The sequence below is a fragment of the Mercenaria mercenaria genome, chromosome 8 (genome assembly GCF_021730395.1).
Source record: "Mercenaria mercenaria strain notata chromosome 8, MADL_Memer_1, whole genome shotgun sequence".
NCBI lineage: Eukaryota > Metazoa > Mollusca > Bivalvia > Venerida > Veneridae > Mercenaria > Mercenaria mercenaria.
The window spans coordinates 1423884-1568062 of NC_069368.1; the positions used below are offsets into that span (position 1 = coordinate 1423884).

At 34.9% G+C, this 144179-nt stretch overlaps 1 protein-coding gene across 6 annotated transcripts; it reads right to left on the reverse strand.

Moving 5' to 3' along the window:
- Positions 1 to 12809: 12809 nt before the first annotated feature.
- On the reverse strand, positions 12810 to 100224 carry LOC123565559 (arrestin domain-containing protein 3-like). 6 transcript variants are annotated; one of them, XM_053549235.1, is made up of 8 exons: positions 36985 to 38292; positions 23504 to 23602; positions 20304 to 20450; positions 18470 to 18696; positions 15562 to 15744; positions 14558 to 14743; positions 13537 to 14029; positions 12810 to 13043 (listed from the first exon to the last, which is right to left on the reverse strand). In XM_053549235.1, exons 1-8 carry the CDS (start codon positions 37121 to 37123, stop codon positions 12922 to 12924), a joined length of 1596 nt encoding a protein of 531 aa, XP_053405210.1. In that variant the 5' UTR covers positions 37124 to 38292; the 3' UTR covers positions 12810 to 12921. The 6 variants fall into 6 exon arrangements, with proteins under 6 accessions (XP_053405210.1, XP_053405214.1, XP_053405212.1 ...); XM_053549239.1 differs by lacking the exons at positions 23504 to 23602; positions 36985 to 38292 and adding an exon at positions 99847 to 100224; XM_053549237.1 differs by lacking the exons at positions 23504 to 23602; positions 36985 to 38292 and adding an exon at positions 71224 to 71768.
- Between the last annotated feature and the right edge of the window lie 43955 nt (positions 100225 to 144179).

Below are 144179 nucleotides of genomic sequence, written 5' to 3' on the forward strand. Positions count from 1 at the left end.
GAAACACAGAATAAAAGAGTCATGCCTATTTAATATAAATTAAGCTAGATCGAAACTAAGTACAAAACTGGTTGAACTTTTTAACAACTTACATCTGAATCTGGGACAGAATTTAATTCCAATAACTGTTAATGGTAATTTGGACTTATGTATCAGTTCTCGCCCCTTTTCTATGGTGGCTTTCACGCAGTACCTCGCGTAGCCAGGATCTCTGTCAAATGAGCATGGTAATTTAGCTGGAATTTGGCATTGAAACGGACATATATAACGTCCAGCTGGTAGATATCATTTATCAGGACGTTTTCTCGTACCTGAAATGTTAATGATATGTTATTAGTTTTGAAATTGAATACAAGCTAGCTGCATTGCTTCCTCATTCCTCGCAGCTGTGAGGAGCAAGTATACTCAGCCACTGAGGCCCCTTCATCTAAATACTGTAGTCTTAAACGCCCACACAAGAAAACACATCATTTCATCATTATCAAACTGATAAACGCTGCATTTCATTTTACGTTTATTATTTTCTGATTTTTTTTCAGATATGTTCATGTTTCAGTAAACTAACCCTTGCATTCATCTTTATTACAATTTTCTTTCTTCGTCTGACTTGATAACGAACCTAAACATATACTGATTACCTTTAAAAAAATGTTCATTGCTTTTTATTTTCTGCCTTTCCTTTGTCAAAACAGTTTTAAAATTTTGCACATGTTCGTCTTTCCCTCATAAAATGCCATCTGATGGTAATATATTTTCCGACATGATAAAAGTTTGAACGAGCGACTTTCCGAGTCAAACATTCCCGTTTTCAAACAAATTATATGAACACAATAATCAAAGCTTCGCCAAGCCTTTCCCTCAAACCATAAAATTAATCGATTTTGACGAGTTCTAACAAGAAAATATACTTGTGCAAAGTTGCACGCAAACCATCAGATCTTGGAGCAATGCTTTGCCCTCTCCTCCATAGAAACACACATTCAAGTAAGAGTTGTCTGTTGTTATTTTAACTGGTTCCGTTTTATGCTTCTAAAAGACCTTCTTATAGAATTATCTACTAGCGTATTGGTTGTCTTTATTTGATGTTCGGCAGCCGTAAATGTCTCAATGCACTCAGTGTTGTTTTTTTCTAACTCTTTGGGTTTATTCAAATCATGTGTGTTACTGTATAAAAGAATTCCACATAAGCTAGAACTAGAAGAATTGAGACATGTTACACCCTTCGCTACCTCTCGTGGACAGATCTTTCATTCTCAGTTAACTGTTCGGTTGTAATTTATCTACTTCTCAGAGAACTTTCTTTATCGCAAAAACATCTACCTGGTATGCAAGATGATGGAAGCCGATTTGCTTATCAGTTCTCTTTTGGGAGCTAATTGGACCAATGAGGAACATTAGCTTGTTATTTCCCTTGAAATGTTGTATGATAAAGTGCAAGGATAACCAAATATTACATTGGTCCCTTTCAGTTGGATTCCTCTGACCTTTTCGTTATAACCTATATCCAAGATGTTGCAGTTGGTCAAAATAAATATGCTTTTTATGTGTAGGTTTCTAAATATAAAGGATTAATCAAACCTAAATTTAGCAGAGGGCCACTAAAAGAAAACCTGTCTTTAATCATTTTCCAATCCAATGAAATTTAGTAAAGATATTGCTTCTGAAAATTACAAAGAAGACAACGATAAAAACAGAGGAAGGACCAATCTACTTCTTGGACATAATCTGGGGAAGTAACTGAGTAATGTTCCCCATTGAGCTCACTTTGATACAGATAATGTTTATGCTGTGTAGAATACTGAAACACAGGATAAGATATATCCGTTTACGTAAGTATTTAGGAAATAAATGACATTTGATGGAAACCTGTATTTTGGTAGATGTATTGATATATCTGCAAAGAGCACAGTCATGCACTAGTACAAACGGGCTGTTTGAAATGGTTATGGTACCTGATACGCGTTAAACATGATGGAAAAACGTAGTCTGTTTTCAGACCCTGTGTTTTGTTCACAGGAGATAACTCCTGAGTCTATTCAAATTTTGTATAATAATGTCCTTTTTCTTCTCAAAACGCTGATAGTCTGTATTCAGACACTGTGTTTTATTCACAGGAGATAACTCCTAAGTATATTCATTTTTTTTTTTATCATTATGTCCCTTTTCTTCTCAAAACACTGATAATCGTAGCCAAGACTGATGAAGTCTTAAAGGCGTACGCTAGAATTCCCTGTATACATATGAGATGGGCGAAATTTTTCACAATAATAGAATTTTCTCAAACTTTGGATATTGAAAGACAATCATCTAAGAAACAAAAATGTGCAATCAAAATCATAGGTCACCGGTATTCTTTTTTTTTTTTTTTTTTTTTTTTTTTTTGATTTAACGTCGCGCCGACTGATGATGATCATATGGCGACTTTCCAGCTTTAATGGTGGAGGAAGACCCCAGGTGCCCCTCCGTGCATTATTTCATCACGAGCGGGAACCTGGTTAGAACCACCGACCTTCCGTAAGCCAGCTGGATGGCTTCCTCACATGATGAATTCAACGCCCCGAGTGAGGCTCGAACCAACATCGATGAGGGGCAAGTGATTTGAATTCAGCGACCTTAACCACTCGGCCAAAGAGGCCCCCGTGACCGGTATTTAAAAATAGCTTTCTGCCCTTGAAAACGTCATTTTGGGAGAAATGCCGTTTTCAAGGGCAGATAACTCTTTTTCATCACCGGTGACCTTTGATTTTTATTGCACAGGCTCTATGACTGTATTTGGCTGTGCTTCCGGGAAATCTACACTTACCTTTCATTCGCTCTCACACTTGCCTTTCTTATTATTTCTGCGTAAGTATTGTTACTAGACAAAGTCAGGATAATTACTTGCATAAACATAAAATTGGTAATCATGGTGTCGATGGTGAATTGGAGTTGATAGTAGTGAACTGATTCCATGCTTTTTTGTACAAAAAAGGACGTAGAACGGTCAATCATTACATATGGAACACCCCTCGTAGTAAGAAAGAAAACTAATATGTGATATTGTGAACTTACTAAACCATTGATTAATACATATTTAGTCCAAGATTAATTTTGTTTTCATTTGACTATAACAATGTGAAAGCCTTTGCCTGGGCAAATCTATACCACTGACTGTATTTATTCACATTTTAAACTGCACAGAATGTTCTATACTGCTTAATTTAATGTGTATAGTTTTGAGAAAACGTAAAAAATATCAGAGCATGTAAGTAACTACTATCTAAGTTCATGTTATTTGATCATTAATTTCCATATGTATATTCATACACTTGATTGTTTTAATGAGTACGTAGACTAACGTTTATGATGTTTTAGTCGCCAAAGTTACAATAAAATGGTGTTTAAGACTGACTTGGTAGTACTGCATAGTTTCTGTAGAAAGCCTAGAACTATTTTCAGGGTTGTTATAAGGATGATCTTAAGAATTGGTAGATATCTCAAAGTTTATATACTTTTTGGACAATGGTGGCAGCAGTCACCACAAATTGAAAACTGGTTTTGTATTATAAATATTTTGTCAAAAACAAGACAAATACGATAAATTCTTCTTTCAAAAATACCGCATGTCTGTTTCTGTGGGTTTATACACTAACAACTAAACAATTAAAATCTTCGGTGAAAAAGTGGCATATTATTAAAGAATGCAGAATGCATCATTTGCCATGATATTTGCGACAATGCATTCTTATCGCTCCTTTAACACAAATCGGACAAACCTTCGTGAACCTCTGTACTTTAACACAAAAGTGCTTTTAAACTTTTTGTAAGTTTTATTGGCCTTTAAGATACATTATCACAGATAGCTAAATGTGTTGTTATTGTTTTAGAACGAACTCCTCAAAAGTTCAAATCGCAATGGATGTTCGTGAGATAATGAATGCGTTATGTAACTGGAATAAGAGGTCTTTGAGTTCATAAGGTGTACTCGGTTTACGACATCTTTGTAAACATAAAATCATTTAGCCGCCAAAGAATAATCGTTGTTGGGTCGTTCTTGCTCAATAGGTACTAACGTTATACCGACCATAAACTTGCTCTACCGTCGAAGCTGAGTCGCCATAAAATTTATACCTGTGTCGGTGCGAAGTTAAATACAACAAAAAGGAAACATTTCTTCCCGAAATTTCCTTCTACTTTAGGAAATATTGTTTAACAGTTGTAAGTAATTTGAATCTATTCAAATGTACTTTGTAACTATATTTATCTATGTTTTTCTTTTTCAGTGAATCATTGCAGTGTTTCAGTGAAATCCATTTTGTATGCACAGTGAAAAACTTACGGAACTGCACAATTGGAAGAATCTGTCGACACTATTCAAACACTATGAAATAAAAAGAAAATTTGTTTCTTTTACATGTAATAGCAACAATACTTTTAGCTCATGAACACCAGCTCGTCTGTACCCAATGTGTTAAAATCTTAGTTTCCAAACTATCTAATATACAATTTGAAAGGAAACGTTCTTTCATAACTATCAATCTCTTAGCACCGCATTTAATTTCCATGTCAAAAAAATGTAAATTTCATTTCACAGTCCACTTCTTCAATGTAAAACACTTGGCTGTATTTTCTCGTCTCATAGATAACATACGCTATCGCTTAAACAGATCTTAGCTGTCTCAAGATTGACGGAAGCAGATTGGCTTATCATCTCTCTTATTGCAACTAATTGGAGCAAGTATGCTCGTAGAGATAAAGACAGTGTTTATGTTGTGAGGAATAACAAAAAAGAAGATAGGCTTTATCCATTTTGTTATCGTAAGATAATAATTTTGAAAATATTTCTTGATAAATATCATTTAGATTATCAAAGACCTGACTGTAGACAAAAATAATTTTCTTTTGAGAGAAAAAAAACCTGAAATTGATACATATCTCTTAAATATTATATAAAAACTTTTTCTTTATACATTAGAATGATATATGAACGGATCCGTTAATTTTTTGCATCTTAACCTATAAAACAGTCAGTAAATTATTACAAAGCAATATGACATGAAATAGTTTGCACATAAAATCGCAAGTTTCAAAACTTCCTCGTCTCGTCAGGAGAGTAATGGAACTACATACACTTTGCTATTTGCATTTTATTACTCATATTATGCGGAATTAAACTTTCGTGAAGAATTGAAGACACCAAAGCAGTTGAAAAAAAAAACAACAACAACAATCGACAAAACATTCTTTAATATACGTAGGGTCTTTCAGATTTCTATTAGATCAAACGGAATTATGAACGAGTTAATTCTTCAGTGAACAAATATATATTGTTATTTATTTTTTTGTAAGTACCTAAGTACAATCGATGAAACGGAGAGACATAAAGTGCATTGTCGCTATCATTTAGACATACACAAGTAAACAGCTTTTACCAAATGACTACCGCGACGTGGTCTCTTCTAAAAGTGAAAGCATTATTTTAATCGTCAATGCAGTGGTATTTTCCATTCTAGCCTGTTTTGTTTTTCACTATGAGTTTTTTTTTTGTCTATGTAAAAAGCTACTCGTACCGGATTTCAGTTTTTATTATGTCGGCAGAGGTTGACGTAAATGTATATCTGATACTAATGTGAAATTTAAATATTTGTTTTAGTACAGAGATAAATTCTGATAGCTTCTCGCAGGAAGTTAAAAAAAATATTGGGAAGTTTTTGAATATTTGGACAGTTTCAAGTTTGTAAGAAATTAGAACATGCAATAAATTCAAAATGAACACCGTGGCCAGTTCTTAAAATTTGTTATTTTTATTCGTTCCTAAAAGTCAACTAATGCGCATAATTTTGAAAAAAAAAATGTCGGTCACACAGAAACTGTCAGATATGCGTTGAACATTACTGTTCCCATTGTTCTAAATTCATTGAGACACCTGCACAAATACAACGAGTTTAATTTTTGGCTCATAAATTAACCCAGATATTCCAATTAGGATCCACATAATTATTCCATTTAGGTCATAAAAAATGGCATAGAGTCCATCGAAACACTTGTTTTACCACATAACTATAATTGCTTAAAAATAAAAGAGAAAATGCGTTACATCGGAAACACGAGCATTGCGAGCCTTTTAAGGTACCAAAGCATATACTACAAAAATCAACTATGTATAATTTGAAACGTGTTAAATATCAACATTTTTCTTTTTCTTTCGATATAATTGACCCTGACATAGTTTGAACAAATCTTATTAAAAACAAAATTGTTCAGATTTCAGACTGATCAACATCTTACTAAAAGTCTTTATAGATAGTTTCAAAAGTTTTTGTTGGGTTTAACGTCGCACCGACACAAGTATAGGCCATATGGCGGCGTAGTTTAATGAACCGAGTATTTTTAAATAGAACTTATGGACTATTTTACAAATTCTTCAGACATTTTCATATTTATTTGTATTAACCATAACATATAGTGTGCAACAAGAATCATTATGATTGTCATGCTATGTATGTTGCATCCCATTGTAATTTAAGAGGTGTTTTTTGATTTGTTAACTTTGTACTTCATGTTTCACACTGGATAACCGGCTATCCTGACGCCCGCTGGAAATGTAACCCAGCTGGAAATGTAACCCAGCTGTAAATAGGTAGGTAAAGTTTTTCACTATAAAAACGAAGCCAATTCTTGCAAATCAACTTGACAGTTTTGTCAAGCAATGACCATGGCTTACATTTACAATTTCTGGGCCAAATACGATCGTTACGTTTTGAGATATTCGCGAACAATTTCTTCAGTTTGAAAAAATCGAGCAAAAATCCAAAGTTTTGCGCAAATTGTTTTGTTTATGAACAAACTGTGAATTTATTTATCATCTGGTTTAACAGAGTTGTCCTTTCAAAACACATGTGTAAAGTTTCCGGGTTCTACGTTATTCCTGAAAAAGAATATTAGCCGTTAAATAGGCACGGTCGAAAAAAAAAAGACTGTCGAAAACAGCCGCTAGTGCTGTCGTTGAACTCGGATGTTAACATTTATAGACTATCCATTAACTCCGATGATTTTGAATATTTTCATATGTAAAAAGTATTACTGGCAGTGATTTGACGGAAACGTAATTATTTTTAAAAATGGCACTTTCATTTCAAGAGGCTTTAGGACTATATTCCTTCACACCCGGGCTGAATTTTAACCTAGTTCACGCGCTCTTGCCATTTTTCGCCATGCGAAAGCCAACCATATATTTTTTTGCGGTTACACCGAAGCAATATAGTCATATTGCCATTTTGCCAGCTTTTGATTGTGGAGGAACCCCTAAGGTGTCCTCCGGGTTTACGCAGAAAGTAATTCACCTCGGTTTTGCAAGTCAAATGATTGCTTCTGGTCGTCAGTCTTGAATTTCATTTGAGAATCATATCTTAATGAATCTCAAATGCGCGTTCTGTTTGAAATGTCTTGATATGTAAATCTATTGCTCATTACATGTTTTATTCATAAATCCTTTCAACAGTTTATTCATGGTCTAAAACTGCAAGTTGTTGATGTTATAGAGACAAACGATTGAAAACGATTGTTTCAGATCTAAATAAGCAGAACTTTGCAAAATCTCACATGACTGTTAATCAGTTATTTCTTAACATGGCAGCCACATGTAGCTTTAATCAACATATAACAAGGTAGATCGGAACTCTTCTTTGCTTGTTTACGATCTTACACAGTCAGCTATCAAATAAAACCGCATGTAAATAAAAGTTCTACTATACGACACAATATATTTAAAATTTTGTCTAATAATACTTTTTTATAGCTCTGTGTTAAAGATTATTTTTGTTATACTAACATTGGAGGTGGTCATTAATGAATGGGCTCACTAATACTTGTATCATCGGTAACACATGTTTGAAGTTTAAAAATCAATACGTAAAAATCAGTCCATGCATGTAGAATCAGAGCCCGGACAAGACACTGCGGGCGGGCGGGCGGACGAAAGGAACAAAGCAACTTTTAGACCCTAAACCAAAAGGAAAATGATAATGAAATCAACCAGAACTACTCGACATGGCAATAAGGATCGTACATAAGTATATACAAACTGTTTACTGACTGCAAGTATACACATTTTACACAAATGAAAGACGAAATCGCAAAAACACAGACAGACTAAACAGATACAAAATATACATAAAGAAGAGACACTACGGGGCATATAACATGTCTACAAGACAGTTTTTTAACTTTTATACAGCTGTATTCTCGACAGCCGACAGCTGACTTCAACGACTGCCTATTTCAAATACAGCGGGCGTTTTCGACAGTCTTTTTTTCTCGACCGTGCCTATTTAACGGCTAATATGCTTTTTAAGGAATAACGTAGAACCCGGAAACTTCACACATGTGTTCCGAAAGGACACATCTGTTCAACCAGATATAAAAAGTTTTCATAGGTTGTTCATAAACAAAACAATTTGCGCAAAACTTTGGATTGTTGCTCGATTTTTCAAACTGAAGAAATTGTTCGCGAATATCTCAAAACATAACGATCGTTTTTGGCCCAGAAATTGTAAATGTAAGCCATGATCATTGCTTGACAAAACTGTCAAGTTGATTTGCAAGAATTGTCTTCGTTTTAATAGAAATAAATGAAAAACTTTACCTACTGATTTACAGCTGGTATTATGGTATTTCTGTCTATATATACATTTTGAAGGCGTTTTATTGATGTATTGTGTTATTGGGATATTGATTTGTTATATGAACAGTAGTTAATCACCATCTTTGAAACCTATTTTGTGTTAAATTGTTTGTTTGGTATTAGTTATATAGTAAAGGAAAGAAATAATTTATTTTCGGACGAACGAAGTGAGAGAGAAAATAAGGCGTTTGCGCAGTAGGTGTATGTGTATATAAACTTGATTTTACTAGTAAACATACGTTACTTGCATTGATTTGATTTCATCATTTTAGAATTATTTTATTGTCGTGACTTAAATGGCGCTTACAAATTGTAATCTGTTTTCGGGGTACAGTAAAGAAAGCCTTCTTTATCAAAAGGTTTGGCTTAAGTCAATTCTAAGTTCATTTAAATTTTTGTCCGTGTTGTGAGCAATATTTCATGGTCCACAAAATAGTTTGTTGTTTGTTATTTATTTACAGAAATTCCAGCCTACCAAATCAATAAACTACAGCGAGTCCAAAATCATGCCTCTAGAGTAGTCAAGAATGCTTCCTATGAAAAAACAAGTGCCGAACTTCTGAAAGAATTACACTGGCTTCCAGTTAAGGCTAGAGTCATGTTCAAAGTTTTAGTAATAGTCTTCCGTGTCATTAATGGTACAGCTCCAGTATATCTGAGGGAAATGTTTGTACCTACTCGATAACGATACAGACTTCGCTCACAAAGTGACACTAACTTTAACATCCCTAGACGGCGAACAAAATTAGCAGACAGATCTATGGCAGTCGTTTGTCCCAAATGGTGGAACGATCTGCCTAGCTATCTGAAAAACATTCAGTCTGAAGCCAGCTTTAGATCAAAACTGAAAACTATTTATTTAGGCAGTTTCATGAACAGTGAGTGTTGTCTTGTTTAAATACAAAATATCAGAAGTGGTGTAAAACAGTATTTATACATGTCCAAAGTTCTAAATCTAAGTTCTAGAATCCTGTTCATATTTTGTATGTATATATGTTAAATGTGTGTTATGTAATTGTAAAGCGCAATAGAATATTTTATAATTTTTGCGCTATATAAATGCCATGAATTTGTATTTTGTTTTTTGTATTTGTTGTATACTACGGCAGTATCAAAAACAAGAGATCACAGAGTGATCTTGGCGCCCACCAATGTGCCATTTTTGAGTGTTCCAAATTTTAAGACTTACTGACTACCTCAAGGTCAAATTTCATTTCCGTACACAACACTGTGCATGTGGTCCAAATTCGAAAGCTGTAGCTTGAGAAATGTGAAAGTAGGTCACCCGGTCAATGTCAAGGTCAAAGTTTGTTTCGGTACACAATCCTATGCATGTGGTCTAAATTTGAAGCCTGTAGCTACAGAAATGTGAAAGTAGGTCACTAGGTCAATCTTAAGGTCAAAGTTCATTTTGGTACACAAAACTATGCAAGTGGTCCAAATTCGAAGGCTGTAGCTTGCGAAATGTAAAAGTAGGTCACTAGGTCAAAATCAAGGTCAAATTCTATTTCGGAATACAAAACTATGCATGCGGTCAAAATTTGAAGCCTTACCTTAAATATGTGAAAATAGGTCACTAGATCACTGTAAAGGTCAAAGTTCATTTTGGTACAAAAAACTATGCAAGTGGTCCAAATTTGAAGGCTGTAGCTTGAGAAATGTAAAAGTAGGTCACTAGGTCAAAATCATGGTCAAATTCTATTTCGGAATACAAAACTACGCATGTGGTCCAAATTTGAAGCCTGTACCTTAAAAATGTGAAAGTAGGTCACTAGGTCAATGTGAAGGTCAAAGTTTTTTTCGGTACACAAAACTATGCATGTGGTCCGAATTTGAAGGCTGTAGCTTGAGAAATGTGAAAGTAGGTCACTAGGTCAAAATCAATGTCAAATTTCACTTTGAAACACGGTACTATGCATATGGTCCAAATTTGACGCCTGTACCTTCAAAAATGTGAAAGTAGGTCACTAGGTCAAAATCAAGGTCAAAGTTTTTTCCAGTGCACAAAACTATGCATGTGGTCCAAATTTGAAGGCTGTAGCTACAGAAATGTGAAAGTAGGTCACTAGGTCAAAATCAAGGTCAACTCATGTCAAGGTTCATCTTGCCACTCAAAAATATACATGTGGTCCAAATTTGAAGGCTGTAGCTACAGAAATGTGAAAGTAGGTCACAAGGTCAAAATCAAGGTCAACTCATGTCAAGGTTCATCTTGCCACTCAAAAATATACATGTAGTCCAAATTTGAATGTTGTAGTTATTGACAAGAACATTTTAAAAGCTTTTCCCTATATAAGTCTATATGAACCATGTGACCCCCAGGGCGGGGCCATTTTTGACCCTAGGGCGATAATTTGAACAAACTTGGTAGAGAACCACTAGATGATGCTACATTACAAGTATCAAAGCCTTAGGCTTTGTGGTTTGGACAAGAAGATTTTCAAAGTTTTTCCTTATATAAGTCTATGTAAACCATATTACCCCCAGGGCGGGGCCATATTTGACCCTAGGAGTAAAATATGAACAATCTTAGTTGAAGACCACTAGATGATGTCACATACAAAATATCAAAGCCCTAGGCCCAGTGGTTTTGGACAAGGGGTTATTCAAAGTTTTTCCCTATATAAGTCATTATAAACTATGTGACCCCCAGGGCAGGGCCATATTTGACCCCAGAGAAATAATTTGAATCATCTTGGTAGAGGACCACTAGATGATGCTTCTAACCAAATATCAAAGCCCTAGGCTCTGTGGTTTTGAATAAGAAGGTTTTCAAAGTTTTTCCCTATATAAATCTATGTAAAATATAGAAATAAACAAAGGGCCATAACTCACTCATAAATTGTTGAACCAGTCTGATTTTCAGGGGGACACAACTAGGGTACCAAAACATCATTCTGACAAAGTTTGGTCAAAATCCCCCCAGTAGTTTCTGAGGAGATGCGATAACGAGAAATTGTTAACGGACGGACGGACGGACGGAATGACGGACGGACGGACCACGGACGCAGAGTGATTTTAACAGCCCACCATCTGATGATGGTGGGCTAATAAAAGCTCACTTGTCTAGGTTGACCTTCTCGTATCTGCAACCTCGCGCTCGGTTGGTCATCTCTTATTATTGGTGTTACTGGGCGGGCGCCCTTTAACCGTTAGAGGGGGCCTTGACCATGTGGTCGGCCATTCACCTGGTCCATGGATTGACTGTGTCTTATATAAACAGGGTTATTCAACTTATCGGCCATACGATTATTAGTGATCAGTCGAAAGTTGCATTTACTATAATTATGTACGTGTAGGTCCGTACATATTATATAATTTGTGGATCACTTTGCTACAAACCTCTAACACATGGGTTATGTTGAAACAGACATGTAAATCCCCACTGTTTTCTTACGTTTCCAGTCTGCCGGTTAGCTCAGTCAATCGCTTGGGTGGATTATATTATTAATTGTAGCATAGTTTGCTATAACCATTCCCTCGCACCGGGTCCGTTTGTTCATATATTATATTAAAACAAATTTTTCAATATCTTATTTTTTGTGTTTGTTTGCGGAAGACTTTCTTAACTTACATCGGATTTTATTTAGATCTTAGTGTTATGTTTAATTTAGTATTTACTTAAACTAGGAAGAATATTTTTGTTGATATGTCATCTCATGTCATAGAGATCTCTGAGAGCATCTTTGCCTCGTTTCTCATTAGTGCGATTTACTAGAACCTACAATTTCCTATTAGGTCTTCTGCGCTTATTTTCATAGTTTTCTGCACCTTCGCGCTGCTATGTTGCTTCCATGCATTTTAGCTGGAGCTTTGTCTTTCATATTTTCTCATCATTTTCCTATATATGGCCTTATCCCACATAATCTTGTTTTGTTTTTGCTATATTACTTGGTAAATTCATCCTTGTCTTAAGAAGCGATGAACTCCCTTATGCAGTCAGACCCGTACTGTAACCCCCAAATACATATAACCTGCTTATAAAAGTCACACTTTACCTGTCTTGAAAACTTAAAGTTTTCACAAATACCAGCATTTTCAGTCCCAAAGAGAGGTTTTGCAACCGGGTTTGACTGTAAATATATAAATACCCTAGCACAAACCAATAAATTAAATGCCTTTGTAAAAATTCATGAAGAAAAACCACTAACATATACATATGTATTTACAATAATGTGTGTATTTACATTTTTACACAATATCACAAAGTCTTTGAATGCCTATTGAGTGTATTAACGTCCATAAAACACCAGCTTCTGTTATCTCCATAAGTAGTACGGATATAATGGAGCAAATTTCACACGCCCATTTCCGGATTCGCTGCCATCTTCAAAACGCAGGCCTTGTCTTCCGAATGCTGACTCGGCAAATATCGCTGAAACTAATATTAACATTGTTTGTATTAAACTAATAGAGACAACGAGACCAACCTGTTGAATTTTGTTACATTTATAAGTTTTTATAGCACCGTGTGAACGTTTAGGTCAAGAGAGCTAAAGACGCTTTCCTACGAAGGTGAAGGCACCGGGTCTGATTTCTAGCTACTCCCATTGCGCTGTGTCCTGGGCAAGACACTTTATCACGATTGCCTCAGTCGACTCAGCTGTAAATGGGTGTCAACAAATTGCTGGTGGTTAGGTATAATACTTGGGTTTAAATGTTCTTTAAATAGAGTCGCTCAAACGCTCTACAGAGCTTATGTTCATTGTTTCAAAAAGCGAAGGTAAATAACATTTACCTTAATCTACCTTTATTTTACCGATATGGAAGTACATTTTATATGTAGAACTATTTAATCAAATATATATGTAGAACTATTTAATCAAAATAAATATATATAATATCAAATCTAAGATAATACGAAATATACTTACTTCGAATCGAATGTGCTGAAGATGCTGAATTTGTGGACGGGGCGGATGAGGCACGAGATGAAGGCCGAACTGGGTCACGTGGCGACTGGGAGGCGCCTTGAGACTGCTGCATGGTTTGATTGGACTGATGTAATGACTGGGCGGGGTTTACCATTAATTTTCCTCCTTGCATTGGCAATACAGGCACTCCGATTGGTTGTCTCTGAATAACAGGTGTGTCTGTTTCACGACTGTGTTGACTGCTATTCGAAGTAAGATCATGAGTGGAAGAGTTTTGTTTATTGTTTCTTGCACGTGTATTTTGAGGAGGGTTACTATGTTGACTGTTTCTAGAACTCACGTCTTGGCGAGAATGACTATTTTTACTACCTCGCTGATATGAGATATTGGCGTAATGATGAAGATCGGTTCTAGCTCGATGTGGTAAAGTTCCTACAATTATTTCAATTGGAAGTGTTAAATCAAAGGCTGGTCCCACAGGATCTACCCGCAACTGAAACAAATAAGAATTGGTTCGTATTGTGATCTTTAGAACCACATGTTACGTTTTACCTTGAACAGACTTATGGCCAACAAGCTTTTATTAGTAAATGTACTTTTCTGTAACTAGCTACGGCCGAGTGAAGAAAACATAAAAATGTTACAAATAAGTCAGGACGGGCGATTTGAGAAATGGTTGTTGTAGTAACAAGTCGTTGAACGTACGGGAGTGCGTAACCTTTCTCTTAACTAGATATTTAAATTTGAAATTAGTAGATTTTAAACAACGTAGGTAACAAAGAACTACATACTGGAAGTACATGGGAGCTGTTTACATGGCGTGGTTTACATTGAAATAATATATGACAGGATATATTTTATCAACTTTCTGTACCTTGAATTTCATTTTTTTTGCTAATATTTAGTAACCGGTTAAATTTGTCGCTCTTCTCCCAAACCAAATGTTCCACTGAAACGGCGTTATTGTACAAAAAGATGCAATCAGAGAAAGCAAGCCAAGAAAAAAGGGAGCACGAATTACCTCTAGTGTGTATTTAATACTGATTATACTGCAGCCAATAAGACAGCTCGGTGGCACAGGTGGAATGACGAGCTGATCACAAAACCACGTTATCGATTCTCCTCGTCCGAACTTCCGGTCACGTTTAACCTTGCATATCTGTTTAGTTGTACTTCTACACATCGTTGTTGTCTTGTATAACGCTGTCTGGAAAAAATGACTTACACTTTATAAACTGTCACAAAAATAGCACAATAACAATCTTTAAGTGCCGTGTGACGGCCATAAAAAGTCTCCCATTACTTTGATTCAAGTGTTGTTACATTTTCTGGTCCTTTGTAGTCATGGAGTTTTTTATTCAATATCTGTGTAGCAGAATTCCGGTTACGCCGGTGCTAGGGGACGTGAGTGTTGTTGCAATTTGAATAACCTCTCATGAACAGACTTAATCCAGCCGAGTCTGCTATTACTTGTTTACTTTCTATGCTTTAAAATGATTTTCTTGTAGATTTTATCACAGAAATCACTATTGTTTTCTACAGCCGCAAATTATGTTAAAAATTGGAATTTACTCAATAAGGAGTAATATAAAATGTGTTAAATGTAACGAGATACGTCGTATTTTTCAACTCAATATGCAAAAACAGGATTATATGTGAAATACTAGGAAACTTGCACTATTAGTTACAGAAATATTGGGATTTCTACATATTTTATTCATATGCCCATCCCCTTTTACAGAACTTTTACGTTATTTATATCAATAATGAATAGCCATATATCAGTGTGATCTTTTTAGTTTTGATTCTATATATGTTCGCCATAAATACTGGCATTCTAACAAAACGTTACATACTTAATTTAGGAAAGCAATTGTTTATCAAAATTAGTAAAAAAGAACGTATTTCGTTTCTGACTAGCGGTTTGATAAATTACTTTCCTGTAAAATAAAATCCTTGAAAAACAAATAGGATAAAAATCAAAAATACGTTATAAGCATGAATTCAAAGCAGTCAGTCTCTTACCATTTTCAGTTCAACGGAACAGCATCCCATTTGCCTCGAAGACAAATTTGAAACTTCAACTGCAAATCTGATTGGCTCTCCTGGAACAAAGCCTCGTTTTGGAAGACAAAGCGACGCGCTGATTGGTCCAGACAAACAACACCAGCAGCACATATTTTTCTCCGTAGATTCTTGTACAGGAGTCTAAGATAACAAGTATAAATGTAAATTAATCAGCCATGTCTGGAATTACCGTTGCCTCAACTTCAGCTGAAATGACCTAATTGATTAAAAGCGTGTTTAAGTCTAGCCGTGAAGATGGCGCGCTTTGTCAGCTGTCATCATCTTTTTCTTGACGTCGTTGATATTATTTTCAAATAATGATAATGTTAAGACAGTAAGTACTGACTTTGGGTTAAATGTATATGTCTTAAAGTAGTTTTGAAACAAAAGATCTCACGAGACCGAAATTCCATAATTATTATATATATAGCGGAAAAATGATGAATGAAGATGCCTTTAATTTTTCACATATTTAATAACTCTAATCCCATTTAGTAATATAAAACAATGTAACTCAACCGATTTACGGGATCTTGAGGAGTGATACTGTAAAAAAACAAAGAAAAATATCAAACAGGGAGCGAAGTTGACATTTGTAACGTCGCTTGGTAACTACATCGTTTTACTGCGGTAAATGGCGTCACTCTTTGAGTTTTTTCAAGGGACGCCACTATGTATTTATTAATGTGTTATTTCCCATTCTGGATAAAAAGTGTTAATCAATAAAGGTTCTTTTCTCCTTCTTTTGAATATATCCGTTTCTTGTAATTTATAAATATGCATTATTCTAATTTTTTGAACTAAACCTTTAAAGCAATCTGCAATATAACGACTTACTGGTAGAAGAGCGTTTTCCGGATTCCTTATATGTTGGTTATAAATAGAAGAAAATATGGGATTGAATTCAAAGAGTATTTTATACACAACTGGAAAAGGTTTTTAGATGACATTTTTATTTTATGCCCAAAATCTAAAGAGACATATCACATTTTAATAATGTAATACTAAATAAACTCCATAAAAACAAAGACAAATATCAAACAGGGAATGCCACGTACAAAAATCGCAGCCTCCCCAAAACGAAACCTACAGCACGCAGACGTGCACACCGCAAACACATACACATACACGTGCATACACACAAAGCCAAAACACGAGGACAAAACGAACAAACAATGGATCACACATACATATACACGCGCACACACACAAAGCCTACACAAGAGGACAAAACGAACAAAGGAACACAGTGGGGCACCGCCTTGGAACGGTCAGTGGCAAAAAACACCACTGGGGAGCTTAAACCGGTTTATGGTGCGCACCCAACCTTACTCTTACCCCCACCATGTTCCAAAGACACGGGACAGTGTAAATAAAAGTAATCCCCTCCAGGTGAATCTCTAAAAAACAAAGACAAACATCAAACAGGGAATGCCACGCACCAAAATCGCAGCCTCCCCAAAACGAAACCCACAGCACGCAGACGTGCACAACACAAACACACACAAAGCCAACACACGAGGACAAAACGAACAAACAAGGAACACAGTGGGGCACCGCCTTGGCACGGTCAGTGGCAAAAACACCACTGGGGAGCTTAAACCGGTTTATGGTCCATAAAGACTTAAAGTTCACCATGCAAATCAGTACAGACGAAATGCCTTTTTTTTAGATATTTTGGTCAAAATGAAAGGAACAGAAACAAAATTTCATATAGCAATATATAATAGTAGAAGTGAACTATTTAGAAATTTAAATCCTTGTGCATATATATAGTTCACATCTATCACTAAAAAGCTTGATTTTTAACACGCAACTATTATTATTATTATTATTATTATTATACCAGATTTATATAGCGCCCTTTTCATGATCAATTTCACGTTCAAAGGCGCTTTACATAGTTCAAATGCAGCCACACAGGGCGCATAATTCATCCTCTACTAGTACAGACACAGAGCGATCTGACCAGAGGGACAGAGTGAGACAAAGCCCCCACGACAGAGAGATCAGAAATCAGATACAGGCTGTCCGGCTAACTTAGCCTAGCTCGTTGCGAATAGACAGCCTGGTTCTTTAACGTGCCCAGTGTATAGCACTGATACACGCAAGGATTGCCTGGGTTCCTGACCAGTACACCTCTAGTTAGGTGGGAAACACTGAAAAGCGTTTCTGAAAATTCCCGAGTAGCTGCCGGGGATCGAACCCCCGACCTCAGGATTGGAAGGCCAGTGTGCAAACCACTGAGCTATCCGTCCACCTATTACTGCATGAAGTAGTTCTACATACGCGCTTAATTTATATTTTTTGTAGATTTTAAATTTCTATATAATCAATGTTGATTTTCTACATTTAAAGTAAATGTTTAATGATAAAATATTTCGATGAAGGATGTGATTTTTTGTTGTTTTTTTAACAGAAATGAAAGAAAACCTTTCTACACATCAACCAAAAAGAACAAAACATTCAAATTAAAACTGAATTTTATTCTGATAATGACTTTAGGGTTATGGTTAGGGTCGAGCAAGTGGAGTTTCCACTTTTTCTATTTTATATTAACAGCACCTACTCATTAGTCATTTGATGACGACAATTTATACGTCAATATAATCTGCGTTCTAAGATTAATTAGCACCCAGTTCTTAAAGAGTCACATAGACTAAGGATTGCACAAGTATTGACATTTTTTGCCTAAATTATTACTTTATATACATGTAGTAGTTTCCGACCATTCTCTGTTACAAGCTCAGGTAATTTAAGCACGATGCTACTTGTAGCTGTGAAAACAAATTAATCATGCCTCATTAGTATCAGTTAAGCTAGATGGAAACTAAATACAAAACTGGTTTATGTTTTAACAACTTACATCTGAATCTGGAACAGAATTTAATTCCAATGGACATATAACTGTGAATGGTAATTTGGTCTTATGTATTAGTTCTCTCCCTTTTTCTATGGTGGCTTTCACCCAGTACCTCACGTAGCCCAGCTCTCCTTCAAATGAGCATGGTAATTTAGCTGGAAGTTGGCACTGAAACGGATATGTATAACGTCCAGCTGGTAGATAGCACTTATCAGGACGTTCTCCCGTACCTGAAATGTTATTTATATGTTATTAGTTTTGAAATTAAATACAAGCTAGCTGCACGACTTCCTTATGTGAAAGAATATACAACCCAAAGCGAGGTTTCGAGCTCGCAGCTGTGAAGACAAGTAACGTAAGTCGGGGATCTTAGGCACTCGGCCACAGAGGTCCCTTCATCTAAATAAGGTAGTCTTAAATGCCCGCATAAGAAGAAAACATATCCTTTCATCATAATCAAACTGGCAAACGTTGCATTTCAATTTACGTTTATTATTTGTTTTATATTTTTTCGCTTCTGTTCATGCTTCAGTAAACTAATGCTAATCCCAAGTGGGGGTGGGGGCTGGGGGGACCTTTCTTTAGATGAGATATTACACATTTTCTTTCTTTACCTAACAAACCAATATATATGACGTTCTCCCGTACCTGAAATATTAATAACATGGTATATGTTTTGAAATTAAATACAAGCTAGCTGCATGGCTTCCTTATTTAAAAAAAAAAAACCCAAAGCGAGGCTTAGAACTCGCAGCGGTGAGGGGCAAGTAACGTAAGTCGGGGATCTTAAGCACTCGGTCGCAGAGGCCCCTTCGTCTAAATACGGTTTCTTAAACGCCCGCCCGCATAAGAAAACACATCCTTTCATCATAATCAAACTGGCAAAGTTTGCATTTCATTTTACGTTTATTATTTTCTTTCTCACTTCTGTTGCTGTTTCAGTAAACTAACGCTTGCAATCAACTTTCTTAAACATTTTCTTTCTTTATCTGAATTGATAACGAACCTCTACATATTTACTGATTACCTTTAGAAAAATGTTCATTGCTCTTTTCTTCTGCCTTTCCTTTGTCAAAACAGTATTAAAATTATGCACATGTTCGTTTTTCTGTCACAAAATGCCATATTATGGTAATCTATTTTCCGACATGATAAACATTTGAGCTAGCGACATTTAGAATCAAACATTACCATTCCCGACCACAAACAAATTATATGAACAAATAATTCAACGCACTGCCCAGCTTTGCCCTTAAACCATAAAATTAATCGATTTTGCTAGATTCTAACAACAGAATATTCCTCGGTATGTGCAAAGTTGCACGCAAACCATCAGATTAATCTTGGAGCAGTGCTTTACCATCTCCTCAGTCGGGAAGCACATTCATCAAGTCAGAATTGTCTGTTATTATTTTGACTGGTTCCGTTCTATGCTTGCAAAAGACCTTCTTATAGAAAATTTACCACCGTATGTGACGCTCGGAAGCCGTAAAGATCTCAATGCACCCAGAGTTGTTTTATTTTCTAATTCTCAGGGTTCATTTAAATTATGTGTATAAAAGAATTCCACATAAGCTAGAACTAGGAGAATTGAGAGATGTTAGACTCTACACAGTCAAACCGGAAGTGCTTCCATATTATTTTGCTGCGTTCTATAAATCTGAGGGACCATATAATAAATTTTATTTTGTAGGGAAGATAAACGTAGCTCTGAAACAGTTAGATCAATCAACCATACCGAGTCCTGAGACGACAAACATATATTTTCACCAAATAAGACTTGGGTATGCTCAAAGAAGCTCCCACGGTGTAAGATCAAATGGCACTAAACACTTACCCTGACCAAATAACACTAACGTATGCTCAAAGTAATCCTCTGACGCGGAATGGTGGTGTGTATCCTTAAATCTTGGTTCTCCTGGGCCTCGCAATTTCTGTTCCGTCCAGTGGACATAACCTTGACCTTTTATTGTGATAGATATTGCTGAAATGAGAAATTGGTCTATATACATATCAAATCAAAAAACCTTACTGCTTTAGTCAACCTAGTGTATTGAGCAAGGGGAGCTTTGACTTGAGCTACCAAAAGAAAATCCACTCCATATACTGTCTAAAGGAGTATGAAAACGAAAATGAAATGGTACAACAAAGAAATAAGTATTAGCTTTGTACGTAAGATACGGTGCGAGAAAAATCGTGTTCAGACATGCAAAACTACCTTAAAGCCAAGCTGCAACCCAAGGCGTTATTTTAATATTATATCTGGAAACGTAAAACATTCGATAGATGAACTTATTAACCTAAAACTGTTTACGTTGATATTTTTCTAAATATATATAATTTAACAGAACAAAACTCCACACATTTAATATTATAAAGGAAAACCATAATACGAGTAAACGGGTAACAGCAATGCTTGCATAAAAGCTCTTGTTTTCATTTCGGTCTCGGGCACAGACAATCCCTTGAGCGTCTGCAGACGTTAATACACAGAAAACGTGTTTTATCCATATATCACCGTGTTTTGTAGCTTACGAATGCCGATTGTATTAAGACTCATTTATTCAGTCTAACTTGCTGAAATTGAAATACTACGGTATGCTATGGAGCGTCTTTAGATGGGAAATGTCAGAGCAAAAGTAATGGCATTCGCTATTGTATCAACCAAACAAACATTTTAATGGGTATCTTAATGGGTATTTCTGAATATTTTTGTGCTAAGAATTTCAACCATATTCATTTCCAAATTCTATATGACAACGGATATCTTATACACGAGGTACATTCTAAAAGCTCCGCTGCAATTCCTGTATCGTTTCCCTTTTATAGATTTTCGGTGGATGTCAGATTCGAAATGTGCCTTTGTTTCAGGCGATAGTCGTTATATTTGCATCGTTTGCATTTAACTGTTGAATTGTAATTTATCAACTTCTCAGAGAACATTTACAATCGCTGAAAGAAATCTAAGTATTCTGCTGACTGATTGAAACCGTTCTGCTTATCAGTTCTCCTTTGGGAGCTAACTAGATCAATTAAACGCACGTTGATGCAGATGGACGTATGTGTAAAATAACAAAATACAAGACAGGCAATATCAGTATGCAGACAGCAGAACCTTTATTTGCAATAAATGGCAGTCCTCTGACTGCTTAAAGTTACATAAATCATGAAAGATGTGTATTATGAAAGTTATATACGACAAAAGATATAAATTTTGAAATTTATATATTACGAATGGTATATGTTTTGAAAGTTCTATATAACGAAAGACACATATTATGAAATATATAAATTTTGAAAGTTACATATTACGAAAAGTACATGTTGTGAAAACTATATATTATGAAAGTTATATATTATGAAATGTATATGTTATGAAAGTTACATATTTCGGAAGGTTTGTGTTATGAAAGCCCTGTCCTCTGAATTACTACTGACGTTCACTTCTTTTTTCATTACTGTTTTCAATGTGTAATGTATATTTCACATCAAATTGAGTGCACTGGTGACATTTATATGTTTCATTCCAAACAAACATGCATTTTTTTTGTTTTCTTTCATTGGTTTAGAGCGGGAAACAGAACGGGTTTAAGAATGCAAACAGGCAAATAAAGCACGGTCAAATCCGTCGGCAGTCTGTTGTATATCGCATACTTATGTACATTTGTATATTTCCTTTGTGTGTATCGACAAAATATTACACAGCAATTTTATCAGAACAGAACAGAACAGAACATACATTTTATTTGAATTAAGCATATACAGCTCATCTTCATATACAACAATATATACATGCATGAATACGAAAAAATGGTAATACTTAGTATAATAAACATATACTAGTAAATTTGTGAGAGTGCAATACATCACATGTAACACAATCTATATAACTATATACATGATAGCTAATACATGAAAACTAGGATGGTAAGAAATACTACCCGGCATTCAATGCATTCGATCTCATTTTGAAGGCTTTATTACAATACACAGCTAATTTGATTAAGACTGACTTCCTTTCTGAATTAAGCAATTCTATGAATTTATACACGCTAGGGTGTCTTACAAAATAATAAGATATATACTGTTTTCTTATTGTATCATACAAAGAGCAAATCAATATAAAGTGGTATTCATCTTCGATGTCATTTTTGTTACAGATACAACATTTTCGTTCACTTCTATCAATATTATTGTGTCTTCCTGTTTCTATAGATAAATTATGTGACGATAATCTGAGTTTAGCCAATGTGTTTCTTAATTTCATACTATCTACAATTTTAAGGTATCCAGACCTGCTAAATTCTGTCTTAATATGTTTATACAAAAGTAACGAAGAGCAAAGACTTACACTAGAGTTCCAATGTGTGATATATATATCTCTTAAACGATTATGTAGCACTGGTATAAATACATTTAAGTTTATAGATTCTGGATACATCCATACCTCGTTAAATCCCGCACTTTGCAAAAGTGATTTTACTTTGGACAACCAATTTACAGCATTTGGTTTAGAATCTATCTCCAATCTCTGGCTTTTAACAATGTAATCTAGTATACAATTACTGCTTTTATTTTGGTATAACTTTATGAAATATTTAATAATTCTTACTTGTCTTGAAATATATAGTGGAAATCTGCCCACTTCAGAGTACAATGATAAGGTATTTGTCGACATTTTCACATTAGGTAACCATTTACAATACTTTCTTTGTACGATTTCTAAATTGTCCGCCTGCATACTACCCCATATCTCACAACCATAATTAAGAATTGATAGAACATATGCATCAAATAAATTGAACATGATATCAATTGGGACTTGCTTCCCTTTGGTTACATTTAACAATGAGCTCATTGCCCGCAGTGCTTTACCTTTCAATGTGTTTGTCGCAGGCATGAATGATCCACTACTAGACATAACAATACCTAAATAGTTGAAAGTTTTGACAACCTCTATATCAGATCCCGCATAGGTCCAATTATAACTTTTATTCAAAACTCCACCTTTTCTAAATACAACAATTTTAGTCTTACCTACATTTACAGTTAGGTTCCATTTTGTACAATATGTTTCTAAGCTATCTAAGGAGTTTTGTAAACCTTGCGCAGAATCGGAACAAATAACTGCGTCATCTGCAAACAATAATAAGTAAATCGAAATTTGATCTAATGTTATACCATCATATAAATTTTCTTGCAATGCATTTTCTAAATCATTCAAAAACAGACTAAACATAATTGGAGAAGTAATCTCCCCTTGAAACAGACCAATTTCACTACTGAAAAATTCTGACAACGTATTTACATGTTTCACACACAATTTAACCTCTTCATACATTGAATAAATCACTGAAAACAATTTACCATCAATTCCACACTTTATTAATTTATACCACAGACAGCTTCTGTCAATTAGGTCGTATGCTTTTTTAAAGTCGATTAAACAGCAAAAAAGTTTCTTCTTATCGTTTATAAATTTTTCAATCAAAGAATTTAATATAAAAATAGCATCTACAGTACTATAATCTGTTTTAAACCCAAACTGGGCGTCCGTAATCTTATCATTTTCCATAGACCATTTCTTAAGTCTTTCATTTATAATTACGGTGAAAAACTTCGCAAAACAACTTGTTATTGTAATGCCCCTATAGTTATTTGGATCTGAGGAATCACCCTTTTTATGTAAGGAGAGATGAACTTGTTCTTTTGTTGCATTTTATAAAATAAATTACGCAGACATTGCATGTTTGTAGAGAATACCGGAAATCACAGTAAATGAAAAGAAAACAAGCGATAATTACGCCAAGCTTTTACATGTAAAGTTGTAAACACGTTCAAATGAACGTGCGCACGTGTTAATTCGTAAACAAATAAACTTGAAGTTTCGCTTTTTCATCAATTTATAATTAAACACATGCAATGCATGTATTTTTCTGGTACTTGACTATGTACAAGACGTGTGGTGCGGTTTTGGTGATGTTTTATACAAGTCAGGAACACTGAATAAATAAAATAAATGCATGGGTTCAAAGGATAGCAACAACGTTCCGTCCTACAAGGTTTACAAATGTGCGCTAATATGTTGATTTCCTACCATGTTATTGCTTAATAAAGTATATATCATTTTAGGTAATGTTTTTACGCTACTAATCCATTTTTAGTGTAAGTTTGTTTTTGTCGCCAACGGAAAATCGTATGGGCGGCGCCTCCAGAAGACTTTTAGTAATGTTAGTGGGAGGACAGTGCAAGAAACAGGAGACGCTTCAATCCTTGAAGTTTCCCAGGTTCTTAATCGTGCCAGGTGTAAAGTACCCATACACGGGACTCTTATTTTAATTTGAGGAGCGGTGGCTCGACCTCTGATTTAGTAGTCAGACAGTGTCACCACTCGATCACTGCATCGGCTCTTGCTATTTATCCCGAATATTGGTCCATGATATGAATGGAACTTGTATACTGTATATTGTATTCTAGCCAACTATGTGCAGAAGACGTTGGAGTTGGGGAGAGTTTGTCACAGAGGACGTGCTACTAATGTGATACTGATACAGGTAACTTTAGTTTCTTGTTAAAAAATTTGTACCAAAATGATTTGGTTGAACTAGGCGTGGTGGCCTAGGAGATGTTCTTTCAAGAAATTCTGGACGACGGATTCAACGATCCTGAAAGGATATCATTAGTATTTCGTGCTCAGGTGAGCTATAAAAACTCCATATTTCAACAAAGGTGTTGTTTAACTGAGTTACCTTAAACTGTGTATGGTACTGACATTAACAGAGAAGATATGTGTAGGAAGCGCTAACTGTTAATTTATTAACAATATAGTAATAAACCGTGAGTCAACAACAATCAAGAACAGGAGTGCACAACCAGTTCATCATATGTGAAGATGTAATGTGTAATGTATAGTAAATTTGATTTTACTAAAACAAGTGCAAAATAATATTTAACAGTTCACATTATTTGAATGGCTCCTTATCTTTAGAAAAAGGACTGTTACACATTTTAGTTGGGATCTCGAGTAAATCGTTATTCCCCAAATGAACAGAACAGAACAGAACATATACTTTATTCGATTTGTAGAGAGTACATCATCAGTATAATAACAAATAATGTTTCAACTAATATAGTAAAATGGGTATTATATCATGTATACTACAAACTTTTTTTTCGTTTCATACCAAAACACTGTTCTCGTTCCCGTTGTAGAATATACCAAAAAACATATGCTATCGCTAAAAAAACACCCGTGTTCTGTTGAGTGACGGAAGCCGTTTGGCTTATCATCTCTCTTATTAGAACTAATTCGAACAATTAAGCTTTCGAGATAAAAAAACAGTTCATGCCATGTAGAATAGCAAACGAAATTAAGTCAAGTTTTACAACGTTAAGACTTTTTTTGAGATAATATTCAGTAAATGAACGACAATTTGTTTATTACTGTGATTGAGCAAGAGATGAATGCATTTGTTATCTGCAGCTTTAGATAGCAAAACATATCTGTAAAAGATACAACTGTAAAATACATTACATAAACCTCTTCTATACATTGAAATATCCTCATTTTTTCTGTATTCTGTACCATATTCATTTGTCATGTCTGGTAATGAAATACATATCTGAAACGTGTTTAAACTTGGTTGTGATGCCTCTTTCACCTTTGGTTCGTAAGAAAGGCATACCGCTTTCGTAATCTGATACAGTAAGTCAAATGCCATGTAGCAAGTAGTCTGTGTTCAGACCAAGGAGAGAACTCCTGAGGCTATTCAAATTTTGTGTAATTTTGTCCCTTTTCTTCTGGATAATCAGGGTGACAATATGTAAGAGGAATGATTAAAAAAGAAATTATATAATTGGTAGCCAAGCTATGTAGCAATAAGCATATATCTCTGCAAAAAGGTATATGCATTGGTCTATCTCCGGTGCCGCAAATGAAGCACCGGGTAAATTTTGACATATTCCAGCTGTCTTTTCTCTTTATTAGTCTTTATGTAAGAAAAATATTTGTATTCAGATTATGTATAAAAAAAAAGATTTATTCTGTTATATTTTCCTTCGGAATGGAAAGTATAGCATAAACAAAACATTTTGATCAGTAGGTCTGAAAATTTTCATCGTACCTCACTTGTTCTTTCACTATTCAACACATATTTTCCAGAATAAGTGTTTGTTTATATACAGGTCAGACTACGACGTCCGATTTGTGATATCCTATCACAACTCAAAATCATAATAATTTAAAGAAAATTAAGGAGTTTGTCGAATTTACGTGCGCAAATCGGTCAGAGGTAGTGCTGCAGTTCCATCGAAGTGGGGCACCAGTGGTGCTCGTTTTACGCAATTAGCAATCGGAATACTAGTACGTAATTTATTTTTAACGCAATTTTGAAATAAACGATAGATTAAAGAAATTATCTATTTGAATATCATACCAGCTGAATAGTCAGTTTGTGTATTGTTTATGTCTTTAAGACCCTGTAACATTGATTTGTATCCTGTTGCATTGATTTCAGCCAATTTCTCTTGTTTCTGCGCGAACAAATAATTCAGCACGGTGACTAAAATTTTTACAAGAAATGCGTAACTATGTATAAAATCACTGAAAAGCTCCCTATGCTTGGAGATTTCTATTAGCGCAATGGAATTATAAACGCATGCACGTGCTAATTATTCAGTGAACAAACACTTTCAACCAATATTGTATAACAGCAAATACATTCAATACGGAACACGTGCTAGGAAAGTCACACGCAGGTACGGCTTTGTCATAACATTTAAAGGGACAAAAACTGGTAGCACTCACGTACTTATACACATCCACTCACGTACTTATACACATACCTGCTAATACTGACGCACGTTGTCGTTTATTTAAGGCTACTGTTGTCCGAACTATTGACCTTGCACTTATAAACCTTCGCCAATATTTTCATGCATTTTCGTTATTTTACATGAATATGTCTATATTAACTTAAATAATCTTGCTTCAAAAGATTGCAAAAATAGCTTTTAAAGTACCGGTAAAAGGTTTCTGGCTTCAGGTCAGATTTAAATATCATTTCCAACACTCTGATATTTTTTTTGCATTTGAATTGTTTTTAAAAATTGGTATTTTATAGTAACATAATATATGTCACTGCATAACAATCTTGGTTCATTGTAAAGGAAGAACATCATAATTTTCATTTACGCTTTAATATTAACAACTGCTGAAGAAGAGTACAAGATTGAAGCTGTTAAAACTGGAAGAAATTTTCTGATCGTGTTGGTCAGAAAGGACAGTTTTTTTTTCCGCACAGCTAAATCTACACATGCGACATGATGACCTTAATTTAAAAAAAAAAGAATATCTTGTATTAATTCGCTATCTAGGTTCGAACAACGAAAACTAATTTCTGGAAACATACGATCAAGAGTACAAGGTCAATACTTACGGACAATACTTTTTCAGGAATTTCAGGAATAAGTAAGACATACCCAGATGCCTGCTCGTGATAAAATAATGCAGAGAGGGGCACCTATGCGTCTTCCACCACAGTCAAAAAGCTGGAAAATATCGCCTAAAAAAGACCTAAAATTGTGTGGCTGTGACTCTAAATACAAAACTTAAAAACAAGAAACGCGGCAATGCCACGAAACCAGGTTTTCAACACTTTCATAAGAATAAACAAGAGTGCCAGAATGTCACAATATACGCCCGTCACAGCAAATTTCTTTACTCTAGCACCTGTATTTGCAGATGTAATTTTAATTTTGTGGTTGTTTAGTAATCATTGTAATTTTTTTGTTTTTCTAAGTCCACAAAAAAAAACTCCTTACCAGGTAGAGATACCTTAAAATACACCTAAAATTAGAAAGTAACAACTATGTTGTACCACAGAAAAGTGGTCTTGGTTTTTCCCTACGGTCAATTATAAAAATGTTACAATATAAGTTATTTATAGTAACAACTAAGGGAAGTTAATCTTAAAAAAAAAAATACAAAAAAAAATACACAAAAAAAAAAATTAAAGTCCACACAGAAATCCTTACCAGGTAGAGATTGGATGTAACATGCATGTTGTACTACAGAAAAGTGGTCTCGATTTTTCCCTACGTCTAGCAATAAAAAAGTTACAATATAAGCTATTTATAGTAACAACAAAGGGAAGTAATTCTAAAGAAGGGAACTGCGCAAGACACTTCGTCTCATGATGGTGTATAATTGTGCCAAGTTACATCAAAATCCCTCTATGCATGAAGAAGATATGCTCCGGACAAAGTTTTCATTGATGGTGAACAATTGTGCCAACTTTCATCACAATCCCTCCATGCATGTGGAAGATATGCTAACCCTAACCGTAACCTAACCCTAACCCTATTTTTAGTAACAATGACCTTGACCTTTATCCTAGAAACCCCAAAATCAATTCCAAGCTACAACTTTATATAAGTTTTCTATACACCAAGTTTCATCATGATAGCTCATTCCTAAGTTAAGTTATTGACTGGAAACCCTTTTTTATTTTACCCGAAACACTAGTTTGACGCCACCGCCGCCCGCCCGCCCGACCGACATCTACCCCAATCTAATAACTCAGGTTTTTGTTGAAAACCTGGTTAATAAGTACGATAACACTTACTGGTCAGAGACAAATGTTGGAGAATCACAAGTCTGAAATGACCCCTGACAGTGTCACCATTTATATAAACTGGACCATGAAAACTAGGCCGACTCTGCAACGTCACAGAAAATTCTTCGATCACCTTATTTTGTCTCATTTTTGGCAAGTGTAAGACAATTCTCTAACTATGAAATAAACAGTTTACGATCCAGAAAAAAAACAAACAAACAAACAAACTTAATCCACCATGTTAAAATGTGTACTGTTTTGATAGAGATTTCGCTCGGTAAAATACGGAATCCCTCATCTTGTCAACTTTTATCACAGAAGCTCACTCCATGAAAATGTTTACACAAAAGAACATGTGAAGGCATAATATTTTCATGACAACATATAATATCAATTACCAAGAGAACACTTTAGCTGAAATTCTTCTGTTTAGGTATATACATAGAAACCTTAACTTCATATTTGTATCACGAATAGTTCCTCGATCTGTAATAGCTGTAGTCATGAGATAATGATGTTTTCATGGATTTTCAAATGATTTTTGTTTTTTATCTGGCACCTTACTTATCCCTATGGTCGAAGATACTGCTAGTGTTTTGTCAAAGTCGCACTCAATATCAGTTTTTGTATGCCTCAGAAATCCAAAATAAATCCAATGTAAGATATACGAATATCAAAAACGTAACACTTTAAATCAGATTAAAGTATCAAGCACAAAAACTCCTAATTTATCAATTGTCTACGCTCGGACAACAGTATCCTCTAGATTTCTCCCATGTGAAACATGTCAAATGTCTGGTAAGAATAATTATGCTTCGGTTTAAAAATATACATACATATATCTTATTCATAAATATGTGCAAGTACAGAATCGCACCTGCTACACTTGATTAAAATTCCTGCAGCAGTTCTAAAGTCTCTCTTGGAGTTATACTTTGTGTGACGCTAGATTTTACGTTATAAATGCACAATTACTCGCCTATTTCATATTGTTGATAATAAAACTGGATGATAATTAGTTTGTTCTGAAAAAAATCCAATAATAATAATAATGTCTAAGTACACGTAAAAAGAGTGAAGACACGTGTTTTCTAACGATAATTGTTTGTAATCTGTTAAATGGAGTGTTGCTCCTGGCAGCTCAATCAATAAGAAGGAAACACGTGCTGAGAAAATAATTTGTACAGTTTTTTTACAGTATTTGACTCCAAACAGTGTTAAAAAAAACTCTAAGTGCTTTTGTGATGAATTTATTTCATAAATGACACATACAAATGAAATCACGAACATTGAATGTATGAACCAGCTAGAATGGTTAGCTGTGTAAAGGTGCGCTACGAGTTTTGATATTTATTTACTGATCAAAAGGTATTATTAAAACAACGTAAACCATGGTTGGAACTTTATCGGGAAAGACAAAGTTTGTTCTAATGCTCATTCTGTCTTTGATATCTTTATAAATCACAAAAAAGGCGGAAAATCAACATTGACTTAAAATAGTAAAGCTATGAACATTCAGACGTTACTGTAGTTTTGTATCCCCCGATATCTGAAAGCGATGTCTTACCAGTACATGACATGATATAAGATATGTATTCCCCGACTACACCAGTAAAAATTAAGAAAATAAAGTAAAGCAGTATTTAATTCTGATGTTCCCCTGTATGTATGACTAAAATTTAAAAGAACATCACTTCGATAATACATCACATCCAAGCAATAATAAAAGACTCGTTTCGATTCTGTCTCTTCAAGCGATATTATGAAATGTGCAACATCTCACCATCTCCAAGCTGAAACAGAACTCTGTAATACAGAAACATAGAACCGGCCTTAACGATCCACCAGCAGCAAACGCCGCGTGGTGACAAGGCCTGGCGAAACCCGCTTGAGCCAAACACAGCATTGCAGATCCAGGCAGTGTTATAACAACCATTTTGAATCGTCATTGTAGTTGAAATATAAACTGTCTCATAACCATATTGTCCGTCAGGAAATGTTTTCCCTCTGTGATAGTTACATTTTTCTAAATGCTATAAATAAAGGATGATATTGTCATAACGTGAAATAAGGTTGGTATGCTTAGCACATATTGTTAATCAAACACAAGCATAAAAATGTAAATGGCGTTTTCAGCGCTCGACCCTAAATCGATTCCAGTGCGTTAATCGAATAAACATTTTATTTTGCCCCTGACGAGGTTACATCTTTTGTCAAAGGAAGCATACTAATCATAAATTTGGCACAACAAAAACGTTATAAACTGAAATCTCAAGGGTTTAATTTATTTTGTTATTACATGTCAAGAGCTGAGGAAAAAAACAGTCGCAATAAAATACTTCGTTAAAAGGAAGTTCAGAGAAACGATATTATCATTAATAGGAGTTAAAATGCATCAGGCGAAGAAATGAAATATCAACCGTTACAAAAGCTCTTCAAGACGATAACACATGTGACAGTCAGAAGCACTTGTGTAAACAAACGTCTTTTTCAAATATCCATAAACGTTTGGAAGTATTGACAAACATTTATATGATGTATACAACGCGTCTAAATGGGTCAACCGTGTTGTTGTACTTATAAAATAGACTGGCCCGGTTTATAGGTTTGTCAGGGTTACGGATATGTATTGTATTTTGCCATCAAAATATTTCTATAAAATGCTTCTTCCTCTTCCGTTTGGAACCGTCCATGTTTACAAACACGTTGTTTATTTCCTGGACTGTACCTGAAGTGCAACAAAATAAATGAATCGTTATGTTCCAGTCAGTCTCAAAAAGGTTATCTTATTAGAGTTGTCCTTTTTTCATACCAAAACACTGCTCTCGTTCTCGTTGTAGAATATATCGAAACACATACGCTATCGTTTGTTCTGTTGAATGACGGAAGCCGTTTGGCTTATCATCTTTCTATTGGAACTAATTGGAGCAATTAAGATTTCGAGATAAAGAAACAGTTTATGCCGAGTAGTAAAGCTAACGAAATTTAGTCTATATTCGTTTTGCTACGGGAAGATTATTCAGTAAATGAACGACAGTTTGTTTATAAATATGAACTGGATATGTCCTAGAATATATATCATGTGTTTGTAGACAGGAGATAATTCCATTTTTTGTCTGCAGCTTTAGATAGAAAAAAAAATCCTTAAAAGATACAACAGTTAAATACATTTAATAAACTTCTTCTATACATTGAAGAATCCTCATCGTTTTCCATATACTATACCATAAGCCAAAACAATTAAAAAAGACTATCGTAACATTTAAAGGGTGAAGGACAACAAACACTGGTAGCACTTGCGTACTAATACACAAACTGCTAAAACTTACACACCTTGTTGTTTATGTAAGGCTACTGTTGTCAGAACTATTGATCTTGCACTTATAAACCTTCACCAAACTGCTAAAACTTACACACCTTATTGTTAACGTAAGGCTACTGTTGTCCTAACTATTGATCTTGCACTTATAAACCTTCACCAAACTGCTAAAACTTACACACCTTGGTGTTTATGTAAGGCTACTGTTGTCCGAACAATTTTGCCCCTGACGAGGTTATATCTTTTGTCAAAGGAAAATACTGATCATAAATTTGACACAACAAAAACGTTATAAACTGAAATCTCAAGGGTTTAATTTATTTTGTTATTACATGTCAAGAACTGAGGGAAAAATGGAGCAATAAAATACTTCGTTAAAAGAAAGGTCAGAGAAACGATATTGTTATCAATATGAGTTAACATGCATCTGGCGAAGAAATGAAATATGTAGAAAATTTGTTGTCAAATTTGCAAAATTTCACAACTTTCATAAAGCTTTGCTTACTTGTGTTAGTAGTAGGTCTGTGTATACAGACAAAAGAAAAGATGCAATAACATTTTGAAATACATCGTTGGGCTTTCGTGAGAAAAAAGTCTAAATATTCCAAATAGAAGCATGTGAGTCCGATATTTTTATGGATATTTCTGTATAGTCATTAGCACAAGTGGTAAATAGTAGGATATGCGCTCTGAACAATTAAGAGTGATGGTGTACTGATTGCCATCATACGGTGGTTATAAATAAGCTTATATGTACTTTTTGTAAACATTTTAACTAACGTTAACGTCCATAACTGTCCTGTAAAAAGTACAGCCGTACTTTGACACAGTGTTGCTATTATTTCTTTTTTTTCAGTCTCGTACTTTGACTTTTGACAGAGATTTGCTCCGTACTTTGACTACCTAGTTTTCTGGCTCATAAAGTTGCCCCGTACTCCGTACTTTGATTCGTTGTTGCTATAAGAATTGCCTCTTATGAAAACTCACGATATATATTCGAACATTTACCTTGTAACGGACAAAAATGTCTGGGGAAGCAAGATTCCATTTTTACTGGTTTGCATACATAACTTGCAGAATAATATCACTTAAGTGTTAACTAAATAAAATCTAAAACTATATAACAAATTAGAACGCAGCCAGTAAGTATAAATTTTCTGGCCGTGTTGCGTGATTTCGACAAGATAATCTTTTTTGTTAATATTTTTCTTTTATATTTTGACCGATCTTTCTTGGCTTTGTAAGAAGAAAAGGCAGAAAATTATACAAAATTTGAAAAACCTCAGGAAATTATCTATCTCCTGTGAACAAAACATAGGGTCTAAACACAGACTACCTGATTTACCAAATCATTGACGGTAGATTCAATTCAGGTTTAAAGACATTGCCCATAAAGTATTGAAGAAAAAAACCTTGCATGTTCTTACAATATAAACAAATTATGTTTCTTGATGTTTACACAGAGGCTTTGCTGATAAGCAACGTCCCTAACAACCAGTTAACAGACATGAACAGATAAACTATGATTAATTTGATTTTTACCCATTTACCATACTCCCGATGAAAACCGGTGCAAATTGTATATTTACAGACAATATCACAGAAACGTTTCAACAGAATTAAAAAAAATAAGGGTACCGGACGCAGAAAGATAACATAGAAACTGCTCTCTTACAGTCTGGCGATATTTCTTGTTAACTATTTCATTCAAATATTACGTAAACCTCATTACAAATGTTAATTAATAGTGATTGTTAATATCACTGCAAGCGTATACACATGATACATTTGTAGTTCGCTCATTAGTGATTTACCTTTTACATTCCCATATTATTTGTAGACACATATATATAGATATTTATCAGCGTAGCGGAATGATAAAGGTCGCTGACTTCAAATCACTTGTCTGTAATCGATGTGGGTTCGAAACCTCGCATGGAGGGTAAAATTATTTCATGCGAGGAAGCCATCCAGTTGCCATTCGGAAGGCTGGTGGTTCTATGCCTGAAATTATGCTTAAAGGGCACTTTGGTCCTTCGTCAACCATCATTAGCTGGATATGTCGCTATATATGACCTAATTTCTAAAACCAAACAAAACGAAAATGCATAGCTGCTCTGTTTGTTTAGTAAAGTAGAATGCAGATTGTATTTTTACAGCAAATATATATGTAACATTTCTTCATTGTTTCATCATTTACTTTTACCAGTGAAGAAACAGTTTAATATCTTAGAACATTTTTTTATAGAAGAAGAGAATTAAATCTTTAGAGCATTATTCTAATGTCTGCTTGGTTATCAGGCTAGCGTCATCTTTACATCAGGCGCATGTGAAGAAGTTATTCCATTTTCAAATTTAATAAAATTAATTATGTCCCTTTCTGTCTCATAACCTTAGGACGGCCAGCACATATTTATGCAATCTCGCCAGGCATATGTATGTTTTTGACAACACAGAAAATGATGTCACTTGACCTTCAGCTATTTCCGGAAGTAAATAAAATGAAAGTAGAAATGCTAAACTTGAAAACGAAAGCCGCATTTTGATTCGTAGATAGTCAGGGGTCACGCGCAGGGGTCACCCCGTCTAAATGTATGCGCGTGGACTTCATTTTTTTTTTTTTTTTTTTTTTTTTGCTATTGGGGAGCCAATTTTCAGCACTTTATTACGAATTGAAATTACCTGGGCTTTAGTACAGCATGTCAGCTTTTAATCTATGAAAAAATATTTGAGCTCTGGATAAACAGAAATCCCACAGGGGTCCGTAACGGACCAAGGGTACATTGATAATTTTGGAACTTCATCAAATCGCTCAATATGTCATTTTTGATGTTGTCTGAGAGTGTCAGTATATGCCTCAGATGTAAGATATAACCGTATTTGAGAGCTGCAAACCTAGACATTTCAGAAATATTTTCAAAATAAGTTTCGTATAATAAATGTTGTTTCTTCGGAAGCGTGAAAGGGCCAACAGACGTTAATACGTTTTAGTACGTTAAGGCTGCGGAAAGGATATACAGATTTCCTAAAATGCATTTTAGTTTAGCCATTTTTGTCTCAACGTCAGTTTTCGTACACACGTGTTAAAAAATGTCGAAAAAGCACTGATTTTTAGATAAAAAATGTTTTCTCTAATATACAGATTTCCTAAAATGCATTTTAGTTTAGCCATTTTTGTCTCAAACGTCAGTTTTCGTACAGACGTGTTAAAAAATGATTTCTCTAATATACAGATTTCCTAAAATGCATTTTAGTTTAGCCATTTTTGTCTCAAACGTCAGCTTTCGTACAGACGTGTTAAAAATGTCGAAAAAGCACTGATTTTTAGATAAAAAATGATTTCTCTAATATATAGGTTATAAGAGCAAAGTTCTGTCATACGTTTACATGTACTATGATTGATGAATTGACCCTTATTATGCTGGACACGATTGATTCTGCCTTTGTGACCAGTGTAGATCATCTGATGAGTCTGATCATGATCTGCACTATAAGTTTAGTTTAGTTTAAACTAATTTGTTTTAGCTCGATTGTGATGAAAGCTTCAAGCTTATTGTAACCACTCTCGAGTCCGCTTCCTTGAAAACCCAGTACTGGTGTCATATGAGAAGTCATGGTCGTGACCCCAGTGGGGCTCGAACCCACGACCCCTGGATTGAGCGGCCGATATCTTATCCACTAGACCACCGCTGCACTGTTCGCTATTCAGCCAGTATCGTTTTGGTAAGGACCCCTTTTAACAGTTAATGGTACTGTCCAAATTGGAAGCTGGACTTGTTCATTATAGAAATTTAGCAGAGTAAGGGTTAAAACCCTGGATAACTAAAACATTTTGCTGATCCTTTGATCGATGTTCAATGTATATCATGTTATTTAAGAGAAATGATTACAAAAGAAAGATTACCTAGTCTGCAGCCTTACTATGCTTGCGGGTTCAATCGATAATGTGATTTTATTAAGTAATCTCAGAAAGTTCTAAGAAATGTCAAGAGTAACATAAGAGAGGTTATTTGCTTTCACACGATTTGGCTGATCCGATGTAAACATTGAGCTATCCGTAGACTAATCACTAGACTGATAATAACAATTTAGTCACTAAATTTCAATTTTAGTATTTTTTCTGTTCATGTAATAGTGACAAATACCAGTCTGTTTTATAGATTTTTTGTAACATTATCATTATATGATATTGGACATAAATATGATATTGACTGCCTATATTCACATTCTTGAAGACAAAAATTAAATAAAATGTTATATCATAGTCTAGGAGCTAGTCTAAGCTTTCCCAATTATGTCTTAATGGGTTTTGCAACTTTCTTGAATGAAGGAAAAATATTGTTTGATTGCGCGTGTCAAAATAGTTCTTGTATAGGGATATGTTTCGTAGTTTAATGTTAAAAGAAACACCTAGATAACAGAGATGAATGGCACAAAAGCAAGTTTGCTGAAATGTTTGACACTCTTTAAGGACATTGTTTCATTACTGTCTAGCATTGTATCGTGTTGTTCGCTGTAGGACAAAAGCTTTTAAATGAATGTAACAATACATGCATGCCATTTCAAAATGATTCAGTACTCACATGTCAAAGACAAATGTTGAAGAATCTCTAGTCTTACATGACCCTTAACAGTGTCCGCCGTCATATAAATGGGACCATGAACACTTGGTCGACTCTGCAATGTCACCGAAAATTCTTCAACCACTTTCCTCTGACCCATTTTCCCGCGTGCAAACTCAGCGTATTAACATCAAGTCAACATGTCAAATGATAGACTGTTATGTAAATCTTACAATTCGTCTGAAAGTTTAAATATTAGACATATGAAACTTATTTCACTTGCTGTGTACTGAATAGCGGCACCACACGAGAACATTTGCTGTTAAATCGTCCAGTCAAATTTTAACCATATTCTACCCGCTGAACTTCTGAATTAATTAATCTGTCCAGCAAAGGCTTTCAGTGACTTCAGACTCGTATTACTGGTATTTCTTATTCAACAGAAAGTTCGACGTAGTCACGTATATTACATGTATATCAAGTCAAAATAAACTGTATCGAATTTGCAATTAAACACACACACATATATATACATGTATATATACGTATATATACAAAGTAGTCGTTACATTTCTGCTGAAATTGTAACAAAACGCATATACCTATTGTAAGTAAGTATGCAAAGGATTTTTCCCAAAGGGTACTTCAAGCATGATTCTTACGACTCGCATAAAGTTTCCTATCTAAAAACGTCTATCTGCTAGACCAACTGTACAATCCAAATAGCTATTCCACAATCACACTGTAAGAATGACAAGAAATGAGCGTTTTATTCTAAGAATTATGCTACATCGATCACGACTTCGAGACCAGTTAGGCGACTTCTCCAAGTCAGAGTCGATTCTCGTCACAGTTCTGTTAAATAAGAAAGACGACTACTGTAATTAAAAGATCGCCGTAAATATAATTTCATGACCTACTTATGATGTGCATGTAGATCCCTAAACATCCAATAAAGTTGAAATATATTTTCAAAATCAAAAATGTAGCTATGAAGGATACATATTGATGAAACAGTTAAACACACTGTCACGTAATATTAAAATTAGCACAACACCTAGGACATTTGTGAAATGTCGCGTATTTCATACCCCGGCTCACAAGCTGCTAAACTATCCAGATTCAGTCCTTACTGAATGCATTGAAGAATGAATAATTCTTATCCTCAAATATCGTTTAAACACCCTCAAGTACTTCTTTACATCCTTCTATCACCTTTAAATCACTGTGGCTTATTACGCTTAGTCAAAACATTTTTTGCTTTTCTCGCGTAACACTCCAATTCTATTAACAAAAGAGCCAGAAAAATACTCCTAGATTAAACATTTCACATCGTCTGGCAAGCATTTCCAACAAACCCAATTTTAAAAAGTAAACACACATGTCTGATTAACTTGTGCAGCGGAAAATGGGGGTTACTACTTGTAACAGAAATTTCTGCTGCAGTTCTAAACCATTAATTTGTTGGAAAATTTTAAATACATGTGACGCGGGACTTGTGCATATTTCCGATGATAAAATTATTAGGTATTTTTCAACAAATAAAACCTATGATAACGAAATTTTCCGTTTTGAAAGAATTCCAATAGAGAATATCCACCCAATGCCATTTGCAAATAAAAAGGTAATATGTGAGGAAAAGGCATGTTGAAAGAATTCGGATCAAGGACAATGACGCTCAATAATACTGTAAAATGTTTTAAGGCACTCTTTCTGAGATAAACGTTTTTAATCTCGAAAATGAAGGGTTGCTACCGTCACAGATGGAAACATAAGATGACAGTGCTATTTTGAAAGATGTTTTATTTTAGCTTCAAAAACGTTAAGGCTAACAACGCCCGCTTTGTTTCAAAGACATATGCCTGTAAATGATAGCCATATGTACTTGCATGCAAAACATTAACCAAGGTGAAAATGCCGACGCTGACACCGACACCAACACCGACGCCGATGCCAGGGTGAGTAGAATAGAATAAACATTGCATTAATGATCACTGAACTGACTGTAAAAAACAATCATATCCACTTGAAACTGATGAACTTAACGTTAAATCAATTAGCGTCCGCTATTCAATACTGTATTACTTGAAATAAACCAATTTTGCGAGAACATAACAGAGACAGGAACCGTATTAACGAAACGTCAACCATATTACAATGTTAATGACTCAGACAGTAACACTCATTTGAATTAATATAAATATTAGTTTCCATGGAAACAGAATTGAAATAAATGAGCTTACACTTATTCCAAACGCCCAAATACAATTAATATTGTCGTTTTGTATATTCATTTGTTAATACCATTAGTCACATGATAGCAAGGGGGGGGGGGCGGGGGGTGGAGAGCATAATTACAGGCGTATGACTACTCAAATAAATACACGTGTATATTTCATTTGATAAAGCAAACTGAAACTGAACAAAGATAATTATGGAACTGCGTTATCAGTTCAGATATGTAAACTTCGTAAATAGCGATGAAGTGAAAAAATAGTGTGTTCACAAAAAAATAGTTACAAAAGTAATAAAATAAATTAACAACAACAACAAAAACATAAACGTTTTTGGCACGTACATTCTAAATATCCTTTATGTCGAAATTCAAGAAACTCGGATACAATACGCTTTGTTTGAGCCGTAAACAGAATGACAAAAATCAAACAGTAAAAGACACTGTCCAAGAACGCATCCTCCCAACAACAAAAACCTCAATCACTGTTATCGTAGGTGTGTACACAATTATCAGTTACACAGAAATACAAAAAACGAAACAAAACAGAGAAAAGCATCGTAAAGGACCGCCTTGGAATGGCCAGCGGTCACCCTAACGAATCATTCAGAGTCAAAACAAACTAAGCAATACATGAACAAATTATACACGGTCATTTTGAAATACGTTAGATGTTATAGATTAGAGATCATCACATTTATTTTTCCGCTTAGCAATCACACGTCACGCTCAGATTGAATCTATAAAATGAACTGTATTCTTGAGAGGTTGTTAGAAACATCCAATTACAACATTTCCATCCACTCATTTCGGATTTTGATCAATATATATTTACAAAAATTTAACACGTTTGTTTACCTTGACATAATTTTGATATTGAATAACTGGTTTACAAGTTCATGCAATAATAACAAAAATAATACATAAATCTCGAGATACGACTCCTGGAACATAAATATATCTTACATACTCATATATTTCTTTTCCAAACTTGCTTGCTTATCTGCATATTGCGGCATGTAGTAATTATTGTGATCCTACAAGATTTCTGATTTTATGCATTAAAATAACTAGGACTTGATGATACAGCGGAACAAACATTCCTTTGAAAACAATATATAATAGAACAGTATTTGATAATGTTGATCTATGCTAATTTCATTGATATTCGACAACCTTAACATAGTCTATCAGATGTCATACACAATCGCAATAATATCTAAGAAATCAGCTGTATTTTATTGAGTTATATGTTGTTTCAGGCTGTGTCTTATTAAAACAAACATACATGTACATACATGTATGCCAAATCAACATAATCCAGAAATTGAAGGCCATGTAAATTTTAGAATTTGTTTTATCTTTCTTAAGAATATTCAGAAGAATGTAAGTTTGTCTATGCACATGTTAATGATATGTGGATAGTTTGTTCTATGATAAACAAACGGGGATCACAATTCCACCTGAATATTTCTAAACGTTCTTATTCACGTTCAAAATACAAAAATTCAAAAGGGTGTCTTGCCTTGTGTGTTAAGAACCGTAAAACATAAGACACATTTTTGTATGTTGATATATCAGTTCATTTCTTCTAGAATTCAAATAAGTATTTACTGCCAAAATAGTTTGAGAACTTCTATTATGCCTCTTGATTTACTATCGTTGTTTCTTAAGTAAACTAGCAGATATGTCTATTCATGTTGGATATCGGATCTTATCTTATGCAAGATGAAATATTATATATTTGTAAAATATCACTGGAAAAAAATAGACAAAAAACAGAGCTGCTGTTTTCTGCATGTAACAATATCAGCTCTCTTTTTCTACATACAAATACTGATAATAATAGTAATAATCAGTATAAAACTTATTTCGTACGTAAAATGTGTATTTATTTTTAAAACCATGATCACGATAAAGATTAGACATCACTTTTGGTATAAAAATTTATGTAAACAAAAACACATCAATTAAAAAGTTATATCATAAACATTTTTGAATAAAGAAGCAGTTACCTGACAGTTTGAGTTCTCTATCAGTCTCCACGGAAAGCACGCCTTTCACGTACTCACTGGTGAAATAAAGGTGTGCTTTGTTTGTCAAAGAAATTTCAAATAGTTTTACCTTCCCCATGCCTCTAAGCTTTTTATTTTAATCAGTTCATTCCAAATGTATTCAAAAATTAATTGTATGTGTATGTCCTTGCGTGCAGTTATTTCAAGACACTAGCAGCAACAATAACAACAACGACAAAAACATTTGAAATCATTCAGCAAGTTGGATGTCTGCTGTTTTCATAAACGTATAAATATAACGGCATTTAACATGTCCTTTAACTAGCTTGGGTAGTATTCAGTATTTAATACTTAAACCTAATGGAAAGAAAATTGTAAAATTTAAGCAATTGATTCAAATTTAAAAGTTCACACTGTCACAATATATATAAACTCCAGTTAAGTACAACGGAATTATTCCTAACAGTTCCGCCTTTTCATCAGATAGATGATTGAACGTTATCCGCGTTCAGGTTGTCAGTAAAACATCTGTTTAAATCGTTCCTTATCTCCCCATCATCGTTTGATACTGCCGATACAAAGATCTGATTAACCCCAGTAAGTTTCCGATACTTCCAAATTAATTAATATACCGTAAACATAGACACGTGCACAGGAGGTGAGAGTACACGTACAATATAGATGTATATACGTCAGACATTCTATTTCCGGACAAATCTATCCCTTCGTGAATTTAAAGCCGTAGGCTGTAGTCATTTCCCATGCTAAGTCACTCGTTACATTTAATATCATGCCCTAAGATTAGCGAATGAATTTATGTATCGGAAATCTTTCTTGTCTGTGGGGAGAAGGCGACGATTTCAACCTAATTAGGCTAGTATGATCTTTATTGCTCGCTGTATCTGTGAACAATGACTAAATAGGTTATGACCTTACATTAGAACTGTTGTGACGTCACTATGTCTTTAAACTTTCAAGATGTGTCATACATTTTAGAGTCATTATCATGACTCTGAAGTTCCTGTGCATTTTTTAAACAGACTAGACCCAAAATTCTTATCTGAAAACATGAACAAAATTAATTTTACATATAATTTTTGTAAACACAATTAACACGTTTATGTGTATAAACAGTACTATTCATTAGTTAAAAATAGTTCACACTGTGTACGTGTATGGTTGAACACAGTATGAATGTGTACTATCACTAAAATAATTGCAATCGATTGTTACTGAGGAATGTAGCTCTACCGGATACACATTTTATTCATGGTATGAGCCACGCCATGAGAAAACCAACATAGTGGGTTTGCGACCAGCATGGATCCAGACAAGCCTGCGCATCCGCGCAATCTGGTCTGGATCCATGCTGTTCGCTTTCAAAGCCACTATGTAGGTTTTCTCATGGCACGGCTCATATTATATTTATTATAGTTAAATATAGCTGATGAGGATTTTCTACATTTGTTGTAAATATCTAAATGTAAAATAGTTTATTGAAATATAGCCATTGGATTTCTTTAACCTTTAGACTGCTGGCAGCAACTGATTCTGCCTTTTTGTGACCAGTGCAGACCAAAATCATGGTCTGTACTATTCGCTATTCAGTCAGTAAATTTTCAGTGAACACCCCTTCTAATAATAAATGGTACTGCCTAGACTGAATGATAGGTAGGCCGGTGGTCTAGTGGTAACACGCACCTGACTGTCAATCCAGAGGTCCGGGTTCAAATCCTGGTCCAGGCACTGGAAATTTCTGAGATTCTCTTGTGTGTCTCCCACCTAACTAAGAGGTCTGCCAGTACTTGTTCTTCCCAGGAACGACGGCTTCGTGTGTATCAGTGCTATACACCGGGCACGTTAAAGAACCAGACCGTCTATTCGCAAAGAGCTAGACTAGTTTAGCCGGACAAGCCTGTATCTAAAAAGGATTTATCTCTATCTGTTCTGGGGATTATCTCACTCTGTCCCTCTGGTCAGATCGCTCTGTGTCATGAATTTCGCGCCCTGTGTAGCTGCGTTTGCTATATGTAAAGCCCCTTTGAACGTGTTTATCACGAAAAGGGCGCTAAATAAATCTGGTATAATAATAATAATAATAACAATAATAATAGACCAGTCCATTTTATAAATTTAGCAGGGTAAATGTTAAAGAAATGAATGTTACTGTACTGAATGTAAAATATACTGACTAAAGGTTAGGGTTAGGTCTAACCTAGTTAACAGTGTGCATTCAATGCGCGTGTACATTCAATGTGAGAGAATTAAGGCCAGCCGTCCTCAAAACACATATGGAGATTTGATTATAAAAATAATAGTAAAGAAAATGGAACTTAATATTGATTTTAAACTGTTCTCAGACTTTAAACAAGCAAGAACTATGTACTACATTTTGCAGGGCTTTGCCTCTTCTATTATCACAGACAAAAACCTAATCAATTTGCTAATTAAATATACAATTAGTGTTTCAGGATGTTTACAAAGAGGCTTCACTGATAAGCGTCGTCCCGTTAGAATTGCATACCGGCATGAAGAGATGGTTAATTTTGTTTTAATCGATTTACCATAGTCACGTAGGAAAATGATCAAAAGATAATTATTAAAGAAGAAGGTTGTAGATGTGCCGTTTTGTGAGGGACTGTCATGCATATATAGTTTCAACCAACCGTGTCGGCTTTGCTAACTTGACTTGATCCTCTGGCTATCTATATTGTCTGCAGCTTGCATCTTTTGTTCTGCAGAATAGAATTTTAACAAAGCATCATTGTACCCGAAGGAATTCCAGCCAATAAATAGATATGTTCATATTTTTGACTTTACGTCAGACAAATTTGAAAATATATGTCCGTGGGCTTCTGTGGGAAAATCACACTTTGAATATCGGACTATACCAAATTAGAATTTTCCGACTGAAGTATGTGTCTGAATGTCTTGTTACAACAACAAAATTTATCAGCAATCCATCAATCTGACTAAAGTACTTGATCTTCTAAACGAAGATCTGAGAATGACCCATTCACATTTATCTTTCTGTATATTTGGATTTCCGATATATTTATTTTTATTTTTGCAAATCTATTTTTATTTGAACCAATCAGACGACTCGTTTCAACAAGCATTTGGCTGAAAAATCAAAACAGCGTCGAATGTCACAGGGTAAGAAAAAATGTGCAGTCAGTCCGGGGCTTGGACCCGGGACCCTTTCCTTACAGGGTGAGTGCACTAACCGGCTGTCTGACACCTGTCGTGGCCGTACTGTGACATATGAAACCTCTAAAAACACGAGGGCGCGGTCATGATGTGGTCGTCATAAGAATTATAAACATGAAAAACCCAGGCTAAATATAGATTTTTAAAACTTCTACTTTCACTTTCAAAATGTTGAAAGCAAGGCTCTGAGTCTATCAATAGTACGTCTTCAGATCCAAAGCGTAGCGTTAACTGGAGATGTACTTAATTAAGTCAGATTGAGCAATCCATATTCCGTAGATGAACAATGAGTGTAACGAAACTTCAAAAATAAATTATTGAGCTATAATCATTATTTAACCATTAACTCTAATAGAAGGAAAACTTTAGAAAATCAAATAATATTTTCAATGGTTTAACATAATTTTACAGTTAAAAAAACCTACTGTTTATAAATTCCTTACTACTGTTAGCACAAATTTATGCCTTCTTATCAAATAAATGATTAAATATCAGCATTCAGTTTGTCAGTAAAACATCTGTTTAAATCTTTTATCATTTTTCCCATGATGGCTTGATACTTCTTGTACAGAGGTTTGATTATCCTCATTAATCAATATACCGTAAATAGTGGCATGCCGAGAGAGAACATAAAACATATTCTATGTTTAGCTGATTTGTTATGTCCGCTTAATTGTAGTATGGGTAAAACACACTTTCCATAATGAACATTGTATTGGATGATTTGTATTTTCTGCGGAGAAGTGTTGCTAAATTCCTAATTGCTATGACCTTTATTGTCCGTTGTGTCTGTAAATAATAATCAGGACATGACATTGTGCAGCCGGTTTACATAAGTTATTATTTAGTCTGATCTTTGCAAATCGACTAATCGGTTCAAAAATCTTTTATCATGGCTTTGTAGTTGATAAATAGTACTGCATAGAAAAGCCGTAATGTATGTGTTTCGAAAAGAGAATACTGAGCTCACTTAAAAGTATTAATACTATAGCCACCAAAAATTGAAAATGTCTTCAAAACAGACTTGTAAACAAGCATGTAACAATCAGCCAAATACCGCTCCCATTCAAAAGTACTGAACTTGTTTATATAGATTATGGCTCAACATGTAACAGGGACCACTGTGGCCGACTGGTTCAGACTGCTCACTGTATGTATAAACCACTTGCCCCTCGACTCCCTGCGTTTGAAATCCGGCTTTGGATGTAGCATTCTTTCAAGTCAGGAAGCATCTAAATATGGTTCTAGCACAGTGACCATCCGTGCTTACTAAAATGAACAAAAGGGGCACCAAGACTCTTCTTCCATCATTAATACATTGAAAGTCGCCAATCTGTAATTATATTGTTTCCGCATTACTGTTAAAATGTACGAAATGAATTTGATTATTTGATAGAATAATTGTTGATATGATTTCTTTGATGATTTTCAGGTAAAAAGAAAAGCCACCGCGTGAAATTAGTTATATCATTCAGGCACATAACAATGATCTAGTTTTGATACACCGCCAACAGTTAAAATACATTTACTGCATAAACGTAATATTTACACACATTTTAATTCCATATTTGTCTGTCGGACATTTTTCTTTTCCTTTCTTCCCGTTCTTTCATATATGGAAATACCTTTATTTGCAATTAATATTCATTTCATATATAATATCCATTATACGAGTACGGAATACAAACCAATAATCGGTATCCTCGGCGATGATATATACCGGACCGAGAAACTGCGGTTGACGTGACTCTTTACGCATCCTTTTTTTTTGGATGAAAGTCAGAAATGGAAGCACATAGTCCCTTTCCTTTTTTTTTGAAAACGTTATTTGTTCATTAGTGACGGCGGCGTATTATAGAGGATAATATCTGCTTTAAAAAAAACCCTTTTTTTCTGGTCACTTTCAAATTTTACGTTTGATTGTGTCTCGTCGCCGGTTTCATATTTGTTATCAAAATACTCACTTCTTGTGTTTGAAAATGTTCGGAGCAAAATCCTATATTTATACCGTCTCGCCAAGGCGACCCGGCATAACGTGCATTGACCGTTGCCTTAGTTACAGAAATGTAACACATAAACGACTGCAAACTTGATTACTTTCTCAACTGAATACATAAATCGACAACAAGCCAGTGATAATATTTGTCTGCGACAAGGTAGTCTTTTATTTCAGAGGAAAAATTGTTATTTTTATACCAATAAACTAGCTCTTGGTCCAAGACAGACACTGGCTGAAATATCACATATTTAATTTTCTATATAATTACATGCCTAGACCGGACAAAAAACATCTCTTTGATAAATTTGGGGAAATTGTAGTGTCATAAATAAAGCCTGAGGGAGCTCTAATATCATAAAATGAAAATCGGTAGATGTTATTCTTTGTTGTACATTTTTATGTCTACGGCAACAGTGCCTCTATGTTGTTCAGTTATTGTTGGGCGTATCATTTTAACTTCTGTTGTTGACTTATAAAGGAAGTGCGCGATATATTTCTTAATTTTACAGCTAAAGCGGATGTTCCTAATCAGAAACAAGAAGGTCACTGACCCTAAAGCGCATAAAAGGTTTTCGAGTGTGTTGTTTGTAATGGTACAAGTATAGAGTTAGATTTATATAAATATATAGACTCTAGTTATTTTGGATTCAGAGAAGGAGATATTCAAAGTTTCTTTTATTTATTTGTTGGGTTTAACGTCGCACCGACACAATTCTTTCTTTTATATTAGCCTATATTAAATACATGTCAAACAAATGGGCATGATCATTTTTGAACTTACGGCATGAATTTTGTGAACTGTAAAACTTGTTGAATACAATAAATTTTTTTCGAAAAGGTTCAGACAAAAGCCTTTTTGCATAGAATCCTAGAACCATAATTATATTTGTCACTTTTATACCAGATTGATGTAGCGGCCTTTTCATGACAAAGACGTTCGAATGCGCTTTACATGCAAGACAGCATCTAGGGCGCCAAATTCACCCTCTACCAGTACAAACTCTGAGCGATCTGACCAGAGGGATAGAGCGAGAGAAAGTCCCTAGAACCAGGAGAGAAAAATCTTTTAGATAAGGCAGCCCGGCTTTTTCCGAACAGACAGTTTGGTCCTTAAACACGTGTCCGGCGTGGAAAATCAATGTAAGCGAAACCGTCTTCATGAAGAACAACAATTTACGACGCAGTATACATACTGCACCTTAAGTGTGCCTTTGTGACATGGCGAATACGAAGTTCATGATAAACTTCAGTACAAAGCACACTCTTATGTGGTCATTTGGGAATGTGTGTCTGGTGCTGAACAAAATATTTACTTGACTAAGTATCCTAATGACGTTAGTTGTGTACTAATTGGTATGTTTGCTTCTATACTAATCGATTAGATGCCCCAAAGTACCACTAGGTGGAATTAATTTTCCTTGTAATCTTGATTTGAGCCGTGCCATGAGAAAACCAACATAGTGGGTTTGCGACCAGCATGGATCCAGACCATCCTGCGCATCCGCGCAGTCTGGTCAGAATCCATGCTGTTCGCTTTCAAAGTCTATTGCAATTAGAGAAACTGTTAGCGAACAGCATGGATCCTGACCAGACTGCGCGGATGCGCAGGCTGGTCTGGATCCATGCTGGTCGTAAACCCACTATATTGGTTTTCTCATGGCACGGCTCATTTCTAGTTATCAGACTAAGTACGGTTTGCTTTAGGTAACATGAAGTAATTTCAGCTTATTTAAAGTGAAACGATGTTAACAAGATTGCAACTACTTCCCAAGATTTCGTCTTTTCACGATATATATAAGATACATCAGTTAAATGTGAAAGCAACTTCATGGTTATACACTTTCATTCACCCCAATCTTTCAAAATAATTAACAAAACTATAACATGGCTAGTCGAGCATTAACTCGCAAACATTTCTTCCTATTAACATTTTAGTATGAAACGGGACATTTACGGAAGTAGTAGGAAGCGACTGCCGTTTAAATTTAACTTTCCAACGGGCAAGAAGAAAATCAACGAAAATACGTTTGTATGAACACAGTTCGTTTATTAGAATAGAAAACAAAAATTTATGGAAAGGCGCACCGTTTCTATCTAGCTTAATAAAACTAACTTTAGCCAAAGAATTTCATAGGTACGGAACTTTGAAGTTCATCTGTATACATAATCATATTGTGATTACCGGCTACATAATGTTTTTTCATTTTTAAAATATTGTTCCATTTTTAGGAGTTTTTTTATTTTAAAACTTGTTTAATGTTCTACTCTATATCTTATTTTATTTAAATTAGATACGCTTTATACAGAGAAAAGGCAGCAGAGCGAACACTGCCAGGAATATTGAAATGTGTTTAATATGCTGAAGCTGTTGCTTTTAAAAGGTTACTTTTGTGAGAGTCGTATTGATGAGATACCAAAAATGCGTTTTAAGAGAGTCGTTTCAGATGTGTTCTTAACGGAGATTATACTGTAACTTTATTACTAACCACTCTTGCTACAAAATATCTGAACCCAAGTCACTAGAAAATAAAGATTGTGAAAATATGAAAATATATTTATTATAACAGTATCTTGTATCCGGCTCGTGTGGATTTTGCCAGGCCTGGATCCCACAGGGTGCATGCGCCGAGTGTAAATCGGCCTGGCAAAATCCACGAGAGCTGATACATCAGTCAAAATCGACTATGATTTTAGAAAATAAGAAGGACTCGTTTAGAAGTGGTTAACGTTTTAAAGCATGGAACGTGGAGACACCATCTTTACGTCATTTCGATTTAATATTTTCTGGACCTGTTGAGAGCTGAAAGTAGGGATTTGTTTTCGATATCGAAACGCATGCTGTATTTGATGCTATGTAACAAAAACTTGTATCAATCTTAGAATTAATCTTAGAATAGAGAATGTTTCATTGAAAAAAAAATATTTATTTGTCTTCATGCTGGGAATTTGTAATAACGACTGCGGGTTTAATCATGGAGTGTATGTAATTACAGAATTGTCGCCGAAATGTCAGAGGTGACATATCAGAAAGCTCATTTGCTTTACAAATAAAACAGAATTCGGTCGTGTTTTCTTTAGCATTTTAGTGCAAATAACGAACTTTGGCGAAACTTCGTTGAGATTTTTAAGGGTTTTCATAATAATTTCTTTAATTTTCCTGAATGTAATGACTGAAAAACTGCCCAGTATCATTAGCTTTCTCTTTTAATAAATCTTAACACTGTTTAGTGTTACACAGATAACACTGTAACACGGCGAGAGAGAAGACTCGGTATTAACAAACACGAAGTATTTGAAACGAAATTTACATCTGTTCGTTTGCCTTTGGTCGTATCAGTACCATCGTGTTTAAAGCTTTTAAACAAAATGTTATGTTACTTGCATGTTATTTTGAAACGATGAAATACTCCTATGCTGGAGACAAAATTTGAAAAATCGCAAGCATTAAATCTCTTGAGATGCATTCTAGTACACTTCTCACATTACTGTTGTATAAACAAAAGAGGTAGGAAAGAAACCTGCATTTATTGTATGTTGTTTTTTTTTAAAAATGTTAACACACATGTTGGATTAATTTTTGCAGCGCAGACTGAGAGTAACATTTCGTGACAGCAGTAAAGAAATTCTAACTATTTTTATCTCGGATAATTTTGAACTCATGTGACGCAGGTCTTTGTGCAGATGTTATGTAAGCGAATGTTCATTATTTGTCCATTAAACGCTGTTCAATGAACTCGAATAATAATTAAACATGCTATTAATTAGTTTGTTCCAACGAATTAAGGTAATAATGTGTAATTACCCGTTAAAAGACTAAAGATGCACTTGAAGAAACTAGCAGATGAAGTGTTGCTCTTGGCAGCACTCACAGTAAGTAAGAAGGAATCTGATAAAAATGTTAATATAAAGAAGGATCTTATACATACTTACTCGGAACATTAATTTTGTTTTTTCATCTTCAAACAACTTGAAGGCTGCCACGGAATACTTTTTAATACGCTGCACAAATTATATTCTATACGAACGAAGTCATGAACATTTATAATTCATAATTATGACAAATTAGAAATCGTGTCAAAATAATACTTATCATGATATATAATATTTACTAACTACTGTCTTTTTAATGGTAGGCCAGTGAAGAAACAATTTAAAATTGAAAACATAACACTCGGTTTGATATGGTTGCTACACAAACTGCTTTTTGTATGCAAACACACTGGCACCAGATCAGAAAGAAAATGCCTCCGTACGTGTTATACCCTACCCCTAGGTATTCTATAAGAACCATGGTCATGAACGGGAAAATATACTAACCCATTTCAATCGCGTATTTCATACCTAAAACACGCAGTTCAGTAAATGTGTACTATTGATATTAAACAAGCGATAATTTATCTTCCATCGTGCACCAGTCACATTGTCGCAATATTCCATATTGCAGAGATGCTCCATATAATTTATGCTTTAGTTAACGTTACAGAAAAAACTTGCGTGAACTCCCCTAATGAACATCCGGTCTAGAGGTCACGGCAGTGTGCACATGTTAAACGAAATGTAAACAAACAAAAACAGAATGCAATATATTCACAGTTTTACGATAAGACTCGAAATGATGAATGGAATTCATCTTGTATATGATTTTGAATTTGAAATCATACATTGGTATACATCTATTCTGTTTATTTAATTCATTTTGCACATTTATGCTGCATATAAACATTTTAGCGTACACGTGTAGTAAAATGACGACTGACATACATTTTCACATCAGCCAATCAGAGTGTGTCTGTAATCTAGAACGGAACATCACCAGGGAAGTTCAAGCAAGTTTTTTGTGTACCTTTGAAAAACTGTAAACTACACGTTGTTTTTCTAAGATAAAAAGTATTGAAGAAATGTGACCGGTACACAACGGAAGATAAATTACCGCTTGTTTAATATCAATAGTACACATTTACTGAACTGCGTGTTTTAGGTATGAAATACGCGATTGAAATGGGTTAGTATATTTTCCCGTTCACGACCATGGTTCTTATAGAATACCTAGGGGTAGGGTATAACACGTACGGAGGCATTTTCTTTCTGATCTGGTGCCAGTGTGCAAACATATAAGAAACGTTGTCGTAGCCGTTGCGTCTTTCTTTTTGCTGTTCATACATAGAAAATGAAAGTCAAAATGTTCAATGGAAATGAATAAGGCGAATGTAAATATCTGATTTTGATATATGATTTTTATCTGTATTTGTTGAGGTATTTGTATCAAATAAAAATGTGAGCTCTAACAAATTGTAGTGTGAAGTATTTGGTATGCATTTTTAGATATATCCTTATAGACATAATTTGGTTTCGGCAATATCTATAATGTATTGTACGACTGTGCATTTGTACTCAAATGATTTTTCTTTCGTATTTTAAGTCCATATAAGATTTCTGAATTTTGAGAAAATCGTAGTTACAGGGAATAATTCATTAGACCATACGCTCATTTGGGATTTTGAAAACCTATAGATGAAGTATATAATGCTGACATCATATCTATGCTGAGTTGTCACAGTGTATGTTTCTTTAGTATAAATTTATTCAATTTCCCAAGTTTCAATTACTTTCAAATTCTTATCCAATATAGTGTTGTAATATTTTCTGGTCCTTTGGGATCACTGAATCTATTTTATCTATTAAATTAAAGAATTTCGCTTAAGCTTGAGGAATGTTGCACATTTCATTATCTCAATCAAACCGAGTCTACTTTTCTGTTATTTGGTTGCATTCTGTGCTTCTAAAGGATTTTTTTTCACATATTTTATCTGTCATGTACTTATGAATTAGTTGACAATAAAAAAATATGAAGTTTTTTTTTTCGACTGAAATTATTTCTTATACTTGAAATATTTAAGCATTTATTTCCCCGGCAAAGTTGTAATGTATATTTATTTATGCATGTTTTCATGGCTAATATAAAGTACTGAAATATGGCTGTATATATGCAAAGCATTTCTGGAAATTTCTTTCATTAAGAATGAAACTGTGAGTTTATGCACCGGTGGTTTATGAATGTTTGCCTATCCACCCCCCGCGAAATTACTGTTCCTTATACTCAACCCTGTCTGAGATCACTGAAACATTTAGTAAATAATCCACAAGTTAAAGTTTTATTATTTTATGAATATTTCAAAGAAACAAAGATGGAATAGAAATGAAAACGTATAAGTTTTCAAAATAATGAGAATTAAAGCTATAGTCTGACTGACTGTTTCCAGTCCATGCTAGATTCTCTAGGAACTTGATGACATTAACAGTTAATGGTTTTCGTATAAATAATGTAGTTGAAAGTCATCAAAATTCATTGCTGTAGACTTCCGGCTCAGCACTCATTCATTGTATGATAAAAGTAGCTATAAAGATCTATAAATGTCACTTATATCGTCTCATAGAAAGCTGTAGAAAACGTACTTCGTAGCTCTTTTGCTGCTTGAAATTTATTTCTGGTTTGAAGTCGACAGTAGTTCTAAATATTTACGACTACCGCCGATAATAAAATTATCACATACATTAACCAGTCTAAAGTACATACTCAGATTTCCTCATTTATCATTACTTTGAACAGCTTATAACGAAAATCTCTTTAAATTTTGTTCCTTAAGTGTGCCCGTATATCTTACGTTCTGTCAGTTTTATAATAATGTTATCAACACTTCGCACCTCGAATGATATTTCTTTAAAAAAAGGAACCAGAGTAATCCTTCAAACAGTTTTGAAACTAATAACGTTTACAAGATTAGCTTCTACAAAAGCAAGGCACATCTTCTCAGTCAAGTACACACCGGTGCCCCATAAACACACGTACATGGGCATAAGCAGTTTGTAAATCCCACCAGGACTGAACTGTTTTGAATTCTGTCTTCTGGCTGTTTAGTCGGGCCCTTAAGAGCGTTTCTCTTGTTGCTCTGTCTTCTGCAAAGGCACTGAGTACATACGTTTCTGGTTCTTTAGGTTTGCTTTTTACATATTTATTCATTTATTTTGATGGATTTACTGTCGCACCGACACAATTATAAGTCATATGGCGACATTCTAGCTTTGATGGTGAAGAAAGACCCCAGGTGCCCCTCCTTGCACTGTTTCATCACGAGAGGGCACCTGGGTAGAACCACCGACCTGTAAGCCAGCTGGATGGCTTCTCACATGAAGAATTTAACGCCCCGAGTGAGGCTCGAACCACATCGCTGAGGGGCAAGTGATTTGAAGTCAGCGACCTTAACCACTCGTCCACGGAGGCCCCACATATTTATTCAGGGCATTTTTGTGTTTGTGTTTTACATGCCATGCCTTTTTGTTTCTATTACGTGCCATTACAGTAAGAGTGAGGTTGGATCCGCACCATAAACCGGTTTAAGCTCCCCAGTGGTGTTCTGCCACTGACTGTTCCAAGGCGGTGCCCCACTGTGTTCTTTTATTTGTTCGTTTTGTCCTCGTGTGTTTACTTTGTATGTGTGTGTATTTGTAGTGTGCACGTTTGCGAGCTTTGGGTTTCGTTGTGGGGAGGCAGCGTTTTTGGAACATGGCATTCTCTGTTTGATATTTTGTTATTGTTTTTTTAGAGGACTGACAAGCTTGCTTTAGCCTAATTTATATCTCAGTTTCCTATCATCAAGGATATAAAATGTTCCATCTACCAGCGGGTTATATATTCTATCTGTGATAATGTTATATTTTATGCCAAAGGAGCAATATTGATACTTGTACCGATAACGTGTACTTGGTCCAAGACAAACATGTTATTATCTGAAATCTCAAGGGTTTAATTTTCTATGTAATGACAGGATACGATGGCTGCAATGAAAAATTTCCTCCCATAAATTCGAGCAAATAGAAATGTCATCAATATGACACAAGCGATAACTGAAACGATCGGAAAGTGACATTTCATGTAATTGGTCATGATATTCTTTGCTGCTGCAATAATGACCAAATTTGAACTTTTACGTATTTTCTTAGACTTTATTTGGGTTAAGCTGTTAAATTTGTTATAGACTAATGGCAATAGACAATAGATCAGTTTCAAAATTGCAAATACACTGCTTTCTTATGAAAGCAATTCAGATAATTTACATTCAGTCAAATAATACGATCATTTTAATGACGATGAAGTATTTGGGACTGATGTGTACTAATTATTGCAATGGGACCTTTAAATTTCGTCGTCTGTTTTAACCAAATAAATACTTTAAAACATTTCAATACAAATTTCTATAAGAGAACTGTTTGGAAGCGGAAGATGTCACCAGGCAAAATAGTAGCAGAATCGGTGTAATAGGGTATATTCATGAGAGGTAATGGAATCTAGCAATTCTTTTCTCACAGCGATTGAATAGATTCCATGATCTCAAAAGACAGGAAATTACAACAAAATTGAATTAATTTTGTTTCATCAATGTTTAAGCTCATATACTTCGATTTATGTTTGTGAGAAGTTAAAATTTCATAGTCAAACTACTGAAAACTGTTTTGGGGGTTTCAGGACGGCGCCTGTAGTATATGAGATGAACTATGATATATACAATTTGTCATTCTGATTGATTACACAGAGGCTTCGCTGATAAGCGGCGTGCCGTTAGAACAATACACAGACATTACAAGATAAGCAAATACTTTTTCGCTTAAATCGATTTACCATTCTTATGCTGAACATTTCCTAGAAATAATGCTATATACAAATGATTAAAAATCCCTTCATGTCAAAAATGCCTTGTGTTATTTCCGAGACACAAATATAGACACACGTACGAATGTAACATGTATGTTTCTCATGTTACAACATTGTAACTTTCCATATCATGCTTTAAAATGTATTTTTTTGGTAAGATGTTAAATCATTTAAAACAATGTTTTTCACTATGTTGATTAGATTAATGCAGGGAAACAAATCATTTGTCGTTATATTATCGCCAAAATATATGACAAATCGGCATAGGCATCATATTTAATCGCTTGTAAAATTATGTAAGAGTCTTTAAAGAGGGAAGTATTTTATTTTATTGTAAATAATGTAACCCATCAAAAGTAAAAAAAAAAAATCCTTTTCTAAAATTGCTAGTGAATACTTTTTGACAAAAAAAAAAAATCATTAAAAGCAAACCACATTTTACTTTATTCTATTTTCTTCAAAATACCTTTTGGTACTGCTATCACAGATGTATTCTTTACATTCCCGCCTTTTTATCATTCAGATGACTGAACGAAAGTTGAGCGCACGATATAAAGCTTTGATTACCATCTGACATGTTCATGTTCAATACATCAATACTAATTGAAATACCGTATACAGGGACATGTGCCTAGCCAGAATATAAAACAATAACATACAGATGTATGTACGTCAATCGTTCTATTTCCGGACAAAAACTGTCCCTATGTGTATTATACGAGGAATGACAGGTTGATTAGAATGTTGAGTAAATAAGGACTCAGTGTTGTTATATATTCTGGTCCTTTGGGATCAGTATACCCAATTATACTGTAAAAGATTTCCGCTAATACCGGTGCTAGGAGGCGTGAGGGGTGTTGCTTATTTTATTACCTCTCATGAACAGATTCAATCAAACCGAGTCTGCTATTTTTGTATTTGGTTGCATTCTGTGCTTCCAAAGGATCTTCAAACAGTTTCCACTGATATGAGAGAATTAGAACCCATACTTAGAGGATGTACTACCTAACTGGAACGAAGGCACATATTTTAGACTATTTACCTTTCCAAGGCAATCAATAAGTGTGGACCTGTGGAGTTTCCACTTTTTCTATTTTAGTATCACAGCAGTTGTTTGTGCCGTGTGGCGGCCGTAAAAAGTCTCCCCGTACATTCAATCAGGGCTGTTATATTTCGGTCTTCTCAGATCGTTCAGCACGACTTTTATGTCGTGCTACTGGTACTGTTTAGTTTCTCAGCATGAACTTTTCGGCCTGGGTGGTTCCAATACCCACGCTTTCATAGCTTTGGGTATTGTTTAATCACCCCTTGGATATGGTGCCTGCTTTTTAATTTTGTCTTTTGGCAGTTCCTGTGATATGCAGGCTCCATAACCTCAGATCCCCTTTCTAAATTCCAGTTTGTTTAGTTCTGCTCATTGTTTTCTCGTTTAGGGCAAACTATTATTTTAGCTGGGGACCATACGCCGCTTTTCATGGAATTACACGCTAGTGTAGCATTGAAGGTTCCATGTGCACCGCCGTATGAACACATCTGCGGATGTCTCTAAATTGTTTTTTGTACTTTTAGCATGTGTAAATGTTGAGTTCTGCTCAACCCGGGGCTAGAGGGCGTGGACGGTAGCATGCATTTTAACTACCGTCCATGAACAGGCTCAATCAAACCGAGCTTGCAACATTTTCGTTTTTGTTGTGTTGAGCGACCTGTGGAGTTTCCACTTTTTCTATTTCATTACATAACATCAGAAACAAACACGTTTCTGACAACCACACCTGCACTGAATGTGCCAAGCGGGTAAGGATAGGGTGGATGGAAAGATCGTTTTTCTTTATTCTTCTTCACAATGCATTTTAGTGGAAAGTAAAAACAAGAGGGCCATGAAGGCCCTGTATCGCTCACCTGACCTACTGACCTAAAGATCATCAAGATTAACATTCTGACCAAGTTTCATTAAGATATGGTCATAAATGTGGCTTCCAGGGGTTAACTAGCTTTTCCTTTGATTTGACCTGGTGACCTAGTTTTTAAACCCACATGACTCAGATTCGAACCTGACCTAAAGATTATCAAGGTTAACATTCTGACCAAGTTTCATGAAGATAAAGTCATAAATATGGCCTCTAGAGTGTTAACAAGCTTTTCCTTTGATTTGACCTGGTGACCTAGCTTTTGACCCCCACCTGACCCAGAATTAAACTTGACCTAAAGATCAAGATTAACATTCTGACCAAGTTTCATTAAGATATGATCATAAAAGTGGCTTACACAGTGTTAACTAGCTTTTCCTTTGATTTAACCTGGTGACCTAGTTTTTGACCCCATCTGACCCAGATTTAAAGTTGGCCTAAAGATCACCAAAATTATCATTCTGACCATGTTTCATTAAGATATGATCATAAATATGGCCTCTAAAATGCTAACAAACTTTTCCTTTGATTTGACCCGGTGACCTAGTTCTTGACCCCACAAGACCCAGATTCATACTGAAACTAAAGTTCATCAAGATTAACATTCTGACCAAGTTTCATGAAGATACCGTCATACATGTGGCCTCTACAGTGTTTTCCTTTGATTTGACTTGGTGACCTAGTTTTTGACCCCAGATGACCCAATATCAAATTCGTCTAAAACTTTATTGAGGGTAACATTCTGACCAAGTTTCATTAAGATTGGGCCCAAATTGTGACCTCTAGAGTGTTAACAAGCTTTTCCTTTGATTTGACCTGGTGACCTAGTTTTTGATCCCGTATAATCCAATATCAAACTCGTCCAAGACTTTATTTAGGGTAACATTCTGACCAAGTTTCATTAAGATTGGGCCAAAATTGTGACCTCCAGAGTGCTAACAATCTTTTCCTTTGATTTGACCTGGTGACCTAGTTTTTGACCCCAGATGACCCAATATCAAACTCGTCCTAGATTTTATTGAGGGTAACATTCTGACCAAGTTTCATTAAGATTAGGCCAAAATTGTGACCTCTAGAGTGTTAACAGTCAAATTGTTGACGCCGACGGACGACGACGGACGCCGACGGACACAGGGCGATCACAAAAGCTCACCTTAAGCACTTTGTGCTCAGGTGAGCTAACAAATAATCAAATTTGTATGTATATTGTAAAGAAGCTTTAAAATTTTGCTGTCTCCCAAAACACATTTTCTGTTGTTTTCTGGCTGTACATACAACGCTTGGTCAATACGAAGCGTTCCTTTGAAACAGCATATTAAAAATTCAAAGATAAACGGATGCAATGTGTTTACATACAGAGTTATGGAAACAAGAATAAACAGAAAAAGAAACCATCCTAGTAAGGAAGTTGGTTATACTTCAGTGTCACAAAGTGTAACGTCAAATATCAGTTTTGCTGAGGCAACACTTTTGAGGTTATGGCATTGCGCTAAATATTGACCGGAAGTGCTGAACGTTATTTGCGTTGTAACAAAAATTGCCCTTGTACCAATCATGCTGGTATTTTATTCTACCGAATTTCATATTGGAAATGCTACACATTTTTCGTCTTTTATCTTATTTTATCTTTAAAAAAGATGCATAAAGCAATTTCTGCAGAGCGAATACTTCTGAGAATGTTGAAAATGTGTTTGTTTTACAGGAATTATTTTATTGTACCGAATTACAACAGATGCTATACTATAACGTTATATTTTTATCACTCTTGTTTCAGATTTAAATGGCCCCCGTAAACTAGATGATAAAGTCAGGAAAAAATATACGCAATAAACATATAAAATTTTATCAATTTCAGTGTCAGTTTATAATACATTTATCTCTATTGAGATTTATCTAAAATTGAGTATCTCTGAACATAGAATTTTCATGAAAATTCAGATTTGAAAAAATACACAGGCCTGCGGGTTTAATCATGGAATGTTTGTAATTACAGAAATGTCGCCAAAATGCAAGATGTCATATGCTTTCAAGTGACAAAATGTACATGATTCATGTTGATTCCTGTAATATTTTGTAGAATTCTGAACATTCTCAAACACATCGACTGATTTTCCCCCAAAATGCCGTTTGCATGGACAGATAACTCTTTTTCAATGCTAGTGTCTTTTATTGCATATCTTTGTTTCTTAGATGATCGTCCTTCAATATCCAAAGTTTGAAGAAATTCTATTATTGGGAATAATTCGTCCTCACATATACAGAGACTCTAGCGTACGCCTTTAAGTCTGTACGCTTCCACCATCTTTCCTGACCATAACTTGTGGTTGGGATCCAAATTAACTTAATAGGAAATGCCTTCTATCCGAAACTTCTATTCCTTTAACTGGAACAGCCAACACTAGGCTGTAATTCATGATGCAGTATTTTGAGGATCGTTCATATTGGGCTTAGAAAGAAACTTAACTCATTTGTTGTGAATTCGGCTGCATCATTAGCATCTTGTTGTTATTTCCACAATGACATCAAAGCTTGTACAAGCGTGCGTATTATTTTAAAACAATTTCATACTTACATGTAAGAGACAAATGCTGAACAATCTCAAGTCTTATATGTCCCAAAACAGTATCCCCTGTCAAATAAATGGGACCATAAACACTTGGTCGGCTCTGCAAATTCACAGAAAATTCTTCAATTACCTTTTTCTGCCCCATTTCTTTTTGTCACGTTACAAACTAGTTTTCTAACATCAAGTAAACCATAAGCTGTAATCAGGAATTGCCTTTGCAATCTAATTCACACTAACGCACACTGGAACGCCACATATCTGTCAAATTTCACGAACCAAGAACGTAATCCATATGTATCTGAGTTCAATTTAACTCGAGTGTATCACACTGACATGTAAGCTACACAGTATCCGGTTTCAATATTTATAATTATTCCAATGAAGAAAAAGATATGAATAGAAAAGAAACCACTTGTGTGACATCATAAAATATTTATTATCTTCTCTCACATGACTATAATTATTAAAGCTCTTCATTTGTATTCTATTAATCACAGCTCTCTTCTTTTCTTACTAAACACTACTGTTCTACAGACAAGTGCTAGGAATAGACTGGTAAATAATGTACTAAACGCTCACTTTAAAACAAAATGTTAACACATGTCGGATGTATTTGTGCAGCGCCGAATGGGAGTAACTAGCTCGTAATTGAAATTCTTTCAGTAGTTAATGAATCTCACAAAGAAGTTTGAATTCAAGTGACGCAAGCTTATAGTGAAGATGTTATGTAATCGAATGATTATCACGTGTTCACTGATCTCGAATAATAATAAAACCTTTCTCTGAACGATTGTAGACAATTAAGCTAAATGCCGATGGTCTAGTGGCAACACACTTGATAGTCAGTCCAGTGGTCCGGGGTTCAAATCTCGGTTCAGGCATTGTTGGAAATTTCTGAGATGTTCTTTAGTATCTCCAAGAGGACAGTACTGAACAGATTTCAAATGCAAACAAGACAATCCAGGCCAATTTCAATCTTTTGCGCATGCAGTTTATATTTCTTATAACTCGCACTTTTAAATATATAGACTGGAAATAAATAAATACATGTACTGTAAAACCAGACGGCTTAATTATCCATAGCCTTATAATGTAGTTTCCATTTCCTGCTAATGCCTTGAGGAATAGACGATTTAATATCTTACGTTTGAATCAGAAACCTGGCAGAAAATCTTAGAGAACCATCCGATTGTTTTTAAAAATGTTTGTTATAAAAATAAATTTTATGGTCAAGGCGGAGCAGACGCACAACTTAACAGTCATTCATTGCATCATTGTTAAAAACAGGGTTGCAGAATTTAAACCTGTCTAGAAGCCTTTATAACTCTTTATGATAAGCTATCTACTATGTTTCTTCTTCGGCAGAAACGCGTCTATATACTTATAAGTAGAAAACTGATTAAGTTAAAGAGTTAACTATAATTTGCATCCGTTGGAAAGCGATTGAAGTCTGTTCATTTACAAATAGAACTAGAAGGTGTTTTTGTCACAAAAACATATGCTTCCCCCTATGTATTTTAAGGATGGAAGAGGAAATCTGTCCAACAGTTTGACCTGTAAAAGCCGGACAAAAGTTTTCTATTTTTAGCTATGACGGCCATTTTGTGCAGCGGAGCGTAACGTGCCAGCGATATGCACAACCGGGCTTGGTACTGATCACTCCTGTGAAGTTTCGTCGAAATCCGGCCAGCGGTTGCAACAACAGATGGTCTTTTAATTCTCGTTAGGAGCTTGGCACAAAATGAATTCTAAAGAAAAGTAACATTTCTTAAAAGAATACGTAATAATACTTAGTGTCATATTTAAAGATTCAAAATAATATTATTTGTCAAAGTATCCACTTCACTTCAAACTAATGAAGTTATACTCATCATCTGTCAATTCATATATATATATATATTTACAGCGCATCTCTACAGCGAACAAAGCTAGAAATATTAACCCTTACCCTGCTAAATTTCTATAATGAACTTGTCAATCTTTTAATTTGGACATTACCATTAATGTTAAAAGGGGTACATGCCAAAAGGATACTGACTGAATGACGAACAGTATACAGATCATGATTAGACTGCATGGATGAACAGGCTGATCATGATCTACACTGGTCTCAAAGACAGAATCAATCGTGTCCAGCATGTTAAGGGTTAAAGTATATATATATATATATATAGCACTGTAACTAATTGAAAATATCTGTTTGCTTTTCAGCAGTGTTGTTAAGTAAATAACTGTAACTATATAACTCTCTATACCGCTCTTGTTACAGAAGGAATTAACGTCAGTAAACTAGATGATAAAAACATATAAAATTTGAGGACAGCCACTGAAGAGTTAATGGAGGACAACCATTGAAAAATTAGTAGAGGACAGCCACTGAAGAATCAATGGAGGCAACCATTGAAGAATTAATGGAGGACAGCCACTGAAGAATTAATGGAGGACAATCATTGAAGAATTAATGGCGGACAACCACTGAAGACTTAATGGAGGACAGCCACTGAAGAATTAATGGAGGACAGCCATTGAAAAATTAATAGAGGACAGCCATTGAAGAATCAATGAGACAATCATTGAAAAATTAATGGAAGACTTAATGGAGGACAGAAAAAACGGGTACCATTCAGAAACAATTGTAGTAACAACACTAAAACTTTATGATATTCACGCACATGTCTATTATCATTAAATCTCTCAAGATGCATTCTAGTACAGTACACTTCTTACTTTACTGCTGTATAAACAAAAGAGCTAGGAAAGTGATCTGTATTAATTATAAGTTTGTTTTTTTTTTAAAGTTAATACAAATGTTGGATTAATTTGAGCAGCACAGACTGGGAATAACATGTCGTGATTTGAATTCCTACTTTCATCTTGGATGATTTTGAACTCGTGACGCAGGTCTTTGTGCAGAAATTATGTAATCGAAGTTTCATTATTTGTCCATTAAACGCTGCTCACAGAACTTGAATAAAAAAATACTGAAACATGATATTAATTAGTTTGTTCCAACGAATTAAGGTAATAAGGTCTAATTACCCGTTAAAAGACTAAGGATGCACTTAAACAAACTAGCAGAATAAGTGTTGTTCTTGGCAGCACTCACAGAAGGAATGATATAAAATGTTAATATACAGAGGGAACTTCTGCATTATATTTGCTTTTTCATCTTTAAACAACTTTAGGGATGCCATGATACTTATCATGATATATATTTACTAAATACTGTTGAAAAAAGGCGTTACCCAAAACAAACAAACAAATTATGTTCCGTTTAAATGCTATGTCATTGAAGAACAAACATAACACTCGGTTTAAGATATAGGTCCATGTTTCAGAGGAAAAAGTTCGAACGTCATCAAATCATAGAAAGAAAGCATTGTTTTACATGAAAATTTGACAGCAAATAAAACATTTATATTATTGTACAAAACCATTGTCAATTTACTCATATATGTATTGAACTCCGGAAAGGTACTGCATGAAGGGGCCACACTTCAGCGCCTTTAAAAACTCGCCATTTTTAAAAAGCTGTTACATGTCTTCGTTTTGATGCATTTGCAACATCGTACGAGTTTAAACTTTACATAAGTAGGTAAAATATCGTTTTTGACAGTTGTTTACATTTATTTCTTTAAAAAAGGCATTCTTATTAAAAGGGGACACTCCTTTAGAATATTTTAAGTATCCAACTCTGTGGGACAAAACAGTAAAACATGTATTGGACAGATAAATTGTTGGTCAAGATTCGGTTAATTACTTATTAATAATTTGAAAACAATCTGTTGTTTTGTGATATACTGCTAAACCTTAATATAATTGCTTAACATATTGCTTTTTGTATGCAAACATAGAAACATAATATTCTCGTACAATACTTACTTTATAGACTAAGCACATAAAGGATAAAATGAAAACTATTTTTAATCAAGTAAAGTATTTTTCCCTCAATATCTGATTCTTGTGGACAATGTGTTTGCTATTTCAAGAGAACACTGCGTTACTTATAAAGGATCTATGAAGTTATTGCCTGATAGATTATGTTTCAAATAATATCATTTGAATTGAAATTTGAAAGGAAGGTTGCTTTAAGTATACAGTCCAACTACATATAATCGTTTTAGAGGAATAAATTATAGAAAATGTAACAATACAGCACGTTCATTTAAGATATGAAATTTTTTTCGGAGTTCATGCAAAATGAACGACAGAATAGGACTGGTATATCCATGAACTAGCGATTCATATTTAATTTGCTGATCCTATTCTGTCGTTCATTTCGTATGAACTCAAAAAATATTATTCATTTCTTATATTTACATTATATTTCCTTTCCAACTGTAAACAAGGTTGTATTATAAATTGCACACATTTGTTCCATTTGACATTTAAAATATCTTCCCGGCCATTCTGTCCAACAGACGGGACAACTATGACGTCATCTAAGCAACGTTCTCCCAGACTACGCGGACGTCGTCAAAACAGCGGCCTGATCACTAAGAAGCGTTGTCGTAACTTTGGCACCATTCCTTCTGCTGTTCACACATTCAAAATAGACATCAAATTTTTCAATGGAAATGAATAAGGCGAATGTAAATATTTGATTTTAATACATCGGTATATGATTTTTTTTATCTGTATTAAGATGTTGTATTTGTATCAAATGATAATATGAGCTCTTACTACTGAGTAAGCATATTGTAAGTGAAGTAACTGGTATGATGTTTATGCCCCTGAAGGTGGGCATATTAAATCGCACTGTCCGTCCGTGTGTGTGCGTCCGTGCGTCCATGTAAATTCTTGTCCGGGCTGTAATTCTGCCATTCATCGGGGATGTTGAAATTACCTTGCATAAATGTTCCCCATAATGAGACGACGTGTCACGCGCAAGATCCAGACCCTTAGCTCTAAGGTCATGGTCACACTTAGAGGTTAAAGGTTAACATTGTCTGTTTCTTGTCCGGTCCATAACTCTGCCATCGATGAAGGGATTTTAAAATTACTTGGTATAAATGTTCCCTATAATGCGATGACGTGTCAAGGGCAAGACCAAGACCCCAAGCTCCAAGGTCAAGGTCACACTTAGAAGTCAAAGGTTAAAGTGTTCTGTTTCTTGTCTGGTCCATTTATCAAGGGATCTGAAAATAAGTTGACCAAATGTTAACCATATTGTGAAGGTGTGTCGCGCTTACGACCCGAGTCCCTCGGGTCAAGGCTAAGGTCACAAAATGATTCATACCTAAACTATTCTGGCAAATTTTGCACAGACTGTAGCATTCTTGGACACGCCTTGGGGGCATTTGTCACTAATAGTGCTCTTGTTTAGATATGTCCTTGTAATTTGGTTTCGGCAAGATTGCTTAAAATCTGCTTTACTATCTATAATGTATTGTAGGACTGTGCATTTGTACTCAAATGATATTTCGTATTTTAAGTTCATATAAGTTTGCTGAACTATGAGTAAATCGTAGACACTGGGAATAATACATTAGACCATAAGTTCATTTGGAATTTTGAACAGCCACAGATAATGTATGTAATGTTGACATCATATCTGCTGTGTTTTTTAAGTTGTGTTTCTTCAGTACAAATTTATTTAATATCCCTTGTTTCAATGACTTTAAATGTTAAAATATTTTCTTAACCAACTCAGTATTGTTATATTTTCTATTGAATCCATTCATTTTTACAATAATAGACATTCGCTTAAGCCGATGCTAGTGGGGGACAAACCGAGTCTGCTATTATGTTACTTGGTTGCGTTTTATGTTTCCAAAGGATATTTTCACATATTTTATTTTGCTGTCCTTTTGCTGTGAAGAATATGATGGAGAAGTGCTCGTATGTGGTTATCTTCTGTGTTTGTTCATTAATGTTAAGATTAAAACAATAAATGAATATCGAACGTATCCATTACCCGACAATAAAAAAATATGAAAGCTATTTTCGACTGAAATTATCGCTTATACTTGAAGTAATTAAGCATTTAATTCCCCAGCAAAGTTGTAATGTATATTTATTTCTGCAGGTTTGCATGGCTAGAATAAAGTACTAAAATATGGCTGTATATATGCAAAGCTTACTGGAATTTTCTTTTATTAAGAATGAAACTGTTAGTTAATGAATGTTTGCCTACCCCCTCCCCACGAAATTACTGTCCCTTATACTCATCCATGTCTAAGACCATTGGAACATTTAATTAATAACCCACAAGTTATAGTTTTCTTATTTTATGAATATTTCAAAGAAACAGGGATGGAAAAGAAATGAAAACGTATAAGTTTTCAAAATAATGAGAATTAAAGCTATAGTTTGACTGACTGTTTACATTCCATGCTAGATTCTCTAGGAATTTGATGACATTAACAGTTTATGGTTTTCGTATAAATAATGTAGTTGAAAGTCATCCAAATTCATTGCAGTAGACTGCCGGCTCAGCACTCAATCATTATATGATAAAAGTAGGTATAAAGATCTATAAATGTCACTTACAATGTCTCATAGAAAGCTGTAGAAAACGTGCTTCATAGTTCCTTTGCTGCTTGAAATTTATGTCTGGTTTGAATTCGACAGTGCTTCTACATATTTACGACTGCCGCCGATGAAACAACTATCACATACATTAACCAGTCTTAAGGTGGCAGGGGAGCGGTTTCGTAGTTTGGCCCCGGTCGATTTTCTGTAGAAACAGGACAGGGTAGATATAAAGGCATATCTATCTTACTGGTTATTTATCATTATTAATTCTTTAATATACCTGGGGAATGAGGAACGGTTAATGATTCTACATGGCGGGTGTTTTAAAATTCCTAGCTCCGTACTTCCGGTTGAGGCTAAAACATAAACATCAGAACAAAAAGTCGACCAGACGCTCGGCTGTTATCCATCCACTTTTTTTCAAGTGAAAATTAGGGAAATAAAGTGGTGGTTGGGAGACACATTCCACGCCACCTGGGTATGCATCTATATTCGCACTATACATATATGCTACGAAATTGGATTTAAAAATACAAAGTAGATGAATGGCAGAGTTCAAAGTGAGGCCAGGTTAGGCTAATTTTGGTCTATAAAATTTGGGTGATTTGGCCAATTTTCACTACATCTGGCATGGAAAGCGACAGGTGCATAGGACCGGAGAGTCGTCTTTATGTAGCCTATAGTATCTGCAATAGTCCATAGTAGTTTCAAAGAAAAATAAGCAAAAACGAGATTTCTATGGATATTTCAACACTGATACCCACACGTCAATGTGGAATTCGCAAATTTGCACTCCCCTGCCACCTAAAGTACATACTCAGATTCCTTCATTTATCATCCTTTTGAACAGCATATAACGTAACTATCTCTTAACATTTTGTTCCTTTAGTGTTCCCGTATATCTTACGTACTGTCACTTTTATAATAATGTTATCAACACTTCACACCTCGAATGATATTTCTTTTAAAAAATGAACCAGAGTAATCCTTCGTACAGTTTTGAAACCAATAACGTTTACAGGATTAGCTTCTACAAAAGTCAAAAATGCAGCAACGCACATCCTCTCAGCCATGTACACACCGGTGCCCCATAAACACAGAAATAAGAAACACACATACATGGGTTTAGAGGACTAAAAGCAAAGAAAGAAGACATGTTTGCTTTAGCCTAATTTATATCTCAGTTTCCTATCATCAAGGATATAAAATGTTCTACTACCAGCGGGTTATATATTCTATCTGTGACAAGGTAATATTTATGCCAAATGAGCAATATTGATTCTTATACCAATAACGAGTACTTGGTCCAAGACAAACATGTTATTATATGAAATCTCAAGAGTTTAATTTCCTATATAATGACAGGATACGATGGTTGCAATGAAAAATTCCCTCCAATAAATTCGAGCAAATAGAAATGTCATCAATATGATCCAGGCGAGAACAGAAACGATCGGAAACCTTTGCTTCTGCGATAATGAGAAAATTTGAACTATTACGTATCTTCTTAGATCTTATAGACCAATGGCTTTAGACAATAGATCAGTGAACTTTCAAATTGCTAATACACTGTTTTTTTATGTAAGTAATTCAGATAATTTACATTCAGTCAAAAGCTAATTGGGACCGGAGTGTACTAATTTATGCAATATGACCTTTAAAGCTCTTCGTCTCTTTGAACCAAAATATTCAAATACAACTTTCTATATGAGATCCTTTGGAAGCACAGAATGTAACCAGGCAAAATAATAGCAGACCCGGTTTAATTGGGCCTATTCATGAGAGGTATTGAAATCTAATGCAGGCTAAATGAGAATTCCATTTCACAGCGATTGAATAGATTCCATGATCCCAAAAGACAGGGAAATACAACAACATTGAATCAGTTTTATTAGCTTTATCAATGTTTAATCTCATAAACTCCAATTTATATTTGTGTGAAGTTAAAATTTCTTAGTCAAAATGCACAGAGGCTTCGCTGATAAGCGGCGTGCCGTTAGAACAATATACAGACATTACAAGATAAGCAAACATTTGTTCGCTTAAATTGATTTACCATTCTTATGCCAAATGTTTCCTAAGTGTTTATATCCAGAAATAATGCTAGATAGGTTAAAAATCCCTTCTGCAACCTGGTCAATAATGCCTTGTTTTATTTCCGCGACACTAATGTAGACACACGAATGTAACAAATATATTTCTCTTGTTACACCTTTCTAACTTTCCATATCTTTAAGATGTAATCTTGTTTTATTTGGTAAGATCTTAAATCATTTAAAACAATGTTTTTCAATGTGTTGATTAGATTATTCCAGGGAAAAATCATTTGACGTATAACGCACAAATATATGACAAATCGGCATAGAAATCATATTTAATCGCTTGTAAAATTATGTAAGAGTCTTTAAAGACGAAAGTATTCTATGTTAGGAAAGGATCTACCAAACAATATTCTAAGTAATAGCAGATCGACTTTCACTGACCATCCATCACCGGCTTAAGCAAAGCTCTATTATATAAATAAGGAAACTCAACTAATACTAAAACTGATGGGTCTTACAAGGACGCAATGGCTCTAGTAAGAAATTATTCATTTGCCTTTTTGTGAATTATGTAATCCGATCAAAAGTTAAAACATTTCTTTTTCTAAAATTACCAATGAATACTTTTTGACAAAAACATTAAAAACAAACCACATTTTATTTCATTCTATTTTCTTCAAAATACGTGTTAGTACTGCTGTTACAGTTGTTTTCTTTACATTCCCGCAGTTCATCATTTCGATGATTGAACTTAAAGCACACGATATAAAGATTTGATTACCATCTTACATGTTCATGTTCAATATGTCAATACTAACTGAAATACCGTAAACAGGGTCATGTGCGTAGCCACAAAATATAAAACAATAACATACACATGTATGTGCAGCAGCCGTTCTATTTAAGAAATAATTTATCTCATTTTGTGATTTCTCGTTGAATAAAATCATTGTCTGGAGTTCAGATGTGAAGAAATTATAGCACGAGGGCGCAGTCCAAGTGATATATTAATACGCATCTGAACGAGAAAACAATGATTTTATTCGAGAACAAATCACGAAATGAGATATATTATTTCGATTCTAACACTTTCCAAAGATTTAGTAAGTACAATCAATCAAATATTTGCCTGTTTTGTTTTCCAGCGCGCCGCTATGCCGTCAGACGATATGACGTAATAACTGTGACTTCAGAAAAATGAATTGACGTATAATAATTTCAGATTTCTTTGTTTCATGTAGGAAAATAACTCGGTATATTTTACGAGGAATGATGAGTTGATAAGTGTGTTCAGTATGTTGAAAACAAATGTGTTTTGATATGAGAGAATTAGATCCCATACTTAGATGACCACCGAAACTGTAACGAGGGCAAATATATTCTACTATTTATCTTTGCAAGGCTATCAATAAGTGTTTCATTACATAACATCAGAAACAAACACGTTTCTGACCAACCTCCCTGCACTGAATGTGCCAAGAGGGTAAGGATAGGATTCATTGAAATAAGATTTTCTTTATTCTGCTTCACAATGCGTTTTTGTTTGCTTGTTTTGGGTTTAACGCCATTTTTCAACAGTATTTCAGTCATGTAACGGCAGGCAGTTAACCTAACCAGTGTTACTGGATTCTGTACCAGTACAAACCTGTTCTCCGCAAGTAAACGCCAACTTCCCCACATGATTCAGAGGTGGAGGACGAATTATTTCAGATACAATCTCTATTATTAAATCGTCACGTAGAACAAACGCCCCGCCCAGGGATCTAACTCACGACCCCGCGATCCGTAGACCAACGCTCTCCCTACTGAGCTAAGCGGGCGGGCTCACAATGCATTTAGACGAAAAGTAAAACATAAATAACCAAATCAGTATATATATTTTAAAGAAGCTTTAAACAAGTTTTCTGTCTCCCAAAACACATTTTTTGTTGTTTTCTGCATGGTTAATACGAAGCGCCCCGTTAAAACAGCGTATCAAAACTTTAAGATAAATGGATGCAATATGATTACAGACAGAATTATGTAAACAAAAGAATAAGCAGATAAAAATACCAAGTAAGGAAGTTGGTTATATCTTAGTGTCCAAAAATGAAACGTCAAAAATCTGTAATGCTGAGACAACATTTTTAAGGTTATGTCATTGTGCTTAATATTGACCGAAAGTGCTGGACGTTAATTGCGTTGTAACAAAAATTGCCTTTGTACCAATCATGCTGGTATTTCAATCTACAAAATTTCATATTGGAAATTTTAAACATTTTTCGTCGCTTATTCTTATCTTATCTTTAAAAAAAAATCGATACATTAAGCAATTTCTGAGAGCGAATACTTCTGAGAATATTGAAAATGTGTTTGTTTTACAGGAATTATTTCTTTAGTCAGAAAATTGTATTGAATTAGAACAGATGTAATACTATGTTATAATTTTATCACTCTTGTTTCAGATTGAAGTGGCCTCAGTACTCTAGATGATAAAGTCTAAAACATTATACGCAATAAACACATAAAAGTTTATCAATTATTGTGTCAATTTATAATACCTTTATCTCAATTCAGATTTATCTAAAACTGAGTATCTCTCAACAGAAAATGTTTCCTGGAAATTCTGCTTTGAAAAAAATGCTCACATGTCTCCATGCTGGGAACTTTATAACAAGGCCTGCGGGTTTAATCCTGCAATGTTTGTAATTACAGAAATGTCGCCAAAGTTCCAAATGTCATATGCTTTAAAGTGATAAAAAGGACATGATGTGGTGTTGATTCCTGTAGCCTTTTGTAGCATTCTGAATTTTCTCAAATACAACGACTTAAGTCTGTAAAGCTTCCATCTTAATTTCTTTATGTTTTCTTTCCTGACCTTAACTTGTTATTGTAAACTTAATAGGAAACTGCCATTTATCCGAAAATTATATTCCTTACTCTGGAACAGTCAACACCAGGCTGAAATTCATGATGCAGTATTTTGAGGATCGTTCATATTGGGTTTAGAAAGACACTCATATGTTGGGAATTCCGTTGCATCATTATTATCTTGTTGTTAATTCAACAATGACACCATGACTTGAACAAACCTGCGTATTATTTTAAAATAATTTAATACTTACATGTAAGAGACAAAAGTTGAACAATCTCAAGTCTTAAATGTCCCATAACAGTGTCCCCTGTCAAATATATGGGACCATAAACACTTGGTCGACTCTGCAAATTCACAGAAAATTCTTCAATTACCTTTTTCTGACCCATTTTGTTTTGTCGCGTAGAAAACTAGCTTTGTAACATCAAGTCAACATTTTGACATATCATAAGCTGTAATCAGAATTTGCCTTTGCAATCCAATTCACATTAATGCACATTCAAACACCACATATCTGTGAAATTTCACGAAGTAAGAACGTAATTCCTATGTATCTGAGTTCACTTTACACCGGCATGTAAGCTATACAGTATTCAGTTTCAGTATTTATAATTATTCAATTGAAGAAAAACTATGAATAGAAAAGAAACCACTTGTGCGACATCATTTGATATTTAGTATCTTTTCTCACATATCTGTAATTATTAAAGCTCTTCAGTTGTATTCTATAATTCACAACACTACTTTTCTTTGTAAACACTACTGTTCTACAGATAACAGCTAGGAACAGACTCCGGGATTTAATCTGTTAAAGCATGTACTAAACGCTCACTTTAAAACAAAATGTTAACACATGTCGGGTGTATTTGTGCAGCGACGAATGGGAGTGATTAGGTCGTAATTGAAATTCTTGCAGTAGTTAAAAATCTCACAAAGAAGTTTGAATTCAAGTGACGCAAGCTTATAGTGCAGATGTTATGTAATCGAATGATTAATATGTGTTCACTGTTCTCGAACAATAATTAAAACTTGCTCTGAACGATTGTAGACAATTAAGCTAAATGCCGATGGTCTAGTGGTAACACGCTTGACAGTCAATCCAGTGGTCCGGGGTTCAAATCCCGGTTCAGGAATTGGTGTAAATTTCGGAGATGCTCTTTAGTATCTCCAGGAGGACAGTACTGAACAGATTTCAAATGCAAACAAGACAATCCAATAGCTTTATAATGTAGTTTCCATTTCCTGCTAATGCCTTGAGGAATAGACGATTTAATATCATACGTTTGAATCAGAAACCTGGCAGAAAATCTTAGAGAATTTTATGGTCAAGCACTCTAGCAGAGCGCTGAGCAGACGCGCAACTTAACAGTCATTCATTACACCATTGTTAAAAACAGGGTTGCAGAATTTAAACTTGTCTGAAAGCCTTTATAAATCTTTATGATAAGCTATCTACTATGTTTTTTCTTTGGCAGAAACGCGTATATAAATTTATTAGTAGAAAACAGTTAACTATAATTTGCATCCGTTGGAAAGCGATTGAAATCTGTTCATTTACAGATAGAACTAGAAGGTGTTTTTGTCACAAAAACATATGTTTCCCCCTATGAATTTTAAGGATGGAAGAGGAAATTTGTCCAACAGTTTGACCTGTGAAAGCCGAACAAACGTTTTCTATTTTTAGCTCTGGCGGCCATTTTGTTCAGCGAAGCGGAACGTGCCAGAACATGCTCAACTACGCTTGGTACTGATCCCTCCTGTGAAGTTTCGTCGAAATCCGTCCAGCAGTTTGACCTGTGAAAGCCGGGCAAGCTTAATGCGGACGGACGGACGGACAGACAGACGGCGAAAGAAAAAACAATATGTCTCCCCAACCTATGGGGGAGACATAATTAGAGAAAAAAAAAGACTAAACAACAGATGATATTTTAATTCTAGTTAGGAGCTTGGCACAAAATGAATTCTAAAGTAAAGTAACATTTCTTAAAAGATTACGTAATAATAGTTAGTGTCATATCTAAAGATTTAAAATAATATTCTTTATCAAAGTATCCACATCGCTTCAAGCTTATGAAGTTATACTCATCATCTGTCAATTCATATAAATATATATATTTACAGCGACGTCTCTACAGCGAACAAAGCTGGAAATATTAACCCTTACCCTGCTAAATTTCTATAATGAACTTTCAATTTGGACATTACCATTAACTGTTAAAAGGGGTACTTACCAAAAGGATACTGACTGAATGGCGAACAATGCAGATCATGATCAGACTGCACGGATGTGCAGGCTGATCATGATCTACACTGGTCGCAAAGGCAAAATTAATCGTGTCCAGAATGTTAAGGGTTATAGTATATATATATAAGCACTGTAACTAGTTGAAATTATCTTGACCAGATACTGGAGTATTTCAAATTTCTGAACCAAATGGCAAGTTTTAAAACTGTGTATAGCTTCGGAATTCATTCATTACTTGCATGTTGTTTTGAAATTATTAAATACTCCAATAATAGAGACAAAATTTGAAACATCGAAAGTCTTACATACCCCCTAACAGTATCCACTGTCAAAGTATGGGCACCATTTTATGAGACTGTGTTTGCCGTGTAGGAGCCTAGCACTCCAACGTTATGCCAACATTTCGAAAAATCATAAGCTGTAACTTGAATCTGCTTCAAAGTATGTAAATGTCTTATTTATTTCTTTAATTCCAATATTAACGCACATTGGAATGTAACACATCTGTCAAATGTCACGGGGCAACAACACAATTCATATACATCTGATTTTACTTGAACTGAAATGTTTTAGAATGACATAAAAGATAGAGTCATCATGCCTCAAAGTTTATTGCATCCATTGAAGAATAAATTGGGGACAGCCTTATGGGAATAAATGGAGGACAGACATTGAAGAATTAATGAAGGACAACCATTGAAGACTTAATAGAGGACAGCCATTAAAGAATAAATGGAGGACAGCCACTGAAGAATAAATGGAGGGCAGCCATTGAAGAATTAATGGAGGACAGAAAAACGGGTACCATTCAGAAACAAATGTAGTAACAACACTAAAACTTTATGATATTCACGCACATGTCTATTATCATTAAATCTCTCAAGATGCTTTCTAGTACACTTCTCACTTTACTGCTGTATAAACAAAAGACCTAGGACAGAGATCTGTATTAATTATATGGTTTTTTTTTCTTATGTTAACCCAAATGTTGGATTAATTTGTGCAGCGCAGACTCGGAGTAACATGTCGTGATTTGAATTCCTGCAGCAGTTAAGTAACTATTTTTATCTCGGATAATTTTGAACTCATGTGACGCAGATCTTTGTGCAGAAATTATGTAATCGAAGTTTCATTGTTTGTCCATTAAACGCTGCTCACTAAACTCGAATGATAATTAAACATGATATTAATTAGTTTGTTCCAACGAATAAACGTAATAATGTCTAATTACCCGTTAAAAGACTAAAGATGCACTTGAACAAACTAGCAGATGAAGTGTTGCTCTTGGCAGCACTCACAGAAGGAATCACATAAAATGTTAATATACAGAGGGAACTTCTACATTATATTTGCTTTTTCACAACTTTAGGGCTGCCTTTGGAACATTTTAATACGCGGCACAAATTATATTCTATAAGAACAAAATCATGAACACTTATAATTCATTATTCGGACAAATAGAAATCGTCTCAAAATAATACTTAGATTTCTATCACGATATATATTTACTAACTATTTTCCGTTTTAATGGTATGTCAGAACAAACATAACACTCGGTTTGATATGATTGCTACAGTTATCGTTTTTGTATGCAGACATAGAAAAATAATATTCTCGAATAATACTTACTTTATAGACTAAGCACATACACATACACTTTACCCAGTAAAGGGGAGAAAAAACACTTCTTTTACCAAGTAAAGTATTTTCCCCACAATATCTGATTCTTGTGGACAGTGAGTTTGTCATTTCAAGAGAATATAAGATCCAACTACATATCATCGTTTTAGAGGAACAAATTATAGAAAATGTAACTATACAGCACGCTGACATGAAAATGTGTGAGAATTAAGGTTAAATTTGGTGTAAAGTTATGAGATGGTCACACTTTTGAAAGAAATATCGCTCGACAAATAAGAGAAAGAGAAGATATTCATTTAAGAAATGATTTTTTTTTTCGGAGTTCATGCAATTTGCTGATCCTATTATGTCGTTCATTTCTAATGAACACCGAAATAAATTATTCATTTCTTACATTTACACTATATTTCCTTTCCAATAGTAAACAAGGTTATATTATAAAGTGCACATATTTTGTTCTATTTGACATTAAAAATATCTTCCCGGCCATTCTGTCCAACAGACGGAACAACTGTGACGTCATCTAAGGAACGTTCTCCTTGACAATATGCGGACGTCGTCAAATCAGCGACCTGTTATCATTAAGCAGCGTTGTCGTAATTTTGACGTCTTTCGTTTTGCAGTTCATACAAAATGAACGTCCATCTTTTGAATGGAAATGAATAAGGCGAATGTAATTATTTCATCTTAATACAATTACTGTCCCTTATACCCCTTTCTGAGACCATTGGAACATTTAATTTATAACCCACAAGTTATAGTTTTCTTATTTTATGAATATTTCAAAGAAACAAAGATGGAAAAGAAATGAAAACATATAAGTTTTCAAAATAATGAGAATTAAAGCTCTTATAGTCTGACTGACTGTTTCCATTCCAAGCTAGATTCTCTGGGAATTTGATGACATTAACAGTTTGTGGTTTTCGTAAAAATAATGTTGTTGAAAGTAATTCAAGTTCATTACGGTAGACTTCCGGCTCAGCACTCAATCATTATATAATAAAAGTAAGTATGAAGATCTACAGATGTCAATCACAATGTCTCATAGAAAGCTGTAGAAAACGTGCTTCGTAGCTTTTGCTGCTTGAAATTTATATCTGGTTTGATGTCGACAGTAGTTTTAAATATTTACGACTGCCGACGATGATTAAACTATCGCATACATTATCCAGTCTAAGGTACATACTCAGATTCCCTCATTTATCTTCCTTTGAACAGCTTATAATGAAACCCGTATATCTTACGTACTGCCAGTTTTATAATAATGTTATCAACACTTCACAACCGAATTATATTTCTTTTTAAAACAATCTGAACTAGCGTAATCCTTCGAGAAATTTTGAAACGGATAATGTTTTCGTGATTAGCTGTTACAGAAGTCAAACATTACATCCTCTCAGCCAAGTACACACTGGTATCCAATAAACACAGAAATAAGAAACACACGTACACAGGTTAAGAGGACTAAAGCCAAAGAAAGAAGACATGTTTGCTTTAACCTAATTTATATCTCAGTTTCCTATCATCAAGGATATATAATGTTCTGCTACCAGCGGGTTATATATTCTATCTGCGACAAGGTAATATTTTATGCCAAATGAGCAATATTGATTCTTATACCAATAACGAGTACTTGATTCAAGACAAACATCTTATTATATGAAATCTCAAAGCTTTAATTTCCTACGTAATGACAGGACACGATGGCTGCAATGAAAAATTTCCTCCCATAGATTCGAGCAAATAGAAATGTCATCAATATGACACAAGCGATAACTGAAACGATCGGAAAGTGACATTTCATGTAATTGGCCATGCTATTCTTGAACTATTACGTATTTTCTTAGATCTTATAGACCAAAGGCTGTAGACAATAGATCAGTGAACTTTCAAATTGTTAATACACTGCTTTCTTATGTAAGTAATTCAGATAATTTACATTCTGTCAAATGCTAATTGGGACCGGAGTGTACTAATTCATGCAATAGGACCTTTAAAGCTCTTCGTCTCTTTTAACCAAAATATTTAAATACAACTTTCTATAAGAGATCCTTTGGAAGCACAGAATGTCGCTATTCATGAGAGGTAATGATATCTAATACAGGCTAAATAAGAATTCTGTTTTGCAGCGATTGAATAGATTCCATGATCCCAAAGAACAGGAAAATACAGCAACACTGAATCAATTTTGTTTCATCAATATCTAAGCTTATAAACTCCGATGTATATTTGTGTGAAGTTAAAACGTCTTAGTCAAACTGCTGAAAACTGTTTTGGGGTTTCGGAACGGTGCCTATAATATATGAGATGAACTAAGATATATATAATTTGTTATTCTGATTGTTTACACAGAGGCTTCGCTGATAAGCAGCGTGCAGTTAGAACAATACACAGACATTACAAGATAAGTAAATACTTTTTCGCTTAAATCGATTTACCATTCTTATGCCGAATGTTTCGTAAGTGTATATATCTAGAAATAATGCTAAATACAAGTGATTAAAATTCCTTTCTGCAATCAGGTCGAAAATGCCTTGTTTTATTTCCGCGACACTAATTTAGACGTGAGCTTAGCTTGCCCTATAACATTAGGACGGCCAGCACACTCTTGCCAGGCATACGTATGTTTCTGACAACACAGAAAATGGCGTAAGATGACCTTCACCTTTTCCCGGAAGTAAAGAAAATGAAAATACACAGACTAAACTTGAAAACGAAAGTTGCATTTACATTGGTAAATAGCCAGGGTTCACGCGCAGGGACCACTCCGTCTAAATGTATGCGCGTGGACTTTGTTTATTTTTCCTAATGAGGAGTCAATTTTCAGCATTTTCTTACTATTTGAAAATGCCTTTGCTTTAGCACGACATGTCAGCTTTTCATCCATTAAAAATATTTGCACGGAGATTTTTTGAGCTTCGTCAAGTCGTTCAAAAGGTCCTTTTTGATGCTGTCTAAAAGTGTCAGTATATGCCTCGGATGTCAGATAATTCCGTATTTGAGAGCTGCAGATCTAGACATTTCAGAGATATTTTCAAAATGAATTTCGTGTAATAAATGTTGATTCTACGGTAGCGTGAAAGGGCTAATATGTTTTATTATATTACGGCCGCTGAAAGGATATTATGTTTAAAACACACGTACAAATATGTTTCTCTTCACCTTTCTAACTTTTCATATCTTTAAAATTTAATTTTGTTTTATTTTGTAGGATCTTAATGCATTTAAAACAATGTTATTCATTAAGTTGATTAGACTCATTTCACGTAGTATAATCGCCAAACTATATGACAAATCGGCATAGAAATCATATTTAATTGCTTGTAAATTATGTAAGAGTAAAGAGGAACGTATTATACTTTAGGAAAATATCTACCAGCAATATAATAGCAGATTGACTTTCACTGACTATTACAGATAATTCCCATCACCGGCTTAAGCAGAGCTCTATCATAAAAATAAGGAACCTTGACTAATACTAAAACTGATGGGTCTTACAAGGACGTACTGGTTCTGGTAAGAAATTATTAATATGCCTTTTAGTGAATTATGCAACCCAATAAAAGTTAAAAATTTCTTTTTCTAAAATTACCAAAAAAATGCTTTCTGACAAAACATTAGAAACAAGCCACATTTTACTTTATTCTATTTTCTTCAAAATACCTGTACTGCTATCACAGATGTATTCTTTACATCCCCGCCTTTTTATCATTTAGACCGGAAGTGCTGGAGGTTAAATGCGTTGTAACAAAAATTGTCCTTGTACTAATTATGCTGGTATTTCATTCTACAAAATTTCATATTGGAAACTTTACATATTTTTCGTCTCTTCTTCTTATCTTATTTTATCTTTAAAAAGTAAGTAAGTAAGTAAGCAAATTCTTTATTTATAGAAAACGATACATTAAGCAATTTCTGCAGAGCGAATTCTTCTGAGAATATTGAATGTGTTTGTTTTACAGGAATTATTTCTTCAGTCAGAGAATTGTACTGAATTAGAACAGATGTTATACTATAACGTTGTAATTTTTACCACTCTTGTTACAGATTTTAGTGGCCCCGTAAACTAGATGATTAAGTCAGAAAAAATAAACGCAATAAACATATAAAATTTTATCAGTTGCAGTGTCAATTTATAATACCTTTATCTCTATTGAGATTAATTTTTGAATAGAGAATGTTTCCGTGAAATTCTGCTTTGAAAAAAATACTTACGTGTCTTCATGCTGGGAACTTTATAATAAGGCCTGTGAGTTTAATTATGGAATGTTTGTAATTACATAAATGTCGCCAAAGTGCAAGATGTCATATTCTTTAAAGTGACAAAAAGTAAATGATTTGGTGTTGATTCCTATAGTGTTTTGTAGCATTCTGAACTTTCTCAAATATATCGATTTAGATCTGTAACGCGTCCATTATACTTTCTTTCTTTAAGTTTTCTTCCCATAACTTATGTTTGGGAGTCTAAATTAACTTGATAGGAAACTGCCATCTATCCGAAACTGATATTCCTTACACTTGAACAGCTAACACTAGGCTGTAATTCATGATGCAGTATTTTGAGGATCGTTCATATTGGGTTTATAAAGAAACTTAACTCATTTGTTGTGAATTCGGCTGCGTCATAAGTATTTTGTTGTTATTTCCACAATGACACCAAAGCTTGTACAAGCGTGCGTATTATTTTAAAATGATTTAATACTTACATGTAAGAGACAAATGCTGAACAATCTCAAGTCTTATATGTCCCATAACAGTCTCCCCAGTCAAAAAAATGGGGCCATAAACACTTGGTCGACTCTGCAAATTCACAGAAAATTCTTCTATTACGTTTTTCTGACCCATTTTGTTTTGTGACGTAGATAACTAGCTTTCTAACATCAAGTCAAAAATTTGACATATCATAAGCTGTAATCAGATTTGCCTTTGCAATCCAATTCACATTAATGCACATTGGAAATTTCACGAAGCAAGAAATAATTCCTATGTATCAGAGTTCACTTTACATTGGCATGTAAGCTATGCAGTATCCAGTTTCAGTACTTATAAATATTCCATTGAAGAAAAAATATGAGTATAGAAAAGAAATCACTTGTGTCACATCACTAAATACTTAGTATCTTCTCTCACGTGTCTATACTTATTAAAGCTCTTCAGCTGTATTCTATTAATCACAACACTCTACTTTTCTTACTAACACTAATGTTCTACATTTTTCGGCTAGGAACAAACTCTGGGATTAAATGTGGTAAAGAATATACTATACGCTCACTTTAAAACAAAATGTTAACACATGTTGAATGAATTTGTGCAGCGCCGAATGGGAGTAACATCTCGTAATTGAAATTCTTGCAGTAGTTAATAAATTTTAATAACTATAGTTTGATATCATGTGACGCAGGTCTTTGTGCAGATGTTATGTAATCGAATAACATTAAGCGCTATTCACTGATATCGAATTATAATTAAACCTCGCTCTGAACGATTGTAGACAAAACTAAATGCCGGCGGTTTAGTGGTAACACGATTGACAGTCAGTCCAGCGGTCCTGAGATGCTCTTTAGTATCTCCCAGAGGACAGTACTGGTTCTGTCCAGGAAAGATGGCTTCTGCCGTATCGTTACTACATATCGGACAAGTTAAAGAACCGTCTATTCGCAAGTAGCTAGGCTAAGTTAGTCGGATATGCCTCTAATAGATATTCTCTCTCTCTCTCTCTCTATCACTCTCTCTCTGTTCTGGTGGTATTCTCTCGGTCTGTCTCTCTGGTCGGATTGCTCTGTGTGTTCCAGTAAAATATTAATTTCGCTGAGAGTAACTGCCTTTGATTGTTAAGTGCATTTGCATGTTAACCGCTTTTGAACGTGTTTATCATGAAAAAATGCGCTATATAAACCTGGTATAATATAATAATAAGCAGTAAAAAGTATAAGTGGTACACTTGTACAAATTAGTAGATGAAGTGGTGCCCTTCGCAGCACTCGCAATATGAAAGAATTATTTAAGAAACTGTAAATGTACTCGTTGACTTCTATTGCTCAGAAATGCTGCACAAAATAGTATATTACAAACGAAGCTATAAACATAACATTTATTGTTCTGACAACTGAACCACCTTGAATGTAAAACAATCTGACTAAAGCACATCTCTCCAATTAACGCTACGCTTTGGATCTGAATACGTGCTATTGATAGCCTCGTTCTGACGACCTTACACTGTAAGCGAGGGGTCTAGGGTTCGAGTTCCGGACTGACTGCACATTTTTCTCACCCTGTGACATTTGACGCTATTTTGATGGTTCAGCCAAATGCTTGTTGAAACGAGTCGTCTGATTGGTTCAAATAAAAATAGTGTTGCGAAAATAAAATTAGCAATATCAGAAATCCAAATATACAGAAAGATGTATGTGAATAGGTCATTATCAGAACTTCGTTTAGAAGATCAAGTACTTTAGTCAGATTGAATGTAAAACAAACCAATACTTCAATAATTATTTACCAATTGCGTCTTTTAATGGGTATGGCCTACAGTTAAAGTCCTCACTTATGTAAGAATCGCATTTGTGTTTAAGACGTACTCAATTTCGTCTTCGCACACATTACTTCCACAAATGAGAGATAATACCGTTAGGCCGTCCAACTGATCTAAACACGATTAGTAACATGAGACTTGTACATGTATATTTTTGATCGCACAGAACCAGAAGTTACATCAACGATTTCGGCGCGCGTATTTTATGTCAGACCTAAAACACGGTATTAATCGATAGTCATACCTGTTCTTGATCAATCTATATCAGTGATTCGCTTGGACTACTGTTATTTAGAAAGATATGCGAGAAATACTTCGCTTATATCGATCTTTCGCTCCGCGACATTTGTTTACTTCCGGTTGCTCCGGTGTCCCCGTACGTTTTATGTAACGTCGTTTTCGATTGGATAGTAGCTATCTCCACGTACGTCACGTACTGTTCACGTACCGTTGTCGTATGCGGAGCTGTGCTAAAACTATAAAAGGTCCGTTTTTCGGCTCCTCATTGGTCAATCTTTCCTCCACCCTGAAGACAGTAACCCCTATGTTGAATGCATACAGATCGGCTCCAAAGTTCTTAATTAATCCTGACATAAGCATACTGTATAAGAGTCATAGAACAGTAACTTCTGGAGGTATGTGGAATTTATGAATAATACTTTGTAAACTACTGAATATTTTATACTTGGAACTGCTAGAACTTTATATCTGAATAAAAGATGTGTGACTGAACACTGATTTTGCCTCTTTGCTAGAGATATAGGTACAATGTCATCCCTTTTTGTCCGAACCCAACTCAACAACTGATACCGGTCCTAGGCAGGAGTGCCGGCGGAACAATACATTGTCCTGTTATAACGTTTCTATGACTTCAAATGCACATTTGCATCATGTCGTTTCTTTGAAATAAAAGTAACGCATTTATGACCTTGTGGACTACATATAACATAACCATTCATAAACTGGTATTCAGTATTCGTTTAGTCTGAGTACAGACTAAAGGATCTTCTATAAATTTTGTTAAAATTTCATATTAACTCATAGCAAAAGCGTCCATTGAAAACCCGCAGAGACAGGTCTTTAGGGCCAACTAAAATAAAACAGTAAACTTTACAATTATTGAAATGGGAAAAAAGAAAAAAAAACAAATAAGCTAATTTGAATGGATATCATGTTTGGTTTCTGTTTTGACCTGAACTGATATATTTTAACCATGCGTTAACAACAGACATTCCCATATTCAAATAACCGATACAGGTCAGTAAAACTTACAACTTGAAGTAACAAATATAGATCTAATAGAAGAACACTCTACCCAATCGGACTAAAGTACTTCTCCAATTAATGCTACGCTTTGGATCTAAAGACGTGCTATTGATTAACTCGTTCTGACGACCCTTCCGCTAGCCAATCAGGGCCTTGCTTTCAACATTTTGAAAGTGAAAATAGAAGTTTAACAAGAGCTGTCACTAATGGTGAAAAATGCCCCCGCAGCGCCTTGAACGTTGACCTGGTGACCTTGACCTGGTGACCCCAAAGTCAGTAGTGGTCGTGTACTCAATAAGTACTATCAGCATATGAAGTTTGAAGGTCCTGGGTGCAGTGGTTCGCGAGTAAAGTGCTTTCGTGCAAAAGGTTAACATCAGCACCTGTGACCTTGACCTTTGCCCTGGTGACCCCAAAGTCAGTAGGAGTTATGTACGTAATAAGTACTATCAGCATGTGAAGTTTGAAGGTCCTGGGTGCAGTGGTTCGCGAGTAAAGTGCCTTCATGCAAAAAGTTAACGTTGTGACGAACGGACATGCAAAAAGTTAACATTGGCCCCTGTGACCTTGACCTTTGACCTGGTGACTCCAAAGTCAGTAGGTGTCGTGTACTCAATAAGTACTATCAGCATATGAAGTTTGAAGGTGCTGGGTGCAGTGGTTCGTGAGTCAAGTGCCTTCAGGCAAAAAGTTAACATTAGCACCTGTGACCTTGACCTTTGACCTGGTGATCCCAAAATCAGTAGAGGTCGTGTACTCAATAAGAACTATCAGCGTATGAAGTTTGAAGGTCCTGGGTGCATTGCTTCGCGAGTAAAATGCCTTCATGCAAAAAGTTAACATTGGCCCCTGTGACCTTGACCTTTGACCTGGTGACCCTAAAGTCAGTAGGAGTTATGTACGCAATAAGTACTATCAGCAGGTGAAGTTTGAAGGTCCTGGATGCAGTGGTCCGCGAGAAAAGTGCCTTCATGCAAAAAGTTAACATTGTGACGAACGAACATGCAAAAAGTTAACATTGGCCCCTGTGACCTTGACCTTTGACCTGGTGACCCCAAAGTCAGTAGGGATCGTGTACTCAATAAGTACTATCAGCATGTGAAGTTTGAAGGTCCTGGGTGCGGTGGTTCGCGAGTAAAGTGCCTTCATGCAAAAAGTTAACGTTGTGACGAACGGGCGGACAGTTGAAAACTAATATGCCTCCCTTCGGGGGCATACAAAATCTATATTGAGACAGGGTTTTTCATGTTATTATGACGACCACATCATGACTGCGCCCTGTGTTTTGAGAGGTATCATATGTCACGGTACGAACTTGGTCACGTAAGGGGAGAATATGTGTCAGGCAGCCGGTTAGCTCAGTCGAAAGAGCACTCGCCCTGTAAGCGAGGGGTCCCGGATTTGAGTTCTGGACTGACGGCACATTTTTCTCACCCTGTGACATTTGACGCTATTCTGATGGTTCAGCCAAATGCTTGTTGAAACGAGTCGTCTGATTGGTTAAAAAATATGTTTGCGAAAAAATAATTAGCAAAAGATGAATGTGAATAGGTCATTATCAGATCTTCGTTTAGAAGATCAAGTACTTTAGTCAGATTGAAAGTAAAACAAACCAATACTTATATATATTTATTTACCAACTGCGTCTTTTAATGGGTATGGCCTTCAGTTAAAGTCCTCACTTATGTAAGAATCGTGTTTGTGTTTAAGACGTACTCAATTTCGTCTTCGCACACTTTACTTCCACAAATGAGAGATAATACACTGTCCTGTTATAATGTTTCTATGACTTTACAGATTTTATTCAAATGCACATTTGCATCATGTCGTTTCTTTGAAATAAAAGTAACGCATTTATGACCTTGTGGACTACATATAACATAACCATTCATAAACTGGTATTCAGTATTCGTTTAGTCTGAGTACAGACTAGAGGATCTTTTACAAATATTGTTAAAATTTCACATTTACTCATAGCATAAGCGTCCATTTAAAACACGCAGATACAGGTCTTTAGGGCCAACTAAAATGAAACAGTAAACTTTACAATTATTGTAATGGGAAAAATACGAAAAAAAAAAGAAAAACAAAAAAAAAAAACAAATAAGCTAATTAGAATGGATATCTGTCAAGTTTTGGGTTAACTATAATGGTGACAATATCTGAGGTATCTTCCAAGCAGTATACACGATGAAGGTTTCCTAGATATACTTGACTTGCTGAACCCCTAGACTTGCTTCACGTCTTAGACTTGCTTCGCTTCTTAGACGTGCTTCACTTCCTGGACTTGCTTCACGTCTTAGATTTGCTTCGCTTCTTAGACTTGCTTCGCTTCTTAGACTTGCTCCTCTAATTTAAATTGCTCCTCTCACTGGACTTGCTGCGCAACCTGGACTTGCTGCACTTGGAAGACTAACTCCTCCGAATTGGACTTGCTCCTTTTACTGGACTTGCTGCGCAACCTGGACTTGCTGCACTTGGAAGACTTACTCCTCCGAATCAGACTTGCTCCTGTTACTGGATTTGCTGCGCAACCTGGACTTGCTGCACTTGGAAGACTTACTCTTCCAAATTGGACTTGCTCCTTTTACTGGACTTGCTGCGCAACCTGGACTTGCTGCACTTGGAAGACTTACTCTTCCGAATTGGACTTGCTCCTGTTACTGGACTTGCTGCGCAACCTGGACTTGCTGCACTTGGAAGACTTACTCTTCCGAATTGGACTTACACCTTTTATTGGACTTGCTGCGCAACCTGGACTTGCTGCGCTTTGGAGACGTACTCCTCTAACTGAAACTCTTAAGTTTCGTTAGTGACAAAACTGGAGGTTTCTTTCTAAAACGTTTTTTTCTCTCTTTTTTTTATTTCCAATCCATTTCAAGTATAAATACAAAACGCGCGAACCGGATAGAGAGACGCCATTGTCACGCGAACAAAAATAGCATACACAAAATGGCGGCAAATTGTGTTTGTTTTATACAAATAAATTGATATTTTTGACAATATCATTTTTGGTTTCTGTTTTGATCTGAACTGATATATTTTAACCATGCGTTGACACCAGACATTCCCATATTCAAATAACCGAAACAGGTCAGTAAAACTTACAACTAGAAGCAACAAATATAGATCTAACAGAAGAACACTCAACCCAATCTGACTAAAGTACATCTTCAATTAACGTTACGCTTTGGATCTGAAGACGTGCTATTGATTGACTCGTTCTGACGACCCTTCCGCTAGCCAATCATGGCCTTGCTTTCAACATTTTGAAAGTGAAAGCAGAAGTTTAGAAAATCTATATTTAGCCTGGGTTTTTTCATGTTTACAATTCTTATGACGACCGCATCATGACGTCGCCCTCGTGTTTTGAGAGGTATCATATGTCACGGTACGGACTTGGTCACATAAAGGGAGAAGATGTGTCAGGCAGCCTGTTAGCTCAGTCGGTAGAGCACTCGTCCTGTAAACGAGGGGTCTCGGGTTCGAGCCTCGGACTGACCGCACATTTTTCTCACCCTGTGACATTCGACGCTATTGTTACGGTTCAGCCATATGATTGTTGAAACGAGTCATCTGATTGGTTCAAATAAAAATAGATTTGCGAAAATAAAAATAGCAATATCCGAAATCCAAATATACAGAAAGATGAATGTGAATGGGTCATCCTCAGATCTTCGTTTAGAATATCAAGTACTTTAGTCAGACTGACACTCAGTCCTGCTGAAAGGAACCGTGCACATCGCTAAATTACTATATAAAGTATACTTTCAAATGTAAAAAGGTCAAGAAAACCTCTTAGACCGACAATCCCATATGACCTTTTGGGATTTCACGTTAGAGAGAGAGAAAGAGAGAGAGAGAGAGAGAGAGAGAGAGAGAGAGAGAGGGACAGAGAGAGAGAGAGAGAGAGAGAGAGAGAGAGAGAGAGAGAGAGAGATGTGTGTGTAAAGACGGTAAGAAAGATAGCAAATAAACTTCTAATAATGCTTTTTAATTTCGTTAAAAAGCAAATATGAGGACACTTAAATTACATTTGACTAAGCACCATTTGAACTGCGGCTGATCAAAATATTTACTCGAAATTAAATCATAATGACGTCATACTTGGCTAATTGGTTCATATTATTGAATATAAATTGATTTGACGTTCCCAAGTGACACAGCGGTCTTCCAATGTGAAAATATTTAGTTAACAATCAATATGTCTGGATTTTTAGTTAATATAAAATAGTTCTGGTAGAAGTGAATATGTTTGTTTGTTTGTTTTGGGGTTAACGCCGTTTTTTAACAGTATTTCAGTCATGTAACGGCGGGCAGTTAACCTAACCAGTATTCCTGGATTCTTTACCAGTACAAACCTGTTCTCCGAAAGTAACTTCCCCACATGAGCCAGAAGTGGAGGACTAATGATTTCAGACACAATGTCGTTTATCAAATAGTCACGGAGAACATACGCCCCGCCCGAGGATCGAACTCGCGACCCCGAGATCCGTAGACCAACGCTCTTACCTACTGAGCTAAGCGGGCGGGCAGAAGAGAACATGCTAGCCAAATGTAGTTTGTATTCTATGTTTATTTAAATTGGAAGGTAATGCAACCGTGTGTGTAAAACGTAAATGAACATATTCTTGTTCATTGTTCCTCAAAAATTCTCCAGCAATTTTACAATGTACCTGTACCACTGTAGATTTACATAGCTATTTTGACAGACATAAGTGTTGTACTATAGCTATATATTCAAAGTTTCAATGAAGTTCGCTTAAATAACTTGAGAAAAAATGCTGAAGTGTATCTTTTCATTCAAATTGTAATACATTCCCATGAAAATATTTGAATTGCAAACAAGACAACCCGGGCTAATTATAATATTTTGCGCATGCAGTTTATTTATCGTAGTACTATTGAATATATATACTAGAATAAATACATGTACTGTAAAACTCATTAAATGTTTATCACTCCCATGAAAAGATTGTCCCATGCAAACAACCCAGTCGGATCCTATTAGCATGACTATAATCTTTACTAAAGCGCATGCAGTTTATATTTCTTGACCAAGACAGGAAATAGATACATAGAACAGTTCATACAAGATACGACCTAATCGTGTAGTTAATCGATTGTTTTCATTCTCATCTTAACCCGTTAGGAATACACAATGCAATCATAATACATTTTAATCAGACATGCGTAATGTGAAACAAGGCAGACAATCTTATAGAACTCTCTGAATGTTTCAAAAATGCACTCCGGGATTTAGATGAATTTAATCTGATCATGGCAACTGACATCGTTAAATTAAGTTTGCTGTCAATAATTTATGTAGACTTGCTTCTCATGTCCTGATACCGTGTTCAGACTACGTTTTTAATCCTACATTAACTTGGGTTTATTTTTTAAACTCGTTTGCGTCCACACTATATGTGGTGTAAAACGTGAATTTTGTAAAGGTCAAGTGGTTTCTGTAATGTAGCATTAAAACTACCTCGGGAGGTGGTTTTAATACTACATTAAAAAGTAATGCTACATTATTTTACAAATGTGAACGCAAATGTGGGTTATAACTGGTTTTACAATCCCAAATCCACAGATCTTACTTTTTGGAGGAAGAATACCACGTGTTTCTCTTTTGTATCAAACAATTGATGCTGTGGCTGGCTAAAGTAATTGGACTGTTGTTGAAACAAAAACATTAAATTGCGATATGGAGTCATGCTGACGCTCAAAATGGACAATAGATGGAATGAACAGAAATTCTTAGATGAACACAGAAGTTTAAATATTGATGACCCCTTCTTGTTTCTGTTAGCCTCAATTCTTTGTAACCTGTTTTGCTTATTGCAAGATATTTGTTAACTTCCAACATTGCATGTATATATTTAAACCACATTTCTTTGCCTAGTGTGGACGCAAACTAGATTATATTTTGATGGGTTTTGAATGTCAAATACCAATTATAGCCAATTAGTGCCTAATAAAAATAAAACCGTTCTGCTAGTGTGAACACGGTATTAGAAGCGTTTATTGCATGACTTTTAAATTATATAATTGCCGGTCCATAATTTGTACTTTATGACCGGTTTGTATACAGAGTTAATAGATAAAAAAGAATAAGAATAAAACTGTGACTGTCATGTAAAACACACACGTATTGAATAGCTTGCCGATCAGTAAGGTATATTATATAACTTTACGATATGTTGTTTATTTTTGTTTCTAAAGAACAACTTGTATAACAGAACACTTAAGGCACGACAAAAGCGGTCTCTTAATACAAACGGTCTTTTTACGTAAGTGGTCTCGTAACACAAATGGCCTCTAAAAAGAATTCAATACAATTTGTAGCAACACAAAATAAAACTGAGAAAATGGTGTCTTAATGAAAGTGGAGTTTAATCGATTCCTTATTTACGCCAGTTTTAAACCAGCAATAAATCTATAAAACGTAATCCATTTCACTTTTATTTTTATGTTTTATTTAACGGTGAGAGTGGTAATGCATTTCTAAACGTTATTGAGTGTTTCCTGTTAATATAACTTTGATATTTAAAGCAGAAAGCTGTTTCCATGTCTGCATGCTGGGACTACGTTCAATCACGGAATGCTTGTTATTTCAGAAATGGTACCAAATGTCAGAGGTAACATAATAAAAGTAAAATTGTATAAAAGATGAGGAACATAAAAATGCTGGAGTGGGACTTTAAACGTCTTATTTGTCAGTTAGAAGTGCATAATTGTTACTTTTACACAATCGCTTGATATTTGGTAGAAATACCAGAAATGCCACTTCATGTATCTACTTAGATTATGTCATAGCAATAGAAGGATTGTAATGTATCATCCTACCATCGTTATCATACCATAGCACATTCTACTATTCTAGCATCTTACCATCGTGCGATGGGCGATGGTAGAATATGACCATAACAATATGATAAACAGAACTTCGTGTTTAATACATCCAAATATTTTTGGCGAAGACGTTCTGTATGACCAACCTCAAATACGGTCATTCCAGATTTTGAACTGCCGCAGATCAAATTGTTTACTTGAATGTATATCATGATGACGTCATATCTTTGCTAAATTGTCTGTTTCTACATCCTAAATCGATTTAATGTTCCCAAGTTTCTCCGTTTGGCTCTTGAATGTGAAACTATTTTCTTAATCAGCGGTAAGGTTTGGTAAATACGAAGTTTGTTTTCTGCATTTAGTTATTAATTTAAATGTAGCGCAAATACCGTATTAAATGAAAATAATACGCGTCCATTAGTCGCCAATCACCTTGATTTATGACAGTTCGCTAAACGAAAATATCTTCCTGAAACAGTCTGTAACACTGTGATTCTTGTTAAACGAAAGTAACATATTTCAAAACTATGCAGTAGGTGCAATAAAAAAAGCATAATTAAAGCACTCAAAATATTTAGTTTTCTTCATTAAAATGCCCAAGTTATGTTATCTTATGTACAACACGCTTTCCTTTTCTCCAAATAAATATTGTATTGGTGCATATACTGATGCCCGCGTCATAAAAACTAAGCCAGCATGTTTCAATAAATTGTGCAGCGTTCAATGGGAGTTCGTAATTGAAATTCCTGCAACAATTAGCGAAGTATTATAATTATTTAAGGCTTCAATGTTATTGTTTTTTGTGCATATATACGGGTATAAACCGCAAGCGATTGTTGGAAGATTTTTTTTCTGAAAAGATGCTGATAAAGAAAACTTCATGCCTAATTTCCAATGACTCGTAATAGATGGTCAATATATCACATAAATATAAGAACATGTGAGCACTCCAAGGGAAGGTTATGTTAATGGCTTTGTTTTCACCATCAGGAAACGAAAAGGTTCCGGCATTCTGCGCACAATCGATCATTCAAATAAACTATGAATATAAATGCTTCCACGTTAATTGTTTCTTGCGAGTTTCAAAACCGATTGATTGATAAAATAATTACTTTCTTAACCTAATATAACTTTAGTCTGAAAGTGCTGCTATTTTTTAGTAAAACCCATGGGTGCTACATTGACTAGTTTCTCTGATAGCATTTTATCACAAAAAAACCCTATTTGGGAAATGGTTTTCATTGCCCCTCTAAGAAGTAACATTTTGTAAAGATAAGAACGGAAAAGTTAAATAACTAAATTTTACCACAGACCGTCCTTTTAAAGAAATAAAGAAAGTTCATAAACCTTTCTTAAATTTGGTTTTATACACTATATATATACGTATATACTACGGGGATGTTTCGTTTTATTTGTTATATATACATGTATTGTCTTTTATGTTGTTGTTATATTTATTCACACCTCACCCCTTCCCTTTTTACGTCCAGAACTTTTTTATTTTCGCGTATCCTTCCCGTTTCCACACTCCATCCGGTTTTTTCCTCCTTCCTAATTTTAATAAACTTCATATAACTGAAATGTACTTGCTGATTGTTATATAAGGAAACCCGTCTACTAGATCTCTCCATGACAGTTTCTATTTGGGAAATAGATTTTAGTTTTACGTGCTTTGTTGGCAAATAAAACACGGTTATGAGTTCAGATAAAAATCTATTTCCATTATAACACGTTCGAATTACACCAGGAAGGGATACTAATTTGAAATAAAATGCTGATACGAGGGAGTAAATCGGAATAGCCAAAAGTAGGTCATTTTGCGAAACGTTTTTTAATCGACAAGACAATACACGGTAAATCCTGTTTTGTTTATATAATACAAAATCTTAAAAGTGTTAGAATTGTGATTGTGCCACTTTGCGATCATGGATATGGTTGAATTTCCTGCGTTCTAGGCTTCCAAAATCTAGAAATATCATTACGAACTTTTAGCAACATCGATCTATCGGAAAATCGATAAATTTGCCTACATAAACAAAGGAAAAAAATACTTAAACTTAAATAGAGAAAGTTCTATTTGGAAATCAAAAATTCGATACCCCACAAATTAAAGTTTAATTTATTCCGGATATTATAAATATATATTTTTTAAAATATTTTAATATTTGGTTGGTCCTTATTGACGTTAAATAGACCCACCTCAGTTCATATAGATTCTGTAGGAAACGGGACAAAAAAAACTGACTTTTTTAAATATAACAGATAAAATGAGATATTTTCCGCAAACAATCAAAAAATCGATACCCCTAAAAATGTAGAAAAATCATTTTATTTTTCTTTCGTGTAATTTGTTTTAGATTTAATAATGGTTTGTTTGGTCCTTTTTGCATTTTAGTGCGTACAGTGAACATTTCTTCAAATATTCCGGCTTTTTCCGCCGTTATCCGTAAGTACTCGGAAGCTCGGAAAATATTGTCGTCTGCTAGCCTGGCTGCCTGGCTTTGTCGGTACAAATTGTTATAGCTCAAAGCCTATGGATTGTAGGCAACTTCACATTGACAAAAAAACTGAGACTGTAATTAGACAAATTAAACAACCGTTACAACAGGAACTTTGGAAAAGTTCTTCAGGCACGTGATTTTTTAAAAAATATTTTAAGCATTAATTTTGTTAATGAAAGTTTTGAACATTTGTATTATTGAACTGAGTTTCCATAAAACTGTTCTGTGGGAATGCATAGATATAATACTCGATATATTTTGCGTAGAATACAGAATAAAATATATAAAGGAGGTTCGGAAAAAAGCAGAATTATCAGTTCATCAAGGCTATCTTTCAAATTGAAGTGTGGCCATATTATGAATAATAAAATATGATTTTTTGTCCCTAAATCATTAAAAAAAAATGCCATATGAAAAAAAAATCAGCACGATTTCTAAATCTGAACCAATATTTCTGTATTTCAATGAAAGCATCGTATTAAATAAAATTTGATTTATGGTGTTTATTTCTCAGAAGTCAACGTGGAACTGACAATTCAGTCGGATAAATTAGATTACAGATTGCTTCAGAAATGTAGGACGTTAACTAATCAACACGTTTTAGGGGAACTTTGTTTGAGATTTTTTTTTTCTTTTCTATAGGAAAATTATTTTCGAAGTTGCTAACATTGTTTTGTTTCAAATGATTTACAGAGCGCAATATCTGAAATCAATATAGGTTAAAATCTATTTATCCTAACATTTAATTACACTAGTCTTTAAACATTCGAGATATTTTGTTACTACGCAACCTTCAGCACAGTTCATGGTCTGCTGCTTATTAATCCTCATATTTTTTGTTAAATATGACTCCCCAGAGGTTTTGTTTTTGTATTTTGCATATAATGAAAATGTATTTGTTGTTGGAATTTTTAGGCTACCCGTCTACTATATTTTTCCGTTACTGATGCTTTTTGTTGCGGGGACTACTTTGCGATGCATGTCTCCATGACTGTGTTTGGGGTGATCTGTGCTTCCGGGAAATCTACCCTTACATTTTATCATGAGTAATTGCGGAAGCAGTTGGAAACTTCACGTTAATCCGAACCAGGTTTGTTAATATTTTTGGAGCGGGTTTATAATTATCTGTTTGTAAGCCTAGATATAGTCATACGGGCGACTCCTCTATAAATTTTTTAGCAACGTTTAGTGCAAGAATAGTGCAAGATACAGAACGTGTTCCTTTTCCAGAAGCTTTCCTGGTTCTTTAGCGTGCGAAGTGTAAAGCATCCATACACGGGACTCTTATCCCAATATTGGTAAATTTAAGTTGAAAAAGCGGAGGATCGAACTCACGACCCCTAGATTCATAAGCAACAAGTGTTATAACTGGAATACTGTGTCCGCTCTAACGAATACGAAAGTATACGAATCATTATTTTATTTATAATCAAATTAAAACATATAGATGCGCTACACAAAATGGTTCCATTCATGAACATAGCGGATGAATGATAAAACAGTCATAACTTAGCCTTAAAAACAGGCATACTGACAGACCTTTATTACCCATAAAAGATCACAATTTGAGTTACACCGAGCATTTAACTCTCTTTAATTTAATCAATGTTATCTCTCTTTATTTGTTTCGGTAGAGGTTAAAGTAATCAAAAGCTGTACAAATATTTGAATAAACATAATTTGTAGTTCCACTGCACATTGACAGCACCCTCGTTTTATCCGACAAAGTTTCATCCAATTCTCGATTCCTTTCGTAATTTGTGTGTGCAATCACTATTACGTTTATTACTTTTCCAATTAAATTTCATTTCTACAGCCTTACTGTTTGTTAAACTCTTAAACACCTCTGACGCTATTAAATACAGATGTCTTGAACATTTTAGTTTGGTGAAAGTTACGTGTATTTTATCACGTGTAGTCGCCAAAAAAGTCAAATATTGCTGGCGAGGCACGTGCCTAACATGGTAGCCCTATTAAAACGGACTCTTGTCTGATCTTTCTTTAAATAAACAAAATCAAGGGTTCTATCACTGATGTCTGATAAATAACTTCATATATGATATTATAGTCTGTTGGTCTACTTTTTGGGTTTAAGCTCCCATACGCTGAAGATTATCTGAGTTCTTCAATAGTTTAAGACTTGGCAGTAAATACTCGATAAAAGAACTAACTGTATATATATAACATATTAAATCCTGTAATAAAATGAACTACTCCTGAAGGACGGCGCTATTATTCTCTCAGGATTTAGATCATATTCTTGTAATGTTGGCAATCTTTCAATATGTTTTCTTGTAACGGAAATCGCAATTATTTTTGCGAACTCAGAGAGAAGGCCCAAGGGGTTCACCGTATTGATTGGTCAATAACAACATTTATCATTTGAACATGCTAAGACTGGTTTCGTGATTGTAATTATTCCTACTATACATCAATTCAAATGTGGAAAACCACAGGTTGCAAAACACGACACAAGTGAAAATGTCACAAGCTCGTTTTGAATGAGCCTGTTCATGGACGGTAGTGGAAATACAAAGTACCGTCCACGCCCTCTAGCCCCGATTGAGCAGAACTCAACATTTGCACCGAAACCTGCAGATGTATTCATACCGCGATACACAGAACGCAATTCAAGACGTGGCTGAGGAAAGGAAGGGAAATCACGTCACTGTGGTAATAAATATTTCATAACTTCTGATGCATAAAACTGATTTTCATTGTTCCTCGAGCTCGCTTTGAGACGTTGCCTTATTCATGCCAGGCTATATTTACTGATTAGTTTGTTCTGAAAGAATTTCGTCATAAAATAATAATGTCCAACTGCACGCAAACATATCAAAGGTATACACTTTTATCATAACTTTCGGAGAAGTGGCAGATGAAGTGTTACACTTAACAACAATTGCAATAATTAGAAACCACAGAAGAAAATATAAATAAACTGCCAAAAACACTTAACGTGCGTGACTTTTACAAGTTCATGTGTTTTTTTTTGTTTTCACCTTCAGAAAACGTAAAGGATTATAATGATAGTGCACGGTATATTATAATATTCTAAAATGCTGACCAGATAACAACAATTGCAACAATTGGTTTATTTTAATAAATTAAAATACTTAATTATCGAGCATAAAATTGCCTTACTGATATTGTGGGTAATTCGGAACATTTGGGTATTTTTCCTTCTTTGTAAAATCCTTATGCATCGGCGTCAGAAGTTTGTTATATTTATACTGATTGGTCCAATAAAGTTATTTTGTTGAGGCCCGGCCTCTGTTTTTTTTTATAGTATTTGTCACTGTTGTAAGTGAATTTGACACAATCACACGTTTTTTTCAATTAAATTTTTCCCACCCACCCACCGCCAAATTTTCAGTTTTGTTTTTAAAAATTACCTTTTTATCATATTGTGAAGCTGAATAATTCATAACTTACATTGTGATGTCTTTTTGTAATTTGTTTATTTAATAAGTGCCGTATTAATAAATTGTTTAGTAAGTTATGTGCTGAGAAATATTGTGTATACAATATTGTGTTGATTATGTATGTCCTTCATAATGTATCAGTTAATAAGATATGGCGGTTAAGTGGATATTCATAAGAATATCAGTGCTGATCATAAGTTTTGTTCTATTATATTTCCTTATATAACCTGTGATCTTTGATTTATGGCATTAAATTTATAATCGTTATCTAATAAGTGATTTTCTTATTCTCAATGAAAGGGGAGATAATTAGAAACCACAGAAGAAAATATAAATAAACTGCCAAAAACACTTAGCGAGCGTGACTTTTATAAGTTCATGTTGTTTTTTGTTTTCAAAAAAGCATTAACCGTAAAGGATTATAATGATAGTGCACGGTATATTATAATACTCTACAATGCTGACCAGATTAAGCTCTAAACATGGCCATAAACAGGAAGTACATGGCTTCCAATTTTTCCTTTCATTACAAATATGAAGCCAGGGATGAAACAAAATGCAACATATAAGGGGAATGGCTTATGAAAATTGACCAAATAAAAATCGTCTTTCACGCGGATATTTCCCACCCTAAGCCACCGCCATCATTAATGATCAGAAAGTGTTCTATGGCGCGGAAAGAAACAAATGATGAAAAAGTGTTCAATGAGACGGAAGGGAACAATGTAGCTTCCATTTCTGTGTTTCATCTCACGCAAAGGACCGAGCAATCCGCTTTCTAGCTTTTTAAAAAGCTAACCCTGTAATGGTATTACACTGAGGCTATGAGCAAATACTGTCTGAGAATTCGTCTTAAAATAGCTTATTACTAATTTTGAAATTAATGAATCTGTAGACTGTAGTAGATTTAACTGTAAAAAGAAAGCCACTTGGAAATAGTTCTAGGGCTGATTTTTATGTGTTAATTCTTACGAGTACAACATATGTATAATTCCATTTTAGCACCATATTTTTTTATCCCCCCACCAAAGGTGAAGGGGATATTAGAAATGCTCTCCGTCCGTGCGTCCGTCTGTCCGTCCGTCCGTCCGTCCGTGCGTCCGCAACGATATTTGTCCGGAGCATAACTCCATAAGTACTTGAGGGATTTTCTTCAAACTTCATACACTGATAGAACACATTGGGAGGAAGTGCAGTGTGCAAGAACAATAACTCTACCTTGCCTATTTTTGAGTTATTCCCCTTTATCTTATTTTCTTAAAAAAATTTGTCCGGAGCATAACTCCAAAAGTACTGGAGGGATTTTCTTCAAGCTTCATACACTGATAGAACACATTGGGAGGAAGTGCAATGTGCAAGAACAATAACTCTACCTTGCCTATTTTTTGAGTTATTCCCCTTTATCATATTTTCTTAAAACATTTTGTCCGGAGCATAACCCCAAAAGTACTGGAGGGATTTTCTTCAAACTTCATACACTGATAGAACACATTGGGAGGAAGTGCAGTGTGCAAGAACAATAACTCTGCCTTGCCTATTTTTTGAGTTATTCCCCTTTATCATATTTTCTTAAAGAAATTTGTCCGGAGCATATCTTCTTCATGCATGGAGGGATTTTGATATATCTTGGCACAAATGTTTACCACCACGATGCGGAGTGTCATACGCAAGAACTAGGTCCCTAGGTCTAAGGTCAAGGTCACACTTAGATGTCAAAGGATACAAGAATAAAAACCTTGTCCGGAGCATTTCTTCTTCATGCATTGAGGGATTTTGATATAACTTGGCACAAATGTTTACCACCACGAGACGGAGTGTCATGCGCAAGATCCAGGTCACTAGGCCTAAGGTCAAGGTCACACTTAGAGGCCAAAGGTCAGATACAAGAATGACTTTGTCTGAAGCATTTCTTTTTCATGCATGGAGGGATTTTGATGTAACTTGGCACAATTATACACCATCATGAGACGAAGTGTCATGCGCAGTTCCCTTCTTTAGAATTACTTCCCTTTGTTGTTACTTTAAATAGCTTTTATTGTAACTTTTTCATTACTAGTCGTAGGGAAAAATCGAGACCACTTTTCTGTAGTACAACAAACATGCTAAATCCAATTTTGAGGTGTATTTTGACCAGTCTCTTCCTGATAAAGATTTTTGTGTGGACTTGCAATTTTTTTTTTTTTTTTTTTTTTTTTTTTTTTTTTAAAGATTAACTTCCCTTAGTTGTTACTATAAATAACTTATATTGTAACATTTTTATAATTGACCCTAGGGAAAAAACAAGACCACTTTTCTGTGGTACAGCATAGATGTTACTCTCCAGTTTTAGGTGTATTTTATTAATTTTATTATATATAACGTATCTCTACCTAGTAAGGAGTTTTTTTGTGGACTTTAAAAAACAAAAGACTTACAATGATTACTAAACAACCACAAAATTAACATTCCATTTGCAAATACAGCTGCTAGAGTAAAGAAATTTGCTTTGACGGGCATATATTGTGACATTCTGGCACTCTTGTTCCCTGTTAGCTTTCCATTCCTTCTTTTTACAGTAGCCATATAGAAAAACATCATAGTTATACTCTTCATGAAAATTAATAAAATTTAGCAGTAAACCACCTCACTACTGACTTATTCTATCTTCCACATCTTAAAACCCCTGATGCGGACCACATCCATCAATTATGATATGCCCGGTGGGGGGATTAGCCATGTCTGACATGGCTCTTGTTATCTATGGTTTGTTAATCGTAGTTTCTCCCTTACTGAAAGGGCCAGCCAAATTTGCTTAGGACACATCTACATTACACTGAACAGCATTGCATTCCAATTTCTATATTTAATGCCAGTCACCAGACATGTAGGCAATCGGTTATTAAATAATTATTTAACTAGCTGGTGGCTCAACTACAGGTGTCTCTTCAGTAATAAGACCTCTGACAGAACTCGAACGTTCGACCTCCCTTTTTGCCGGACAGGCGCCTTAACCATTAGGCCACCGCAGTTCTATATTTAATTACGATCATCTTTGGAACATACAGTCGCCCAGTTTGAGAAAAGTCGGGTAATTTCAAACACATTTAAGTGATGACAATTATCTTTTTTTAAACTTATTTTTCTTTGACATAAAGTACATGAGTTCCACGTGCGCACGCCAGGACGGCCACGCATCATGTACGCCATTTTAGATCGGATTTAATGACTAATAACAAATTGATACCAAAATATTTGCAGGCAAGAAGCAAAAATGAAATATTTGCTGTAAAATGTGTGCTATGTTTGTAATTTTCTAGAGTGTGTATATCAATGTCGGGTTTATTTACTAACATTATTTTAACTACCGACGGTGTGACCATATCCTAGTATATTATAAGAGAATTATACTTATTGCTTTATATTCTTAGATAAAAAAAAAATATTGACTTGCATTAGGATACTATGGTCAACCCAGATCTGTGTAATGGCCATAACGCAATAGTAAGAGCTCATTTATACAGTTGCCTCTGAATTAATCGAACTGCTGTAAAAAAGAAAGTCTGCATGCTTAATGAAATCATGAGTTTTACCACTAGAGATTTCTCCATGGAGACGCTAAAACTCCTCTTATTCAGCAATTTTGAAACATTTGCATGGACTTTGCATTGGAAAGAGCATTGTAACATATATGTTGGTCCTCTCGTCAGCTCTAGGTTATATCTAGATAAGGTTTGTGTGTGCACGTGCTTTGTGTGCTTGCATTCTGTTATCGTTAGGGGTAACACAGTGGTGCAACTATATCAATTCAGGCGAAGGAAAAGCATTTGCAGTGAACATCATGCTCTATACTGAACACAAAGGTGTAACATGTTTTTATATGATGATATCAAGGGTATTCTTAAATGAAAAAATATAATATTGAGCGAATATCGTTCTATAATGAATTGCATTATTGTATATACATGTATCCATAGATATGGTTTCGGTAAAATAGATAGGTTAACTAAGCAATGAGCATGTTATTTAATACCCCTTGGATAGTGTGATTCAGGTAACTCGCTGTCAACATTATGTTTAGCAGGAAATATTATATCACACTGAACTACGGTAGATTACAACAACCTATATACATTTTTTGTAATACTGTTAAATTTTACTTTGACGGAAAAAAGATTCCTTTAATTCTGTCCAATATGCTATATAAGTATTTATATCAAAAGCGCTTAATCTGTCTGTCTTTGTTAAGAGACAGTAAATGTTTACAAACAAGCAATACGTTACTACATGTACTTTCCGTCTTTTTTCTACATGTACCTTTCGTCTTTTTCAAGATGTACTTTTCGTCTTTTATCTATATTCTCATTAAAAATCTGAAAAGTCGTGAGAGGGCGACTCGTGCAGTTACAATTATAAAATAAAATGCTATTACCTGACAATTTTAGGTCCTTTTCCGTCTCTAATGTAAGCTCGCCTTGCACGTGCTCTTTAGTAAAGAAAATGTGCACTTTCTTTAACAACGATATTTCAAATATTGTTATCCTCCCCATGTCTCCTGGCAGCAACTGTAATCAATCGTTTAGCCGCAAGATTTATTTTTTTAAATCTTAGCGAATCATCTGCTACAATAATTATACAGCTTGCTTTTTAATTCAATCAACGCATTTTTTTTCTCCAAAGTTTACAATGAGGTTCACAAATATGAAAATGTAAAATTCCTTCAAGATTTTTCTCGCCTGTTTATCGAAGATTATTGAATTTTAGGCGCGATCTGTTCTGCTAAAATCCTTCCTTATCTAATCAAGATCGTGCGATACTTCCGATACCAAGATTTGATTACTCTCAGCTTTGATAAACAACGTTCTAAAATGTTTCATCTGTGGTACTTTCACACTAATTAAAATATGGTAAACACGGGCACGTGCATTGCGAGAAAGAGTAAACAGAAATTATACATGTATATCTATTTCCGGACGAATAAATCCCTGCATTCTACGCGGTAGACTGGGCTCATTTGTCATGTCCAATAAATTGTAACATCTAAATATTCACACCTTACATAAACGGATGAACTCTTGTATCGGAAATGTTCCCTGAGAATTATCCGGTCTAATCCTTGTGACTTTTATTGCCTGTTTTTACATGTAAATGATAATCAATCAGGTCACGACCTTGCATTAGAAACGTTCTGTTGTCACAGATTTGCGGATTAGCGTGCCTGTGTATGGACTGTAAAAAAGTTCTACTTTATTTTCTATCAAAAAGAAATCAAGTTACTAGTTAGTTCTGAGAGGATGTTGGTAGGGAAATTTTGTTTCCGATTGCTGACAGCAGTTTGAAAAAAAAAGTAATTAAATTTGAAATTGAAAATGAAAGTTGATCAATGGATAGATTCTACAAAGATACGAAAGTATATTACGTATAAGTATTCTTAGCTCAACGTCGATTTTACATTTTGTCAAAAATACCGTTTGCATTGATAATTGAATGTTTTCATTGACCACGATTTCATTATACTTTATTACTATCTGCGGAACAGCTCCTGAAAATATATGTTTCAGTGTCTTGAAATGCACGTGTAACTCTTCCAGATGGCTGGTACTCCAGAAAGACCAGGAAAGCACACAGTGCTCTGGAAGGTGTAACACACTACTAATTATAAATTATGTATTTTGTATGGCTTAGTTCAGCAGTTGTTTTGATATTTCGATCGGTGTGTTCACAATATAATGCTGTCAAATAACAAATTAACGGTGATTTGACAGTAGTTATATTAAGAAAGTCATTAGACTTACAACGTCTGTTGAGATCAAGTAATCTGTAATAAAGTTTATTTCTTTCTTCACAATGACACTGATAATTTCTAAGAAAATCCATTTCTCTCTAGGCTCATCTTAACGTTAGAGTCAGAGATAAGAGGTATTGTTTTTTTCAGGAAGTGCCATTTGAGAGGATTTAATGACAGACGTTTTATTTTACAGGAGTCATAGACTGTTGAGTTTTCTTTTCAAAAGACGTAATAATTCCAGTGCTTGGGAAGTTTAGCTAAAGATGACTTTTGAAGACTTTTTCTCAAATTTAATTATGTAGTATTTTTTGCTTAAATCATCGCAACATTATTATTTTGCAATGTACGCATCGAGAAATGGCGCTATCAAATGTAGATTCATTATATATTTCCAACTGTGTGTAAAATTTTAAAAGTGTTTAATCGAGTGAAAAAATATTGCCAAAAAAATATATACATCAAGAAATCGTATGCCGAATCGCAGAAATCGACAAGCCCCATTATGGCTTACTACTGTGTTGTCACACCGTGTCTGCGGTTACTCTACACTGATAGACAATGGCGTTGCGTGTGAAATACACAAAAGAAACTGTTTTCTATGAAACATAGAAAGCATATTCTACGTTATTTTCCTTATTAAACGCAAAATGTGTTTCCCTATTAAACAGGTATATTTATGATAAAACTATGAATAATTAACATACAATAAAACGGCACTAAGATTAGAAAAAAAATGTGCCATTCCGCTTTTAAAACAAGCTGATCATGGTATTGGTACGAGTCGCCAAGATCCTAATAAACAACGGTAAAGCGTACATTCCGTCACAACCTGAAGACCCATTTAAGATTAGCACTGCTGTCCATGTTTTAGCGCAAGATGATCAGGTTTCATACTGGAACTATATTTCAGTTTAGTATTGTTGGTCAAAATAATTTATAGGCATTCACACTCGATTGGATTTTAGATGGATTTCCGGGGATAAACAGTTTTTCATACGTTCACATAAATTCGGTCCAAGCTAGCGACTAAAGTAAATGATCAGTAACCGTTATGAAACAATTTGTACAAATCCATTCCTTGCACCTATCTAGAAAAGTATTTTTTTTTTAATTTTATTTTTTTATTTTTATTGTTTGTAAAACAGGACTATGATGTTAAAAGGCTTTGCAATGCGTGCCAATGTCAATGCATTTTCGAAACTAGATACATTCAACTGCAGTGACACTTCAAACTTAGATTCAATAACAAGCAAAATCGCTTAGTTATTATCACTAACGAGAAAATGTCTGCAAACAGCACGAGTACAGAAATTTATTACACATCTTGCCACTAAGTTTTCAAAGGACATTAATTTCCAAGCGGGGCGTAATTACAACCCGCAATTCAGATCTGAGGAGTCGTAAATGTTGACAGAAAAATTATTGTTTAGGTTTCTTAAGGAAATCAATCACTGGCAATTTAAAAATAGCTAATATATAAATACACATGTGTATGGAAAGAATGTGTGTTGACACATTTTTTTCTCAAAATACTATGAAATATTTTTAACCAGCCAACATGACGATATCGGCACGGTCTATCGTTGCAAAACTGAGGCAATGCACAATTAATATTAATACACAGAAACAATATAAATGTTTATGTATACCTTACGCGATCTAATGAAAAGCTAACAAAATTGTTACTTTCAGATGATTGTAATAAAAATAAACGTACTCTGTTCTGTTTGTGTAAGACCCCCCCCCCCCCCTCCATAATAGAATTTGTTCAAACTTTGTATATGAACACAGTATCATGTTAGAAACAGAATTATGAAAAAAGATCGAAGGTCACCATGCTTGTTCAGGAGTTATCTGCCCTTGAATATGCAAATTTGAAGAAAAATACAGTTTTAAGGTCAGATAACAAGCACGGTGACCTTTAATTGTTTTTGCATTTTCAGTTTCTAACATGAATGTCTGTTCATATACAAAGTTGAACAATTTCTATTATTGGGACACTTTTGCCCCATCTCTCATACAGGAAACTGCAGCAAGTGTCTTTAAAGTGACTCACAAGTATAGTAAATCAACAAAAATGAGCACAAAATACAAGTTAGAGTATATATATGTATATATGCATGTATGTATGTACATAAGTCAAATATTCTATTGACTCGGCAGATTGATACCTTAAACGAATGACTTGCCGAGGATATGAGAAAAGAGAAGCCACTTCCACTTTTAATGCATGTATATATCTCCAAGTAAGCATAATGGTAGGAAGCCGAAACTCAAGGTTATATACCAATAAAACAAATTGTTCTTTGTTTCATATAAAATTCAGCTACTTCAGAACGATTTTGTTACAGTTTCTAGATTTTCACTCCGTCGTAGACCTATTTTCCACAAGATATCCATACATTTGCTTCAAGAAAACGAAAAGAAAAAGGGGTGTTGAATAGAATGCAGTGAAATGCAAGTCAGCTGAAGTCATGTACCCTCATATTGCCGCATTTCAGAAAGCGGTCCGCAGAATAAACACCCTACTTTCGTTTTCAAGTAAACAACTCGAAAACATGTGAATATTAGCATGAAAAGTGTCCTATTTTATGTAAAATTCATTCCACGATTGAAATAATGCCCATTTGACCCCCGATTTACGCGCAAATGCGCGAAAAAATGGAAAAATTAGGATCTATTTATTTGGGACTTCTTTCGACTACACCACGGAAGCACATTTTTGACCGAATTACTGCATTATAACATCAACCAAACTCCTACACAGTGATCTCCCTTGTCGTTACGCTATCATTTTGTAATCTCCTAATCAGTGAGAGCATAGCGGCAAGGGAGATCACTGCGTTGAAGTTTGAAACTCAACATTCTTCCACTGACATATTCTCGTTTCAAATAAAAGTTGACATATGTGACATATTCTTTTGTTTCGCATAGATTCAACATCATACCTTTAGTTCTGCATGAAATACAGGTCATTATATTACACAAACAGGATTTGATGTTGAAAGCATATTTCTTTTTCATTCTTTTTCCCATTATTGGTCTCCTACTGGTTGAAAACCAGTTCGGGGACTATAAGAATGCGCGTTTCCATCCGTCCGTCCGCCATTCCGTCCGTCCGCAATTTCGTATCCGGTCAATTACTATGTCGTTCATCAAGGGATTTTGATATTACTTGGCAAAAATGTTCCCCACGATGAGACGACGTGTCATGCACAAAACACGGATCCCTAGCTCACAAGTCAAGGTAACACTTAGAGTTCAAAGGCAATAAGGTTTTTGTTTTCCTGTCAACAATTCTTAAAGGAATTTTAATCTAACTTGCACAAATATCCCCTATCATAAGAAAACATGTCATGCGCAACACCCAGATCCCTAGCTCAAAGGTCAATGTTACACCTGGAGGTCAAAGATCAATATGTATGGTCAATAACTCAGTCATCCATTAAGGGATTTAAATATTACTTGGCACACATGTTTCCCATAATGGGGCAACGTGTCTTACACAACACCCTTATCATTTACTCAAAGGTCAAGGACACAGTCGGAGGTCGAAGGACTGTAGGTTCTTTGTTCCTTTCTGGTCGATAAATCTGTCATCCATTAAGGGATTTTAATACTGCTTGACACAAATTTTTCCCATAATTAGACATTGCCTAGCTCAATGGTCAAGGTCACGCTCGATAGACAAAAGTCAACATTGATCTGTTCCTGTTCAGTCTGTAAAATATTTTAATATAAGCTCAAGTGTCATATGGACGATTTCTTACATTTTTTCTCATATTTTCCCATCAATTTAAAAATGGAATATTATCAAAATTGAAAGCAAATACATGTTTATATTTATAGATGTTATAAGCAATCAATTACTGTGAAATTTTATATATGTAAATGTTAATCCAAATGTTGTACTGTTTATAAATACAATACTGTGTTGCAGATATCCGGTCATTATGTAATACTGCTGCAGAGAAAATTTGGTGCTTTCTAGTAAGAGACTTTGTATTGCATGGCAATAATGCATTCATTTGTTTATCATAATTCTCGATGTGACTCCGGATAATGTATGGTTTGTCACACTTCATCTGTTACACTTTTAAAACAATTATGTTCAAACTTTGCCTTTAAATTTTCCGAATCGAAAACTTCAGTGTATCTGCTTTTGTCATTTACTAAAATAACAATATGACCATGGACCTTTCCTTGGACGTACAAAAATATCTTTTGTTGAATAAAAAAAGTTATATCCAGTTTATAAAAAAAAAATCTTTTATACACACAAATATTTCTTAAAAGTAAATGGCTGAAGTCATCAATTCTGTCAAAGATTTTTTTTCGAAAACCTTCCTTGGAGTTAGTGATACTAAAGCTTAACTAAAGTTTGAGTATATCCAGTCTACGTTACAAATATTAGATACCATTTATAATCAAGGTCTTCGTATTGTCATTGGTGTATTTAGACCATCTAAAGTTGAATGATTGTGTGCAGAAGGAAATTAAATAGCATATAGCTGCAGATAACTCATTGACTCTTAATGTATTATATAGAGTATATTTGTTTGTTTTGAGTGAATATGGAATATATCTCACTGAGAAGTGAGAAAATTTCAATTATTTTCACGAGCGCGTAGCGCGAGTGAAAATGTGAACTTTTTCTCACTTCGAGGTGAGATATATTCCATATTCACGAAAAACAAACAAATTCTCTTTTTATTTTATGCTCAATTACGTTGAGGTGTGCATTTGCAACAATTTTTAATCTCAGCGCGGGAAATAGACGCGCATATACAGACATGACGTCAGATGTGTTGTGACGTTAGAAAGACGCAAACAACATAAAGTTCCATTTTATTTTATTTTTGTTGTTGCATAACGTTAAGAAATTCTCATTAAGTAAAATAATTTGAATCGAGAAATATACTACAAAGAACAAAGTGCGACTACAATTTTCATCCTGTTTTAAGCAAATAATTTAAAATTCATACACAATGCATGAGGGGGCGGAGCTATATCTCTCACAGTGTTATATATATATATATATATATATATATATATATATATTATATATATATATATATATATAAAACATATTTTCACAGTGTGACTGATGAGATATAAAGATATTTAACTGATAGAATACAGTATTTCATTAGTTAAAATATAAGATAAATGCATATATTTGCAGATAGCTCAATGACTCGGCTTGTATTCTATGCATATAGCTCGAGATAGCTAAGTGACAATGATTGTGTTCTATGCATATATCTGCAGATAACTTAGTGAGTCTGATTGTATTGTATGCTATCTACAGATTACGCAGCGACTCTTATTGTATTCTGTGCATATAAGGTCAGGTAACTCAGTGACTCTGATTGTATTTTATATTAGCTACAGAAAACTAAGTGACACTGACTTTATTCTATGCATCTAGCTGCAGATAGCTCAGTGCTCTGATTGTATTCTATGTATATAGCTGCAGATAGCTCAGTGACACTGATTGTATTCTATGCATCTAGCTGCAGACAGCTCAATGACACTGATTGTATTCTATGCATATAGCTACAGATAGATCAGTGCTCTGATTGTATTCTTTCCATATAGCTGCAGATAACTCAGTGACACTGATTCCGTTCTATGCATCTAGCTGCAGATAGCTCAATGACACTGATTGTATTCTATGCATCTAGCTGCAGATAGCTCAATGCTCTGATTGTATTCTTTGCATATAGCTGCAGATAACTCAGTGACATTGATTGTATTCTATGCATCTAGTTGCAGATAGCTCAATGACACTGACTTTTCTCTATGCATCTAGCTGCAGATAGCTCAGTGCTCTGATTGTATTCTATGTATATAGCTGCAGATAGCTCAGTGACACTGATTGTATTCTATGCATCTAGCTGCAGATAGCTCAATGACACTGACTGTATTCTATGCATCTAGCTGCAGATAGCTCAATGACACTGACTGTATTCTATGCATCTAGCTGCAGATAGCTCAGTGCTCTGCTCTGACTGTATTCTTTGCATATAGCTGCAGATAACTCAGTGACACTGATTGTATTCTATGCATCTAGATGTAGATAGCTCAATGACACTGATTGTATTCTATGCATCTAGCTGCAGATAGTTCAGTGCTCTGATTGTATTCTTTGCATATAGCTACAGATACCTCAGTGACACTGATTGTATTTTATGCATCTAGCTGCAGATAGCTCAGTGCTACTGAATGTATTCTATGCATATAGTTCAGTGACACTGATTGTATTCTTATGCATATGGTTACAGAGACCTCAGTGACTGTGGTGTTATTTAGTACATATATGCGTACATTTATTAGCAACTTTAAGCATACTTGTTAATTTTATTCATTTTTCATTTACATAATATGGACACACTATCCGTCGCTAATAGCATTATGACGGTTTACGGAGATATTAGACTCTTCAACTCAGACGCAATTTATATTAACAAGTCTAACACATTCTTTACATAACGGTGACTCAGAGTATAAGAAGAGTCAATAAGTTCATATTTTCAGACTAAAATATAAATTTCAAATACAGATTGAATGATTTATTAACTAAAGGCTCAATAAAGATAATGATAATGATAATAATGATAATAATAATGATGATGATAATGATGATAATTATTATTATTATCATTATTATTATTACTTCTGCTATTAACATAACAGTCATAATGAAATGATGACAGTAACAAGAGATATTGTTTACTTGATAACTCATTTGAAAAGCAGACACATTTAAACCCCAAGTCTGGTTAACAAGAACGAAACACGTGAGCAACCATAAAATATACAAAGTATTAAACAAACTTAGCCCGCCCACTAAGCTCAGTAGGGAGAGCGCAGATCGACTGATCGCGGGGTTGTGCGTTCGATCCTCGGGCGAGGCGCATGTTTTCCAATTTGATAAAAGACATTGTGTCTGAAATCATTCGTCCTCCACCTCTGCTTCATGTGGGGAAGTTGGCAGGTTCTTGCGGAGAACAGGTTTGTACTGATACAGAATCCAGGAACACTGGTTAGGTTAACTGCCCACCGTTACATAACTGAAATACTGTTGAAAAACGGCGTTAAACCCAAAAGAAACAAACAAAAAATTAAACAAACTCAAGACTTGATATGATGTTACTTATGTAACAAAGTTCATATGGCGTAACAAAGGCCTTATAAATACGGCCAAAACGTTGTCTATCAAATTGATATAATAAAAAGAACCATTTTGGAAATTAAAATAACATTAACTGTTGAATTTAATTATTTACATTATAAACACTAGTTTCTAAATCCAAAAAGATTGGTCAGCCAGTTAAGCAATCTTGCTTTGTTTGTTTCGTTACTGCTGGGTTTAACGTCGCACCAACACAAATAAGGTCATACAGCGACTTTCCATCTTTGATGGTGGAGGAAAACCCCAGGTGTCCCTCCATGCATTATTTCATTACGGACGGGCACCTGTGTGGAACCACCGACCAACTGGATGCCTTCCTCCCATGAAGAATTCAACGCCCCGAGTGAGGCTCGAACCCAGATCGGATTCGAAGTCAGCGGATAGGAGGTTAATGGTCAGCGATCGTTAAGAATGAGATGCACTGCGGGTCTTTCTCTCTAGATATTTATAATAATATATTTTATCTATTTGTTTTATTTTTTCCCGTTTTCTATCTCAGCAAATTCACTGTTATATAACAAAGGGACATAATTACACAAAAAATGAGTTCATGTAGCTCCAAGAGTTGTCTCGTATGTTGGTATTCGACTATTCTTCTTATAAGAATACGGTTTACAGGTGGTCATCTGCAAAAACAATTCTTGCATATGGATACAATTATAATAAACACATTACATAATAAGTATAATAAGTATAGGTTAATATATGAGAGAGCGGTGCCGTTGAGTGATAATGGCCCTGGCAAGATGATAATAGCCCGAGGGCTATTATCTTCTTCTAGGGACATTATCACTCAAAGGCACCGCTCTCCCATGTATTTACCTGTTTATTACATGTTTACCTATAATATAGTTAGAAAAGTTTAGTGTGTCATTTGTATGAGTAGTGGCATCTAGTGGCATAATAATTTTCAGCATTTCAATTTCTGTAGTAAAATATGTAGGGCCTAAAAGATACTATATGCTGTATAAAATCAAATGCCTTGATACTTGTACTTTGTTGCTTATAGCATAATTGAAAATAAGTTATATCATGGATATACGACGTTACGCTCAATATAATAAACTAGAAACTGAAATATTCCCTCTTTTTACCTCCATGAAACGTCATAACGTCATTTTTGTTTACGGACGTTAATTTTCGGCGTTAATGCCAGGGCCATTTTCGATAATGGCCCCGGGGCTTATTATGATAATGTGATAATGCATAACGCAATGCAGTAATGGGAGAATTTTAAGCACAAATGTGTTACAATTTATAGGTACTCATGTAATAATAATAGTTTAATATAACCATTCAACTGAAATACTGGTGCACTGTACCAAATTCTTCCCAATGCTACTATTTTCTGTTGTTGCTTAAGAATCCAGTCATGCCATCTACATTTGTACATATTTTATATTCAGTCATTAAACATTTCAAGTAGTAACAATGCAGGTTATTTTTTTTTATTCCATACGAGTTTTTAAGATAATATATTCTAATTTCTAGATTTGTTACATCAATGTATCATATAGACAAGGTCTGTACTCTATCGGAGTATGATATTAAAAAGGTCTGTGCTATATCGGAGTATGATATTGATAGTGTCTGTGCTATATCGGAGTATGATATTGATAGTGTCTGTGCTATATCGGAGTATGATATTGATAGTGTATGTGCTATATCGGAGTATGATATTGATAGTGTATGTGCTATATCGGAGTATAATATTGATAGTGTATTAATAGTGTCTGTGCTATATCGGAGTATGATATTAATAGTGTCTGTGCTATATCGGAGTATGATATTGATAGTGTCTGTGCTATATCGGAGTATGATATTGATAGTGTCTGTGCTATATCGAAGTATGATATTGATCGTGTCTGTTCTATATCGGAGTATAATATTGATAGTGTCTGTGCTATATCGGAGTATGAGTATGATATTGATAGTGTATGTGCTATATCGGAGTATAATATTGATAGTGTCTGTGCTATATCGGAGTATGATATTGATAGTGTATGTGCTATATCGGAGTATAATATTGATAGTGTCTGTGCTATATCGGAGTATGATATTGATAGTGTCTGTGTTATATCGGAGTATGATCTTGATAGTGTCTGTGCTATATCTGAGTATAATATTGATAGTATCTGTATTATATCGGAGTATGATATTGATAGTGTATGTGCTATATCTGAGTATGATATTGATAGTGTATGTGTTATATCTGAGTATAATATTGATAGTGTCTGTGCTATATCGGAGTATGATATTGATAGTGTCTGTGCTATATCGGAGTATAATATTGTTAGTGTCAGTGCTATATCGGAGTATAATATTGATAGTGTATGTGCTATATCGGAGTATGATATTGGTAGTGTCTGTGCTATATCGGAGTATAATATTGTTAGTGTCAGTGCTATATCGGAGTATGATATTGATAGTGTCTGTGCTATATCGGAGTATGATATTGATAGTGGCTGTGTTATATCGGAGTATGAAATTGATAGTGTATGTGCTATATCGGAGTATGATATTGATAGTGTTTACAAGTTTACAAGTCTATTATATTTCATTCCATTAGGCTAAGAAGCCCATGAGGAAATCATTGCATGATAGTAATATGACGAACAGTGATATTAACAAATAATATTGAAACTTAATGACAAATGTTCTAAATAGCCGGAGAAGGTTACATGTAATTTTGCTAAATATGCAATTCAAATAACAGAAGTGATATCTACATAGACACATAATTATATGTAACTATACTACAAGAAACATTCTGCCATGTTCATAAACAATGTCATACCTAGAGAAATATATACATATACATATACATAATTAATCATACCTCAAAATCAAGATCACCGTAAACCTTTCACGAAAGCAAAAAGAAAGGTCCAGATGATAATAACTTTACTGTATAAAATATTCCAATTAGTGTTAACCTTTTCCCAAAAACGAATAAAGGTTAACATTTTGGAAATATTTATTGATTGAAACATTAACATTTTCAACATTTGTTTATTTTGTGTTATATTTAATATATTGGCTTAACTACACTGATAAACTACAAATCGAAGTAATGATAAAAGTAAATGATGATTTTAGTACCTTGGATTCTTATCTAAACAAATAGTCATTTCTTATGGCAAAAGCATTGTGTATAAAAGATCCTAATTTTCTTATGACAGATTTATTTTCGGTTGTTATATCTGAGTATGATATTGATAGTGTCTGTGCTATATCGGAGTATAATATTGCTAGTGTCTTAGTTATATCGGAGTATGATATTGATAGTGTATGTGCTATATCGGAGTATAATATTGTTAGTGTCAGTGCTATATCGGAGTGTAATATTGATAGTGTCTGTGCTATATCGGAGTAATGATATGATAGTGTCTAAACTATATCGGAGTACGGTATTGATAGTGTCTGTGCTATATCGGGGTATGATATTGATAGTGTATGTGCTATATCGGAGTATAATATTGATAGTGTATGTGCTATATCGGAGAATGATATTGATGGAGTCTATGCTATATCGGAGTATAATATATGCTATTTCGGAGTATAATATTGATAGTGTATGTGCTATATCGGAGTATGATATTGATGGAGTCTATGCTATATCGGAGTATAATATTGATAGTGTCTGTGCTATATCGGAGTATTATATTGATGGAGTCTATGCTATATCGGAGTATAAATTATACTATGGTTAGTGTCAGTGCTATATCGGAGGACTATAATGTTAAAAGGCTTTAAAATGCATGCACATATCAATTAATTTCTCGAAACTAGATATACTCTACTGCAGATAGATTCAGTAACAAGCAAAATCGTTTTGTCCAAGCGCTTAGTTATTATCACTAACGAGAAAATGTCTGCAAACAGCAAGAGTACAGAAATTTATTAGACATCCTAACACTACGTCTACTAAGGAGAGGTGCGTTATTATAACCCGCAATTCAGATCTGCGGAGTCGTAAATGTTGACAGAAAAATTATTAGTTAGGTTTCATAAGGAAACCAATCACTGGCAATTTAAAGCTAATATATAAATACACATGTATGGAAAGCACGTGTGTAGACACATTATTTGTCAATGTAATATGAAATATTTTTATCCAACCAAAATGACGATATCGGCCGTCTATCATCAAGACCCTTTAGTTGCAAAATCAGCAAATTTTAACTGAGGCAATACACAAAATGACTGCTTTCTTTTTAATATAAATCATATAGAGACAATATAAATGTTTATGTATACCTTATGCGATCTAATGAAAAGCTATCAAAATTGTTATTTTCAGATGTCCAAACACACGTACTCTGTTCTGCTTGTGCTGTACCGGTTTATTTTACCGGAATTTGATTGTCAACAAAAGAAGAGTTTCAAAACGTATCTATTAAAAAAAGATTTTATTCTAATTTACTAGATAGGTAAAGTGACTCACAAGTATAGTAAATTAACAAAAAATGAGCACAAAATACAAATTAAGAGTATATATATTTATATATGCATCTATGTATGTACATTAGTCAAATATTTTAGATGACTCGGCATTTTTATACAAAATTAAAATAATTTGCGAATCTGAACTTGCTCTAATTCACATAGAACAACTTTTATAGTAGGCAGTTGTATTTGTCCAAAACACGCCGTACTTCCAAATACCGGAAACTTTCAAAAACCGAACAATTCTTTTAGTCCCGAGGGTGTGCGGTTTTCGGAAGTTACACTGTACCTTACATGAACCAATGACTTGACGAGGATATGAGAGAAGAGAAGCCACTTTCACTTTTAATGCATGTATATAACTTCTAGTAGGAAAGGCATTATGGTAGGGAACCGAAACTCAACATTCTTCGACTGACATATTCTTATACCAACTAAAAGTGTTTCGCCTAGATTCAACATCATACATTTAGTTCTGCATGAAATGCAGGTCAATACACAGACAGGATTTGATGTTGAAAGTAAATTTCTTTTTCAAACTTTTCCCATTTATTAGTCCCCTACTGGTTGAAAACCAGTTTCGGGGACTATAGGATTGCGCTTTTCCGCCCGTCCGTCATTCCGTTCGCAATTTCGTTTGCGGTCCATTACTCTGTCGTTCATCAAGGGATTTTGATATTACTTGGCACAAACGTTCCCCATGATGAGACAACGTGTCATGCACAAAACACGGATCCCTAGCTCAGAAGTCAAGGTAACACTTGGAGTTCAAAGGCAATAAGGATTTTGTTTTCCTGTCAACAATTCTTCAAGGAATTTTAATCTAACTTGCACAAATATACCCCATCATAAGAAAACATGTCATGCGCAACACCCAGATCCCTAGCTCAATGGTCAAGGTTAAACTTGGAGGTCAAAGATCAATATGTTTGGTCAATAACGCAGTCATCCATTAAGGGATTTTGATATTACTTGGCACACATGTTTCCCATAATGGGGCAACGTGTCTTACACAACACCCTTATCATTTACTCAAAGGTCAAGGACACAGTCGGAGGTCGAAGGACTGTAGGTTCTTTGTTCTTTTCTGGTCGATAAATCTGTCATCCATTAAGGGATTTTAATACTGCTTGACACAAATTTTTCCCATAATTAGACATTACCTAGCTCAATGGTCAAGGTCACGCTCGACAGTCAAAAGTCAACATTGATCGTTTCCTGTCCAGTCTGTAAAATATTTTAATATAAGCTCAAGTGTCATATGGACCCAATTAAAAAATGTTTGGTGTATTTTCTTCAGAATTACTATACGATGATTTCTTACATTTTTTTCTGATATTTTTCCACCAATTTCAAATTGGAATATTATCAAAATTGAAAAGAAATACTTTTTTATATTTATACATGTTATAAGCAATCAACAACTGTGAAATTTTGTATATGCAAATGTTAATCCAAATGTTGTACTGTATATAAAGTACAATATTGTGTATACAGATATCCGATCATTATGTAATAGTGCTGTAAAGAAAATTAGGTGCCCTCTATAGAGGTTACATTCTACCAATTCAATTCCTTATTTATTTCATATTAATAACAAAAACATGCAGACCTCATTTTCAGCACTTTAGAGCATTTCAATGATATGAAAACCATATATGGTCATTTAGTATAACATGTCTTTTTATCAAAAATAGAAAAATATTGACATGTTATGTTGAATATAAGAAAAATAATCTGTTCTGAGAAACATCACCCTCTAAAAATGCCCCCATGAAAACAGCCGTTTAGCAGTTACGCGTAGGTAGACATTTTTCGCAAAGAATAAAACTTATTCCAAGAATTTTACAATGAAAATGGTCTAGATCTATTCTCAATACTATAAGCAATAAACATAAGCCAAAAATTTAACTGTCACCTCCTCATGTCACTCGTTATACCAGATTTCATCCATAGCATGGAACTACATTTTGGACTACTTCACATGTAACACTGAGTAGTCACTTCCGGTTTGGTGTAATCCGTCCTAAAGAAACATTTTCATACTCAAAATGTGTTATTTTCACTTAAATTGTACCAGTAACCTAAATGCATGAAAAAATACCAGTTTCAGTTTGATACAATCAATTTTCAAGATTTTATGGCTTTTTCAGTAACGTATGCTAGCTCGCCAAATTTCCTGGAAAAAAGCTGTCGCGACATCATTTTTGACCACTTTTCCTTGCTTGAGCTTATTTTTGCCATATTTTATCAAGTTTTACCATAAACTGCACTCAAATCACACACTGTTACTGTAAAATATACCCAAACTCACCCCTGACACCTAAAACATACCAATATTTAGTCAATAAATATGCATTTTTTGAAAAAATACACCCAAAACAGTGATTTTGAAATATTTTTAGTTTTTCTTCTTTTTCTCTGCTAAATTGCACTGAAATTGTCATCTTCTATCATAATCTGGCCAAACTAGCCTGTTTACAGCCACATCTAAACAAGTTTAAATTTTTACCCCTGCACAACTTATAGGTTACATTCTACCAATTCAATTCCTTATTTATTTCATATTAATAACAAAACATTCAGACCTCATTTTCAGCACTTTAGAGCATTTCAATGGTATGACAACCATATATGGTTATTCAGTATAACATGTCTTCTTATCAAAAATAGAAAAATATTGACATGTAATGTTTAATATAAGAAAAATAATCTGTTCTGAGAAACATCACCCTCTAAAAATTCCCCTATGAAAACAGCCGTTTAGCAGTTACGCGTAGGTAGACATTTTTCGCAAAGAATAAAACTTATTCCAAGAATTTTACAATGAAAATGGTCTAGATCTATTCTCAATACTATAAGCAATAAACATAAGCCAAAATTTAACTGTCACCTCCTCATATCACTCATTATACCAGATTTCATCCATAGCATGGAACTACATTTTGGACTACTTCACATGTAACACTGAGTAGTCACTTCCGGTTTGGTGTAATCCGTCCTCTAGTAGGAGACTTTGTATTGCATGGCAATAATGCATTCATTTGTTTATCCTAATTCTCGATGTGACTCAGGATAATGTATGATGTTTGTCACACTTTATCTGTTACCCATTTAAAACAATTATGTTCAAATTTTGCCTTTAAATTTTCCGAATCGAAAACTTCAGTGTATCTGCTTTTGTCATTTACTAAAATAACAATATGACCATGGACCTTTCCTTGGACGTACAAAAATATCTTTTGTTGAATAAGAAAAGTTATATCCAGTTTGGGTAAAAAAAACCTTCTTTTATACACACAAATATACCTTAAAAGTAAATGCCTGAAGTCACCAATTCTGTCAAAGAATTTTGTTCGAAAACCTTCTTTGGAGTTAGTGATACTATAGCTGAACTAAAGTTTGTGTATATCCAGTCTACGTTACAAATATTAGATACCATTTAGAATCAAGGTCTTCGTATTGCCATTGGTGAACTTAGACCATCTAAAGTTTAATGATTGTGTGCAGGAGGGAATTAAATAGCATATAGCTGCAGATAACCCATTGACTCTAAATGTATTATATGCATATATTTGCAGATAGCTCAGTGACTCGGATTATATTCTATGCATATAGCTGCAGATAGCTCAGTGAAATTGATTGTGTTCTATGCATATATCTGCAGATAATTTAGTGAGTCTGATTGTATTGTATGCTAGCTATAGATTACGCAGCGACTCTTATTGTATTCTGTGCATGTAAGTGCAGATAACTCGGTGACTCTGATTGCATTTTATATAAGCTAAAGAAAACTAAGTGACACTGACTTTATTCATTATTCTATGCCTATAGCTGCAGATACCTCTGTGACACTGGTTGTTCTCTATGCGTGTAGCTGCAGATAGCCCAGTGACACTGGTTGTATTCTATGAGTATAGCTTCAGATAGCGCAGTGACACTGATTGTACTCCATGCATATAACTGCACATAAATTAGTGACATTAATTGTATTCAATGCATGTAGCTGTAGATAGCTCAGTGATTCTGATTGTGTTCTATGCATATAGCTACAGAAAACCTAGTGACTCTCATTGTTTTCTATGCATATAGCTGCAGATAACTTAGTGACTCTGATTGCATTCCATGCATAAATCTACAGATAGCTCAGGGACACTGATTGTATTTTATGCATATAGCTACAGATAGCTCAGAGACACTGATTGTATTATATGCATATAGCTGCAGATAGCTCATTGACACTGATTGTATTATATGCATATAGCTGCAGATAGCTCATTGACACTGATTGTATTATATGCATACAGCTACAGATAGCTGAGTGAATCTGATTGTATTCTATGCATATAGCTGCAGATAGCTCATTGACGCTGATTTATTCTATGCCTATAGCTGCAGATACCTCTGTGACACTGGTTGTACTCTATGCGTGTAGCTGCAGATAGCCCAGTGACACTGGTTGTATTCTATGTGTATAGCTTCTGATAGCGCAGTAACACTGATTGTATTATATGCATACAGCTACAGATAGCTGAGGGAATCTGATTGTATTCTATGCATATAACTGCCGATAACTTAGTGAATTTGATTTTATTCTATGCTAGCTACAGATAACGCAGTTACTCTAATCGTAATCTATGTATATAGCTGCAAATAACGGAATGGCTCTGATTGTATTCTGTACTAGCTACAGATAACTGAGTGCCACTGACTTTTTTCATTGCCTTTAGCTGCCGATCCCTCAGTGACACTGATTGAATTATATGCACCTAGCTGCAGATTGCTCATTGACACTAATTGTATTGTATGCATATAGCTACAGATAGCTGAGGGAATCCGACTGTATTCTATGCATACGGATGCAGACACCTCAGTGGCTCTGATTGTATTCTGTACTAGCTACAGATAACTGAGTGATACTGACTTTATTCTATGCCTATAGCTGCAGATTCCTCAGTGACACTGATTGAATGCTATGCATAGAGCTGCAGATGACTCAGAGACTCTGATTGTACTCTATGCATATAGCTGCAGATTACTCAGAGACTCTGATTGTATTCTATATATATAGCTGCAGATAGCTCAGTGACATTGATTGTTTTCTACGCATATAGCTGCAGATAGCTCAGAGACTCTGATTGTATTCTATGCATATAGCTGCACTCTGATTGTATTCTACGCATATAGCTGCAGATAGCTCTGTGACACTGATTGTATTCTACGCATATAGCTGCAGATAGCTCAGTGACTCTGATTGTATTCTATAGATATAGATGCAGACACCTCAGTGACACAGGTTGTATTCTATGCATAAAGCTGCAGATACCTCAGTGACACTGATTTGATTGTATTCTTTCCCTATAGCTGCAGATAGATCAGTAACACTGACTGTCTTCTATGGATGTAGCTGTAGATAACTTAACGACTCAGATAGCATTCTATGCATATAGCTGTAGATAACTCAGTGAGTTTGATTATTTTCCAAGCATAACTTTTTAGATAACTCAGTGACTCTGATTGTATTCTACACATATAGCAGTAGATAACTCAATAACACTGATTGTATTCTATGAACATAGCTGCAGTTAACTCAGTGACTCTGAATGTATTCCATATTAGCTCAGTGACTCTGATTGTATTGTTTGCATATATCTACAGATAGCTCAGGGAATCCCATTGTATTCGCAGAATCTGACTTATTCTATGCTAGCTACAGATAACGCAGTTACTCTGATTGTATTTCATGCATATAGCTAAATATTACACAGTGTCTCTTGACTGTATTCTATACCTAAAGCTGCAGATAGCTCACTGACGATTGTATTCTATGCATTAAGCTACATATTACACAGTTTCTCTGACTGCATTCTATACCTAAAGCTGCTGTATTCTATGTATATAGCTGTAGACAGCTCATTGACACTGATTGTATCTGCAGATAGCTCAGTGACTCTGGTTGTATTCTATGCCTATAGCTGCAGTTAACTCAGTGATTCTGAATGTATTTCATATTAGCTACCGATAACTGAGTGACACCATTGACTTTATTCTATGCATAGAGCTGCAGATAGCTCATTGACACTGGTTGTATTCTATGCGTATAGCTGCAGATGGATCAGTGACTCTGATTGTATTCTGTAGATATAGCTGTAGATAACTCTGTCAGAATAATTTGTATATTTGATATATTGCTAACGTAACAAATGAATAGAGGATATTTGTTTGTTTGCAGTGTGATATCGAAATATATCTTCACCGATAAGGGAGATAATTGAATTTTTTCACGAAGGCGGAGCCTGAGTGAAAATATCAGAATTGCCTCCCTTATCGGTGAAGATATATTTCGATATCTCACTGAAAACAAACAAATTTTCTTTTTATTTTATGCTAATTTGTGAAGATCAACGAAATTATCTGTTGATTACATGCTTACATGTTTAAAAAAGACCAATACTTCATGAGAAATTTGGATTTATTTAGGCTACAGTGTTACATATAATGCATCCGCAAAATTACCATGGACACTTAGGCACATTGATATCGAATATTGGTGCCCGTGAGATCAACACGACGCCATTTTGTTTCTAAAAACAAAAACTGCATTTAAATATTTTGTTAAAAAAATAAACAATCCGCGGCTAACAGACAGTGGCGAATGCCAGTAGTTAAGTAAGCATATTTAAAACTTTTCGGGCCAATACCGTCAGTTCGTCGAATAACCGGAAGCTTGTTTGTTTACCACAAACACACGCTGAAGTGAAGGTCAGATTAAAAAAAAACATGAAAAATGTAAACAACTGAGGAATATCCGAAAGTCCTTGGTAAATCAAGCTGCAGAATGAAATATCATCATGGATTCAATAGAAATAGCTACGAAATATTGATCTAGGAGCTGCATAGCATAACAAACAGGGATGGAAGATGGAACACAACTGGCTGGGAAAGAACTTCGACGAAAATGCTGGCATATTACGTGTCTTGTGATAATTAACTAACACAACAACCAACTAAATGTGCTGTCGCCAGTAAAATCTACCATACGATAGTGAACCGATGAAAAGTGGAGGAAGCACACACATATCTATAGCTACATGAATGGCAAGGCCAAGCAACCAAGCCAAAGTAACATTTCTAGAGCATTACTATTATATCTTTTGCAAACTTTATTATAGCTAGCTTGTTTTATATAGAATTGTCTAGCCGTACATGACTCGTGTATGGCTTGAGTATTAGGATACCAGTAATCCTAAAGGCAACAAAGGGAGGTAATTAAAGAAAACAATTCAAGGGAGATAATTTTATATGAAAAAAGTTCGGCACTGTGAGTGATATAGAGAAATATCTCACTGATAATTTTCAGTATTTCACCAGTTAGCATAAAATAAACACAGATAGTGCTTGACTCCTTTTTCATTCTATCATTGCTATAATTATGTCATATACAATAATAAAAGGGAACCAACTATTGTTAGAGCAAGTACTCGTTTTAAAATACTATGTACGAATTTACTCCAATCAGAAACAAGTTCTATAAATAGCACCAATCAAAGCGCACTTCTGTTAGGATATAAACAGGTAGACGGATGACAGTGAATTCATTAGAGCGGACGCAGTGGTCGAATGGTAACCCTGTTTGACTACGAAATCAGGGGTCGTGAGTTCGAACCCCGCTTCTCCACCTAAAAAAATCTAACATTGGGATAAGAGTCCTGTATATGGGTGCTTTAAACCTGGCACACGCTAAAGAACCAGGAAAGCTTCTAGAATTGGAGCGTCTTCTGTATCTTGCACTATCCTCCCACTAACATTGGAGGAGTCGCCCATATAAGTTACCGGTGGCGACTATAAATAAACTTACATGTATATACAAACAAACAGTGAATTCATTCTGTGTCCAGGGACTGATGTAGACACATCAAGGATTCAATTAATAATGTATCCCAGTACCTTGATGAGAAAGAATGCTATAGACGATAGCAAATACAGGCAGAGCATCGTAAAGTTAAGACTGAGACAGTAGGAGCGGGACTATAGTTTAATGCTATATGTAATAGAATGTAGGCTCTGGGCATCCAGGAGTCGGGACAAACATATTGAGTTGCAGCTTCAATTTAGAGAACATAGGCTGAAATCTACGCGATAGGACTCGTTACTGATGTTATTGAGATCGTCTTACGGAAACTTCGACAAAAGGACCTGTCAAGTATAGTATCTCCAGCTTCTGGGAGTTTGAGCTGATAATCATTAGTTGAAGGTTGTTAGTTTAAAAGACTGAGTGATGTGCCTGATCCCTGAAATAATCTAGCTCATAATTCAAATCATTTACGAATCGTTTGTACACGAATCATTTAGGCGAGGTAGCCAGAGAAAAATTTAATATGTGATATATATGTAGGTCTTACCAACTCTACGTTTTAACAAAGGACATTCTACATAGTATGTCAGCTAGTCTAAGACATAGCCACCTTAGCGATTGGACCCATTTAATTACTCAAGATACTAAAGGCGTAGCACTTCCCTGGGTCATATAACTCGGCTTTACAAACTCAGTGACTCTGATTGAATTCTATGCATATAGTTGCAGATAACTCAGTGACTGTGGTGCTATTTAATACATACATGTGTACATTTATTAGCACATTTAAACCCACATTTACTTTGCCAACTTTAAGAACTCATCTTTAATTTGCATCAAGTGGGCCCACACTATTTCTCGCTAATAGCATTCTCACAGTTACTGAGATATTAGAGCTCATATCTAAAGCAATTAATTAGGTAAAACGTCAAAGTCAAGTGAACTCTTCTACTCAAACGTATTTATATTAACAAGTTTAACACATTCTTTACATAACGCTGACTCAGAGTATGAGAAGAGTCAATAAGTTTTGTTTTTTTCAGGCTAAAATTGGATTTTTAAATACAATTTGAATGATTTATTATCTTAAGGCTTAAGAATAATAATAATAATAATAATAATGACGATGATAATGATGATATTTGTTATTATTATCATCAGTATCATTACTTCTGCTATTGACATAACAGTCATAATGAAATAATGATAATAACAATAGATATTTTTTACTTGATAACTCATTTGAACAGCAGACACATTTAAATCCCAAGTCTGGTAAACAAGAACGAAACAAGAGAGCAACTATGTTCTCCGATTTGATAAATGACATTGTGTCTGAAGTCATACGTCCTCCACCTCTGATTCATGTGGGGAAGTTGGCAGTTATTGTGGAGAACAGGTTTAATAAAAGCGTTATCGTTCCAAACTTTGTAAAAATTTCTTACTTCCAAGAACATTACGTCTTTTGAATAATTTGACTACAGGACTAGTCATTACTGGTAAAGAATCCAGGAACACTGGTTCAGTTAACTGCCCGTCGTTACATAACTGAAATACTGTTGAAAAACGGCGTTAAACCCAAAAGAAAAACAAAACAAATAAACAAACGCAAGACTTGATATGATGTTACTTTTGTAACAAAGTTCATATGGCGTAATTAAGGCCTATAAATAAGGCCAAAACGTTGTTTATCAAATTGAAATTATAAAAAAAAAAAACCAATAACATTAACATTTGAATTTAATTATTTACATTTTAAACACTAGTTGTTGAATTCAAAAAAGGATGTTCAGCTAGGTGAGCATGCTTGCAAGTAGCTGGCTAATGGTCATTGATCATTAAGAACGAGATGCAGCGCGGGTCTTTCTCTATTTTGGCTACCATCTAGATAATATGTTTTATTTAATCAATTATATATATTTCGGAAATATATTATCCCCTTTTCTATCTCATTAAATTCACTGTAATGTAACAAAGGGACATAACTACACACAAAAATCAATTCATGTAGCTCCAAAAGTTGTCTCCAATTAACCAAACAGACTGTTTGAATGCCTAGAACAAGGTTTACAACTAGTCATCTTCAAAAACAATTCTGGCATTGGGATAAAATTATGATAATTTAACACATTGCATGATCAGGATAATGATTAACAGATGCATGTGTCCATTCAACTGCAGTACCCGGGTACTGTTCCATATAAAATTACCTTAGTTCTTCCCAATGCTATACGATTGTCTGTTGTTGTTTAAGAATCCAGTCATTCTGTTCTATATTTGTATATATTTTATACACAATCATAAAACATTTCAAGTATAAGGAAGATTTAAACGTTATTTAAGTTTTTGAATGTGTAAAAATACATCAAACTATCTGTAGGTTTATATATTTTAATTCCATATGAGTTATGAAGATATAATTATATCTTGATTTAAATCTGTGCTACATGAGAGTATGATATAGTCAAGGTCTATGATATTGACAGTGTCTGTGATATATCGGAGAGTAATATTGATAATGTCTGTGCTATATCGGAGTGTGATACGGATAGTGTATGTGCTATATCGGAGTGTGATTTTGATAGTGTCTGCAATATCGGAGAATGATATTGGTAGTGTCTGTGCTATATCGGAGTATGATGTTGATAGTGTCTGTGCTATATCGGAGTGTGATATTGATAGTGACTGTGCTATATCGGAGTGTGATGTTGATAGTGTCTGTGCTATATCGGAGTATGATATTGATAATGACTGTGCTATATCGGAGTATGATATTGATAGTGTCTGTGCCATATCGGAGTATGATATTGATAGTGACTGTCCTATACTGGAGTGTGATATTGATAGTGTCTGTGCAATATCGGAGTATGATATTGATAGTGTCTCTCCTATATCGGAGTGTGATATTGAAAGTGTCTGTGCTATATCGGAATATGATATTGATAGTGTCTGTGCTATATCGGAGTGTGATATTGATACTGTCTGTGCTATATTGGAGTGTGATATTGATCTCTTTTCTGAATGTAAAATGGTGAATTTGTCAAAGATATATACTGATGAATGCCGAGAGATTCATTGGGATTGCAGGAAGATCACAAGTTTGCTGAATAGGGATCTCTATCTTCTATTTACGGTCAAATCAAAGCAACAAGTTACAAAAAAAAAAAAAAAAACATAATGAATTTTATACCTCCTGAAGCCTCGCGTGAGTCTGTTTCCATCGTTAATTCATAATTTAGCCCATAAATACCAAAACCTCCATATTGCTCATAACCTTCATCTGTTTCATCGGCAAATTCGAGGCGTATATCTGTGTAACCTTGGTCAGCAATTTCCTCAATGTACCTTAAACCTAAATGCAAAGTTATTTTATAAATATGGTTTTGAAACCTTTTTTTTTTTGCTTTTTCTATAAAATAGAGAAAAGTGGAAACTTCACAGGTCGCTCAACACGACCTGATTGCACTATATATTATGTAATGTTATACATCATTTAAAGAATCCATATATTGATAAAAGCGCCTTTCGCTGTTTAAATGTAATTTACACTGACCTTGAATCTGTTCTTGATCAACATAATCCATTTTACTGGTTGCTTTAACTTTATCATACATTTCAACTGCCACTTGACATAACCCTTTTGATTCTTCAAACAATTATATCAGGCTAACATATTTAGCATGAACACTTCTTAATATTTCTCAGGTAGAATTCGACACAAGGATTTCCTATAACAACACAATTTAATATCATAGACTCAATTTCATACTATGTAGATAAATCGATAAAAAAGACTCCTTAAAACACATAAAACGTAACCAACAGAAGATGTATGGAATACTCTTTTTGATTGTGTTCATATTTTATGTAAGTACCCCGTAACAACTATTACTATGGGGGATAGAGGGTTGTTCCACATTTCAATTCCTGTCAAAAACAGTCTCAAACACTTTGAATTTGCTGTTCACTTCCTTGTTCCAAATGATCTATTCTTACATCTTTGATTAAGATGTCTCTGGAATACGAGTTGTTCATACTAGCAACCTGGGACACATTTAGCAGGAAGTAAATTTCTATTTGTTTTCTATTATTATATTTTCGATCATTTTTCCGTTACACCAACTCCTTTCTCCTGCACATAGGCATGCATACAATAAATATATTTTTATTTGAGAAACAAAACGTACCTAGCCAGAACTCGCCATTCAATTTTCCAAACCCATTTTCGTATTCGGAGAAGTTTCGATAAAAATCGACTTCGCCATTAAACCGGTTCTGGATTGCCTGCAAATAAAAATTGACTTCACCATTAAACCGGTTCTGAATTGCCTGCGAATAAAAATCTTCTTTCGACTTCACCATTTAACCGGTTCTGAATTGCCTGCGAATAAAAATCGACAGCTCCATAAAACTTGTTCTAAAATGACTAAAAGTGAAGAATTAGATTTTTAAAGTACTGTCCTAGAATTTTATCAGCTTGTGTATGAAAAAATATTCATTCCGAAAAAACGATAGATATGACCTAGGCAAAAAGTTAAACCGAATTAAAAGGGTGACCTTCACCTTGACAGACGCTGAAAAAAGGCCGAGACAAAATTTCCATTGTAGGTACCAATAACGTAAAAGTATGTTATAGTATTGCCTTCTAGTCTAGATTGATATCTATTTAAGCAAATCTATGTGAAAACTAGTTGCTGGAACCCTATAATAAATGTGGTAAATAGCATAAAATGTTCCAAGGATATGACTGCTGTGTTTCATACAAGAAGATTGTGTATTGCAAACGTTTTTCAGTCTATAATTACATTGCATTACAAACATTTGTAGAAAGCTTTTATAACATGTATGAAATGTTTAAAATGTTCACGAATATTTGCTGTAGGTTATGATCACCAATGTAAACTTACCGTCCAACCTCCACCTTCTGTCTCCATGTCACAGTAGACTGTCAAAGTTTTCTTTGATTTCCAAAGCCTTATTTTATACATTTCACTTTCTGTGTCTGGGTGATTACGTAATATTTCTAAACAGTCCGACTCTGAAAAGAGGACAAAAAAAAACTGACAAAATTCAATTATACGTTGAATTTTTCAGCTGAAGCCAAAACAAATTTTGTCTAAATCTTAGATTTAAGTTCAATGCTGGGTAAGCATTAAAGGCTGAAAAAACAATTTTAAATGAAAAGGCAGTATCAATAGACAATAGGGTTACTGTCATTCTGATCTTGAATTAACATGTTGCGTGTATAATTTTTACAAGTAGTTTGTTTTTTTTCTGTAGAAAAAAGACCATGCACACTAAATGTATGTATTAGTAATAAAGAGTAAAATAGGTACTTCCAAACACATTTAATGTCTTTTCTGCGCATTTACCCTGACAAGCAATGACCTACGAAGTATTTAACTTTAAACATTCTAAAAAGTCACTAAAAGGGAAGGACGGTGGGCGGATGTGTATGTTTGTGTGTGTGTAGGGGTGGGGGGGGGGGGGAAGGGGGTTTAATAAAATATATAACATAAACCTCAGATACTTAAAACAGTATTATAAAATAATGCGAAACAATTTTTTTGTTTGCACGTCAGGAAACCATCCAGCTGGCTTACTCAAGGCCGGAGGTTCTATCCGGGTGTTCGTACATGGAATAAAGCAAAAGGGATATACGGGGTCTTCCTCTACCATAAAAAGCTTATTAATGTTATATAGGCATATAACTATGTCGATGTGATATTAAAAGCAAAAACAAAACAAGGAGAAAACAGACAAACAAAATACAAAATGTATAACGAATCTGTGAGCACAAATAGCGCTTTCTGAAATACTTACCAAGGTGTCCAGCCTTTGAAAACGTGATTGGTCCGCTGTGTGTGTGATCACTTCGGAGCTGATCGTCATGCTTGTAACGACACCCAATGCACTTGCGAGTTTCTGGTTTATAAATGAAACTTTCACAAAAACTATTATGGTCACACATCTTGCTTCATGAGATAGGGCCTTGTACTTCTGCTTCGAAAACGGTCTCATCCTGTATACATCTTCCAATGGCCTTGTCCTTGTAGTCGTATTTTGTCCATTTTATGTTTTCACAGTAAACGGGGTTACATTCTACTATGAAAATATAGCTACAAAGAATCAGCACAGTCTTCACTATGTTATCCATGACCATTCTATCCATGACCATTCTTTAACATTTGTAGTCTTTAAATACACTTTTAATTATAAACAGCCTGATACCTTATCCCCGAAAGAGTTATGAAAGAATTCCTGACGAACTCGAGAGCTAACAGGCAAAATACTGCTGTGATATGCAGTCACCAATTTGTGCGATGTCATGTTACCGTAGTTCTTATATTTCCAGCCTTGTGTTCTGTTCAGAAATGTAACCTGATTTCTTTGATAAAATATATGTTTTGATAAATGATAGCATGCTCATTTGTTTTCAGAAGAAGAAAATATAATTTTAAATTAGTTTTGTCAGGTACACGATCGAGCTGTAAGGGATAGATCTCGAGTTTTATTTAGATAGTTGACAGAATTCTGCAAATAAATAGTTAAGACGTATGTACACGTATCATAACACTTCACACTTACTACCTATGTTGCAACAATAAAAGAAAGTGTTTGTATCAGTAACCAGAATTCAACACCCTTGTGAGAAATTTTTAAGTAATGTTTAGTACATTTCATGTCAGGAACGACAGTTAAAATAGAAGCCAGAGTAAATATATATGCTATAAGCATTTCAATTATGCAATGTCAAAATGCTTTTATCTTAGATAATATGTGTTGAAAACGGAACATTGGTTAACCCTTACCATGTTGGACACGATAAATTCTGCCTTTGTGACCAGTGTAGATCATGATCAGCAGCCTGCACATCTTCCGTGCAGTTTGATCTTGATCTGCACTGTTCGCCATTCAGTCAGTATTTTTGTAGTAAGCACCCCTTTTAACAGTTAGTGGTACTGTCCAAATTGAAAGATGGATAAGTCCATTATAGAAATTCAGCAGGATAAGGATTAATGTTGTGGTTATTCTTTGGTTATTCGTCATACAGGCTACTCAAGTTGACAGGATTGTTTTCGACTTACTGTTGGATGCCGCTATTTTTGGACACTGAGGAACTAACCCTTTCACGAAATAATCTCAGTTTACGATGTCCCTAATCGACTGGTCTGGTTACCAGTATTTGTAATTTCATGTGCCCATCTTACCTGTGAACTACTTATCTAAGTGGCATCCCTTTCCATGAAAACTGAAGTGATTGACCCTTTTGGTACGCGGTAGTACATATTGAAGATGCCATCAGGAATGCGGTGCCTTGGTGACAGGATGATGATATAAACTAAATACCCTTACCCTCCTAAATTTCTATAATGAACTTGTCCATCTTTCAATTTGAACAGTACCATTAACTGTTAAAAGGGGTGCTTACCAAAAAGATACGGTCTGAATATCTGTTCCGTTTTTTGTCTCAAATAGTTTTAAGGGTTTTGGTGCGCGCATTAAAATGATTGTTGTTTTAGCAATTTTTAAATACTTTTTACCTCCAACGTTGCCGAGATAATAAGTTCTTTACAAAATACAGCATTAACTGGTTTTTTATTTTCATGACACTAAAGTTAACTTTATACAAAATAAATACAGGATATTTGTTTGTTTTAGTGTACGATAAAAATATCTTTCACGAGTGAATACCGGGTGCAATAACTCGAAAATGTAAGATGGTTTTCATGAGTGAAATATATTTTTATTTCATGTTTTAACTAAATGTACCGATTTTATAGTTTCTTACAAGTGAAAAATATTTTTGATTTGTTTTTCACTGTGAAAAAATAAAACAGATATATTTCACACTAACGCTTCGATAATTCATTGAAAAACATGTATTAAATTGTATGTTTCTCATTTGCAATTTGTATTACATGTACATATTACTGAAAGTTTAAATCATTGTACTGAGAACAGCAGATAATATGCAAATCTAACTACAGTTTTTACACAAAACAAGACTTATGTTGTGACTTGGATAAAACATTTCGAACATTACGGTAACAATGGAATTTAAACGTGAAGCAACATATTTTAATATTTCAGTAGGTTCGTGTATTTGTTTAGCTTTAAAGGCTGTGTTGCGGGTCTAGTCTCTATGGTTATCATTAAATATTTAAAATCAGCTTTGAAATGCAAGTGTTTGTTAATGTTCAGTTTGCTAACAGGCACTTTTAACGACGTCTATACAAATCACGGAATATAAAGGATCTTACATGCCTGCCTGTTTTCCCTACCCGAGGGACAGAACGGAAAACCGAGCGTTAGCGAGGTTTTTATCCAAGCTATCCCGAGAGTTGGGAAAACAACTTTCTTGCCTACCTAGAGGGGAAAGTATACATTTATCCGAGTACGCGCCGGGGATAGATATTCCTGTCTTTCCCTAGGGAAGAACCTTGTCTAAAATAGCGTGCACTAAGGTGACATCACATAGTACTGGTACCATTATGACGTCATAAACGTTATAAATAATGTCAGGAAATACCCAAACTTATTTGTCTCCACGATCTATTTTGAACGTGACAGGCAAGAAAAATGATCTTAACATGTCTGCCTGTGTAAGACAGCTGTTTTCCCTACCCTCGGGACAGCATGGATTAAAAACCTCGCTAACGCTCGGTTTTCCATTCCACACTGTCCCTCGGGTAGGGAAAACTCCGTCTTACACAGGCAGGCATGTAAGATCCTTATAGTCTTAGACAAACAGACATGTTACTAGATCATTTTTCTTGCCTACCACGTTCAAAATAGATCGTGGAGACAAATAAATTTGGGTATCTCCTGACATTATTTATATAGTTTATGACGTCATAATAGTGCCAGTACTATGTGACGTCCCCTAAGTGCAAGACAAGGTTTTTCCCTAGGGAAAGACAGGAATATCTATCCCTGGCGCGTGCTCGGACAAATGTATACTTTCCCCGCTAGGTAGGCAAGAATAGCGTATCTTATATTTTTATATTACTTTAAGGTATTTATCATCCCTTTCCTACTAAATATATCGTCAAATCATTTTTAAAATCTAGATGTTTTAGTTTGCTAGGAACAAAATACTTCTTAACTGGAATCAAAGATACTTCGCCAGTCAATATTTTAGTTTTATAAAATAAATATTTCTTATATACATCATCTGGCTGTAGATACATTATATATTTTCTCTGTTCAATTAAAGAAAAAAATCAAGTGGAATTAGTGTGTCATTTGTGGCTGAAACAAGTCATTTTTATAAGGAGTAGTGGGATGATAAAAAATTGCAGAACTTAAAACAAGTGAAAGAAGTATTGCCATGCATTAATGATTACAAATTCCTCTTCTGGAAGATGACTATATTACCTCAACAGCAGTATAACCTAATGATCTTTTATCTATCAATGACAAATACACAATATTATGCTATATATAACAACATTACATAACACAAAATGTTTTGGTTAAAATTTGAATATACAGAAATCTACAGATGTTGATTGATTTCAACATCTATAAATAAAAAGGTTCTCTTAAGATTTCATTTTGAAGTTGATGGGAAACGAGTTGATATTTCTCACATAGACCGCGGAAAACGAAAATAATAATTTGAAATTGTACACGAATGATATATCATTACCTTCTGTTATAGACCACATTATTTATTTTCTGAAACTTTGAGTTGAGATTATATAAGTAATAGCAAGAAGCCTCTTATTCAGAGTATATGTTCTCTTCATATTAAGTCCGTGCTCTATGTTAATACATGTCCTTTGCATAGAGGGTTAATTAATTGATCTTAATACAAAGTAAGTAAGTAGTGTCTTTACGATGTAATGCTCGCTGATTTGACCATGTAGTTTAAACATAATTTTATTTCAAACAATGGTTACAACATATATAAATCTACATTACGCAATACAGAAGATAAATGTATGAAAAAGGATTAGATCCGAAAGCTAAAGCTTATAAAGGTCTTCTCCATTTGACCATGTGACTGGATAATGGTCTAAAATATTTTCGTATAAAAATGGCCTTTGTTACGGAATGACACAACTTGAGGTAGTGACAATATCTTAATTTCCAGTTGGATGTCTACCGAAATGAACCATATGTCATTCAAAATATTAATTGCAAAATACTGACACAAGAAACTAAATTAAATAAAGGATGTTATTTATTGACTGAATTGTAATACATCAATGACTATAACGATGTTCCAAGATGTCTGACCGTGTTACCTGATGTGATAATGTATGCATTGCTCTAGTAAATAATTGTGATTGATTGCAAGTACAACAGGATGCTTAACTTTATAGTCTTAACACTACTGACACATGCGTGAATGACTTTATAACTGAGTTGTTAAGGTCGCTGCACACCCGTCGTTGTGGTTTAAAATACCTGCACTTTAACTCTTATCATGCTGGACACGATTGATTCTGCATTTGCGAACAGTGTAAATCATGATCAGCCTGCACACCCGTGCAGTCTATTTGCCATTCAGTCAGTATCTTTTTGGTATGCACCCCTTCTAACAGTTAATAGTACTGTCCAAATTGAAAGGTGGACAAGTTCATTATTATATAAATATCATATGGCAGTGTGTGTGACATTGATATTGTCAACCCGAGGGCAGAATGTCACCCGAGGCGAAAGCCGAGTGGTGACATTCTGTTTCGAGGGTTGACAATATCAATGTCGCACACGCTGTCATATGATTTTGATTTTGTTATACCGAACAAAATTAAGCACATAAAAAGTTTTTAAAAAGTTTTTAATTCATTTAATACAATAGTTTCATTTTTAGCGCGGTAATCAACTGTGTACACATTGAATAGCGACGTCATTACAATATGACATTGTGTACAAGGGAGGCCAACATTTGGCAAAAAAAAATTGAAGCAGTTATTTGCCCTTATATGACATTCAAAATATCAGCGCGGTCACATGACCTGACAGTCACTTTCGCTAGGTCACGTGTCAAAAATGTTGAAAATGTTTCTGATAGTCAAAATATCTCTTTTTCTGGTAATGGGATCTAGTTTAGTTTATTTCAACAAGCATGAAGGCCTCCGGCCCATATACACAATATTTACATAGCTAAGCTAATACAATACATGCATACAGTTTGTACTTGTGTGATACCCAGCTGACATTTTATTAAATATAATACACAAATAATACAGTAATTATTCAGTTCGTCACATATTATACAAATTTCATTTTACCTATTGTCACTATATTCCGCTCTTAACTTAAATGCATAATATATGTACATTGCCAAGTTTCTTATAATATTAACATTGGTACTTGACATCAAAATACAAAATTTATTAACATTTGGGTATGTAAAATATTTTTCTTGTAGATATTTTTGTCGTATATTTCTATATATTGGACAAATAAGTATAAAATGGTACTTGTCTTCAACACAACTTTTACAATAAAAACATAATCTATCATTTTTAGGTATACCCAAATGTCTTCCTTTTTCTATTAATAGTTGGTGAGATGATGATCTTAGAGAGACGATACTTGATCTAAACTTAACTATATCTATAGCATCTACATATGCTTCGACATCAAAATTTGTCTTAAATACATGGTAATATGTTATTTTTCTATTCTCAGCACATTTTGTGTTCCACCTTTGCAGATACTGGTCTTTTAGACGTTGCAAATAGGTATATATGAAAACATTTTGATTGTTTACTTTTTGACTTTCCCAAATATATCCAAATCCATTACTGTACATATTACGTTTAATAACACTGGCCCAGTTACTGTATCCAAGGGAATCTAATTTTAATAACATGTTATAGCATTTTTTCACATATCGACAGTCAGGCATTTCTAAAATTTGATCCAGTGCTTAATACATCTTTTTTGTGCTACAATATACATAGGATATCGACCACAGTCTCCCATAATAGCTTCATTACATGCTTTAAGGGAAGCATTTAAGAACCGTTTACATGCATATATATGTACTCTTTCAGTATTTTCCATCATATGGATTCCCCATAACTCAGACCCATAAAGTAGTACAGGTACAACTTTAGTACCAAATATCTTAAAATATGTTTTGTGTGACATAGGTAATACATTATTCAAACTCTGCAAGAGGGAAACAATAACCCTTTTAGCTTTTGAAGCCATACAATCAGCCATTTTAAACCTACATACATAAAAGAATTTTGTGTTTCAATACGAGTACTGTCATAAAACCATTTTTCATTTTTTGACAACTGACCACCATTTTTAAATACAACTACTTTTGTCTTGCTAATATTAACAGACAGATGCCAATCTATACAATATTGATGCACAGCATTTAATTGTTTCTGTAATCCTACCACTGTGTCGGAAACAAGGGCAACATCATCTGCAAACATTAATGTAAATACTTCAACCACATCTGGACTCAACTGAACACCATGTGCCCCACAATTTTCTACTACTGATGCTAATTCATTGATAAATAAACAAAATAAGATTGGACTCAGCTTACATCCTTGTCTTAGTCCAATAGGGCAGTCAAATATATTTGAACAGACAGATCCGTTTCTTACACAAGCCTTAACTGTATTGTATACTGCTTGTATAGATTTGAATAAATGACCTTTTATACCACTTTGATTTAAGGCTTGGTAAAGTTTTGTTCTGTGTACAGAATCAAATGCCTTTTTAAAGTCGATAAAGGCTACATAAAGACTTTTACCTTTTTTACACAAGTATTTGCTTATCATAGAATATAGAATAAAACCATTATCAACTGTGGAATAACCAGAACGGAAACCGGCCTGGCTCTCCGTAATTTTATCATATGCATTTACATAGAAGGTTATACGTTTATTCAAAATACTTACATATATTTTACTAAATAAATCGACCAGTGATATGCCCCTATAATTGTCAGGTTCATTTAAACTACCCTTTTTATGTACAGGTATTAAAATACAGTGTGTCCAAGCACTAGGGAATTCTCCTGATTTAAATATTCTATTGAACAATTTTCTCAGATATGGCAAAATGACATCAATTCCATATATAAAATGTTCAGCTATCAAATTACCAGAGGAGGCTTTCCTTGGATCAAAGTTTACCATTGTAGACAAAAGTGAGGTATAATAAAGAAGTTTGTTGGGTCTATCCAGATGAGATGATAACCGAATGGGGTTATCCTAAGTAAAATACAACATTTTATAGAGCAAAATATGTTAAGGAAGCAAAGAAAACAAATGAGCCGCGCCATGAGAAAACCAACATAGTGGCTTTGCGACCAGCATGGATCCAGACCAGCCTGCGCATCCGCGCAGTCTGGTCAGGCTCCATGCTGTTCGCTTTTAAAGCCTATTGGAATTGGAGAAACCGTTAGCGAACAGCATGGATCCTGACCAGACTGCGCGGATGCGCAGGCTGGTCTGGATCCATGCTGGTCGCAAAGCCACTATGTTGGTTTTCTCATGGCGCGGCTCAAATATGTAACCTCAGATAAATAAACCAGTGTAGTTTATTACGTAAACATTGCAAAGAAATGAAATACCAACAAACACTGTATTTATAAAACAGGGTTGGTCAATATACCAGGATGTTGATATCATTGGATAATTAGGATATTTCATTCCTTTAATGTAAGGTATAAAAATCGTAACAAGAGAGAGAATATTTAGTTTCACAAAAGGAGTTTACATGAAAGGTAACAGCGTTAGATGACTGACTTTGCCTTCGCTAACAAATAAAATTATAAAAGTTGAGACCTATATCGTACATAGGTCCAATGCTGTTGAGTGGGAATTATTTGTGTGTTTGCATATTTAAACATTAAACCGCAATATCTGCCAAAACCTAACTTAGTACAAGACGTATACAATTAAAAGGATGTGAATGAAGTTGTCGGAAAATAATTTAATGCGTGTTTTGAGAATTTATGTTTATTTCTCCAGGGGAGTGATGACAATTATAGTTCTAAATATAATTCCAGATATCGGAGACAATGTGTTTGATTGTAACAAAAATATTCCTAAATCATTCTGGAAATTATTGTCTTATTGTATCAATCACTAATCCGAAACGCTTAACGCAATTCCTGTCGATCAAAATATTTAGAAAAAGGTTTACAGTGGGGAATTGTTGCAGGTGACATTTCATTGTTGATGGCAACAGTTAACCCTTACCATGCTGGACATGATTGATTCTGCCTTTGCGACCAGTGTAGATCATGATCAGCATGCACATCCGTGCAGTCTGATCATGATCTGCACTGTTCGCTATTCAGCCAGTATTTTTTTGGTAAGTCACCGTAAGCACCCCCGTACTGTCCAGACTGGAAGATCGACTAGTTCATTACAGAAATTTAGCAGTGTAAGGGTTAAAAAGTTCGCTTTTCAGAGGGAACTAATTAAAATGAATTACAACATAATACATGAATGATACAGATATGAATTAATGAATGTAATTGTACCTTACCAGTTGACTAATAAGGTTTGAAAACGATAAAATTTGCTCAGTTTTATGATAACACAGGACAGGCTCCATTATGCATAGTGTCTGGTTCTGCCTTTGCGACCAGTGTAGATCATGATCAGCCTGCACATCCGTGCAGTCTGATCATGATCTGCACTGTTCGCCATTCAGCCAGTATCTTTTTTGGTAAGCATCCCTTTTAACAGTTAATGTCCAAATTGAAAGATGTACAAGTTCATTATAGACATTTAGCAAGGTAAGGGTTAATTTTAATGTATTATAACGTGACTTATTAGGATGCCGTTTTTCTTTCTTACATTGTCCAATGTGTTTAGCGAGTGTTGACTGTTGTTACTGCAAATATAAGAACATAAGACAGATCACTATATTTTGCATGCTATGTATACAAATGTATTTTCTTTCCTTGCAGATGACGAGACATTTTGTTGCCATCTTTATCTTGCTTATGCTTGTTCATTCTTGCGTTCCCTTGCCATGGCCATTATGTTTATACGCCAAATGTGCTAGTGAGAATATGTCGGTTTGTAAGTGTGAGTTTCCCACTACACCTGCATCAAGCACCGACTGGCCTCCGAGAGTTTGGAGACGTCTGTTATCAAAACCTACATAGAATTCCTACGATGGATATTCGCCAGTGAACGGAACCATCGACTCGTTGACTGATCTTAAAGCCCTTTAAATGTAATTACCTTATTGAGTTAATTAAAATCTTCCTAATATATAGATTTTGTTTGTTTCTTTCTTGTACAAACCTGTTCTCCGCAAATTACCAACTTCCCCACATGAATCAGAGATGGATGACGAATGATTTCAGACAGAATGTCTTTTATCAAACCGTCACGGAAAACATTCGCCTTGCCTAATGATCAAACTCACGACCCCGCTATCTGTAGATCTGCTGTCTCCTTTTTAAGCTAAGCGGACAGTGAGCTAAGCAGGCGGGGTTTGTCATAATATTATGTTAGAGCAAGCTCAATAAACAAATGTTATATCTTTTTAAATGGAGATTGCATTTATGATCTTTTCTAACGTTCTTCCATTTATGATTACGATCTAAGATAGATAGCCCTCTTATTCAGCAGGTATGTCTTTTTTGGAGTTCCAGTCACCATTGATTTCTGTTCCCATTAACCTTACAGACTGACATGCATTATATTATGCATTAAATTAAACGTAAACTATAGGCGGATGCTCATTCAAGTGGAATTCACCAAAACAATAACACAACTTTATTACAGTAATTCGTTTTTAATCCAAAAGCTAAAATTGGAAAGAAAAAGAAATATGACAAGCTCAACAGGAAACTACAGTCAAACTTCGTTAACTCGAACTCGGATAATTCGTACACCGACCTTCTCTCGAATTCGTCGTCAGGTCCCGGAAAATCCCTGTATAATGAGTTATGTTCGATAGCGCAAAAAACCGACCGCTCGAACAAATTTTGCTGGTCCCTTCGAGTTCGAGTTAAAGAAGTTTGACTGTATCATATGTTCACATTTCTGATAGTTTATATATAAATTAATTTGATTTTCGAGATGTTGCATACTTTAAAGTCAGGGAGATAATTCCCTATGATTCTACAAGCTTAAATAGTAGGTGTAGTTTCCCCTTCTATAAATGTAACTTCTCGTTAACATCGTTAATATCAAGTTTATGATCATTGATTTGATATATGAACATGTTTGTTGAACATTTAAGATAACTTAGTTGTAGATTGGATGCGGAGAAACTAAGACCAACGTTTACAGTTATTTATGTTGTTTTTTTCCGCCGAATTTGCCATTTGCATTAAAATCAATGCGTTTAAAAGGCCAGCACCATGTTTCAAAGAGGGACATTATTCAGCAATTGTTAAATGCCACAAATAACGGCAAAGTTATTACCCTAAATGAGAAAAAAAGTGTGGGGCGGGAGGCAGTGGGAGTGCTGATTCTATTATATTGTGTTCATCATAGGATTAGAAATCATTGCCTTAAAATGTCACCCCATACTTGTTAATCGGTTTCTTTGGGATGCATGGTAACGGATCGTATAACTTGAGTTCAGGAAAAGCCGATGCAAGAGGAATGAGGGGTATTATGCGTTTCGTTTCCTGTCATGAACAGGCTCAACCAAACTGAGATTGCTAACTACTTTGGCTGAATTCTTTACTTTCAAAAGCTCTTCTCTTAGATGTATTAAATGCTAAACTGTGATAAATAGATTACAAAAAAAAATAAAAAAAATACAACAATAGATCTGGGATGCTGTATTCGGCTGTCGTGGATTTTTGCCAGATCGGATCTCACGAGGCGCGCACGAAATATTCAGAGTTTGTAGATGTTAAAATAAAAATGAGTGAAGTTTTTTGTGTGCGCTATTTATATAACTGCGTCAGGTCGTGCATATTAAATGAAAGTAATCCGGCAACATACAATACAAAAAGAACAATACGGACTTTTTTCTGCCTGTTCATATTTACTTGTGAAATACAGGCCACATTTCTGATAAAATTTACATAGGTATATACATAGTAAAATAAGATACTGAGTTTTGCGTTTTACACAGTACGCATTTAGTCATTACAAACTGTTAATATATTAAATTACAGAAAAGTAAGGATTTAAAAATATCACCTTAAGTGATAAAATATATATTATTAAATGAAGTACAAAATTTAGGACATTTCTACACCTGTTGAGAATAATAAATATGTTTACCAGTACTAAAAACTTCTTTCCATTGTAACCCATCTTTGTATGAACTTTTATGAATTTTCTCCCCCCCCCCCCCCCCATGAGGTTATATAAACAGAAAATATGTCAAAATGCCTACCCAACCAAGATGTATCATTTATATTAAAATGTATACTAAACTTCGAAGAAATATATATATATATATATATAATAGGGTTATAACTTTGCCGTTATTTCATTACATTGTGTGTATTTATCACCCTCTAATCATGGCTTTTCGTCATACATCAAGCTATTGTACAAATGACAATCTAGTAAAATTGGGAAACAAGTAATAACGGCCATCTGTTAATGAAATAGTTTGTTTATCAGTTTGAATAGACTTACATGCTTAAAAAAATATTGCAGTAGATATTTAATTCTTTGCGACACCATTCAGAACAGTGTGGCCTCCGTGGCCGAGTGGTTAAGGTCGCTGACTTCAAACTCTTGCCTTTCATCGATGTAGGTTCAAGCCTCACTTGGGACGTAGACTTTTTCATGGGAGGAAGCAATCCAGCTGGTTTCATGAAGGTGGTTCTATCCAGTTGCCAGTCTGTGATGAAATGAGTCCCACAGGGGCACCTGGAGTATTCCTTTTCTCCTCCGCGAAAAGCTGGAAAGTCGCCGTATGATCTATAATTGTATCGGCCTGGTGTTAAACTTAAAAATAATCAGAACAAAATTACAATTGCGGTAAACGGACTTGTCAATGTTTGTTTGTTTATAAAGTCACACCGACATAGAAGATACGGCGACTCGAGTGAGGCTCGAACCAACATCGGTGAAGGGCAAGTGGTCTTAACCACTCAGCCAAGGATCTACCCCGCTTTACATGTTACATGTACGAAATGTAGCCCTTATATGTTAAGCTATTCCTATAGAAGCGAAAGCACACGTTTCACGAACATGTAATTTAAAAAGACATTTATTATTATGTATAGGAATTTCTGCACGTACACAAATACGTACAAGTGTGGAATCACACCATGCATCTCTCTGAATATCTTCTTTGTGACGTCATACATGTGGGATTGTTAGTCTTAACGAAGTCTGACAGTACTTGACAGTTCCTGGAAATTATAAGTCTGGTATTTACACGTAAACATCACTTTAAATTGCATTTGAACTTGCTTAATAATTGTATGACCGTACAAATTGGCCATGTAAGTATAAACACTTAAATATACGAGCTATGGAAACGCGTTTTTCTACAAAATTGTTCTTTAAGAGTCTACGATTTGTTGTGAAGTTGTTTTATGGACTGCTGTTTCAGCAAGTTTTAAATTTCTTCTTTAGCATTATAGAGTACCATTTAATTTCTATTATATTGAGATGTGCGCAGTTTCACTTGTACTTTCCGTGCAAAATATGCATATTCAGGAAACGTCGTAGGTTCTCTTTAAAAAACTGTAAGCAGAAAAAAAACTAAAATGATAAGTGTTAAAATTTGAAAAGTCCTTAGATGAGTGAGGATATCGCTTTGTTGCCATATCGTAAATACTTCGAAACGCAAGCAAGCGAGATATTCTATCAAATTCTTGGAGAAATTTGTGAGATAAATGACCACATGAGACACTAGGAGGAAATCGTGTCTTGAATTATTTCTTTTTTATTTAATTGTTTTTTGTCTTTCATACAACTTTATTGGTTCAGAAGCTAAGGTTACAGGGCTATATTCATTAACGTTAATCTTCTTCTTAACCATTACCATGCTTAAACTCTTCGCTGACCATATCTCACTTGATGTATCTTCATCAGACTCCGTTTATACAGAAACTACTTTAACTTCAAAATTAATCTAGAAACAATTCCAATTTGGCGAAGTGTTCAGTGTCTTGTAAAATTAATCCTTCTAAGACTGAAGTCATGTTTTTCTCCTTTAGAGATACAGCTGAACCTTATTTAACCTTCGATAATAAACGTCATTGACGATCACAAACAGGTTGATTTTACAATACGCCATGATTGATCTTGGCACACTCATATAAACAATTTCACTACTTCAGCTTCAAAAGTACTCAGCTTGACGAGAATGTTAAAATTTAAAGTTAAAAGACAGCTGTACCCAATATGAAAAGGACACTCTAGAAAAACTTCAATATGAAGCTGCTCATATAGTTACTGATTCGACTCGTTCCGTTTCAATTCAAAAATGACTAATGGAAATTGGTTGGATTTCCCTGGCAGATCGTAGAATTATACAGAAATTAATATTAGAATATTAAAGAAACAACGGACTTCTTCCGGATTATCCTACATATATTTTTCCACCAATTTAAACGTAGTGAATTCCCTATTTTCCCAGAAAAATATATTCCCGGAAATATTGTCTCCCCCAAGCATACGTTTTATTTCATCAATTAGAGATAAAAATAAATCGAAACGGTTTAAGACGGGAAGTTGAAAAACTTCTGTCAAATCTATATTAAAATGTGTGCAATGAAATAGCCTAAGGTCAGAATTCTAAGCAAAAACTCGTTCTGTTCAACGCCCATTTTTCTTTCACATGATCATATTGAGCGGTAGATAATGCGCAAATAAGGCAATAATAAATGTAATCCAATGACATTTGAAAGTGTTTTTGTTGGGTTTAACATCGCAACGACACAATTACAGGTCATATGGTGAATTTCCAACTTCGGTGCTGGAGAATGTGCCAGAGTGCCCCTTCATGCATTATTACACCACGAGCGGTCACCTGGGCAGAGCCACCGAACTTCCGTAAGCCAGCTGGATGGCTTCCTCACATGAAAAAATCAACGCAATACAATTTTGATAATGTCGTTGAATATCATAGATGTCATTTAGAAGTTAAATTGAAGCTGGAAATATAATTCTTGCACACCGGACTGGCGTTTCGGATGATTCTACCCATGCCGGAAAACCCCATCTGGCACCCCCATGCCAGATGACTCTCGTGCTAGCGATTCATGCATTGAATATGTGAGATACGAAAAAACTCAGGTACCTTGATAGTTTCTCTCCGTTCCTTATAGTATATTTCTCGATTCAAAATGCGTTTTTTACGACAAGAACATCGTTACACTACAAACGATAAAACTAAAGGGGAACTTTGTTATCTTGCGTCACTGAAACGTCAAGAAATTGTGCATTTCTATTTGCTTTATTTATTTTATTTTTTGTCAAATACAGTATGCAAAAATAAATCTGTAAGAATATAATGCTATATGAAAGAAAAAAATATCAATTATTTGTTTACGAATCGGATAGAAATATCCGTCCATCGGCCACATGGCTTGCCTCGTTACCGCCCAATGAGCAGGTGCCCCTGAGACGTATATTTCTATCCGATTCGTAAACACATGACTATTAATGATAAGTCGTTCAGCAAATTGTATGTGCGGGTGACTTCCACCGAGTGAATATTTATAGGTTATTAGCTTGTATCGGGAAATATGCACGAGTTCTTCAGCGAAATATTGCGCGACTTTAGGAGCGCAATATTCTTCCGCGAAGAACGATGCATATTTCCCGATGCAAAGATAATAACCTTTTATACATACGCATCTACACGATAAATATTATGTAAATATCATAAATTTGTTCAATAGCCTAAATAGAATTGACAATACTGAACTAAATAGAAAAAAATAGTGCAACAACACACACTGAATTACGTCACGCACCCGATATGAAATTCAGGCGTCAGTGTATGGAAAAATATTGACGTTTCCGGTACTAGTGTAACTTAACGGGAATAGAAACGAGTATGTAATAAGATATATTATAGTTGCAACATTAAATTTAAAAACATGGAAGTAAACAATGGTCAGGTAATTGAATGGAATCGGTAATAATTAGATAGAAATATACCATTTACCAATTTTCATTGAATAAGTAAGAAACTTGCATATCAGTATATTTATTCCAAGTAAAATTTTTTAATTGCAACATTCAATGTGCCAACACGAGAGTTAGAAGTCGTCATATAAGTGTATTGTATCTGAAATATTATATAGTAGTTAGCATTATATTATATAGATTAGACATAACCTTGAAAGTTTAAAGTTTTAATGGTACAGGTAAACTTATTCTATATTAAACATGTAACAGCCTTTCCAAATTTATCATGTTTAAGCCTGTAAGCGCAAAGCGCCGAAATACTTTTTTTTCTTAAACATTCATTAAAATTCTACGCAGGATAAATGGAAGCTTGCAATTTCCTTCCTGGAAATTGTAATTTAAACTTTGTTGAACCAGATCAAAATCGACAAGTATTCTTTGTTTGTCTAATCAAATTTTATATATTCCCAGACTATTGTCATTTGTGTTATCTTATTGCTTCAACAGTAGGTGACATAAAGCAATTTATATAAGTTTTCTTAATGCATACTTTGATAACAATGAACTTTCTCATTTCCTGGGTAATCAAAAGATGCTTGAATCTTTTCACTACTTATAATATTCGTGACGTTCAATTTTCTTTAATAAGTACAAGATAGACAAGAAAATGGTTGCCTCGCATAGTTAACGTTTTTAGTTTCGTACTGCGGTTAACTACATGCTTATGTTCTAAAGTAGGCCATGCATACTGAAACTATTGGCAAGTAGTAATTTATAACTCTTATATACTCTATAAGGAACAGTCGTCACTCATTTACTCGAACCCTTATCATGCTGGACACGACTGATCCTCCCTTTGCGAACAGAGTAGATCATGATCCGTGCAGACTGACCATGATCTGCACTGTTCGCCATTCAATCAGCACCCTTTGTAACAGTTAATGGTACTATCAAAGTTGGAAAAAGGACAAGTTCATTATAGAAATTTAGCAGGGTCAGTGTTAATAGTGCTGGGCGGGTAAGCTCAAACATTGAATGCGTTGCCACATCATATGCAATCAAGTTATGATTGGTATTATAATGGGGATAGTACTGAATGCTGCTCAAAAAGACGCTATTGACTTTCGATGTAGTATATGAGGTACAGGTATATTCCTAGCTTTAGAACAGTTCTTTTTATGACCCTTTCTGAAAAATAATGCATGTCATCCATATGGTATTATAATCAACCGTAAACTTACTAATATTTTAGACGGCTAATTGTACAATGTGACACCGTGGCGTTCGTGTAAAGCAGAAACTCATTTTATTGGTAGCTTTTTTTGATTTCTCAATTTGTTGCGTATTTTGCTTCACTTTCAATGATACAAGATTGACAAACTACCCCTTTTTCGGGAAGCAATGTCGGGCTAGCAGGATTGAGGAAATGTCGGGCTAGCAGGACTGAGAGAATGTCGGGCTAGCAGGACTGAGGGAATATCGGGCTAGCAGGACTGAGGGGATGTCGGGCTAGCAGGACTGAGGGGATGTCGGGGGGGGGGGGGGGGGTGTCGGGCTATCAGGACTGAGGGGATATCGGGCTAGCAGGACTGAGGGGTGTCGGGGGGATATCGGGCTAGCAGGACTGAGGGGATATCGGGCTAGCAGGACTGAGGGGATGTCGGGCTAGCAGGACTGAGGGAATGTCGGGCTAGCAGGACTGAGGGGATGTCAGGCAAGCAGGACTGAGGGGATTTCGGGCTAGCAGGACTGAGGGGTGTCGGGCTAGCAGGACTGAGGGGATGTCGGGCTAGTAGGATTCACGGCAAGTCGGGTAGCGGGACTGAGGCAATGTCGAGCTAGCAGGACTGAGGGGATGTCGAACTAGCAGGACTGAGGGGACATCGGGCTAGCAGGACTGAGGGGATGTGGGGCTAGCAGGACTGAGGGGATGGGGGGCTAGCAGGACTGAGGGATATCGGGCTAACAGGACTGAGGGGATGTCGGGCTAGCAGCAGGACTGAGGGAATATCGGGCTAGCAGGACTGAGGGGATGTCGGCGGGGGGGGGGGGGGGGGGGGTGTCGGGCTATCAGGATTGAGGGGATATCGGGCTAGCAGGACTGAGGGGTGTCGGGGGGATATCGGGCTAGCAGGACTGAGGGGATATCGGGCTAGCAGGACTGAGGGGATGTCGGGCTAGCAGGACTGAGGGAATGTCGGGCTAGCAGGACTGAGGGGATGTCGGGCTAGCAGGACTAAGGGGATGTCAGGCAAGCAGGACTGAGGGGATTTCGGGCTAGCAGGACTGAGGGGTGTCGGGCTAGCAGGACTGAGGGAATGTCGGGCTAGCAGGACTGAGGGGATGTCGAACTTGCAGGACTGAGGGGACATCGGGCTAGCAGGACTGAGGGGATGTGGGGCTAGCAGGACTGAGGGGATGGGGGGCTAGCAGGACTGAGGGATATCGG

What these genes read in the sequence shown, in the direction of transcription:
- LOC123565559 (XM_053549234.1), bottom strand. Translation starts at nt 23,807, where the DNA reads ATGTATGAAGAGGTTAAATTGTGTGTGAAACATGTAAATACGTTGTCA. An exon ending in GTTCCGTTGAACTGAAAATG is followed by an intron (nt 14,744 to 15,561) that starts GTAAGAGACTGA and finishes CATTTTTTCCAG; the next exon opens with ACAGCGTTATACAAGACAAC. An exon ending in TTCAGCACATTCGATTCGAA is followed by an intron (nt 13,044 to 13,536) that starts GTAAGTATATTT and finishes TGTTAATATTAG; the next exon opens with TTTCAGCGATATTTGCCGAG.